At 45.0% G+C, this 138,113-nt stretch overlaps 2 protein-coding genes across 6 annotated transcripts; one reads left to right on the forward strand and one right to left on the reverse strand.

Moving 5' to 3' along the window:
- The first annotated feature begins 2,115 nt into the window (after window positions 1-2,115).
- Window positions 2,116-83,277, forward strand: LOC147098605 (very long chain fatty acid elongase 6-like). Of its 2 annotated transcripts, XM_085970522.1 has the most exons (5): window positions 2,306-2,393; window positions 19,632-19,805; window positions 64,615-64,746; window positions 71,318-71,469; window positions 79,278-83,277. In XM_085970522.1, the coding sequence occupies exons 2-5, from the start codon at window positions 19,642-19,644 to the stop codon at window positions 79,697-79,699; spliced, it is 870 nt and encodes a 289-aa protein (XP_085826648.1). In that variant the 5' UTR covers window positions 2,306-2,393; window positions 19,632-19,641; the 3' UTR covers window positions 79,700-83,277. The 2 variants fall into 2 exon arrangements, with proteins under 2 accessions (XP_085826649.1, XP_085826648.1); XM_085970523.1 differs by lacking the exon at window positions 19,632-19,805 and having other exon boundaries at window positions 2,116-2,393.
- Window positions 83,278-92,241: 8,964 nt separating this feature from the next.
- Window positions 92,242-115,784, reverse strand: LOC147098606 (ferroptosis suppressor protein 1-like). Of its 4 annotated transcripts, none has more exons than XM_085970515.1 (9): window positions 115,677-115,784; window positions 112,742-112,923; window positions 111,268-111,383; window positions 110,226-110,345; window positions 109,531-109,623; window positions 107,830-107,938; window positions 105,867-106,019; window positions 99,955-100,155; window positions 92,242-97,239 (listed from the first exon to the last, which is right to left on the reverse strand). In XM_085970515.1, exons 2-9 carry the CDS (start codon window positions 112,914-112,916, stop codon window positions 97,088-97,090), a joined length of 1,119 nt encoding a protein of 372 aa, XP_085826641.1. In that variant the 5' UTR covers window positions 112,917-112,923; window positions 115,677-115,784; the 3' UTR covers window positions 92,242-97,087. The 4 variants fall into 4 exon arrangements, with proteins under 4 accessions (XP_085826641.1, XP_085826640.1, XP_085826642.1 ...); XM_085970514.1 differs by lacking the exon at window positions 115,677-115,784 and adding an exon at window positions 115,518-115,627; XM_085970516.1 differs by lacking the exon at window positions 115,677-115,784 and adding an exon at window positions 115,168-115,273.
- Between the last annotated feature and the right edge of the window lie 22,329 nt (window positions 115,785-138,113).

Here is a 138,113-nt window from a genome sequence, read left to right on the forward strand (position 1 = left end):
CTCTTGCTTGTTGGAGATAGTCATTACCTGGCGTGAATGTTACCTGCCACTTATCATTGATAAATAAGATTACAGCAATAAACATTAGATGAACATATGAAAATGATGGGCAAGAAAAGACCAGATGGTCCATCAAGCCTGGCCCACACTCATGGCTGGAGCATCGTGACTAGATACCTCCAACCCCCTCAGCGCCCCACCCCCCAAACAATGTGTGGAAGTTGGACATTGTTAAATGGTTTGAGTTTTAAGGTTTTTTTACTTATGTTTTACTGAGCCAAACCAGAACTGATTATATTTTCAGTCTATAATATGTACTGAATATTCATAGCAGGGATAAATAACTAACATCTCCCAGATACATGTAGTTCTTTGTGGCTATTTATGTCTGCACAGTCACATGTTCAGTCGCTGTGTAAGAAATGCTGAATAAGGATAGCTGATTTCATAATTTAATTGCCGTGCTGGCACCAGTGTTTCCTAACACACAGGACCCCACAGCCAGTGGCAATCCGAACATAAATTTCTTGAAGGTGCTAAGGCCAGTGGCTGGAAAGACCCACTTTCTTTAAAACTGCATCCCAGGCAATATAAAAGCAGCAAAGGATGTGATCAGTCACAAAAATTAAACAGGCAGCCTTACTTCCACAAGGAGTGTGAGGAAAGGGCAGCAATAACAGCTAGAAAGGGGAAAGAGGAGCAAATGAGAGTGTGTGAGGAGAGGGGATATGAGGGAAAGGGAGATTATCAGTCCTTTTAGTGCATGGTTCAAGTACTTGGAGTCTTTAGTTTCTTTGTGCTTTATTGTTTTCAAATGTACAATAAACACAGTTGGTGATTTCATGTTAATTGCTTGGCTATAATGTATTGTATGTTAATATACAATTTGTTTGCGGTGCCCATTTTCAGACACTTGTCAAATATTTTCTCTGCCATTATAACCCTGAATGTCTAATTCAAGGTAGTGATTTAAAAAAAATCCATGACAATTTGTGTGAGGTTCCTCATTACACAATCAACTTAAGTAAAATGTGTTCTAGTAATGACTGTTTTTAATATAAAATTCAAAACCATTTCCGGGACGGGTGTGTTTCCGAGGAATATACAGTACACCGGGTCGGTGGGGGAATGGAATGACAGTTTGGAAAGAGTATGTACAATGTTTAATTTGCTGCCTACGCCCTGATTAAAAGATAAATTATGATTTTTTTTAATGCAATGGATTGTACCTGCAGCAACAATTGAATCATAAAATCCAGTTGTTGGATTTTCTCATTTTTAAAACATAAGACTGCACATGAAAGCGCCAAGTTGTGTCGGGTCTGTCAAATTTTTTATTTTAGGCGAGATACCCCAATTTTGTGGAAGATAAAAAAAAAACCTGCTTCTGCGCCTTTTACTGTGACTAAACTAACGCGGTCCCATTCATCAACATGGATTCACGCTCAATTTATCTTCAAATCTCACCATAAGGTAAAAAAAAACCCGGCGTGCACTTTAGCAATATTAATAAGCTAGTCTGGGGGGGCGGGGGGTGCAGAATTATCAGTGAGAAACGAAATGAGATCATTTTTATTCCGTCCCTTGCAACAGGTACTTGCTACTTCTGCAAAATGTTAAACACCCAGAAGCAGACAGGGTAATCCGCAATGAGGTGGGTGTTTTTTTATTTATTGTTTAAAAGAGGCGGCTGCTCGTTGCATGAAGTCAGTGGGACCCAGCAGCAGCGGCCAGACCTGGCGTCTACCGCTCGCAGCGACCACAGGCAGCAAGAGCCAAGCTTTGGGGCTATCGACAGGAGAGCAGGCTGGGCTTGGTGCGCGTGCGCAATCCCTCACCTGTCAATCAGCCCTGCCTCACCGTCCACTGTTTCAAACACGGGGGGGGAATCCCATCTCATTTAAAATTGCACAGGCGGGTGGGGAAAGCTGTCTGTTCGTGGATTGTTTATCATATTACAAACAAAAAGAGCAATTTAATTGTTGAGGCAGGGATAGAATGCGGGAAGGGATGTTAGTTGGGCGCTTCCTCTCCCTCTACACCCCCCTCCTCACTGCGGAGAATGGTCGGGGCGATCCGGGCTCCGTTTCGTGCAGCGCTCGCGGTGACCAAGGGCTGGGCGCTTGGAGACGCGACGCAGCGCAGCGCCTCTGTCCTTTACTCTGCACCGCTCAAAGTCACCGCGGTGCTGCTTTGCAACACGTTCACACTCTTTCACCTGCTTTTATTTCTTTTTTCCCCCCCAAAAATATATTTTTTTGTACAGTTGCATGCACTGGGGAGGAAAACCAAAGAGCAGAGAGAATGAACATGTCAGTGATTTCTCTACAGGAGTATGAGTTTGAGAAACAGTTCGATGAAAGGGGAGCCATAGAATGGATGCAGGAGAACTGGTGAGTGGATGCAATGCATTGCAGGTGTGTAAAGCCACACAGTCAAGCCCATAGCGCAGGGATGTAACGCTTTATTTTTTTATTTCCAGATATATGCACAAACGTAGATTGAAAATGCAGCCTGGGCTTCGTTTTTATCAATATTCATAGAAAAATAGGATCCATCTGCTTCTGAAGAGTAGGAGCAGTTGATGGTAGACTCGTGAAGCTAATTGTATTTTTGCATTTTAAAAAGCCTTCCTTGCAATTAAAGCTAAGATCTATGACCTAATTTTATGTGACAGTGTACAGTAATCGGGGTGTAACCGTGTCTCAGTGTACTGGGGCTGCAGGTGAACAGATTGGAATAGGGTGGATACACTCAACACAATGCAGACTGTGCTTAGATTAGACACAGTAAAAGCATTCATTATAGCAACAGTCAGTCCATATAGTGATACTAATTGCTCAGCTGGTGTGATTCAGGAACCACAGATCTGAGAATGGCTGGCTTAGAATATTCCTTGTGTCATTGAGAGCATCGATTGCTAACTTTCACTTTGTCTATAGACCTGTCAGATACACTTAAGTCATGTGCATGTTACTTGGGGCCATAATTATTTCAAAACTCGACAGTAGATGCATTACATTTACTGTGATAATTTGCAGCCTGTATAGTGAATACCAGAAACGTGGTACTTTAAAGATTGTAAAAAAGTGATTGTCATCTTTAAAGTCAGACAAATGGTATCCATTGACACTGCGTAACTAGTTCTGTATTTACGGGAGATTATGACATGTTATTAGCTGGACGTGTTTGCAGTGGTAACTATGCACAATCTTTTGTCCTGCCTCCAACTACTTTGCAACAAAGTCGAACATTGCTATAAACCGCTTTACTTAGTAACCAAACATTGAGATTAGTTTAAATACAGTACATATTTTATCTTGCACTCATCCACCCCATTAGAAACAACAGAAAATATTTTTGTCTGCAGCTAAATAATATTACTGTTCAATTCCTTGCTGGTCATTAGGTCTAGTCATTAAATCTATTTATGGGCAAGATAATATCCCAGGCATGATGAAGCGACTACTTTGAGGTTACTGTGGGATACAGATAATCCATAAGTGACCCTGATTTTGTAATCCACGAGTGAAGAAATCACAAGTGGGTTATTCAGTACAAATTTACAGTGGCAACCTTGGTTTATATCTTGCCCGCTTTGGAAACGTTTGTAAGTTGATTATTTGTAACTTTTTTTCTTTCAAACATCAATAGCAACACGTATGTTTTAACATGACATCGGCCAAAAACTTTCCCCTAACTCTCAAGTTCTGCAAAATTCGGTTGACATTGTGTGACCATGGAACTAGGTTCACATAACATTAAAGAGAAAGGACTATAAATCACCTGCTATCAAAAAATGCTGTGATGCGAATGGGATCTGTTGTGGGCTTATAATTAAAAATGGAATTCATTTGCAGAGGCCCAAAGTATTGCATATTTCTACTCAAATGTGCCGTATAGAGTGAAGCCTGAGGAACTGTACACTTATTAATGATAGAATACTCAATATTGCCGTTCTGCCACCAGCTATCTGCGAAAAAGTTTTTTAGTTAGAATAACGTTTCTGCAACCCTGGGGAGGAGATGTCTTCTGTGCACTGAATGCAACAAAGAACGCCTTTCCGATTTTACAGCACCAAGAGTACGGAGGAACAAAAAAGTAAAATATTGCGGATGCTGGAAATCTGAACTAAAAACAGAAAATGCTGGAAATACTCAGCAGGTCAGGCAGCATCTGTGGCGAGAGAAACAGAGTTAGCGTTTCAGGTCGATGACCTTTCGTCAGAACTGGAAAATGTTACAGATGTAACGGGTTTTAAGCAGGTACAGAGGCAGGGAAAGCGGGGAGGGGAGGAAAGAACAAAAGGGACAGTGTGGCAGGCAGGAGAGATTAAATGATATAAAAGGTGTGATACAACAAAGCAAAAGGGGGTGGTAATGGGACAAGTAAAGAAACAAAAGATGGGTCCAGAGCTGTGGATGGGAATAGCAGAAACATCACCAGCAGCTGCTGTCCAAAAAAAAAAATGGGGGCAGAAGATTATGATCTGGAATTGTTGAAGTCAATGTCAGGAGTACGGAGAAGATTGCTCTCCCTCCATTAATGCTGCAATTGTTCAGACTGCTGAGCTCCGGGAGACAGCCCAGCCACAGGCTAAACACACAGTAAAATGCTGCAGATCCTGGAAATCTGAAAACAAAAGCGGAACAGGCTGGAATTACTCAGCAAATCAGACAGCATCTGTGGGGAAACCGAAGTCAGATGAGGTCTCAATCCTCTTCCTCAGGACCGGGAATGTCATCTGACTTCTGTTCTTCCACAGACCTGCTGGGTATTTCCAGCTTTTTTTGTTTTGTTCTCAACTGCAGGTTAATCAGGTTTTCAGGGCGCACTTGATTCAGTGATAATTCACTGTCATCTGTCACTGGCTGAACTAAGGTTGAGACAGGTTGGATTAGCAAATAGGCACTCATTTATTTAAATCCTAAAATAATGTATTTTTTGACTACTCTTGCAAAGAGTGAGAATTATAGCATACAGTTCCTTTAGCATTGGGAACCCAAAATATACATTATTGCTATGTATTGTATTGCACAAGCTTTAAGATTTAAAAAAAAACCTATGGACTTAAACTTGACACTTGGCAAGTAGGCATTCCAACCAATGGTTATAATTAGTAACCCTCTTTTAACATATTTTTGATCTGTACTGTGAAAAAAAATTCTGCATATTGGTTTAAAAAATGCATTGCTTGACTGCAAATGATCTTTGTCATAGAACGATATTCTATATATTCTTACCTGTCCCAAGATTTCTTCACCATTTTATGTCTTCAATTGTAGTACCTGTACATCCAAGTCTGGGAACCAATCACATTATTCCTTGCGATGTTAAAAGCCAAAATCTGCTGTCTAACCTTTTAACCTTTCTTCCTTTTTGCCCTCGACACACACAAACAAATTAATAGATTGGTTTTGAGTGGCGATGTGATGCCAACTGCATTATCAAACACCAATTAGTGGGAATGACAACTTTGAAATGAAAAAAATTAACCACATATGGTGCAAGTGCTGTAAAATTATCTCTTACAAAAAAGAAATCTTGAAAATTAGATCTGTGCAGTGTGTAGTGCTTTATCTGTAACTTTGCTGAATTGAAGTACTGCTTTGTCTGGCACACAGTATGATTTGATTTAATCGTGTTGCGCTTAGAGGTAAAATGATCACAATTTCAGTCATAGTATCTTTCAACCTGTGCAAATGTTATGTTTCAGTATTTTCTCCTCGGCCAATTTTCTCACCCCAGCCCAGAGATCAACTAACTCGGCCTAGAGCAGGGATCAAATTTGCGACTGTCCTGTTCTATATAGCTCACTGGGTGAATTCAGTCAGCCATTGGAGAGTCCACATTTCAATGTTTCAACAAAGATGAAACACAAAATCAAGGCCTAGAAATTTGTCTCTGGCGGTGGTGCCAAACGGGTGGTATCGGGTCGGCCGCTCTTTATACGCAGTGCCTGATGGTCAGATCCATTGCAGTCATTGCAACAGGCGCTGTGTATAACAGGCAGCCGATCAGATACCCACCCGACACAAATTTATAGACCCAAGCCTTGGTAAATGCAGTTACTCCAGCTTTCAGTCTGAAGGATGAACTTCAGGACGTACTAAAAATATTTGTTGCAGAAGCTGATGGCCTTCATTGCAAGAAGTAACTATATCCTGCTCAGACACTTATTTAAAAAAAATGAAAAGCACTATTTATGCAATTTTAAATACAATAATTCATATATATTTCAATGTGACCATCTTTGTGAGCAAGCAAAATTGTGATCTATCCCATTGACTTCTTGAATTATATTAGGACAGTGTCAATATACTGTATATCGTTCATTATTTTTGGACTGTTACACCGTAAGGAATTTTAAGCTGAAAAAAATTACTTTACATATTGCATTGTATTACATAGGCCCTGAAATTAGGACCGGGAGCTTGCCGCGCATGCAAGCCCCCGATGTGCATTCACCCTGCGCGCCAACATCTGAAGCCCGGGCCTGCTTGCATTTCCTGTCACAGGCCTGGTTCAGCTGTCGGCGCGATGTGCTTACCTGATCCAGCGGCGTAGTTAGTGCGATGTGCCAGCTGGGGTCAGGTGAGCACTGTGCAGCCAATCAGGGGAGGGGAAACTCATTCATGAGTTTGACAGTAAGAGCTGTCAAACTCATGAAAAGTATGGGCTGCCAAAACACTACTTTAACTTTAAATAAAATTTTAAAAAACATCCCACTGATTATATATTAACTATAAATAAGTTTTTAAAAATGTTTTAAACAATTAATCCATTTTTTGAAAAAAATAATTTTTTTTTAAATAGGGTCTAAAACTAAACTTACCATCCTGTAAATTCTTTAAAAATAATAAACCTGTGGAAAAAAAATTTCTACATTGTACTAAAAGCCCACTTACCTGTAAAACTAAGTACTTACGTCTGGTTTTTCCACGCATAAAAACCGGAGGCCTTTACACTCGGGCAACTCTTGGGGGGGGGGAAAAAAAGGAATTTCACTGCGCACGCGCTGCCTGTGCAGTCGCGCGCGTTCTGCCTCTTAACCCCTTGGGTCAGAGGACAGGAAATGCCGGTTTTCAGCGCATGCGCTGTGCATGCTGAAAACCGGCAATTCCTCCGGGCACACGCGTGAGTACCCCATCCTTACTCACGCGTTGTGCCCGGAATTACTGGGCCATAGTATTTACAGCACAGAAACAAGCCATTCAGCTCAACCGGTCCATGCTGGTGTTTATGCTCCACACGAGTCTCCTCCCACCCTTCTTCTAACCCAATCAACATCTATTATTCCTTTCTCCCTTGTGTTTATCTGGCTTCCCCCTAAATGCATCTATGCTATTCACCTCAACTACTCCCTCTGGTAGCGAGTTCCACATTCTAACCACTCCCTGGGTAAATTCCTTAATTCCCTATTGGATTTATTAGTGTCTATCTTATATTTATAGCCCCTAGTTCTGGTCTCCCCCACAAGTGGAAACATTTTCTCTACGTCTACCCGATCAAACCCTTTCATAATCGTAAAGACCTCTATCAGGTCACCCCATCAGTCTTCGCTTTTCTAGAGAAAAGAGCCCCAGCCTGTTCAATCTTTCCTGATAGGTATAACCTCTCAGTTCTGGTATCATCCTAGTAAATCTCTTTTGCACCTTCCCCAGTGCCTAAATATCCTTTTTATAATATGGAGATCAGAATTGCTTGGTCTAGCCAAAATTCTATACAGATTTAACAATGTCTCTGCTTTTCAATGTTATCCCTCTAGAAATGAACCCCAGTGTTTTGTTTGCTTTTTTTAATGGTCTTATTAACCTGTGTTGCTACATTTAGTTATTTGTGTATCTGTACCCTCAGATCCCTCTGCTCTTCTACCTCATTTAGACACTTGGGGCTGGATTTTGTCAATGGAGACGTGCTGGAGGCGGGACTTCTGCCTTCTGGGTTTCAGTCCCGCCCCCAGCGACATCTGATCAACCCACGCTATTTTCCCTTGATTGGCCTTGCTAAGCCCGCCCTGTGGGCTTACCAGCCAATTAAGGGAAAGCCGGTGACACATGACATCAGCGTATGACGCTTCATCTGTCTCTCATTTTTCGACAGATGAATTGTCAGCATTTGACAGCTTTGAGAAGCTGTCAAACACTGACAATCTCTGTTCCAAGGTGAGCCCTTGCACAAAGGCTCACCAAGACCTCTCTCCTCAGCAGAAAGCAGATGGCTGCTGCATCTAAGAATGCAGCAGCCATTCTGTCATCTCTGCCGTTGAGATGAGGCACCTCCGGATCCTCAACGGTTGAAGCCTGCAGAAAGAAGCAAAGGTAAGGAAACCTTTCCAATACTTTACACTCACCTCTCATAATTAACTGTCCACACCTGCACCCATCACTCACCTCTTCAGCTGACATTTTGACCCCTCTTACCCCCGCTGACCCTGGCGTCGGGAAGCCCGCAATTGCAGGCGTAAAATGGGGAAAAGCCTCCAAACTACCTGTTAACGGGCAGTTAATTGGCTCTAATCCCCTTCTCGCCTTGAGGAGACTCAGGGACCTGCCTCCTGGGAAGATGACACGGAGGCGGGTTGGGAGCGGGGTTGGTACCCGCTCCCAGTTTCTGCCATTTTCCCGGCAGTCCCGCCTCCTCAAGGCTGGTAAAATCCAGCCCATCTTTCAAAGGAGTATGTGACCTCCTTATTTTTCCTACTAAAATATACTACTTCACACTTGCCTATATTGAAGTTCATTTGCCAATTACACGCCCATTCTGCAAGTTTACTAATGTGTTTTCTTGCAATCCTCCTCTGTATTAACTACTCCCCCCAATTTGGTGTAGTCTGCAAATTTTGAAACTGTACTTTTTATAATACCTTTGCTTTCTGTCTTACAAAAGTAAGATGAAGACATATTCTATATTTAAAAACATGCTCATAATTGACTAAAAGGTTAGTCCTATTGCGCAGCTGTTCATTATCTTTGATTAGCAACGGTTGGAAAAAAGCTTATAATTGAGCAATATCTTTTGTTCATATATTAGAAAATAAAACTAAATAATCCAACAAGTATGACTTGCTGTAGCTTAAACAACTTCTAACAGACAATCCAGACAGATTACAACAGGAGCTTTGAAAGAACCGCACAACATATTAATTTCCGGTGTTGTGGGCACAAGATCCTTCTTACACTCGAGATGTAGTCTGTAGAGCTCATGGTACTTTGTCCATTTTCTGGAGAACAACTTAAAGTAGACATTCTCAAATTTAGAATTTAAGCAAAACTACTTCCTCTGGTGGGAGAGTCCAGTACAAGGGGGCAGAACCTTAAAATTAGAGCCAGGCCGTTCAGGGGTGGTGTCAGGAACCACACTTTTACACAAAGGGTAGTGGAAATCTGGAACCCTCTTCCCCCAAAAAGCTGTTGAGGCTCAATTGAAAATTTCAAAACTGAGATTGATAGATTTTTGTTAGGCAAGGGTATTCAGGGTTACGGAACTAAGCCGGGTAGATGGAGTTAAGATACAGATCAGCCATGATCTAATTGAATGACAGAACCGGCTCGAGGGGCTGAATGGCCTCCTCCTGTTCCTATGTAAGCCATGTAAAGTTCTGTTTCTAATACCCACAACATTTCCTGCACAATTACATCATTAATATGTAGATAATTTTCTACATTCTATGATGAATTTTTTTCTGTTCATAGGCGCTTTAAAATATAGAAAGCCTTGTGCCTCAACGTTTTCAATAAATTATTGGAGCACGGTTAAGTTGTGATCTAATTTCTGCTTCTGGATAACTCCGTCCCTGGGTTTAATGTTTTTTTTTCTGATTCTGGATCAATTTGCATGGGAAAGCGATTTGTTCATATAAGTAGTTTAGTTGTTAATTAGCTGAAAGTTAAAGAGAGGAAATGGCAAACATAAAACTTTTAAGTATGAAGAAAAATAATGAATATAGAATGGCTTGTTGCAATACAGAGGTACTATGTCCCTGCATACCAAATAAAAGGAAATGGTAGTAGCGGCAAATTACAATGTTATCAACTTTAATTTGTATTCATTCATAATAAAATGCAGTCTAATTGGTGGTAATCAGCATAGAAACATAGAAGATAGGAGCAGGAGTAGGCCATTCGGCCCCTCGAGCCTGCTCCGCCATTCAATGCGATCATGGCTGATCATCCAAATTCAGTACCCGGTCCCTGCTTTCTCCCCATACCCCTTGATCCCTTTAGCCTTAAGAAATATATCCAACTCCTTCTTGAATATATTTAATGTATTGGCCTCTACTGCCTTCTGTGGTAGAGAATTCCACAGGTTCACCACTCTCTGGGTGAAGAAATTCCTCCTCATTTCTGTCCTAAATGGCCTACCCCTTATCCTTAGACTGTGACCCCTGGTTCTAGACTCCCTGACCATCGGGAACATCCTTCCTGCATCTAGTCTGTCCAGTCCTGTCAGAATTTTATAAGTTTCAATGAGATCCCCTCTCGTTCTTCTAAACTCCAGCGAGTACAAGCCCAATCGACCCAATCTCTCCTCATACGTCATTCCTGCCATCCCAGGTATCAGCCTGGTGAATCTTCGCTGAACTCCTTCCATGGCAAGAACATCCTTCCTCAGATAAGGCGACCAAAACTGCACACAATACTCAAGATATGGTCTCACCAAGGCCCTGTATAACTGCAGCAAGACATCCTTGTTCCTATACTCAAACCCTCTCGCTACGAAGGCCAACATGCCATTTGCTTTCTTAACCGCCTGCTGCACCTGCATGCTTACCTTCAGCGACTGGTGCACAAGGACACCCAGGTCTCGTTGCACTTCCCCTTCTCCCAATCTATTGCCATTCAGATAATCTGCCTTCCTGTTTTTGCCACCAAAGTGGATAACCTCGCATTTATCCACGTTATATTGCATCTGCCATGCTTTTGCCCAATCACCCAACCTGTCCAAATCATCCTGGAGTTTCTTGGCATCCTCCTCACAGCACACACGCCCACCCAGCTTTGTGTCATCTGCAACTTTGGAGATATTGGCCTAGAAATTCAGTTGTTTGCGCCAGCCGCTAGCGCCTTAGGAGGAGGAGATGTGGGGCGCTAGGCGACTAGCGGCCAGGCGCAGCGCGATCTGCGCCTCTCCCCAACTTCAGTAAAGATTTAGCAGTGGCGCAAAGCCTTTGCGCGCGCTCAGCTGCGCGCGCAGATCCTGACGTCATTTCATCGTGCAACGCCCTTTGTGTGCCCCAAACCGGAAATTGAGTGGCGCCGGCCTATTGTGCGACTGGTAGAGGGGAACGGTTCCCAATCGCTGTGGGGGGCGCTATTTAAAGGGGACTCCTCCTGCAGTATAAGTGGCAGCCATTTTGTGCCAATCCCTCTGTGTGAGAGACGGATATTTGGAGAGAGACAAAGGCAGAGAGCTTTCTGCTTTGACTCAGCGCTCGCACAGGTACTTGTGGCTTCAGGCCAGAGCTTTGCACTTGGATTTCACTTTCAGTGCCATAGCCTTGAGTCGCCACATATAATGGGGGCTGCAATGGGTGGAAACGTTGGCTTTCTGCATTGCATTCAAAGGGATCAGAGACGCCGTGAGAGAGTGCCAGTCATGGCCAGACGGAGATTGGCCAACAGGCGTCAGCACAGGAGGCCTTACCCACCCAGGTATACCGCCAGCAGTTCTCATATCTGAACATGTCTGAGGAGCAGTGTGTTCGGAGGATGCGATTCAGAAGGGAGGTGGTCACTGAGATCTGCCACCTGCTTCGCAGAGATCTGCAGCCACAGCTGAGGAGCAGGACGTCTCTGTCGGTGGCAGTGAAGGTGACGGTGGCTCTCAACTTCGATGCCACTGGCTCCTTCCAATCCGCTACTGGGGACATTGCCAACATCTCCCAGTTCGCGGAACATTGCTGCATCCGCCAGGTGAACAATGCCCTTTTCAGAAGGAGACGTCAGTACATCTCCTTCCCCATGACCCTGGACAAGCAGCAAGAGCGTGCAATTGGATTTGGAAGAATAGCGGGCTTCCCCGTGGTTGAGGGCGTAGAACTGATGAACCAGCAATGGTCAGGCCTTGCTTCAAGGCTGCAGTGTGCAGGACATGGCAGCCAAACAAGTCGACCCTTCCCCTTTAAGAGCTGACCGGCGCCAGCATGTCTGCCTTCATTGAGCAACTCGCCGCACCTGCGCTGCGCCCGTCCTCGGTGTTAGCGCCCCGGATCGCCAGCTTAGCGCCTAATGATAGTCGTGCATCGCCTGCTTTAGCGCAGCAGCAACCTCTTGGGGCGATGCAACTGAATATCGGCGAAGGTGGCGCGAAGTTGTGCCGGGCGCAAACTTTAGCGGCCGCCCGGCTGTAGCGCCCCAAACGTGGCTATACTGAATTTCTGGGCCATTACATCTAGTTCCCTTGTCTAGATCATTAATATATATTGTGAATAGCTTGGGCCCAAGGACCGATCCCTGCGGTACCCCACTAGTCACTGCCTGCCACTTGGAAAAAGACCCGTTTATTCCAACTCTTTGCTTTCTGTCTGCCAACCAGTTCTCTATCCAAGTCAATACCTTGCTCCCAATCCCATGTGCCTCAACTTTACACGCTGATCTCTTATGTGGGACCTTGTCGAAAGCCTTTTGAAAGTCCAAATACACCACATCCACTGGTTCTCCCTTATCTATTTTACCAGTTACATCCTCAAAAAATTCCAAGTAAAAGTTCTATTTAGCTGCAGTGCACATGCACCTTTAATAATCAATGTTTTAGTGGCAAAGTAAGACAGAGTTGAAAGACTGGCTGGTGAATTGTGATATATGTAGTGCATGTTGCATATTTGCCAGTGCACCTTTATCAAAGTACATTCATGAAACATGATTGCATTAACGCCTTTCAGAACCATGCCTTTGTCAACAGGCATAATGCTGCAGATCAGACTTTGACGTAAAGCTTCTGTTTGAATAAGTTTCTTGTGCTAATAAAGTCAAGCATAGGGATTTTAGTAATCACCTGTAAGCCGGTCTCCGTATTCCAGGCTGTAAAGTACCACAATAATTATTTGCAGTGGACTACACTTTTGAAACATGTCAGCAAGCCAAATCTGAACATTGGCTCAATGGTATGCAGCATCTGTGGAGAGAGAAACAGAGTTAATGTTTCAGGTCGATGACCTTTTGTCTTTTCAGAAAATGTTGGAAATACTCAGCAGGTCAGGCAGCATCTGTGGAGCGAGAAACAGTTAACGTTTCAGATCGGTGACCCTTCGTCAGACCTGCTGAGTGTCTCCAACAAAATGACAAACTTTTTACCAGGATTATTATCCACATAAATCCTATTGGGTTAGTTTAATGGAACTGAATTCTAAAATGGCTCTACAGTGTCAGTTATTTTTGAGAGAACGCCTGAATAAAAGAACTTATTTTCCAGACATGTGCAAAGTTCAAGATCAGAATGTCAGACAACAATCAAAGTTCTAAAGGACCATGGGCCCACTTTGACGTAATCATGGTGTTCTGTGATTGTTCATTGACAGAACCTGCGATTACTTCAAGCAGAGACATCTGTTGCTTGTAAATTACTTCAAAGCAACTATGACTCTGCATCGGCAATGTGATGTGCTGTTCTGTTGTAGATTTTTTTTTTAAAGATGCATTTAAGCTGCCACAGGTATGCATCTGAGGCTGTGCCCATGTACATTTTTGATTGTGCCAATCTTAGTTGCACTCATCCGTTACGTTTATGTGGAAAATATAACTGGAAACCAGTTTACTGTTTCAAGATTTACTCTGGGATCATTTAGTTTAACTTGAATCCGAGATTATGCTCAGCTCTGCCAACACTCCCAATAATGGTGTAATGCACCTTGTATTAAATATTGTGCAACAGCAATACTTCAAAGTCAGGCAAAAATGGCTTTTAAATTCACTTAAGTCACTTGTAGTGTTAGTAGGACGCTGGCTCCTAATTGGAAATCTGCATGCATGTGGGTTCCATATTATTAATAATTACTAGCAGTAATTACTTGCAGCATTACACATGGTGAGTCAGCGGTTACGTTGCAAGAGGTGCTGGGGTATGGAAGTGGGAAATGAAAGAATTTGGAAAGAAATTCCTAAGAGATCTCCCCAGAGAAAATGGAATAATTGTTTTTACTTGGCACTTAGAAATAATTAATAATTTTTTCATACCCGCTGCAGATACATTTACATAAAAAATAAACCTCTGCATGTAATATGGGGAAGCATCTCTTTCTACTGTCTTACCTGTTTATCGCATGGGCGATTATCTTATATTTATGTCCCCTTGTCTTGGACTCCCCCACAAGTGGAAATATTTTCTCTGTCTACCCTATCAAACCCCCCCGCCTTCTCTTTTCTAGACAAAAGACACCAGTCTGTTCAGTCTTTCCTGATAGTTATAGCCTCTCGGTTCTGGTATCATCCTTGTAAATCTTTTTTTGCATTTTCTCCAGTGCCTCTATATCCTTTTTGTAATATGGAGACCAGAACTGTGCACAGTACTCCAAGTGTGGTCTAACCAAGGTTCTATACAAGATTAACAGAACCCTTTTGCTTTTCAATTGTATTCCTCTAGAAATATAATCATTAAAATGGGAATTGGATAAGTAATTGAAAAGGAAGAATATAAAAGGATATTTGGAAAAGACAGAGATATTAGATTAGAGTTGATAGTTCCAGTTGAATAGTCCCCCAGGTATGATGGGCTAAATCGCCTCCGTCTTGCATTCTAGATGCTGAGCAGCTGTTTCCCCTGGCTGGAGAGTCTAGAACTAGGGAGCATAGTCTCAGGATAAGTGGTCAGCCATTTAGGACTGAGATGAGCAATTTCTTCATTGAGGGTTGTGAATCTTTGGAATCCTTTACCCCAGAGGGCTGTGGATGCTCAGTCAATGAGTATATTCAAGGCTGAGATCGATAGATTTTTGGACTCTTAAGGGATATGGGGATTGGGCAGGATAGTGGAGTTGAGGTCGAAGATCAGCCATGATCTTATTGAATGGCAGAGCAGGCTCCAGGGGCCGTATAGTCTACTCCTCCTATTTCTGATGTTCTGATGCTAACCAGGAAACTCAAAAGAGCTGACCAACAGTTTAAAAAAACTAACATCTGATAACAGGCTAATGACATGTAGTTACATTGAAAGTGCAGTCATAAACTGGTGTACCCAATATTTCATTGGAATTTTATTTTATTTCTTGCAGAGAAATTGTGGGTAAATATTGATGGTCTCTATTGCCAGATCTGATAAATTGATTTAAAAATGTTTACAGGATTGTCACAATGACACATAGGCACTCCTCTGACTCCTGCTCCTCAGTTCACACTGACACTCTTCCTCCCTTTGCCCTCACGTCACACTTGCCTTCTTCACCCCTTCCCACCCAGTACATGCTTGCACACTTCTCCCTCTTCCCTCTCAATTCGAGCTGGCACTCGTCCTCCTCTCTCCCAATTCAAGATGCAACTCTTCTGCAAGCCCCTCAGTTCTCACACTGGCACTCTTTTCTCCCCCTACCCTCCTGCCAATTCATGCTGGCACGCATCTCCCCCCTCCTACCACACTTCATGTGGTTGTTTGTATTTAGATGACTTTGCTTACCATCTAAAAGGGGCAGCAACTGCAAAAGAACTGTTAGATCATTAATTTGCTAATTTCTCTTACTTTTTAAACGCTCCCATTCAGCGGTTTCCCAGCACGTGTTGCCTGCAGCAGTAGGAGTGCTTGTTCTGCTATAGGCAGCTTCTGTTAACACCAGCATGTCTTTTTGTCAGGTAATCAATCCAATCCCATTCGCCCTTGTACAAGCAGTGTGGCTCTTTAGACACTGGGAAAAATATTTCCTAGTTCTGATCATTTTTTAAAAACATAATGATCCACTTACAGTAGTTGCCTTTTGAGAGAAAAAGGATTTGCAATTAGATTACAGGAAACTCTTTATTATCCGGCACCGACGGGACCGGCGTGGTGCCGGTTTATCAAAAAGTCCGGATTACAGTGAGGTATAGTTTAAAAGGTACGAGAGCTCCGTACACAGCAACAAATCCAGGCTTCCCTGTTGCTTAGCAACATGTGCAGGAACTCCGGCCACAGACCAAGCGTCCCTGCTGCTTAGCAACAAGTGCATGAACCCCAGTTACACAGCCACAGATCCAGGAACTGCCACTAATATGAAGTAAAACTTACCTGAACCTACTCCTGAATTTTGCCAGTTAACAGATTTCCAGTTATTTAGGTGCCGGTTAAAAGTGCAAAATTGTTTCGGAGCAAGTTCTAACTTCATAAAATATATACAGAAGGATTTTTTAAGTCCAAACACTGCATGTTTTATCTTACTGGTTATCTGAAATTCTCTTGGCTTTTATTCATGATACAGAATGTTTTTCTTTTATGTCATACTTTCATTTTAAGATTACAAGTCTTATAAACACTTCCCCCCTCCCCCCTCCATTTGTGTAATTTATAAAGTTCAAACAAAGAATATAAGAACTAATAGCAGGAGTCGGCCATTAGGCCCTTTGAGCCTGCTCCGCCATTCAATAAGATCATGGCTGATCTTCTCCCTCAACTCCACCTTCCCGCACTGTCCCCATACCTCTTGAATCCCTTAGTTCCCAAAAATCTATCGCTCTCTGTCTTGAATATACTCCACAACTGAGCATTCACCGCTCTCTGGGGTAGTGAATTCCAACGATTCCTTTGAGTGAAGAAATTTCTCATCTCAGTCCTAAATGGCTGACCCCTTAATCTGAGACTGTGATCCCATATTCTAGATTCCCCAGCCAGGGGAAACATCCTCCCATCAACTACCCTGTCAAGCCCCTTAAGAATTTTGTATGTTTCAATGAGATTACCTCTCATTCTTCTAAACTCTAGGGAATATAGGCCTAGTCTACTCAATCTCTCCTCCATAGGACAATCCCCTGATTCCAGGAATCAGTCTAATGAACCTTCATCGCACTCCCTCAAAGGCAAGTACAGGTAGAACATCCCGAATCTGGCAACCTCGGGACCGAGGCTGAGCCGGTTTTCGGGTTTTTCTGGACTTCGGTACGTGTTTCTGATGTCCAAAGTCCGGAAGCGCCCGAGCCCAGGTTGCGATATTTCCGGACTTCGGACATCAGAAACACGTGCCGAGTCCGGAAATGCCTGGGCCCAGGTTCCGGTTTTTGGTAAGCCTCCCTCGGGGTGTCTGGATTCCGGAACATTTTACGGATTCCGGACCCCTGCCACCAATCATCCCGGATTCCAGAACATTCCGGAACTCCGGATTTGGGACGCTCAACCTGTATATCCTTCCTTAGAAAAGTGAAAAGATCATTGGTTTAAAGCTCATGCATGCTGGAAGAGACTCTCTGCAATAGGATACCCAAGTGAAGATCCAAATAAGATTGGGTGTTGCGATTCAATGAGAATTATTGTTTTTCAAATAGAATGCTGCGCTCTTTCATAAAATTGAATCAAAGGACGTTCTATCCACCCTTATACTGAATTTGAGTCTTTCAATTGGTCCAGGTAAAATAAGCTCAAATCAGACCTCAAATTCTGTAGATTCAGGAAAATTTGTGTGTTCCAAGGCAGTGTCAGTGTAAACTGAAATCCATCCTTGGGATTGAATTCATGCTGAGGCTGATTCAGCAAATAACCTACTCATGGAATCGAGATTCAATTCCTTCAATACATATGTGTATACATTGTCCATGCTACATATCCACTGAATTGCCTATATGGATGTGCAAAACATACTAAAGAAAAACTTCTCCTACATTACCTGAGACTGAACACCATAACCGTCTATCCTTGCAAAACTGAATTATTGATATTATGCCACGAGTTTGCTGTATAGTCATAGCAGAAGAGTACTCTATAGGTGTCAGGCTTGTAACACTGTTGTCTCCGAGTCAGAAGGTTGTAGATTCTAGCCCCATTTCCAGGTCGTGAGCACACAATCTAGGCTGGCACTTCAGTACAGTACTGAACGGAGTGCAGCACTGTCGGAGGTGTTGTCTTTTGGATGAGACGTTAAACTGAGGCCCTGTCTGTTCTCAGGTGGGTGTAAAAGATCCCATGTTACTAGTCAAAGAAGAGCACAGGTGGTGTTCTGGTGTTCTGCCCAATATTTATCCCTCAACCATATAATGAGCAGCAGAGAAATACTGGGGGGGAAAAAAGTTTTACTTGTTTACAGGATGTGAGCGTCACTGGCAAGGCCAGCATTTATTGCCCATCCCTAATTGCCCTCGAGAAGGTGATGGTGAGCCGCCTTCTTGAACCACTGCAGTCCTTCTTTGTATATAAGAGCATAAGAAATAGGAGTTGGAGTCGGCCGTTTGGCCCTTCAAGCCTGCCCTGCCATTCAACAAGATCATGGCTGATCTTCTACCTCAAGTCCACCTTCCTGCACTATCCCAATATCCCTTAATTCCCTTCCTTCCCAAAAATTTATCTACCTCTGTCTTGAATATACTCAACGACTGAGCATCCACAGCTCTCTGGGGTAGAGAATTCCAAAGATTCACAACCCTTTGAGTGAAGAAATTTCTCCTCATCTCAGTCCTAAATGGACTACCCTTTATTCTGTGACTGTGACCCCATGTTCTAGATTCCCCAACCAGGGAAAACATTTTCCCAACATTAACCCTGTCAAGCCCCTTAAGAATTTTATGTTTCAATTAGATCACCTCTCATTCTTCTATACTCTACTCGATCCCTCCTCGATCCCTCCTCATAGGTCAATCCCCTCATCCCAGGAACCAGTCTAGTGAACCTTCGCTGCACTCCCTCAAAGGCAAGTATGTCTTTCCTTGGGTAAGGAGACCAGAACTGTACACAGCACTCCAGGTGTGGCCTCACCAATGCCCTGTATAATTGTAGTAAGACTTTTTTACTCTTATACTCTAAACCCTTTGTAGCGGTTTGCGGTACAACTGAGTGGCTTGCTAGGCCGTTTCAGAGGGCAGTTAAGAGTCAACCACATTGCTATGGGTCTGGAGTCGCATGTAGGCCAGACCGGGTAAGGACGGCAGATTTATGGTCATCATTACTGGTACTAGCTTTTTATTCCAGATTTATTTAATTAACTGAATTTTTATTCTCAGCTGCCGTGGTGGGATTTGAACTTGCGTCTCTGGATTACTAGTCCAGTAACATCACCGCTACGCTGCCGTAACCTCGCAGTCAAAACAATTGCAGCGTTTCTATAACCTAGGATTCTGGGCTGAAATGTTTGCCATCTCACTTTGTTTGTAGTTATAGACCAGTTGTGCCAACAGAAATCACTTTGCATCACCATTGACATCATTTGAGATTAGGAGGAAATCAGCTGAATTACATGGCACAATATGATATTGGTGCAGCACAAAAGATGGCACAGTACCAACAAGAAATAAGAACATAATGACAGCAAAAGGCGCTGGGATCACGCCATCTGGCTCTCCTCTCAATTTTCCGTTTGGGTTACTGAAATCTACTAAGGATGCCAGAACCTGACTGACTGTAAAAGTCAGTGATTGCTGAGCATTCAAATTTAGCATGTTCAGCTCGGGGACATCATCCTGGGCCCAGCTTTCACATCATCTGCCGATTTACAATCAGTTTGATCGCTCCTCTTCCATCCTTGGTTCCAGAATTGTTTCCATGGTGTCCAACTGCCTGTTAGAGATCAAGTCTAGGATGAGCCAGAACTTTCTTCATCTCAACAGCAACAAGACCGAAGTCGTGTTGTTTGGCTCCCACCAGAAACCGTGTGCTTTAGGCATCAAATCCATCACCCACCCTGCCTGCATGCTCAGACTAAACAGGTAGGTGTGCAACCTCCAGAACTTTGCCCACCCACTTCACCCCCACAATTGTCAAGACTTTCATTCATACCTGGCATATTAAGACCCTATTTTCTCCAGTGCTCTTCCCACTGGACTCCCCAGCTCTGCCCCATACACCGTTCAGATCTGTGTCCTGTACCCTCACCCACACAAAGTCCAGTACGTTCATCACTCCTGTGCTCACTGGTTCCTTATCCACCAGCTCAAAATTCTTGTCCTTGCTTTTAAATCATTCTTGCTCCAACCTAACTCTGTAATCATCTCCAACCCTAGAGCGAGCACACACCCTTCACTCTTTAGGGTCTTGTCTATTGGGGGTCCCCTCTCATCCCTGCTCAACTGTTGATGGCAAATGCTTCTCCCATAACATCTGCACTGTGGAACCCTCTTCCTAAACTTTTCCCATGCTACCTGGTTCATCTTCGAAACCCTTCAGAAAACTTACCTCTTTAACCAGACCTTTGGTGCTCTCTCCTACTTCATTCCCCTGTAAGGAATCTTGTTGCGTAACAGGTACTGTACGAATGAAAGTTGTCGTTGTAAGTCAGCCAGATCCCACCAGTCTTTCTGAAAGTAAATACAGCATTTAATTATAGTCGCTACCACAAGGAGTAGTTGAGGTGAATATCATAGATGCATTCAAGGGGAAGCTAGATAAGCACATGAGGGAGAAAAGAATAGAAGGTTATGCTGATCGGGTTAGCTGAAGAAGGTTGAGAGTCGGCTCGTGTGGAGCACAAACACCGACCTTTTGGGCCGAATGGCCTGTTTATGTGCTGTACATTATATGTAATTCTATGTAAAAGGAATTTTTCTGGGGGGTTGAGGGAGGAGATAGTTCATTTTATTTTAATCACAATTTTCAAAGTCTGCTATATTATGCATAATTGGACTCAGTAGTCCATCACTATTTTCTAAATATAATAAAATGTTGCAATTAAGCAGATAAGTGTCACCATAAGAAGCAATCCTCTTTTGTATACAGCTAATGACACTTCAAATCGAACTGAGGAAGTTGGGGCTGGAATCCTGTTTACTCCAGTGTGTCACTGCCATTAACTTCCTAAACTTGCAACTCTGCAGTCGACAGGCATTACAGGAGGAATTTGCCCCCAGCAAATGCCATCTCCTATTTAAAGATCAGCGCCAAACCACAGGCATGGATCCTGGCAACGTTACTGTCTCCTCTGCAAGTGTTTCTTCATTCAGTTGAACAAGGCACTGATCGTGGTTGAACAGACTGGTGAGAATGTTAGTAACAAACTGCACTATTATATCAGAAGAGCAGGGAACAGTTGTGAATTCGAGCCAGACCAGAATTCACACTTTCCAACATGTTAACTTTTCTGTCCTTGAATGCAACAACAATCAGAATAAAAATCTTGTGTGAAAAGCTGGGTGTCGACGCCAGTAAACAGAGCTTTATATCTTTTGGAGAGAAGTGTTTTGATGCAAAAACCAGTGCTGAACACTGTACTTCCATTGTAATCCAGACACCTTGCTGTGGGGGAATACTCAGACCAAGTTCGCACCAATGCTGTTCAATCCCAGCATAGTAAAATCGGGGAAAATGTTCCTTTAGAAACACTGACTACTGGCATGAAACAGTTGCCTGGAGTGCTTGGAATTCCTTGGCACCTTCTCTTGAATGAAAAACAGGCTGTGCAGCATGAGGTTCTTTTACATATTCAGTAATTACAACGTGGCAGGTAATGATTTGTAACAGAGATTCTTCACGTTCCAAAACTTGTGAATATCATGCCACCTCTGCTCAGCATGAAAGCGCGCTCAAGTTCCACCGCAGTCGGTGGTCTTAACAGAACCTCCCGATTAGAATACATTTCAACAAGGAGGAATAAGGCAGACCACAATGGTTTCTGCGAGGTTATTTGTTCAAGCGATCAGTTAATACAGCCAGTTGGAAGGGGCGCAGTTACTTGGTGAAGTCAGTTCCGTTCTCATTAGTTTACTTATTGCCAATAATTCTTTGCAAAACGTTGTATTTGTACTTAACAAAAATACAGCAAATGCATGCAGCTCCAAATTGATCATGGACGAATCACAGACACAAGAGATGCAGCCACAACCCTCCTCCAATTAATGCAATTACCACTGCACAAATCAGACATGGGTGGAACCGAAGGCTAGGCCCTCAAACTACATTGGAACTAATTTAAGTGATAAAATGCCCATAAGAACAAAAGTTCAAGGATGAGAAAAGCCTGCTCAGTCCTTCAAACCTCGTGCCTCGAACACACTAATTCTTCCAACTTGCCATCTAAATACTTTCTGAATGATCCTCCTGTTTGTGGCTCTCCTCCCTTTCTCGATTATTCTAAACATTTATCACTGAGTGAAAATATTCTAAACATTGATTTTAAATTTATTCTTCACTAATTTAAATGTGTGCTCACTGGTCCTATTTTCCTGGCCTACTCTGAAATAATATTCGGTGTTTATCTGATCTCTATTATTTAGGTCCCCAATTGGACCACCTTCTTTCTCTTCTACACACCTTTGGCTGCTCTAATCTTTTTCCATTTTATTTATACTTCTGGTCAGTTATGCTGTTCCTCTCCGCACCCTTTCTACTGCGCTTATGTTTTTTTAGCAGTGTATTGAGTAGAACTCAACACTCTAAATGTGGTCTAACAAGTGCACTGCAAGTTTTAGCATGCCTTCTGTAAACTCATACAGGAAACTCTTTTTTATCCGGCACCGACAGGACCGGCGTGGTGCCGGTTTATCAAAAAGTCCGGATTACAGAGAGGTATAGTTAAAAGGTACGAGAGCTCCGTACACAGCAACAAATCCAGGCTTCCCTGTTGCTTAGCAACAGGTGCAGGAACTCCGGCCACAGACCAAGAATCCCCAAGTGCAGGAACCCCGGTTACACAGCCACAGATCCAGGAACGGCCACTAATATGAAGTAAAACTTATCTGAACCTACTCCTGAATTTTGCCGGTTGACAGAGATTTCCGGTGCCGGTAAATCGAGAGTTTCCTGTACTATGATTCAGACAGATACAGTAATCTCGGTTTATATCAATTGGTGTATTATTGTCAATTTTGGGCAACAGATTCTGCTCTGGAATAATGGAACTACAAGGAGGGAGAAGAGCATAGAAAAACAAATGTATTTTTAGGCAAATAGCTACTGTACTTCCTAGTATCCATTGCTAAGTCTCCCCAGAGGCAATTATGTGTGGTTCATCTCAAAACTTCAGTAACCACACCCAACCATTATAAAGCAACCACAAGTTGTCCTATCATCTTCATCCTAATGAGCGGTTAAAGTAAGGCTTGGTAAGGGGTAGTTAACTCGCCAGCCCTGCATAATCTCTGATCGTTTTCCTGGAGCATTTGCCCCCCGACCTGTAACATTTAATACAACTAGCACACTTTTGGGGGGTGATTTTGCCAATGGGGATGTGACGGAGGTGGGACTGCTGCTTGTCAGGTTTTAGTCCCGCCTCCATCGACGTCCAGCCAACCCTTGCTATTTTCCCTTGATTGACCTTGATAAGCCCGCCCAGCGGGCTTAGCAGGCCAATTAAGGGAAAGCTGGTGACAGAGAACGTCAGCGTATGATTTCAAGATTTTTTGACAGAAGAATTGTCATCGTTTGACAGCTTTCAAACACTGACAATCTGTCTTCTAAGTTGAGTCCTTTACTGAAGACTCACTTAGAAAGCCTTCTGAGCAGAAAGCAGAAGGCTGCTGCATTTCTGCTTTCTCTGCCAGTGAGATGAGGCAGCTCCGCAGCCTAAAGGGATGAAGCCTGGAGGAAGAAGCAAAGGTAAGTAATCTTATTAAAACACTCTACACTCACCTCACACACTTACCTCTCCACACTTGCACCCATCACTCACCTGCACAGCTCACTTTTCGGCCCCGCAGACTCACTGCTCACCTCACTGACCCTGGCGAGGTTCGGAGCCGTCGGGAAGCCCACACTTTAGGTGGTAAAATAGGGAGTAGCCAAAAAACTGCCTGTTAATTTGCACTAATCCCCTTCCCACCTTGAGGAGACGGGACCCGGCGAGAGTTGGGTACCCTCTTGTAAAAGACGAGGGGGTGTCGCAATATTAATCAAGGAGTCAATTACTGCTGTAAGGGGGGATGATATCTTAGCAGGTTCCTCTAATGAGGCCATATGGGTAGAACTTAAAAACAAAAAGGGGGCAAGCACTTTGCTGGGAGTGTACTATAGGCCCCCAAACAGTCAGGGGGTGATAGAGGAACAGATATGTAGGCAAATCTCAGAAGTGTAAGAATAATAGGGTAATAATAGTAGGGGATTTCAACTTCCCCAATATTAACTGGGATAGTCAGAGTGTGAAAGGCTTAGAGGGTGCGGAATTCTTAAAGTGCATCCAGGAGAGCTTTTTGAGTCAGCATGTAGAAAGTCCTACAAGAGAGGGGGCGGTACTGGACCTAATTCTAGGGAATGTAGCTGGGCAAGTGGTAGAAGTGTCAGTAGGAGAGCATTTTGGTGACGGTGACTATAATTCGGTGAGATTTAAGATAGTAATGGAAAAGGACAAAGATGGACCGGAAATAAAGGTTCTAAATTGGGAGAAGGTCGATTTTAATATGATACGGCAGGATCTGGCCAAAGTGGACTGGGATCAGCTACTTGTAGGAAAATCCACATCAGAGCAGTGGGAGTCTTTCAGAAAGGAAATACAACGCCGACATGTTCCCATAAAGGTCAAGGGTGCAACCAATGAGCCCAGGGAACCCTTGATGTCAAGGGATATACAAGAATGGATTAGGAAAAAAAGGAAGGCTTTTGGCAGATACAAAGGACTAAAAACAGTGGAAGCCCTAGAGGAGTATAGAAAGTGCAGGGGGGTACTTAAAAAAAAAAAAAGAAAAGAAATTAGTAGAGCGAAGAGGGGGCATGAAAAAACACTGGCGGGCAAAATAAAGGAAAATCCCACGGTGTTTTATAAGTATATTAAGGGCAAGAGGGTAACCAGGGAAAGAGTAGGGCCCATTAGGGACCAAAGTGGCAATCTGTGTGTAAAGTTGGAAGATGTGGGTGAGGTTTTAAATGAATATTTTGCATCTGTGTTCACTATGGAGAAGGACGATGTAGGCATAGAAATCAGGCAGGGGGATTGTGATATACTTGAACAAATTAGTATTGAGAGGGAGGAGGTACTAGCGGTTTTAGCGGGCTTAAAAGTGGATAAATCTCCATGCCCAGACGAGATGTATCCCAGGCTGCTGTGTGAGGCAAGGGAGGAGATTGCAGGGGCTCTGACACAAATTTTCAGAACCGCTCTGGCCACAGGAGAGGTGCCAGAGGACTGGAGGACAGCTAACGTAGTACCATTATTCAAGAAGGGTAGTAGAGATAAACCAGGGAATTACAGGCCAGTGAGCCTAACATCAGTGGTAGGGAAATTATTGGAAAAAATTCTGAGGGACAGAATTAGTCTCCACTTCGAGAGGCAAGGATTAATCAAGGATAGTCAGCATGGCTTTGTCAGGGGAGATCATGTCTAACCAATTTGATTGAATTTTTTGAGGGGGTGACTAGGTGTGTGGATGAGGGTAATGCAGTTGATGTAGTCTACATGGACTTCAGTAAGGCTTTTGACAAAGTCCCACATGGGAGACTGGTCAAGAAGGTAAGAGCCCATGGGTTCCAGGGCAATTTGGCACACTGGATCCAAAATTGGCTTAGTGGCAGGAGGCAGAGGGTGATGGTCGAAAGTTGTTTTTGTGACTGGAAGCCTGTGTCCAGTGGTGTACCGCAGGGATCGGTGCTGGGTCCCTTGCTGTTTGTAGTGTACATTAATGATTTAGATATGAATGTAGGAGGTCTGATCAGTATGTTCGCAGATGACATGAAAATTGGTGGAGTGGTAAATAGCGAGGAAAGAAGCCTCAGGCTACAGGACGATATAGACGGGTTGGTCAGATGGGCAGAACAGTGGCAAATGGAATTTAACCCTGAAAAGTGTGAGGTGATGCATTTTGGGAGGACTAACAAGGCAAGGGAATACACAATGAATGGTAGGACCCTAGGAAGGACAGAGGATCAGAGGGACCTTGGTGTGCATGTACATAGATCCCTGAAGGCAGCAGGACAAGTAGATAAGGTGGTTAAAAAGGCATATGGGATACTTGCCTTCATTAGCCGAGGCATAGAATATAAGAGCAGGGAGGTTATGATGGAGCTGTACAAAACGCTAGTTAGGCCACAGCTGGAATACTGTGTGCAGTTCTGGTCGCCACACTAGGAAGGATGTGATTGCATTAGAGAGGGTGCAGAGGAGATTCGCCAGGATGTTACCTGGGCTGGAGCGCTTCAGCTATGAAGAGAGACTGGACAGGCTGGGGTTGTTTTCCTTAGAGCAGAGAAGGCTGAGGGGGGACCTGATTGAGGTGTACAAAATTATGAGGGGCATAGATAGGGTAGATAGAAAGGAACTTTTCCCCTTAGTAGAGGGGTCAATAACCAGGGGGCATAGTTTCAAGTTAAGGGGCAGGAGGTTTAGAGGTGATTTGAGGAAAAACTTTCACCCAGAGGGTGGTTGGAACCTGGAACTCACTGCCTGAAAGGGTGGTCGAGGCAGGAACCCTCACAACATTCAAGAAGCATTTAGATGAGCACTTGAAACGCCATAGCATACAAGGCTACGGACCAAGTGCTGGAAAGTGGGATTAGAATAGATAGGGCTTGATGGCCGGCGTGGACACGATGGGCCGAAGGGCCTCTTTCTGTGCTGTATAACTCTATGATTCTATTCCTGGGAAGATGGCACGGAGGTGGGGTGGGATGGGTACCCGTGCCCAGATTCTGCCATTTTCCCGGCAGTCCCACCTCCCCAGGGCTGGCAAAATCGCCCCCTTGGTCTTTGACCTCAGCGGCTATCTGCTTATTTTATAATGTTGTATATTTTATACACAAATTGCACATCAGCAAAATTCAAGAAAACCTCTTGTCTTATTTCAGGGATGCCCAAGTTTTTGTCTTTGGGGCCACATATTATTATTATGAATTACACGAATATTTACACTAGTTTGTATATATCTGGATTTAGATAGCGTAAATGAAGAGAAACCGTTTCCAGTGGCTGATAGGTCGATAACGGGAGGGCACAGATTGAAGGTGATCGGCAAAAGAACCAGAGGCGACAGAAGGAAAAAACGTATTTTATGAAATGAGTGATTAGGATCTGGAATGCACTGCCTGACAGGGTGGTGGATACAGATTCAATAGTAGCCTTCAAAAGGGAATTAGATAAATACTTGAAGGAGAAAAAATTACAGGGATATGGGGAAAGAGCGGGTGGGGGGGGGAATGGGACTAACGGGATTGCTCTTCGAAAGAGCCGGCGCAGACTCAATGGGCCGAATGGCCTCCTGTGTGCTGTACTATTCCATGATTCTATGATCTCAAGTTGCTGGTACAAACAGATTTTGGCGTTCTGATTAGGATTTTTGAGGAAACTGTGGTAAGACCAGTCCTTTCCAAATCTCCAGTCCCACAAAATTCAAACAGAACAAACCAGTGAATAAGCAGTATTGGCATAATTAGGGCCAAGGGGTCACAAGACAGCAGCTTGGGCTAATGTGAGACTAATCACAGGTGTGGCATTTGCAGAAATGTTCAACCCATGTCCTGTGGTCATTTCCATTGTTCTGCAGCACACACCTGAACAGGGTGTGAATTAATGTTAAAACATTCATCAACACTTCATTAAACTCGTGTACTAGTCCAATTAAAAGTACTGGCGAATGCCTTGATTAGCACTACTTTTAATTAATTTGATGGTGCAAACATAACCCTTTTGCGCAACGGGACAAAAAACAGATGCAGGAGCAATTTTCAATTCAAAATGACCAGCATAAAAAAAAGTGCAGGATGTCTTACAACTGCTCCATTATAACAGGGATGAACAAACATTTGGCTGGATTTCCAGCACAATGAGTTAGTGGGCTACATAGGATAACATTTGGGTCATCCAGGCTCCTGATTAAACACTGTCCAACATAATCACTTTTTTTTCTGAGAATATTTTGATGTTTACCAGCAAAGCATTTCAAACATCACAGGATTTAAGTGTTGGCAACATCTGTTTCTCACCAGTACGTGCATGCGAATATCTCCATGTGTTACAAAATTCAGTTTCCCATACAGGAATGTTGGCGGGCTGCTGTTCTCTGTATCCCAGATTCAGCTGATGCCCTTGCCTTCTTATCTTGCTCTAGACTGCTCCTCTGCTATATACTGCAACATACAGTTTGCTAGCTACTCCACTCACTGCTGCTACCCTTTCTCCACTGCTTGCTCCCTGAAGTTGCTGTCCTCCGGTTGGTTGCAACATTTTAAGTATGGAGGGTTGGCAATAGTCGCTCCCCATTGAGTGGTAAAAGGCTGCTTCCTCATTGGTTGACACCAAAAGTGTCTGGATCCAGCTTTCTGGCCCAAGTACACGGAGTACCGCTGCCAGTTCAACCCCCGACCCCCCCCCCCCCAACACAGTAAAAAGCCCAGATCCTCCTCCTTGTCTGTCAGCAGTTCTTATCACTTCCTGCTGCTCCAGTTTAAATGCATTGCACGCTGTGAGTGGGAATTCTCATAATGGCCCGGATTTTAAGGTAAAAATAACAATGAGGCTAACAGCGCTCACCTTTAATAAAGAGTAATTTGGACAGCAACTTCCAGCGACCGCACGTGCGCAGTTAAAGGCGGCAATCAGGAAGTTGCTGTCCGAGTTGCCTTGCTCCTCCAGAAGCTGTGCTACACCGGTACCTCGCCCAGAGACTCGGCATTAAAACACATGGTGAAGATACTAAACTTACATGATAGCCACTAAACTCACCAAAAAAAGTTAGGGCTTGTCCATTCCAGTGTAAGTAATTTTTTAATGGTGTGATAAGTCTTAATTACTGCCAAACAACCACTCTGGCACTGAAAATTCACTTTTACAAGTGTGGAGTTTCATTCCATCAGATTTTAATTATTGGCCCAGAAATTCGGGTCGGGAGCTTCCCGCGGGTGCAGGCCCCCGATCTGCACTTACCTTGCGCACTGGCCGTTGAGCTGTGGGCCCCCGTGGAATTCCGATCCTGGGCCTGCTCCAACTGCCGGCGCGCAGTGCTTGCGTATCCCAGGGGCGCAGTTAGTTCGAAGCGTCCCCTGGGATCATGTGGGCCATGGGGAGCCAATCGGAGCAGGGAATGCTCCATTCATAAGTCTGACAGGAAGTGCTGTCAAGACTTATAAATACTGCGGCTCCAAAACAGCACTAAATCTTCAAATAATTTTTTAAATCACATTTTTTAAATAAACTATAAATTACATGAAATAACTATTTTAAACAATATAAATTTTTGAAAAAAATAATTTTATTTTCTAACGGGGCTAAAAATAAACTTACCTTGCTTTAAAGCATTTAAAAATAGTAAACCTGTGGGAAAAAAAGTTTTAATTTTAATTAATTCACCACTTACCTTGTAAAAAGCAGGCCTTACGTCTGCTTTTTACACTTCTAACTTCTGCAGACTTACCCTCCCGGGAAAACCTGTATATAAAAAAAAAACGAAGTTCGATGCGCACGCGCAGCCCCTCCTGCGCATGCGTTCGACCTCTGAACCCCTTCGTTCAGAGGAACGGAAGTGCCGGTTTCCCGCGCATGCGCAGTGCATGCAGGAAACCGGCACTTCCATTGGGCTTACGGGTGAGTACCCCGTGCGTACTCACCCGTGGAGACCCGAATTTCTTGTTGTAGATTTTAAAAATTCAAATAATGTTTTTACTTTTTCTTTCTGTCTCTTTTATCTCTCAATCCCATCTTTCAGTATTTTGCTTTCTGTACATGATTTGGCATTGAATTAACTATTCTAACTTACACTTCCTGGTTCTGACTCTGCGTGACGCAGTAAAAATTCTTCAATCTCATTGGTTAAGGAGATATACAGGTCCCAGATCCCCTGTAGAGGGCGCTGCACCGAAATGGCTTTCTAATCACTGCAAGTCCCAGTGCAAAAGCCCATTGAAAGTCTGTGGGCAAGTGTAAGTGTAATGAACGGCTGGTGCTGTTCGTTCGCCGCCGACCGCAAAATCCGGGCCAATAACCGTGCACTCAATCACATGGAGCCACAGCGGGAGTTAAGAACCGGCAGTGGCACTGAGGGAGGAAAAGGAGTCAGAAGTCATGCTACGGTCAGAAGGAGCCTGGTGCAACACTGAGGACAGGAGTGTGTCGATGTGACATTGACGGCTGAGGGGAAGCAACAGCCAGCATGAACCAGGGGGGTTGGGGGAGATTTTTATGTATGGGTCTGCAGGGCTCAATGATTAGCAACTGAGTGACCCGCAAAAAAAAAATCTGGACCTCCTTCAGCGATGAAGAAGCAGTTCTAGTCAATCCTCCAGCCTCGTGTAGCTCAAAAGACTGCTATAAACATGTTGAAATCTCCAGGCTTGAAGGTTAGTGAAAGGCTATTCCCGAATTGGTGGAACAAGTGGGGTGCAGTGTTCCTGCTAATTTTTTTGGGTGCGCAGCCCCTGTAATGGGGTGCTTGGCCCATTCAATTTCTCGCGCATGCACGGTTATTTCAATTGTAAAGTCGTTGAGCAGCCTGCGCGGAACCTCCAGAATACTGCTTGGCTGTGCAGCTTAACGGGAACATTGGTGGGGTGGTTTGGCCTAATGGGGTGTGAGTGAAGCAGCAGAGGCTGCCAAACAGGTAGCCTCTACCTTAGTGACAAAGACATCCATCATCTCCTCACACTTGTTGCTGGAGGCAAGGGTGGATGGGGCAGGGTAGAGAGCTGGTAGTGGAGGAACGAAGCTGGGCGTTATCTTTGCTGTCCAGGAGGATTCTGGAGTAGGGGTGGTTTTGGCAGAAGAGAATGTTTGATGTGGTCCAGCCAGCTCTGGTGATGCATATAACTGTTTGCTGTATAACTACCTACCACCAACTGGGGTGGAAACAGGAAGCAGCAGGAGACACTCTGAAATGGAACAGAGGGAGCAGGAGCAAAGAGAAGGTGGGAGCTGAAGCATATTGCAGCAGAACCTCAAGAATAAGAAGCAGTACTATAAACTCAGTGAGATTAGAACCAGAATGATATAGAAGACTGTCCAGCCCAGATTAACAACTGATCATAGAAACCTGCAGGTCCAATCCACATACTTCTTTAACTATGTTTTGTATGCATACCCCAGCCTTTTCCTGTTATTTGCATAGTTCTGGATTAAAGCTGGTTGTTAATTTATTAGTGGTTTTCAGGATATAACTCCTTGAAAGAGATCTGTGATGGGACAAAGTGTTTCTGGTTTCAAGTTTAGAACATTTTTTATATTATACGTTTTATATGAAACTTGCAATGAGTGAAGGAAGTAAAGAATTTTTAAATAAAAACCAGTGTGTCCGCATTCTGAGATTCCTTTTTGTCTTGTTGGCCAAATACACGGATTGCCTGGGGAAATCACATTATGTTTTTGCAAAAAAAACACCCATCGGGGGTTTGAGCATTTCCTGGGTATTCTCACGTAAATTCCAGTCGGCTTTGTCTCGAGCCTGACTAGATGACCAGCCCATTTATAATGGCTGTCACCCACCTTTTTTTAATTTATTCGTTCATGGGGTGTGGGTGTCGCTGGCAAGGCCAGCATTTATTGCCCATCCCTAATTGCCCTCGAGAAGGTGGTGGTGAGTCGCCTTCTTGAACCACTTTGTCGTAGCGGTTTGGTACAACTGAGTGCCCATTTCAGAGGGCAGTTAAGAGTCAACCACATTGATGTGGGTCTGGAGTCACATATAGGCCAGACTAGGTAAGGATGGCAAATTTCCTTCTCTAAAGGACATTAGTGCACCAGATGGGTTTTTATGACTCCATTACTGATGGTAGCTTTTTAATTCTAAATTTATTTAATTAACTGAATTTAAATTCCAGCTGCCGTGATGACCAGGCCTTTGAGAAAGAGACAGGGGCTATCGGCTGTAATGGCTGATCCATCCGGGGTTAAGATCTGCTAATAAGATCTTTGCCTATTGTGACATGTCTTGTCTTTGGTGGGAGAAGGTTTTAGCAGATAAATCTGAGCAGCAGGCAGAGTTCTTGAGTTCACTTTAGTTTGCTCAGATCTACAGTTCACTGTAAAAAGATAAAACTCCACAAGCATCAATGCACGCTGTAACGTAAAAGCTATTTTGATCTAGAAAAACTTTTAAAATACCAGTGTGAATTAGGAATCATGTCATCTTCTGATTTAACACACTTCCATGTATATTGCTTGCTGTAGTACCTCAGAACAGTTTAAATTAAAGGCCCACGAGTCAGCTTAATTGGATAAAATCAAATACAAATTGGGCTGTTTAATTATAATAGGTTTCTACATGTTTGATTATCTCTGAAGTTTGTTTCAACACTTATTTTAACAAATGGAAAAGTGTTACAGCATCCCTTGCTGATCCCACTAATGTGATATAAATCACTCCATTGAACCCATTACTTTTTTCATTCTCAGTTGTCAAGTTCTCAGTTGGGAAGAAAACCATGCTGGCAAGCTGGAAGATTTGCATTTAACAGAATGAGCTCTGGTTTCCAGTGCAGTGCAAGAAATCCTAAGTTATTGCTTTGAATTTTCTTTTCAAATGAGCTGTACACCTCTAAAATGTGTGCTTGCATAGTTTAGTCATTAATAACATGCATTTGCCAACAGAACTTATTTTTTGATTGTGCTCCTGTGACGCACCTTAGGATGTTTTACTACGTTAAAGACACTATAAATGCAAGTTGTTCTCAAATCAGTCAATAAGAATCGAGGACAAATCTGAATGGCGCATTTTTCTGGAGACTATACACGAGTATCTGTTTTTTGTATCTTTCCAATTTATACTCCAACTTTGGGAGGGTGACAATGTATCATGTCCAGATTCACCACGACTATGTCAGCCGTGGCTCCGTGATAGCGCACACACCTCTGAGTCAGAAGTCCCACTCCAGAGACTTGAGCACAAAAATTGAGGTTGACACTCCAGTGCAGTACTGAGGGAGTGCTGCACTCTCAGAGATGCCGTCTTTCGGATGAGATGTTAAACTGAGGCCTCATCTACCCCCTCAGGTGGACATAAAAGATCCCACGGCATTATTTTGAAGAAGAGCAGGGTGTCTTGGCCAATATTTACCCCTCGACCAAAACAGGTTATCTGGTCATTATCACATTGTTTGTGAGATCTTGCTGTGCGCAGAATGGCTGCCTCGTTTCCTACATTGCAACAGTGACCACACTTCAAAAGTACCTCATTGACTGTAAAGCACGTTGGGATGTCCAGTGGACATGAAAGGCGCTATATAAAATGAAAGCCTTTATATGACGAGTGGTTTCTAAACTTTTAAAATACTTCAGAAAATTCAGTCCATGTGGGATCGAGCTGTGCACTGTTGAATTGAGAATGCATTATCACTTTCCAAGGGTAGGGTTAAAAATCATTAGTGCAGAACACGTGTCCTCAATGTGGTGAATGCCTCTTTATCTTTAATGGGATTGACTGTTTATCCTCTCAGAATTATATATCAATTTGTAACTGCAGGCCATTCTCATATTGGTAAAAAGAAGAATTCTCTAACTATTAACAGTTGCAGGAGTTTTTTTCTCTCTATAATACTAAATAGTCGGGGGGGGGGTGTGGAGGACCCAGGTGAGCGGAAATTTAAAAAGTCAATGAGAAATGAGAAAGCAATAGAGCAGGATAGAGATGGGGGAAATAATAATACAAGTTTGACAGGAAAGGACAGAATGTTTAAAATTAAGAGTGCAACAGAAAATGGGGCCAAAACAAGGAGGAATGGTAAAAAGACAAAGTTAAAAGCTCTATACCTGAATGCACACAGCATTCGTAACAAGATAGATGAGTTGACGGCACAAATAGATAGAAATGGGAATGATCTGATCACCATAACAGAGACGTGGTTGCAAGGTGATCAGGGCTGGGAACTGAATATTCCAGGGTATTTGACAATTCGGAAGGATAGACAGAAAGGAAAGGGAGGTGGGGTGGCTCTGTTGGTAAAGGATGGGATCAGTGCAGTGGTGAGAAGTGATATTGGCTCAGAAGATCAAGATGTAGAATCGGTTTGGGTGGACATAAAAAAAAAAAGGGAAAAAGTCTCTGGTGGGCGTAGTCTACAGGCCCCCGGACAGTAGCAATACTGTTGGACAGAGTATAAATCAACAAATAATGGAGGCCTGTAAAAAAGGTACAGTAATAATCATGGGTGATTTTAATCTCCATATTGATTGGACAAATCAAATTGGCAATGGTAGCCTTGAGGAAGAGTTCATAGAGTGCATCCGGGATGGTTTCCTAGAACAGTATGTACAGGTAGACTATCCTTTATCCGAAAACCTTGGGACCAGCTGTGTTTCGGTTTTCGGAATTTTTCGGATTTCAGAAGGTTTTCATCTCCATATCTGACAACAAACACTGTTGCTTAGCAACAGCTTGTAAACACTCGGGCCCTGCCTTGGAAGCGTCTCTGAAGCTGTTGCTAAGCTACAGAGACTCTTTCCACAGCCTGACTGTTTAAAAAAAAATGCTAGGGGAAGAAGAAAAATGCTAGGGGAAGAAAAAAAACCTAACAAAACGGCTGCTGATTTCTGCCGTTGGATCGAGGTTTCTGGCTCCCCCTGCTCCGTATCTGAATTCCTTGACTTAGCGGGGGTCTGGGGCTCGACTGCCGCCGCCAGTTGTGGGAAAGCCGGATATCGGCTGACTCCTACACTAAGCTGGCCCGCAAATCAGGTCGGGGGGGGCGGAAGAAAAGACTATCGGACGGGCCGCAGCATTGTTGGGTTCACTCTCCCAGTACCTCCTTCCCACTGTCCGGCTCGGCCTGCAATCTCCTACCCAGGAGGGAACTCTGTGACCCTCTGCCCTGCTCACAGGGAAAGGCAGAGCTCCCGGACCACTCCTGTCATGTTTGGCGCCACTCGGGTCATGTTGTGCGCATGACTTATGCTCCACGAAAAAACTTTCGGTTTTTAGAGGTTTTTGGTTTTCGGAAGTGCGGATAAAGGATAGTCTACCTGTAATGGAACCAACCAGGGAGCAGGCTATCTTGGATCTGGTACTATGTAATGAGACAGAATTAATAAATGATCTCATAGTAAAGGATCCTCTAGGAAAGAGTGATCATAGTATGGTTGAATTTCAAATTCAGTTGGAGGGTGAGAAAGTTGTATCTCAAACCAGTGTCCTGATCTTAAACAAAGGCAATTACAGTGGCGTGAGGGCAGAACTGGCTAAAGTGGGCTGGAAAAACAAATTAAAGGTTAAGAAAGTTGAAATGCAGTGGCGGACATTTAAGGAGATATTTTATAAGTCTCAACAAAAATATATTCCAGTGAGAAAGAAAGATTTTAAGAGAAGGGAGCACCATCCGTGGCTAACTAAGGAAGTAAAGGATGGTATCAAATTGAAAACTAAGGCATACAATGTTGCCAAGATTGGTGGGAGACCAGAGGATTGGGAAATTTTTTAAAAACCAGCAAAGGATGACTAAAAAAATAATAGAGAGAGAAGATGAGAGTAAACTGGCAAAAAACATTAAAACAGATAGTAAGAGCTTCTACAAGTATATAAAAAGGAAGAGGGTAGCTAAAGTAAACGTTGGTCCCTTAGAGGATGAGACTGGGGAATTAATAATGGGGAAATGGCAGAGACTGAACAAATATTTTGTATCTGTCTTCACGGTAGAAGACACTAACAACATCCCAATAATGGATAATCAAGGGGCCACAGGGAGGGGGTAACTAAAGACAATCACCATCACTAAGGAAATAGTACTTGGTAAAACAATGGGACTAAAAGATGACAAGTCCCCTGGACCAGATGGCCTGCCTCCCAGGATCTTAAAAGAAGTGGCTGCAGAGATAGTGGATGCATTGGTTGCAATATACCAAAATTCCCTGGACTCTGGAGAGGTCCCAGCGGATTGGAAAACCGCAAATGTAACACCCCTATTTAAGAAAGGAGGGAGACAGAAAGCAGGAAACTATAGACCAGTTAGCCTAACATCTGTCGTTGGGAAAATGCTGGAGTCCTTCAGTAGCAGGGCATTTGGAAAATCATAATGCAGTCAAACAGAGTCAGTATGGTTTTAGGAAAGGGAAATCATGTTTAGCAAATTTGCTGGAGTTCTTTGAGAAGGTGGACAAAGGTGAACCAGTGGATGTGGTGTATTTGGATTTCCCGAAGGCATTCGATAAGGTGCCACATAAAAGGTTACTGCCTAAGATAAGAGCTCACGGAATTGGGGGTAATATATTAGCATGGATAGAGAATTGGCTAACTAACAGAAAGCAGAGAGTCGGGATAAATGGGTAATTTTCCGGTTGGCAAACTGTAACTAGTGGGGTGCCACAGGGATCGGTGCTGGGGCCCCAACTATTTACAATCTACATTAATGACTTGGATGAAGGGACCGAGTGTAATGTAGCCAAGTTTGCGGATGATACAAAGATGGGTGGGAGAGCAAGTTGTGCAGAGGACTGAAAGAACCTGCAAAGTGAGTGCAGGCTAAGTGAGTGGGTAAACATTTGGCAGATGGAGTATAATGTGGGAAAGTGTGAGGGTATACACTTTGGCAGGAAAAATAAAAAATACTTAAATGGAGAGAGATTACAAAATGCTACACTTCAGAGGGACCCGGGAGTCCTTGTGCTGAAACACAAAAAGTTAGCATGCAGGTACAGCAAGTAATCAAAAAGGCAAATGAAATGTTGGCCTTTATTTCAAAGGGGTTGGAATATAAAAGCAGGGAAGTCCTGCTACAACTGTACAGGGAAATGGTGAGACCACACCTTGAGTACTGTGTTCAGTTTTGGTCTCCTTATTTAAGGAAGGATATACTTGCATTGGAGGCAGTTCAGAGACGATTCACTAAGTTAATTCCAGAGATGAGGGGGTTGACTTATGAGGAAAGGTTGAGCAGGCTGGGCTTATACGCATTGGAATTTAGAAGAATGAGAGGTGATCTCATTGAAACATATAAGATACTGAGGGGGCACGACAAGGTAGATGCAGAGAGGATGTTTCCCTTCCTGGGGAAATCTAGAACGTGGGGACACAGTTTTAGAATAAAGAGTCGCCCTTCTAGAACTGAGATGAGGAGGAGTTTCTTCTCTCAGAGGGTCGTAAATCTGTGGAATTCTCTGCCCCAGAGAGCCGTGGAGGCTGGGTCATTAAATACATTTAAGGTGGAGATAGACAGATTTTTGCAAGATAAGGGAGCGAAGGGTTATGGGGAGCAGGCTTATAATACAACAAACAGTTGACCAAAAAACTTCAATTTTCTGTTAGGAGTACTGCTATGTAATGCCAGCAGAAATCCTTTTTAATAAACAAGTAATGCTCTCTACAGCTGTTTTGAAACTAGGCAGAATCTACAATCACAAGGTGAGAAGGACAATGTGTCCTTTACTCCCATGAGGAAAGCCTCACCTGGAAACTGATGAGACTTGCAAAGCACATTTTAAAATCGCTTCATCATTCCGGATAGCATGCTTGGCAAAATTTATACACCCAAATTCAGGATCGAGGTGGGGGTAATGATGGGTTCAGTAAGATGAACTCTAGCAGTGAAGCACTGCTGTGTCGGTGGGTTTCACATAGCCCCAAGACACAGACACACACATTTTGTGACCAAAAAAAATAGCAAGTAGAGACTAATTTTGAAAGTCGAACAATAACTTGCAGTTATATAGCGTCTTTAACGTAAGAAAATGTCCCAAGGCGCTTCACGGGAGCGCTGTCAGACTATTGACACTGAAGATATTATGACGGGTTACCAAAAGCTTGGTCAAAGAGGTAGGTCTTAAGGAGGGTCTTAAAAGAGGAGAGAAAGGTAGAGGGGGTTAGGGAGGGAATTCTAGAGCTTGAGACCTAGACAGTGGAAGCCACAGCCACCAAGATGCGCATGAGGCCAGAGTTGGAGGAAGTTACAGAGATCGGGAGGGGCGAGGCCATGGAGACATTTGAATACAGGATGAGAATTTCAAATTGGAGGCGTTGGCGAAACTGGGAGTCGATGTAGGTCAATGAGCGCAGGGCTGTTGGGTGAGTGGGACTTGGTGCAGGATAAGATAGGGGCGGTAGAGTTTTGGATAAACTGAGGTTTAAGCAGGGTGAAAGGTGCAAGGCCAGCCGGAAGAGCGTTGGAATAGTCAAGTCTGGAGGTGACCGTGGTATGGATGAGGGTTTTGGCAGCAGATGGGTGGTATTACAGAGGTGAATTAGGTAGTCTTTTTGATGGAAAAAAAGAAAGACTAGCATTTATACAGCGCCTTTCACAACCTTGGGACGTCGTCAAGCACTTTACAGCCAATGAAGTGCTTTTGAAGTGTCGTCACTGTTGTAATGTAGGAATCATGACAGCCTATTTGCACACAGCTAGGTCCCAGAAACCGCAATGTGATAATGACCAGATAATCTTTTTTTGTGAGCAGATATGAGGTCAGATTCTCGGCTCAGGGATAAATAGGACACCAGGTTGTGAGCAGTCGGCTTCAGCCTGAGACAGTGGCCTTGGGGGATGGAATCGATGGTGAGGGTACGGAATTTGTGGGGGGTGGGGGCGGGGGGGGGTGGAGACGATGGCTTTGGTTTTCACAATGTTTAACTGAAAGTAATTGCAGCTCATCCAGAACTGGATGTCGGACAAGCAGGTTGACAACCCAGAGGCAGTGGAGGGGTTGAGAGCGGTGGTTAAGATCAGGAAAAAGGGCAGAAGCCATCCTGAACGGATCTGGTTACTAAGTACAGGATCGTGTGGAGAAATGGAGAAAGTGACAAGGATGTAACACAGCGAAATGGAGTTCAGTTTACTTTATCAACTGCGAGAGCAAAGCTGGACAGTGCTTTACATTCCAACCTCTCTCCAGGGTTTCAGCGTGCAATCTAGGTTGATACTTCAGTGCAGTACTGAGAATGGTGCTGTCTTTTGGATGTGATGATAAACTGAAGCCCTGTCTTCTCATTTAAGCAGATGTAAAAGATCCCATGGCACTATTCAAAGAGCAGAAAAGTTTTCCCAGTGTTCTGGTCAACATCAATCAGCATCAGCAAAACAGATTAACTGCTCATTATTTCATTGTAGTTTACATGCTGTGGGAAATTACTACACTGTTAATCTAGAATATTGCAGGAAACTCTCTTAACCGGCACCTAAATATCCAGAAATCTCTCTTAACCGGCAAAATTCAGGAGTAGGTTCAGGTAAGTTTTACTTCATATTAGTGGCCGTGTAACCGGGGTTCCTGGATCTGTGGCCGTGTAACCAGGGCTCCTGCACAAGTGCCGTGTAACCAGGGCTCCTGCACCTGTGGCCGTGTACGGGGCTCTCGTACCTTGGTAAGTATACCGCTCTGTAATCCGGACTTTTTGATCAACCAGCACCACGCCGGTCCCGTCGGTGCCGGATAAAAAAGAGTTTCCCTGTACTTTCATTTAAACTGTGGAATCAGACAAGGGGACACGGTTCAAATTAGTAAATGGCAATTTTAAAGTTGATATCAAGAGGTGGTTCTTCTCACAGTGCCACAAACTCTGTTCCCTAGCTACCAACTCCAATCCCCTCCCTGGCGAGTGTCAGACTGAACCAGACCATTTGCAACTGTAGCATCCCCATGACCTCTCCATCACCAAGATCGCCAATCTTCACCCCTGCCTTGCCTCTTCTGCTGCTGAAACCCTTATCCATGCTTTTGTTACCTCTAGACTCGATTATTCAACAACAACACCTTGCATTTATGCAGCGCCTTTAACGTAGTAAAATGTCCCACGGCGCTATTCTAATGCTCTGCTGGCTGGCTTCCCACCTTGCACCTCCGTAAACTTGAGTTCATGCAAAACTTTGCTGCCCATATCCTTACTCGCACCAAGTCCTGTTCACACATTACACCTGTGCTTGCTGACCTACGTCGACTCCCAGTCTGGCAATGCCTTGATCCTAAAATTCTCGTCCTTGTTTTCAAATCCCTCCATCGCCTTGCCCCTCGGTATCTCTGTAACCTCCTCCAGCTCTACAAAAATCTCTGCAAGTGCTGCACTGTACCTGGACCTAGCAGATACCGGGTCAGACATAAACCACACTGCAAACTACTAAGTCACAACTGCGGAGGTTCCTTAAAGAATTATTGCTGGGGACGGTTCAAAACTCCCCTGTTGCTGAGTGGATGCCTGGCCCCTCGCTGCTGGAAGGACAGAGGGAAACCAGACAAAGCCTCTGTCGTTTCTTGTAGCAAGCACAGGAGTAGCACCGATTGGCCGATGGAAGCTGGTTGCCAGCTCAGTTTCATTAGTTCAGGTGGTGAGCGGCTCAGAGGAAACAACAGATGGACTCGTACCCTGACAGAAATGGCCACGATTTTTGGTATGTTGTCCATTCCCCTCAAGGAGGAGATATTAGGACACGTGACAATAGCTTGGTCAAGGAGGTAGGCTTTAAAGAGCGTCTTAAAGGAGAGAGAGGCAGAGAGGATTAGGGTGGGAATTCCAGAGTTTAGGGACGAGGCAGCTGAAGGCAAGGCCGCCAATGGTGGAGCGATTAAAAGTGGGGATGTGCAAGAGGCCAGAATTGGAGGAGCGCAGAAATCTCAGAGTTGTAGTGCTAATATTGCAACAGTAATTTTGAGGCAATACTTCTCAAGTATCCCCTATATTCTTTTGGATTTGTAAGGAAAATTATGCAAATCAGACAAGATGTGCATCAAACACTTCAGACTGAGTGATGTGGCAGGAAAGGGCTCCAGGTCTCTGATACCTGTATTACACTGGCAACGGGGAATCAGAGTGCAATATGTAGAATTTTGCATGCATTCCAGTTTCCAAATGGCAATACCCAGTTGCTGTAAAGTGAACAGGGTTGAACTGGAGGCGATGATGGGGACTGGGTAAACATGGATTCTATCCCCTGGAAGTCAAGGGCCTAGAAATTCATTGACGCCACTTTTGGGGCGCTAAAGTGGGGCGTCCGCTAAAGTTTGCGTCCGCCGCCAAATCGATGCCGCTTCTCTGATATTCATTAGCTTCGCCCTAGGAGTTCGGGCGAGCGCTAAAACTGCTGCTGGACGCCTCTCTTTGGGCGCTAAGCCGGAGGTGGTGATCGATAGCGCCGAGGCCGGGCGCAGCGCAGGTGCGGCCATCTCGTGATTGACAGCAGACACCCTGGCGCCGGCCAGCTCTTAAGGGGGAAGGGTCGACTGTGTCTGCTGCCACGCCCTGGATAGTGGAGCCCTCCAGCTAGGCCTGAACACTGCTGCTGGACCCAAATAGCGCCTGAAGACATGGAGAAGGCCCGTGAACGTGCGCAGCGCTTCTCAGAGCGTGATCTGAGTGTGCTGCTTGCTGCTGTGGAGAAGAGGCGCCATGTTTTATACCCGGACAATGGCAAGAAGGCGACGGTCCGCGTCTACAGGAGAGCCTGGAGGCATGTCGCCACCAAGCTGTCAGCCAACAGCGACGTCCCCAGGAGCGGTGCCCAATGCCGCAAAAAGTTAAATGACCTCACACGCATTGTCAGGGTGAGTACCCTTTCCAGTGACCTCCTCATCCTTGCATGTGCACCTCACATTATGGGCAAAGGGACCTGAAAGCTCTAATGGCCAGCCTTCATCCAGCAGCTATGGGACAGGCATAAGCATCAATTGCACATTCTGCACTTAACACACTGGCCAAGCTATTCCACCATGGGAGGCATTGCACACCAGATCATGGCGACACACTGGCCAAGCTATTCCACCATGGGAGGCATTGCACACCAGATCATGGCGACACACTGGCCAGGCTATTCCACCATGGGAGGCAGTGCACACCAGATCATGGCGACACACTGGCCAGGCTATTCCACCATGGGAGGCAGTGCACACCAGATCATGGCGACACACTGGCCAGGCTATTCCACCATGGGAGGCAGTGCACACCAGATCATGGCGACACACTGGCCAGGCTATTCCACCATGGGAGGCAGTGCACACAAGATCACGGCGACACACTGTACTTAGAGGCCGTCCTTTCTCTTGCAGGCCAAGCTGGCGAATAATCGCAAGAGCCGGACTGCGACCGGGGGAGGCCGACCCCATATCCAGCCACTCACCGACCTGCAACATCGCGTGGAGCGCCTCATGGGTGGCCGGGTGACTGGGCCCGTTGCATGTGGAGATGCCGACCCTGTTCTGGGCAGCAATGGTAAGGACATCACCTTTTGCACCTCTCTCGTCCCACTTGCGCATCAGATCTACATCCTTTGCCACTGTCCGACCAATGCGCTGAATGCCACCACTCATGCATCCGCACTGACGCCCTCTCCTCACTCTAAAGCTACTCTTGTGCCTTCCTGCTTTCAGATGGTGAAGAGGAGGTCCCTGAACTTGCCAGTGACAGACCCTCCGAAGAGGAGCAGGAGGAGGAGCAAGAGGAAGGCGGCCCATCAGGGGAACCCTCAGCCGCGGCCACCCAGGCCAATGTAGGGGACACGTCTTCCCTGGAGGGCAGCGTGGCGGAAGTGTCGAAGGGGAGGGGAGCTCCTGGGACCTGCGGGCTGCAGAAAGGCGGGAGGGGGGTGGAAGCTCGGCGGCCTTCTCCCCAGAGGGGGGAAGCGTCGGAGGGGAGTCCAATTGCTGGGCCCAGCGGCCTCCAGCAACGCAGGAAGGGTCGGCCAGCTCGGCGGCCTTCTCCCCAGAGGGAGAGTCCGGCCTCCAGTCAGGAGATGCTCTTCGCCGAGGAGATGGAACGCCTCGAAGACTTGTCCGCGGACTCGGAGCGCCGGCACAAGGAGCTCATGGCGGCAGTGGCACGGTTGCCTGAGTCCATCGATTCCCTCTCTCGGAGTGTGGCCGAGTTCGGGCCCTCAGAGGCCACCAGTCGGGCGGAATACCGGGCAGATCAGGCAGCGAGTCGGGCAGAATTCGGGGCAGCTCTGTCAGCGACTGGCCAGGTGATCAGTGGTGCCGTCCAGTCACTGGCTGCTCTGATGCGGTCAGTGAACAGGTCAACACGGGCACTCACTGCTGCCACACTCGCTGTGTCAGCCAGGCATCGCCAGGGCACCCGGCGCGCTGCAGCAGCACAGCGGTCTGTCCCTCGGCAGATTGGTGCGCATGCTGCAGTGCTGGCCCGGGCGAGTGCCAGTGTCTCAGGCAACCAGCGAGCGCCTGCCATCCGCCAGCTTGCCGCCATTCCTCCAGCCACCACTGCCAGTCCCCCAGTGGAGCTGCCAGGAGCTGCTGCAGCGACTGATGCTGGCCAGCCACAGCTGCAGCAATCAACAGCCGCCCGCTCGACGGCCAGACCTCGACTAGGCCGACCCCCAAGGGCATCTGCCGTCACGACATGTGCCCCTCAGGAGCCTGCCCCCAGCCTTGCAGCAGCCAATGGCCTTACTTTGAGGCGGGCAGGGGGCCACCCAAAGATGGCCAAGGCATCGCCCTAGCGGGCCAAATAGTCGAATGTGTGGCCATTTGTGTTTGTTTCTTGAGGCCGAGAATTGGATGTTTGTTTTTTGAAGGCCGATGATGTGATGTTTGTTTTTGACGAAGGCCGAGAATGACGGCCATTTTAGTTGCCCTATTTTGTTAATCCTCTCCAGGTTGTGGGAGCGAGTAATGTGTTTGAGTGTTTTTTGGGGGTTTCGTCTGTTTTTGGTTTTCATGTGGGAAGGGCCCAGAGTTTGTACAATAAACCATTTTATTTATTCACATTGTCCATGTTTGATCTTTGAAGTGTTTGTTGCCTTAACCGGCTGAGGGCTTGCGGAGCGGCTGCAATCATGTTCTATCATTGGCACAAGCCATTCCCTGACAGGGGGCCTAGAAGTGACGTTCAACAAGCCGCCGACGGGCGGCCCTTGGACCTTGTGCCTCCCTCCTGGGCTGGTACTCCTCGTCCTCGTCGTCCTCATGCTCCTCCTGCTCCTCCTCCTGAGGTGGTGGTCCAACGTGAGGTGGCAGTGCCTGAGTCCTGCGGATAGCCAGGTTGTGCAGCATGCAGCAAACGACGACGAATTGGGAGACTCGATCCTGCGAATACTGGAGGACTCCCCTGGAGCGATCGAGACAGCGGAACCGTTGCTTGAGCACGCCGATTGTTTGTTCTATGAGGTTCCTCGTCGCTTGATGGCTCTCGTTGTATGCCTCTTCAGCAGGGGTCGTGGGCGCGCGGAGCGGGGTCATGAGCCAGGTACACAAAGGATAGCCTTTGTCCCCGATAAGCCCTCCTCTTGGGGGAGGCTGTGCCTGGAACATGTCAGCCACAGTTGTCTGTCGCAGGATAAAGGCATCGTGGCTGCTGCCTGGAAAGCGGGCATTGACAGCTAGGATGCGCTGCCTGTGGTCACACACCAGCTGTACATTGAGGGAATGGTAGCCCTTCCGGTTGCGGTAATCCTCGGCATGCTCAAGAGGTGCCCGCAAAGCCACATGCGTGCAGTCAATGGCGCCCTGCACCATGGGGAAGCCCGCTATTCTTGCAAACCCCACTGCACGCTGCTGCTGCTTGTCCAGGGTCATGGGGAAGGAGATGAATTGATGTCTCCTTCTGAAAAGGGCTTCGGTCACCTGGCGGATGCAGCAATGCACGGCGAACTGGGAGATGTTAGCGATGTCCCCAGTAGCGGATTGGAAGGAGCCGCTTGTATAGAAGTTGAGAGCCACCGTCACCTTCACTGCCACCGACAGAGACGTCCTGCGCATCAGCTGTGGCTGCAGATCTCTCTGAAGCAGCCGGCAGATGTCTGCAACCACCTCCCTTCGGAATCGCAGCCTCCTAACACACATCGCGGCAGACATGGTCAGATAGGAGGTCTGCTGGCGGTATACCCTGCGTGGGTAAGGCCTCAGTTGGCGACGCCTGTTGCCCCCTCTGCGTCTAGCCAGGGCTGCCACTCTCTCACGGCGTCTGTAAGCCCTTCTGGCATAAGGCTGAAATTCAGCGTTGCCACCCAATGCAGCCCCCATTATATGCTGGCAAACACTGAGCTCTGAATGAAGGCAAAGATAATTGGTAAGCTCTGGCCTGAGCCAAAAATACCTGTCCAAGTGTTGGTCCAAACCAGTAAACTCTCCTCCTTGGTCTCTGTCCAAAGAACCGTTGCACAAGAGTGAATGCTGCAAAATGGCTGGCCTTTATACTGCTGGGTAAGTGCCCTTTAATTTGCGCTCCCCGCGGCCCGGCTGGGCTGTGTACCGTTCCACTTCACAGTCGCTCGGGCCACCCGGCGCACAATGGGCCGGCGCGAGTGAAGTTCCGGTTCGGGGCGCACAAAAGGCGTTGCACTAGCAAATGACGTCATGATGTGCGCGCGCAGCAGGGCGCGCGCTAAGACTTTGCGCCGGTGCTAAGTGTGTACTGAAGTTGGGGCGAGGCGCAGATCGCGCTGCGCCCGGCCGCTAAGCGCCTAGCGCTCGAAATCTACTCCTCCTAAGGCGCTAACGGCTGCCGCGCCCAACTGAATTTCTAGGCCAAGGTGTTTAAAAATAAATGAAGGAAATAGGCAGGCAAATACTGTTCCGTGTACAGTAGTAGGGAATCCAGAACAGAGGGGCCATAATCTTAGAATTTGACCTAAGCTAGTTGAAAGACCTGCAAAACTCTTCACATGAAAAGTGGCAAGAATATGGTGTGCACCGCCACAGATGACCATAAATGTAAAAATCAATGGAGATGTTTCAAACAAAAGTAGACATTTACTTTGGAGGTTGGAGCTTTAAGAAATAAGAAGAAAAGGCAGGGAATTAGAATTAAATAGATGGAGCTGCCATAGCTATCAAAATGGCAGAGCAGACTGGACGGATTGAATGGCTACTCCTGTACAAAGCAAGTAGGATGCTGGGTTATATTGCCAAATCAGGTGAGTTCAAGTCATCAAAAGCCATGCTGAAGCTGCAGCCAGCCCTGGTCACACCATCTTTGGAGTACTGCACACAGTTCTGGTCACTGAGATAAAGAAGACATCTAGTTCCCAGATCCCCTGCAGAGGGGATTGTCAAAGCTCAACCCCAGTATCAGAAGAAAGAGCTATGAAAAGTTGACTTGGTAAGTTAGGTTTGAGACATCTCGGAGGGCACCTGATAAGTCTTCAAGATACTTAACAGCACAAAAAAAGTGAACCTGAAGGAAAACTTTTGTCTTGTTGCCCTGGTGCATATAAGAGGGCACAGATTCAGGGTTGTGAAGGGCAAGTTCAGGACAGTAATCGGGAAGTATTTCAGGGTTGGAGCTGTTACTAAACAAGTTAACAAGGATACACATAGCACACAGAGGAAATCTTCCCTCCTCCAGGGTGATCAAATAGGATTGGTTACCAGGACGGTAGTTGAGGTGACCATCCACTAGACTCAATTAAAAACAGTTCGATGCTGCGATGGAAAAATGATAGGGTTGGCAATCTGGAACGATATGATCAAATGGGCTGCGCTTACCTTTTGATTAATGGTCAGGTTGTTTAATAGTAAGAAAGAACTTGCATTTATATAGGACTTTTCATAATCTGAGGACATCAAAAAGCGCCTCACAGCCAATGAACTACTTTTGAAGTGTAGGCACTGTTGTAATGTAGGGAAACAATGTATTGATGCTGTTCTTCCTCACTCTTGCATGGCTCTGATTAGCACAGGAGGTAAGCAATGTCAGTCAACAAACCACACGTTATCAATCCCTGCATAGGGAAAACTGAAAACCTTTATTTGGAGTAGCTTGAGTTTGCAAATCCTTCACCCCAGGTCGGATTATTTAGCATGTATCTGTGTGTAGAAATTAATAATGCAGGACTGTGACTTTAAACAAGCTAGAGTATATTTTGGCAAGACATCAGCTGTCTGTTCTCCAGACAGCTTTTGTGGCGCAATTCCAGAATGTCATTGTGTCGTAACCAGCAGAAAATTGATTGGATACAACAACAACAAAAAACTCACCGCTCAGAACTGAATAACTATTTTAGGAAATGTGTGACAGGTTTTAGATTCTGTGACAGAAATAAATACGGTCATTTTTTTTTTAGGGGGGTGGGTGGGGGAATAGACAAAACCGCTACAGCAATGAAGGAGATCCCACTATAAAACGATCCTAAACATGATAGGGCCAATCTTTTGGCAAGACTCCGAGCTGGCAGGACAGGATCGGAGTGAGCCAAATGGTCACTGATTTCCTGTCATGCAATAACGTGAGGTCAACCATATAAAAATTTGCCGAGAATTCCCAGCATGGATTGGGTCTGGCTAAATCTCTACCTCTCCTTTAAGACGCTTCTTAAAACCTACCTCTTTGACCAAGCTTTTGGTCATCTTCCCTAATATCTTCTTATGTGGCTCGGTGTCAAATTTTGTTTGATAACGCTCCTGTGAAGCGCCTTGGGTCGTTTTACTATGTTGAAGGCGCTGTATAAATACAGGTTGTTGTTGGCACAGGGAGATGCTCCTTACAGGGGCCAGATATCAGCCCAACAACAGCTCTTGAAGACTCAGCTGGTTGATCAATGGCAGGCACGGCCAGTTGGCCTCGGGTATAAATGGACCACCCTCCGATTCCTCCTCAGATCCCTTCCCCCCCCCCCCTGAAAACAAATGGCAAGAAAAGAATATTGAGAGATATTTATATCTTCTGAATTCTGTTTGCTGCAACTAAAATTGCAGATCCCAAATTCCAAAAATGCAGAGGCAAAAAAAAAACTAAAAAGAAAGAAAAATAATGCAGAAAAATAAATACTGAAAGTACAAATCATAGAATCCAAACTGCAGCTAGGAACATTGGCCTCCATCTTAAAGATCAAAGCCACGGTGTAGAACATGGCTCCCCAGCATCACCGGTTTTAAATGGGAGTACCAAGTGAGGCGTGTATTCTCAGTCAGAATCCCGGAAAACGCGCACTCACTTCATTAGAACAAACAAAATTAATTTTTTTAATGAGTCTATTGCATAATTCATGCCAGACCCCTCGACCCTAGAAGTTATTTAGCCAGGAAATAGCGGGCAGAAGGAATTGGGGAACAGAGGGAGGCCCAAGGCCTATTCACCTGACCACAACCCACCCCCCAACGCTTGTCCCTTGCCTCCGCTACTGACAAGAACCATTGAAAAATCTGCCCTTACACCTTCTGAGGTTACAAACATTGTCAGTGGCTCCCTCACCAATACAGAGCCCAAGTAAAACCTGAAAATGAAATACTTAAGACGAACATTTATATAGCACCTTATATCTACGATAGGTGCCAAAAAGCATGTCACATACAATCCATTACTTTGAAATGGAGTTATAAAACGAATGTCACTCACAAACAATAAAAAGTGCAAACCTGTAATTTCTTTAGACTATTTAAATTGCTGCGTAACACTCTAGCGTAGAAGCACAAATACACAATTATGCTTAGCCGTCAGAACAGGCTAAACCTGATCCTTTCCTTCAATGCACAGACGTGGTATGTTTGAAGTATGGATCCAGCCACCAACAGTCCCTGGTGCCCCGACTAAGCAGCCATTCTTCTTGTGAAAGCCTAGACAGCGCGTGTCACCAGTCCATTCCCCATGCATTTCATTACAGCCGATCCCAGTGCTGTTCTCACTTGATGTCCACACACATGCCATTTCCAACAGAGGTCACTAGGCAGAGGACATTAGTAGGAACACTGACGCTACCTGACTTTTCTCCTCCCCAGCCTGAGAAATAGAGACCAATTGTAATGCTAACAACAACAACTTGCATTCATATAATGGCTTTAACATGGTAAAACATGCCAAGCACTTCACAGGAGCATTATCAAAGAGGTTTAGGGAAGGAATTCCAGATCTTAGGGCCTAGGCAGCTGAAGGCACGACTGCCAATGATGAAGCAATTAAAATGGGGGATGCGCAAGAGGCCAGAATTGGAGGAGCGCAGATATCTCTGACAGCATAGATTGGGAGTCAAACTGGATTTTCTGATCTGTATGACTCGGTATGATGTGACAATACATATACCCGTTGATCTATTGGGGAGCCCAACAGGGTTAGATGGAATTTATTTTCCATTTCTTGTTCAACATGCTGAAGATTACAATACAGTAAGTAATTTGTGGTGGTACAGCAGTTTGGTTAATACAGTAGTTGCTTTCACAGTATCACAATGAAGAGTGATAACCAAGGCCACTGATTGTTAATTTTCATAGAAAAGCAGATGGAGTTGTGGAAAACGATCCCCAAAATAAATGATAATCCTTAAATCCAATGCAGTAAAGTGTAATTTGACTTATTGAACCATTTTAAACCAATTCAGTGCAAGTTCAGTGGAATTCACTGCCTTCTTCTTCCTTCTTAGGCAGTCCCTCGGAACTGAGGATGAGTTGCTTCCACATTTAAAAATGAGTTCTCAGGTGACTGATGAGTCCAATGCGGGACCTACAGTCTCTGTCACAGGTGGGGCAGACGGTGGTTGAAGGGGCGGGTGGGTGGGGTGCTTGGGTTGACGTGCGCTCCTTGCGCTTGGCTTCTGCTTGCTCCCGGCGAAGAGACTCGAGGTGTTCGGCGCCTTCCCGGATGCTTCTCCTCCACTTTGTGCGGTCTCGGGCCAGGGATTCCCAGGTGCCGGTGGGGATGTTACACTTTTTCAAAGAGGTTTTGAGGGTGTCCTTGAAGTGTTTCCTCTGCCCACCTGGGGCTCTCTTGCTGTGCCGGAGCTCCGAGTAGAGCACTTGTCTTGGGAGTCTCTTATCAGGCATGCGGACGATGTGACCCGTCCACCGGAGCGGATTGAGCGTGGTCAAAGCTTCGATGCTGGGGATGTTGGCCTGAGCGAGAACACTGACGTTGGTGCGCCTATCCTGCCAATGGACTTGCAGGATCTTGCGGAGGCAGCGTTGGTGGTACCTCTCCAGTGCTTTGAGGTGCTTGCTGTACATGGTCAAAGAACCTGGTTAAAAGCAGTTTATTTGCCCTTTTGCTCTTAATTGATTTACATTGCCTGGGGCAGGCAATTAAACGCAGGGAAAATTTCCAACAGACTAGAATTGTGAACTACCTTCAGATAATATTGTATTACTATGATTAGCATGTGTCTTAAAGCTCCTTCATTTATTTAATTACTTGGACCTAAATTTATTTTTTTGTGACCTTCAATCCCGATTATAGGCAGATAATCACCCAACTCCTGTTTAATGGGATTCATTAATTTAGCACTAACTAACTTTCATGGAAGTCTATTTCCATAAAGTTCTAGCCTTGCACGAGGCTTGACTATTTTGCATTTACATCTTTTGAAATCCTGCAATCCCAGCTGAATTGGAAAAACTGTTTACTTCAATATTACCCCTTTCAACATTTCAAAGATTTGGATCATATTGTCTCTCAGTCTTCAATGAAAACTGTTTTAGTTTTGTCAGTCTACCCTTGGAATTTCGAATTCCCGAATCATAGTTGTCACTTTTCTGAACCCTGTCCAATACATTTAGGTCATGGAGAACTAAATGTTTTTACAGCTGTCAGAATATATTAGTTGTCGGCCGTATAATGGAATCATGAAAGTGACTTTTCTCTAATCCAGATTATAAATGTAATTCATTATAGACAACTAAAAGCAGAGGACTGTACAGAAGCCCAATGTCAGCATTTCTTAATTCATGGTCTTCTCCGAATTAATCGTCCTCCCTCATTTTTGTTCAGAATTGTAACGGTAGTCCTGGTCGCAGATTGCTAATGTGATCATACACTATGCCGGAGAGCGGTCAGACACGGAACTGCTTCAGGCCACAATCTAATCTGTGCCTTAAAGAATGAAAATCGGAGCAGGGTGGGCAAGAGGAAGAGTTGGGATGAGGATTTGTTTTAACTAATGAATCAATCACAATTCTGCATGCCTCTTAGAAGCTGGCTGCACAGCACAGTTTGCAGAGTAACAACAGAAAATGCTGGAAAAACTCAGCAAGTCAGGCAACATCCCCTTCTTCGGATTTCCAACATCTGCAGTATTTTGCTATCGTACTACAGTTTGCAGAGGTTTAGGAAGAGGCCTTGACCGGGGACTGGTTCAAAGCAGAGGAGAACAAAGAAAATCATTAAGTGTATTTGGGCTGTTTCATGCTTCCCTCCCCCCTTTCTCTGAGAGAAATGTATGTCGAAACAAAAATGTGGCTGTGATCACATACAGCACTTCAATTGATATGAAGTATGTTGAAAATAGATTGTAATGTTACACGTAGGTTATACTACAAAATACTAAAACTCATTGAGAAATCCAATCCAGAGGTTGCTTGCAAGAATACTCAAGAAAAAACACAAACATCATGATTTTTCTCCCCGCCCCCACCTTCCGATAAATTCTGTGGTTGAACACTTGATGTTTTTTGGGAGGTAGGGAGATGTATAATATATTAAAGGAGATGGAGCAATACTTAGCTCCCAGTATGAGCAAAGTAACATCAGTTTTTTTGAAAGGCTTCTATCATCTTTAAAACCTTTGTGGTGTTTTATCGATGAATGTTTTTAATCCATTTGCACAGCAGTTCAGCTAGCTTTTTATTATGACACAAACCTCTCCACCAGACCCTTGGCCTTATTATACTCAGTTTAGCTTCTCTCAACACACACTGTCTGATTCTTCATTATTTCTTTGCAGTTAAGCATCACTGAATTTTACTGATCTACCATTTTCCCCAAAGGTTCAGCATTGCTGATTTGTATTTATCCAGCACCTTCCACGTTCGCAGACTGCCCCAAAGTGCTTCACAGCCAATGAAGTAGTTTTCGAGTGTAGTCACTGTTAGTGGGAAATACGGCAACCAATTTGCACACAGCAAGGTCCCACAAATAGCAATGAGATAATTGGCCGGATAATGTGTTTGTGATGTTGGTTGAGGGATAAATGTTAGCCAGGACACTGGGGAGAACTCCCCTGCTCCTGCCATATCATTTTGGTCACTTCCCACAAAGTGGAAAAAATAAATCAAAGCGATAGTGTCTGCGGCTCTCCTTCTGGTTACCTAAGAACAGCATTGACAAAGGACTTGGGCCTAGGAAATGATCAAGCGCGACAGATATAAATTTGAAAAAAAAAATCACCTCAGTAGACAATTCCTCCCCAGAAATCTCTTACTTAATTTGGTGAGCTCAGCAATCGAACTCCACAAAGGGACAGGTGGCTTTAAACAAAGCTCTAGCCAAGCAACACAAGGTATAATATTCCTGTAGTTAAAAATGAGGAAGTGAAAGTATCTGCACTGCATTGTAAGGAATGCAGAATGACAAAGAACAAGAAATGGGAGCTACAGAAACTTGCCTGACTGAACTTGCACTGTTTACTGCCTAACCGAGGCTGACACTCCAGTGCAGTACTGAGGGAATGCTGCACTGTCGGAGGTGCCGTCTTTCGGATGAGATGTTAAACTGAGGCCCCGTCTGCCCTCTCGGGTGGATGTAAAAGATCCCATGGCACTATTTCGAAGCAGAGCAGGGGAGTTCTCCCCAATGTCCTGGGGCCAATATTTATCCCTCAACCAACATCACTTTAAAAAAAACAGATTATCTGGTCATTATCACACTGCTGTTTGTGGGAGCTTGCTGTGTGCAAATTGTCTACTGCGTTTCCTACATTACAACAGTGACTACACTCCAAAAAGAACTTCATTGGCTGCAAAGCACTTTGGGATGTCCGGTGGTCTTGAAAGGCGCTATATAAATGCAAGTCTTTTTCTCTTTCTAATGGCTGCTAGTATTTTTTTTGAAGACTCTGAAAGTGCCTTAAAAGGAAAAGTGAGAAGTAAGTTGGCCTAGATACCAGTCACTGAGTGATTGGCCTCTCTGTTACAGATGGTCCTGGTTGACCATTTGCTGTCTTACACCAAGGAGCTAATTTGACAAGTCTGTGTTGCTGGAGAGGAGCAACGCCCACTGGAAACACAAAGCAGAAGTTCCGACGGGCAGTCGTGGGCAGTGGGCGGCCAAATTTCTCGTGCTGCTGGCAGTGGAGTTCCTCACGGGCAGGGCGGACTCACAACATTACCCCCTGATGTCAGCTTGCAGACTCTGTACTGCTTTCGTTCTTTGCCTAAATCTGCTTAGTTCCTTACACACCAGGTCCTGACTGAGGAAACAGGCGGATCATCCACCGGCTCTCTTGATGCCTTTCACAGCCACAGGGCATCGCAAGAGATTCCCAGTCTTCTCAGTCTCCAGTCTTAGGCAATGCCTCGGAGCCGAGGATGACTTGCTTCCACATTAACAATGAGTTCTCAGGTGACTGATGAGTCCAATGCGGGACCTACAGTCTCTGTCACAGGTGGGGCAGACGGTTGAAGGGGGCGGTTGGGGTGCTTGGGTTGACGTGCGCTCCTTGCGCTGCCTGCGCTTGGCTTCCGCTTGCTCCCGGCGAAGAGACTCGAGGTGTTCGGCGCCTTCCCGGATGCTTCTCCTCCACTTTGTGCGGTCTTGGGCCAGGGATTCCCAGGTGTCGGTGGTGGGGGATGTTGCACTTTTTCAAGGAGGCTTTGAGGGTGTCCTTGAAGCGTTTCCTCTGCCCACCTGGGGCTCTCTTGCCGTGCCAGAGCTCCGAGTAGAGCGCTTGTTTTGGGAGTCTCATATCGGGCATGCGGACAATGTGACCCGTCCATCGGAGCTGATTGAGCGTGGTCAAAGCTTCGATGTTGGGGATGTTGGCCTGAGCAAGAACACTGACGTTGGTGCGCCTATCCTGCCAATGGATTTGCAGGATCTTGCGGAGGCAGCGTTGGTGGTACCTCTCCAGTGCTTTGAGGTGCCTGCTGTACATGGTCCATGTCTCTGAGGCATACAGGAGGGCGGGTATCACTGCTGCTCTGTAGACCATGAGCTTAGTGCCGGGTTTGAGGTTCTGGTCTTCAAACACTTCCTCAGGTGACCGAAGGCTGCACTGGCACACTGAAGGCAGTGTTGGACTTCGTCATCGACGTCTGCCCTTGTTGACAGTAGGCTCCCGAGGTATGGAAAGTGGTCCACGTTGTCCAAGGCCTTGTCGTGGAGTTTGATAATCGGGGGGCAGTACTCTGTGGCGGGGGCAGGTTGGTAGAGGACCTTTGTCTTACGGATGTTTAGTGTAAGGCCCATGCTGTCGCACGCTTCGGTGAAGGTGTTGACGATAGTTTGGAGTTCGATCTCCGAGTGAGCGCATACGCAAGCGTCGTCTGCATACTGTGCAAGAGATTCACAGTATTATAAACCAGCTGTGCAATATGCAGGTGAATACCTGCAAATAATGTTACTTTATGTAGGGTCATTTGAAACGTATTAGAAGCGCTCTTCCAAGAGGAGAGTGCTTGAAGATTAATCAGCGACACATGATGTAGAACCAAGGTCACCCCACTGACCCAACTAAAAGAGAGGAAACAGACAGGTGAACAATTCCTGCAGCTCAGCTAAAGCCAGGAAGGTGCACAACTATTGTAATTTTAACCTAACTCTCCAGGCAGGAAACCCACGGGATCGGGTGGAACGCCGGTTTTACACCCCGCCCATTATTACTCTCCGCTGACTTCAATGGAGGGTAAAATAGAGCTGGGTGTAAAACCAGCGTTGCACCAGATCCTATCGATTTCCCGATCAGCGGGCTAGGTTAATATTGCCCCCACATTGAGTCACTCTTCCCTCTGCGTGAGGAACCACAGGGGAGAACTTGTATCCCAGCAGCCAGTAGCACAATGCATTCATGCACCAACGCACCATTTTCTTTCACGCACGGGTTTCCTGCCACTCTGGATCAAGCCTGTGTTGGTTAGCAGGGATCGTTTGTTGCAGCCATTACAATACCTGCAAACTGATGTCGCACAGGGAAGCAGCGTAATGCACGACATCTGTGAATTTCACTGAAATATTGCAAGACTGGCTGGGACTCTTTTCTCTAGAAAAGAGAAGACTGAGGGGTGACGTGATGGAGGTCTTTAAGATTATGAAGGGGCTTGAAAGGGTAGACGCAGAGAGGATGTTTGCACTTGCAGGCGAGACCGGAACGCGAGCCCATAAATATAAGACAGTCATTAATAAATCCAATAGGGAATTCAGGAGAAACTTCTTCACCCAGATGTGGAACTCGCGACCACAAGGAGTAGTTGAGGCGAATAGTATAGATGCATTTAAGGGGAAGCTAGATAAGCACATGAGGGAGACAGGAATAGAAGGATGTGTCGATGGGGTTAGATGAAGAAGGGCGGGAGACAATGTTCCCTCTAAGCTGCGCAGGCCGCTTGCCGGCTTTTCCATTGTAAGTACCGTGCATGCACAAAAATTTAAGGGGATCTTGCAATAAAAGAAGCAGGCCGCGCAGAACAGAGCGCAGCTTACAGGGAACATTGATGGGAGGAGGCTCGTGTGGAGCATAAACGCTGGCATAAACCAGTTGGGCCGAATGGCCTGTTTCTGTGCTGTAAATACTTCGTAATACTTTGTAATGACTCCGATTATGGCAAATGACTAGTTTACTGTGTCGGTATTATATAACTCAAAATGCAATCAATCTGCTTACACAATGACTTCTCAGCATGACATGCATCCTATGCACCTGATGCCTTAAATGAAATGGATTTTAAAAAGTGCTGATGTTTTCCTGACTAAATTTTAATGTCAAAACTACTGATTCTACAAAAAAAGGGAGCAATCCGAAAGTTACTCTGGAATTTGAATAGCAATGCAGGCGTCCGATATAATGAATACCATTGCATACACTCATCCCAAACGGGATTTAATAGCGGGGATAGAGAGGTCTGTAACACTGTTATCACCACTGATGTGATAGTCTTGAGCCCAAAACTGCATACGTTTGGAGTTGTATCACCTTTCTATCTACCCCCAGGTAAAAAAAACTCGAGACCTGTAAGTAATAGAACAAAGCATAAGGGACTTTTTTAGGCTTGTACTTACAGAAACCTTTTTTGTCAGGGAGTGCTAAAATTTAATTTATTCAACCATTTTTTTTGCAAGTTGGCTCTTGGACTGTGATGCTGTCTTATAAAGGTCTAACGGAGATGAATATAAAATTATCTTAATTTTACAACTTCTTCATAAGGCAGAACGCCTTAAAACTGCCACTTGATGAATGTCTGCTTCTAAGAAAGCATTTATATAGTGCCTTTCTCATCCTCGGCATGGCTCAAAGTGCCTCACAGCCAGTTGAAGTACTTTTGAAGTGTAAACACTTGTAATGTAGGGAAACGCAGCAGCCAATTTGCGCACAGTAAGATCCCACAAAGAGCAATGAGATAAATGATCAGATAATGGCCCAGAAATTCGGGTCGGGGGCTTCCCGCGGGTGTAAGCCCCGACCTGCACTTAGCTTGCGCGCCGGCCGTTGAGCTGTGGGCCCCCGTGGGATTCCGATCCGGGGCCTGCTCCAGCTGCCGGCGCGCAGTGCTTGCGTATCCCAGGGGCACAGTTAGTTCGATGCGTCCCCTGGGATCACGTGGGCCATGGGGAGCCAATCGGAGCAGGGAATGCTCCATTCATAAGATTGACAGGAAGACCTGTCAAAAGTTATAAATACTACGGCCCCAAAACAGCACTAAATCTTCAAATAAATTTTTTTTAAATCACATTTTTTAAATAAACAATAAATTACATGAAATAACTATTTTAAACAATAATTTACGGGGCTAAAAATAAACTTACCTTACTTTAAAGTATTTAAAAATAATAAACCTGTGGAAAAAATGTTTTAATTTTAATTAATTCACCACTTACCTTGTAAAAAACAGGCCTTGCGCCTGCTTTTTAAATGTGTAACTTCTGTAGATTTACCCTCCCGGGAAAACCTGCAAAAAAAAAAGTAAGTTCAATGCACACGCGCAGCCTCTCCTGCGCACGCGTTCAACCTCTGAACCCCTTCTTTCAGGGGAATGGAAGTGCCAGTTTCCCGCGCATGCACAGTGCATGCAGGAAACCGGCACTTCCATTGGGCTTACGGGTGAGTACCCCGTGCGTACTCACCCGTGGAGACCCGAAGTTCTGGGCCATAATCTGTTTTACTGATGATGGTTGAGAGAAAGCACTGGCTAGGGAGAGTGCTACCACTGAGCCAAGGCTGACTCAATAAGGGCTACAGAGATTTCACTTTGTGGAGCAGATCTTGCAGTTCCTGCACCTGAATGAATTAGGCCAAGGTTGCAGCGAATGCAGAAAAATTGGGCAAGGAGGAGCACGTACCCATAAGGGAGCCAGATTATCCAATCCCCTCGGGTGCAAGACCACGAAAATCCGCCCCCTGTGTTTTTTCGACCATTACAGGATTGCCATATTTCAAGCACAAGACAGCTTTGTTTTGCTTCCATAAGGTTAGAATGCCAAAGGATAAAGAACTGCTTGGAGATTGCCCTTCACCTCCCAAGGCTGACTTCAACCTTGCCTAATGCAGAATGATAGGGGAGGGGAATGACTGCTATCGAGCATCAAAAGTAAAATAGTGTTCTGGCACACTGACCTGAACAGGACCTTAAGGCCCGCTGTGTGAAGAATTAAATTGTCGGGTTGTACAGTAGAGGGAGCTGCTCACCAATAGCAGCTATGAGGAATAGTTGCTGACCTGTGCCAAACCTCCTACCCAAGCTGGAAACATTCAAGACGCTTATTTCTGGCCTGAGTAAATTCACGTTCAAAGAACTTTAATTAGTGGAAAACAATCCCAATCGGTGAGGCAGGGAAAAGCTTATAACGGTCAGGAAGGATCAGTTGCAGCAACAAAGCATGAAGGACTGGAAATGGAAAGGCACGTTGAAGTTACTTGAGCTCCTTTTGTTAACATCCCTTCCAGCTTTCTCCCCTCCTTCCCACAGGCAATGGCCCGCATCCCAAAGCCATAACATCTTCAGTCCTGGCCATAACTCTGCTCCCTTGCCACTGACTCAATCCACCTCCCTGACCACTCTTGTTAGGTTGAATCAGACCATTCACAACATCGGCATCTTGTTTAACCCTGAGCTGAGTTTTAAACCTCATAAATCTCATCCATCTCCAAGATCTGTTTACTTCCACCTCCTCAACTTTTCCCGCCTCTGCACCTACATCCACCTCGGCACCGCGGAGACCCATACCCATGCCTTTGCCACCTCCAGATTCAACTGCTTCAACGCTTTTCTTGCTAGCCTCCCATACTCCACCCTCCAGCTGTCCAATACTCTGTCACTTATCTCCTGTTCTAAGTCCCCGCTTGACCATCATCCCTGACCTCACTGACCTACACTGGCTTCCGGTGCTGCAACAAATCACATTTAAAATCCTTGACCTCATCTCTAAACCCTAGGTGGACGGAGAAGATCCCATGGCACTATTTTGAAGAAGCGAAAGGGAGTTCTCCCCAGTGCCCAGCTCAATATTTATCCCTCAACCAACATCACTAAAATAGATTATCTGGCCATATATCTCATTGCTATTTGCGGGAGCTTGCTGTGCGCAAATTGGCTGCAGAGATTCCCTACATTACAACAGTGACTACACTTTAAAAGTACTTCATTGGCTGTAAAACGCTTTGGGACGTCCTGATGTTGTGAAAAACGCTATGTAAATGCAAGTTCTTTCTTTCCATCGCATTGCTCTACCCTGTTTCTTGCCCCATCCCTAACTCTGCAATCTTCTCCAGCCCTAGAACCACTCCCCCACCTTCGCTTCCTCTGACTCGGGCCTTTTTTAGAAACCTAGAAGATAGGAGCAGGAGTAGGCCATTCGGCCCTTCGAGCCTGATCCGCCATTCAATGAGATCATGGCTGATCATCCAAATTCAGTACCCTGTCCCTGCCTTCTCCCCATATCCCTTGATCCCTTTAGCCTTAAGAAATATATCCAACTCCTTCTTGAATATATGTCCTTTCACCCCGTCACTGGTGCCACAACATTCAGCTATCTCAGTCCTACTTTTTGGAAATCCCTAACTAAATCTCTCTGCCTTTCCACCTCTCCGTTCCAACTTTACAAACCGCCTCAGGCCCCATCACTTCTCGGTCACCCTTCCTAATCTCTTCCTTCCAGCTTAGTGCCGGTTCTCCTTATACCTTGGGACATTTTCTTATGTTAACGGTGGAGTGGTTGAAATAGCATTTTTGCAACAAAAATTAAAGTAAAACCAGATTTTAAAAACAATCGTAGTGCTATGAATGAAGGAATATTCCTCAAGAAAGGCAGAGTACAAATGTGTGCCTTTATAGTATTCATCATAAAAAGAGTGCTGAAAGTTGGAGATAGACTGTCAGTAGAATTTGCCCAATGTGGCACCAGTGGAAAACTCGGAGCAAGCACAGTGTGACCAAAACGTACACCGTACATTGCCAGGCGTAGTGGCAGCTGCTGACCCTGTTCCTGGCGATGGTATTGTACATCTGCTTGCTTTGCCTGATGTGAACTATTTAGTTATACGCTCCTCTCCTCGGCGGGATGAGTTGTCAGCTGTTTCCCCACAGAAGCAAATAATTAAAAAGAAAATGGAATAAAAACAAAACTGGGCACAGTTTGTGCTCATATGGCCAGGCCCCGCACTGCACTTTGACAGCAGGGAGGGAAAATGGATGGAACAACCACTGAAGTCTGCTTGAACATTACAAGATTTGATTTATTACCATAAAGTGATACTACTTTGGGGGAGGGGGTTGAATGGATTCCTCCATCTGTCCTGTTCGTAATAACTCTCCAAATCCTAAGCATTGAGTTGCTGCATGTCAGCATGACTAATTGTACTTTTAGCTGTAAACTGCTGAACAAGCTGCATTCATCATTGAATGATAGTTTATCTTTCAGTTTTCATTAAACAGACTATGTTTACTTCAAAAACCTGACACTTCTTGACCCATTTTCCTGCCTCGTGCCTTTGTGGAGGATTGAAAACTAAACTTGAAAAACTTATGGATTGCAGTTTATATCCGGGTGGGGGGGGGAGGAATCAGGAAGCTCGACACCATCCAGGACAAAGCAGCCCGCTTCATTGGCACCCCATCCACCACCTTAAACATTCACTCCCAGCACTGGCGTACCGTGGCTGCAATGTGTACCATCTACAAGATGCACTGCAGCAACTCGCCAAGGCTTCTTCGACAGCACCTTCCAAACCCGCGACCTCTTCCACCTAGAAGGACAAGGGCAGCAGGCGCATGGGAACACCACCACCTCCAAGTTCCCCTCCAAGTCACACACCATCCTGACTTGGAAGAATATCGCCGTTCCTTCATTGTTGCTGGGTCAAAATCCTAGAACTCACTCCCTAACAGCACTGTGGGAATATCTTCACCACACGGACTGCAGCGGTTCAAGAAGGCAGCTTCTCAAGGGCAATTAGGGATGGGCAATAAATGGTGGCTTTGCCAGCGATGCCCACATCCTATGAATGAATAAAACAAAAATAAACTATTTTGGTATTTTAGGAAATCTTTTTTTTTAATTTGATTATATCTAATTTCCCCAAAAGCTACTAGCTTCAAGATTTTGGTAACCTATCCTAATATCTCCTTATGTGGCTCGGTGTCAAATTTTGTATGATAGTCGCTACTGTGAAACGCTTTGGTACATTTTACTACTTTTAAAGGCGCTATATAAATGCAAGTTGTTGTTGTTTAATCTGGCGTGTAGTGGGAGTGAGAGTGGATGGGTTACTGGTTTCCCTACAGTCCCTCTTTGGAGAACCATCCAAACTCTGCCCCCTCTACCCTGATGGCCTGACTTGGATCAGGAATCTAATCACATGGAAATGAGAAGCCACATCTCACCAGTCTGTGGAACGACATCCTGCCTTATTTCTTTTATGACTTCTGTCTAAAGAATACCATCAGCCAATTTTCTTTCAGCAGTTAGGTTCTCATAAGCCTTTCATAGGATCATATAATAATACAGTACAGAAGGAGGCCATTCAGCCCATCATGCCTGCGTCAACTGAAAGAGCTATCCAATTAGTCCCACTCCCTTGCTCTTTCCCCATAGCCCTTCAAATTTTTCCCTTTCAAGTACTGTATATATCTAATTCCCTTTTGAAAGTTACTATTGAATCTGCTTCCATCACCCTTTCAGGCAGTGCATTCCAGATCATAACTTGCTGCGTAAAGAAATGTCTCCTGATCTCTCCTCTGGTTCTTTTGCCAATTATTTTAAATCTGTGTCCTCTGGTTGCCCACTCTCTTCCCAGTAGAAACAGTTTCTCCTTATTTACTTTATCAAAACCCCTCATTTTTTGTGTGTTTTAATACTTTTTGCCTGCTTAGACCATTACTGGCTTTCCATTGAGAATCCCTCTACCTGAGGTATCTGGAAAAAGTGGTGTACGACCTACCGAAGGATGCCTAGTAGGTCAGGCTGCACGAGAGGTGTTTTGTGCCACTCGCTGGACTCACACCTGTATCTGCAGACAAAGGTGATCAGACTCGTGTTGGCAGATGATTAGTGCATGTGGAAGCTTCCTATTCCTAATGGAAGCAGGGACAGCAAACCTGATGGCACCATTAAGATACGTAAAAGCTGGACTATCCATAATGGCCCAGAACTTCGGGTCCCCACGGGTGAGTACGCGCTGGGTACTCACGCGTAGGCCCAACGAAAGTGCCGGTTTCGTGCATGCACTGCGCATGCGCGGGAAACCGGAACTTCCGTTCCCTTAAAGGAAGGGGTTCGCAGGTCGAACGCGTGCGCCGGAGAGGCAGCACGTACGCCTGGAACTTCCGTTTTTTTTTGCAGGTTTCTCCGGGAGGGTAAGTCTCCAGGAGCTACACTTGTAAAAAGCAGCCACAAGGCCTGCTTTTAACAAGGTAAGTGGTGAATTAAGTTAAATTAAAACATTTTTTCCACAGTTATTTTTAAATACTTTAAAGAAAGGTTAAGTTTATTTTTAGCCCCGTTAGAAACTATAATTAATTCTTTCAAAAATTTAAATTATTGTTTAAAATAGTTATTTTATGTAATTTATAGTTATTTTTAAAATGTGATTTTTAAAAAATGTATTTGAAGTTCTGGTGATGTTTTGGGGCTGAATTGTATTCATAGATTTGACCGGTCTTCCTGTCAATTCTATGAATACAGATTCCCTGCTACCATTGGCTCTCCATGGCCCACGTGATCCCAGGGGACGCTTCGAACTAACTGCGCCCCTGGGATACGCAAGCACTGCGCGCCGGCAGTTGGAGCAGGCCCAGGATCAGAATCCAACGCGGGCCCACAGCACAACGGCCGGCGCGCTAGGTAAGTGCAGGTCGGAGGCTTGCACCCGCGGGAAGCCTCCGACCCGAATTTCTGGGCCAATGTTGGATGCTTAAGCCAAAGCACTCCAGTCACAGTATGTAACGATTTCAGTGACTTTTCATAAAAGGATGTGTGCCGGGGAACCAACGAGCAGCATACCTTGATGCATCATGCCCTAGATGCTGCCTACTATAAGCGCAGGTCCTAGCACAGCTACCTTGCAGTGGCTGTGGGCAATGTCTTTTCAATGTCCAGATTAGCAGAGAGCCAAATACAGAGCTGTACTAGTACGATAGCTGTACTATCTGCTGCAAGGATACCTGCAGCTGTAGCCTGAAACTTAACAAGCTGTAATGTGGACCTATGGAGTGGAGTGGCACAGAAAGCCACCCTCCTTGCAAACACCTCATGCAGCACCACCTCCATTTCAGCAGCTATCAAACAGGAAGCAGGTGCTGAGGTTCTCTTGTCACTTGCCTGAGGATGCATGCCTGCAACTTAGATTTTCTTTGCTTTCATTTCTCCGCTTGACTTTAAACCTTGGCAAAGAATGCTAATGAGTTGAAACGATTTCGGAACGCTACTGCAACCTTCCCCTGCACCCAATTTTGCATTTCCATCACTCGTGTGTTCCCTGCACCTCTGCAAATCGCACTTGAAGCTATGCATACTTAGGATAATGAGCCAATCCCGAAAATTGGGCACAAACCACATGCTACCATTTCAGTCTGTTTAAAACCCATTTCTAGTAATTTAGGTGCAGATTGCATCCCTATTGGTAAATTAGGCTACAGACACAGCCTGAGCATTGCAATTAATTTCCATCGGTCAGAAATGCCCTGTTTAGTTTTTGCAGGAAAGGCCATTTAGTGACAAGCAAGCATTAAAATTACTGATGTATTCCATAGTAAGAAATAACACTGAAGCATATCTGAGCTGGCAAAACATAGTCACTGCGCTTCAAAAAATAATTGTGCAAAAGTGGTTTGAGACATTTCAATGTAAATGGCGCTACATAAACAGTTATTATTGTGGCTCAGATACCCACCTGATAAACTCACTGAACCATTGGGGGAGCCTGGAGATGCTACAATTAAAAACAGTTAGCAAAAAGAGTAAAATGGTTTATAATCATATTTAACTGGGATAAACACTTTGAAAGTATTAAATTAACAATTCACAGGCCACTTGGCGTAATTAATATGATGCAAATGAGCTAGAGGCAGGCAAATGGAGGAAATACCTGCAGCAATGCCTTAAAACCATTAAAAACAAAACAATGGAAAATGGTGCCTTGCATCATTATCATGTACACATTGACAATTAATTACTTACCTTTAACAGCCCAGGTAGTAAGGAAAAATGTAACTATTGTACTTTCATTAAAATATCACCAAATGTCCCAATTTTCTTTTTTTAAAACACACGGGGAGAAATTCAGTTGGCTGCACCACCCGTTAGCGCCTTAAGAGGGCGCTAAGTGGGCCGCAAGCCAACTGGCGCCCGGGCGCGGCACTGTCCATGCCTCCCGCTAAATTTCGCGGGACGCTAGTGGTGGCGCTAGCCGTTAGCGCTGCGCCGCTACCGATGACGTCATCGGCGTGCGCAGCGCCCCGCTCATGCCCCGGCTGCAATATTTGGAAGCGCCCCCTGATTTACCGCCGGACGCTATGTCCGACCGGTTCAGGGGGGCCTACCTGCGGCCGGGGAGGTGCAGGGCGGCCATTTTTGTTGTTGGCCGCCTGCCAACACCTGCCTGCGCTCCTGTCCCCGGCCTCCTGAACCCCCCCGCCCCCCCCACCGCGGACTGCCGGCTGCGTTCCAAGAGCCCAGCATTTCTCCTCGGTGCTGGGCTCTTTTGCCTGCATGTGCGATCCTCGGGGGCCCAGCTGGGCCCCAGATCGCGCTGCACAAGGCCCCTCCCCTTTAAGAAGGGGAGGAAGGCCTGCAATGCTGCGGCATGTTGTGCCACGATATTCAGTTGCAGCGCCCCAAGAGGGATGCGGGGCGCCTCCAGTAGCACCGCGCTTCCCTTTGGGGCGCTACCACTCAATTTCCGGCGGCGGCCGCGACTGCTTCCGGGTCGCTACTTTTAGCGCCCTAGCGAGGCTGACGCCCCAAACGGGGCGATACTCAATTTCTCCCCCACAATTTCATAAAAAGTAAACTGGAAAGTATTGAAAATATTCAGGTATAGGAAAAATATGAGAACAATATCTCAAGCTTTATATGTTTAAAGTTTTTTTTGTCCAATTGCCCTTGACCTGGCAACTTTCTCCTCCCTGCAGGCAGCGCTTGGCCTCCATTCATTTCCTCGCCTCTCTGTAACAATAGCTGAGATCAGTAAATCACCATCAGAGAGGAGGGAAGGGGAGCCACAGAACTGAGCCTGCAACTTGCTAACCTGTGGCCCAATCTACCAGTGCTCCCATGAGCTATGGCACTCTTGTATCTCATTGTGTATATAAGCTTAAAAACACTTTACAGTCAAATCAAATTGAATGGTACATTAATTATTGCAATTTTGCTGGAAATTAAGATCAGCAGGGCCTCAGCAAGTGGTATACACGAGCTTCTGTTTGTAAAATCCAGCATTAATGACTCTTTGTTTCTTCTCCCGTTTCTTATTTAGGAGCAAGTCGTTCCTGTTTTCCGCAGTTTATGCTGGATTGATCTTTGGAGGGCAGTATTACATGAGAGAGCGGAGGAAGTTTGAACTTCGGAAACCATTAGTCTTGTGGTCACTGACCCTCGCTTTATTCAGGTGAGTGATGGATATTTTATAGCAATTTCTACTTTTTATTTTAAATGATAGGCGGCACAGCTCAGTGGTGTACCGCTGTGCAGGACTATGGAATCGGGGTGGGGGGGGGAATCCCTCATTCCACTGAGTTTCCCATCTTAGAAATGCTGACTGGAGAGGGGGAACGTCGAGCAAAATTAAAAAGAGAAATTAGAAAAAGAGTCTCCACTGGACCAGCTGCAAGGACAGGAGTGGCCAACTGCAGGCTCCATGAGTTGGATGGCCACACAGCTCTCTTGAATATAGCAGTTGAATGACCCAAAGTGAGATCAACAATGAGCTTTGATAAAAGGTACTTGTTTTCGTAGGAGGGTAACGCAATCAGTTAGCAAAAATTGCTTACCTGTATTATAAAAATGGTCAGCTTTTCAATTCAATTCAATTCAATTTTATTTGTCATATATGCAGCAGACGTGTGTACTGCACAATGAAATGTTGATTTTTACGAGTCCTCCCTATGTCTCCTCCTTCTATGTCCAGTCCAGTGATTTATACATTTCTATTAAAATTTTGACACTTATAATAAAGAAATTGAATGAATGGTAGAGGTTTGAAGTCTAGGCAGTTTTCTAAGTGTGTTAAGAAGTTAACTATCATTCGTAGCAAATTAGGCATTAAGAATCAACCAGGTTAACTGGAGTGGGGAGCACATTTGAAGGATTGAAGGTTGTGCTACTTGGAACAGTACAGCGTGCCAACACGTGGCACCTCCAAATAGGGCACAGGTTTGTGTCCATAGTACTTGGTAACACTGAGTTCCCAATTTTAGCTGTCTCCCAATGGGGAGAAAAGAAAAAGGCAGCCTCTTATGCACAAGAGGTGGAGTGCTATCCCTGGGCTGGTTCAGATGTGCACAAGTGGCAGCCTGGAAGCAGTTCAGTTGTCCAGTTGCATGGTTGCAGTTGGTGCATTGGCTGCAAAAAGGGAAAAGAAACAAAGTCCTACGTTCAGAAACAAAGTCACATATGCTCCAGGCCCAATATTGAACAATTAAGAGTTTTTCTTTTACATTGGTTTGTACAGTTGCAAAAATGGTTTTATGAATTGGAAAGTTTTTTTAAATTCATTCACGGGATGTAGGCGTCACTGGCAAGGCCAACATTTATTGCCCATCCCTAATTGCCCTTGAGAAGTTGATGGTGAGCCGCCGCCTTGAATACACCTTGAAGCTACCTTCATGGCACAGGGCAGTTCAGAGTCAACCACATTGCTGTGCGTCTGGAGTCACATCGGCCAGACCAGGTAAGGACGGCAGATTTCTTTCCCTAAAGGACATTAGTGAACCAGATGGGTTTTTCGACAATCCAGTTGTTTCATGGTCACCATTACTGATACTAGCTTTTTGTTCCATATTTATTTAATTAATTGATTTTTTTTTTTAATTCCCCAGCTGCCGTGGTGGGATTTGAACTCATGTCTCCGGATCATTAGTCCAGGCTTCTGGATTATTAGTCCAGTAACATAATCACTATGCTACCGTAACAATTACATGGAACACACTGGCGGACAATATCTGAAAACAGACACAAAGGACAGAAACTGCACTAAACCTCTCACATAACACTAAAATTGTGTATCAGCAAACAAACCAATTGTTACAGGGGAATAATACACTCTTGGGTTTCAGGTAACAGATGTAAAAGTGAAACTAACAGCTCAGGACGTCATTTGAACTGGTCATTAGATTATTGGCATGGAAGCATTCTCAAGTGTCCTTTTCCTCCTCACCATTGCTGGGAAAGCCACCTATAATCAGAAGCTAATTTATCACACAGCTGGTTTCACATTCCAGGTCAGTCAGGCATTGCCCATTCTAAATATTTTTCGATCTTCCCAGTTACACCTGTCCCTCCAGGTTGGTGCACACTAATAAGCTTGCAAGCTCATAATGGGCCTTCATGGAGTCACCGATGACCAAAGCTGGAGTGTCAAATGGAATTGGTCACATTCAAAATAACTTGAGAGAGTGTGTAATTCACAAAGAATTTCAGATAGGCCCCACTGCATGCTCCAATTGCATCGCGCTGAAGATAAGTTACAATACGTGTCGTGTGTGATATTTCCATGAAATATTTGTCAGATTTCCTGTACAGATCATCAGATTCTGCAAAGGAAAATAGATCCACCAATTAAATTTCAAGAGGTCGTTCAAAGTATAATCAAACACAGCTAGTCATCTGCGTCCGCACTTTTCAGTTGCATTTTATTTATTCCCCATTGCTAATGCTGGGCTTTAATACAAAATAGCAATAGGGAGCAGTTTCAACTGCACTGATTTATTTGCAAATTGCAAGCTTTCAAGAGAGGGAAGAATCAGCATTTGTTGTCAAAGCGCTAACCTTCCCTCACCTTGACGGACAGAAGCAAAACTTGGTGATTTTGCAGGGACATAGCTGGTTTGCTTTTTCCAACATTGCACTTATGATTAGCCAGTGATCATAATGTGGATCACGTTCAACCACCAGCCCTTTACAAATGTAATTATTCGTTGGCAGAATACATTTTGTGAGATTAACCAAATGAAAACCTTTCACCACATGAAGCCGACATTAGCAAATATTAGGTCTGAATGGCCGCAACAAATCCTAATAATGGCAAAATGGGACTTAACTGTCCAACTTTAGGGCCTCGGTCAAAATTATCTGCCGACATCCTATTTTGTGTAAAAAGAAACATGTAAATAGAGTTCCTGTTAATTAAATACTACCTGAGTAATTGAACTTGATTGAATACTGACTGGATCTGGATAAATGTATTGACTTTGCAGTTTGTTTTCTAGGAGTATTTTCATGGCTGTTATACCCAGATCCTTAGGTTGCATTTAAGATGCTGTGGTCCTGAATAGCACATAAATCCCATTGGAGAGCCACCTGTCCCTTGCAGCTCCTACAAACATGCTCAAGGCAACGGAATAGTCTTAAGTCAGCTCTAGTGTAATACAAGGCGACGCAGTGCACAGACTGCATTGCACATCATGACGGGCATCAAAGCCATTATTTGTGCTTCGACAGGGCTCAGACTCGGGTCAAATCATAAGTGTCAATTCTGTGCATCACCTGAATAGTGCAGCATGAGGCACTTTATAAAGGCTGACACATCCCGCCTGGACTCAAGCTGGTAACCAGGTATAACAGCAGCACAAGTTTTTTCTTCTTGTTGAAATAAAGGTGTTTTTTTCCCCTATACTCTGCTATCTGTTACATTGTGCACAGGAGGTCCCCCCACCACCAACTTTCCTACAGTAGGTCAGTTTAAATATTTCAAGCAATCAAATGCCAAGACTTTTGGATGTCAACTTCTTTTAGATATTGAGTGACATTTGTGAAAGGGGAAGGAAATTCAAGGGGGAGGCACTTTCTGATACAGCTTCTCCCTGCAGTTATATCTGCAAAAGAAAGACGAGGATATTTACATTGATTGCCAGTATTCAAATAATGTTGATTTTTCCACTTCACTGGCACCTGCCCTTTTGGGATTACTTTCTTCTTTGAGCACTCTAGTGACATCAAATTACTCCGCGCCTTTAACTCTAGCTTGCAGCCCTTTAAGGGCTGATTATGTTCACTACTTCCTAAATGACCCCCTCCCCCGGTCCCTAACCCCCATTTTCGCAAGTACAATCTCTTATAAATCTCATCATCAAGACACTACTCATGAAATAACGCTGGACGGCCAGCTGGTGGCGCCGTCCAAGGAGTATAAATACTCGGGCATGGGCCCAGCTTACCAGGGACATTTTGTAAGACAGGAACTAGTGAAGTACAACTAGACCTCCACGTTTTGAAACAAGTTGATTAAAGCCTTGCTTTATACTCAAACCAAGTGCGTAGTGAGTTTTATTACATCACAATCCAAGCTAGGAGCTTGCCTGGCATACAAAATGAGGGCCGACTCTGGAAGGTCCAGTGGGAACGGTTTGTGCAAACAGAAAGCTTGCCATGCTCCATCCCTCCTGCCTCAGTGCTGGGACTGTAAAATATTCCCTTATGTCTTTCTGCCAGTATCATTGGTGTTAATTCCCGATCCTGGGAAAACTTTAGTTTTGTGGATTTTCATCACATTTGACAGAGACTTATTGCAGAATCTTGGTTTCTTCTGATATTAAGGGAGCTGAAATCTATATTTTATAACAACAACTACTTGCATTTATATAGCACCTTTAATGTAGTAAAACGTTCCAAGCCACTTCACAGGAGCATAATCAGACATTTACAATCATATTTTAATACCTCTATTTAATGTTTTCACTGATTTGACTGTTTGAACCTCTTCCATAACTTTCCATAGATGACTCCTTTCATGGGCTGTGTACCCACAAGTGCAGACTGTGAACCGTAATAAGCTAAAGGCCTAGGGCTGAAGTTTATTTGTATTGTGCAATTTATCAACGTTTAAGCTTGTATCTGGGCTGACGACAGTGTGGGCCAAAAGAATTCTTCACAGTTCGATGTATGCGTCACAGGAAAGCAGAGAAGGAATTATCCCAAAATGACAGGTCGTTTCAAAGCAGTCATTCATTTTCAATTGGGGGACAACAGGCAAGGAAGTGCTGGAAACGGCCCATAGGAGACATGAGTTCAGAGTGTTTTGTAATGTTAAGGCTGCACCCTTAAACGTGACCTTATCTGCTTGTGTGAAGTCTGTGTGGCAAGTCAAAATGCTGGGTTAGTGGAGATATGCCTGTCCCCACCCTTTGTACAGCAGAGTGTTGTGTACAGTTCTACACTGTCATTAATGGGGAGGGGAGATTAAAGTGCACAGTTTGGTTTGTGTGCTACTAATTCAAATTAACATTGAAATGAAACTAGACATAAGAACATAAGAATTAGGAGCCAGGAGTAGGCCATTCGGCCCTTTGAGCCTGCTCTGCCATTCAATAAGATCATCGCTGATCTTCTACCTCATCTCCACCATCCCGCATCCCTTGATTCCCTTAGTATTCAAAAATCTATCGATCTGTGTCTTGAATATACTCAATGACTGACCATCCACAGCTCTCTGGGCTAACAAATTCCAAAGATTCACAACCCTTTAAGTGAAGAAATTTCTCCCCATCTCAGTCCTAAATGGCCGACCCCTTATTCTGAGACTGTGACCCCGATTGAAGCTACTGGCTTTCATCAAGTTAAGTTTGCGTCTAACTACCTGAATAATAACTCTGATAAGCGGTATGACAAGGCTGCACAAACACAAATCATACAGTAAATAACATGTCAACCCTATTTGTTGGTGTGACAATCTTTGCAAACTTGGCTTTACTTCACTTGAACATCTGCAAGTCTCTGTTCGACCTTTTCTTCTCAGTCAACTGCCTGGAGCAGTTTAACAACTTTCTTTAGCAACTCCTTTCATAGCCAGCATTTTCGAATGTCACTCACGTATCCCAGCTAACACCATGGCATTTGAGTAAGGCAGCACACACACACACACATACAAAGTGTGACTTTGGTGGTGTTTTAGCTGTGTGAAAGGAGTTTAAATGAGTGATAACCGAACCATCTGTTGGGCAATCTGAAGCTGTCACTTGAGTGCTCGCAATTAAAATGGAAAGGAATGGTCTTCGATGTTCTCAGTAAAACTATTGCCCTGGGATAGCGTAACATAGTTCAGAAAAGCTTTTCAGCATCTGCAGTATTTTGCTATCGTGTCAAAAGTATAAGTTGGCCAGAGTTGAAATCTTGTCTGGCTACCTGTTTTTAAAAAGTTTTTTTTTGTTGAGATTGTGAAGGTTTATTCCTTTCTTGATGCATACAAAAATATGGTAAAAGGAGGACAGTTCTGCTTACACCTCTGTGAAGTGCCTACGTGTGGGATTTTTTCCTACGTTAAAGGCACTATATAAATGCAAGCTGTTGTTGCCCAAAAGAAAAAGTAAGCACTTGCTCCCCTGGTTATGGAGCTTGCGTCCGCACACTAAAATCACCCAAACATTTGACACACATTGTGACTGGGCCTAAATTTGAAAATGGCAAGTGAGCACAGGGCTAAATGGAAATGAGTCATTCGGGTGTCAGAAATAGTTTTATCAGCTGCAAAATTCTGTGAGCAAGTAATCTAAAAATAAGCATTAATTTCTACATAGCATTTTGGAAATAAACTGGTGAAAATCACAGTGGCGTTACAGGGTGGGTCCAATTTAAAATAAAAATTCACAATGTACTAAAAGAAGCACATAATCCTATCCCTGAAATATTATCAACTCTTCACCTCAACAGGGATCTGGAGGACTGAAAAATCTGTCCTGCTGGCACCTTCCTGCTCCCAGTTAAAATCCTACAGTTCTAACGTACACCTCCTAATAATATTACAAACTTGCATCATTAGGAAGACGCACATTGCTGTGAAGTGTCAGACACATAATTCAGGAAGGAGATGAGATAATATGCTAAAAAGGTAGCGTATATTACAGTACGCTAATCTATACTATAACCATAACATTTATCTTAACTATGCAATAATTGGGGTATGTAGTGTAGCACTACACATCTGAAATGATGTGAAAGTAATAGTGAGACTTTTTTTTCCCTCACAGCATACTCGGTGCTTTCAGAACAGGATGGTACATGTGGCATGTACTTGACACCAGCGGCTTCAAGCAATCCGTGTGTGACCAGAGCTTCTACAATGGACCCGTGAGCAAATTCTGGGCATATGCATTTGTCTTGAGCAAAGCGCCAGAACTAGGTGAGATAAAGGACGTCACAGAATTGTGTCCACATTCACCCATTTATTCTGATTTTGTGTGTTTACTGCACGGTGTTCCGTCAGAATTGTTCTCCGATCTTGTACAGCTCAAACCTCCACCCTCCCCTCCGTGCAAGGTAAAATGAGCAAACTACAGCTGATTAGCTACCTCTGAGTTCAAGTCTTCTTCTGTCCCTCCTCCTTCCAACCTAGCTTGTTTTAAAAACAATAATTGGACTCTTTCAACAGTACAGTCAAATACATTTTCAACCTCGTGTCTGCATCAGTCATTTACAGGTGAGGGGTACTGTGCATTGGAAGTGGGGGCAAAAGCCCCCATTTTGCCAAACCAACGATGACCTGATTTTTGCTTTTCCTGAAAACATCTTTCTAAGCAGATACGCTGCATTGCAATGTCGCACAGTTTCCCCCTTCAGTGCATGCAGAAACATTGGCCGCGTGTTTTGTTCGGTTGCGCTGGTTCTTCCGGTATAATTCGCCTGAAATCGGCCAAACTAGTGCAAATTACGTTCAGCGCAAATCGAGTTTCCGCAATCTTTTGCACTAATTTAAAAAACGTTCTCGAAGCCAGCTCCATCCATAAAACTTGCCACGCCCCCAGATCAAATTAATCATTACTGGGAGTTTCTGCTAATCGTGCTCGTTTGCAGGCCTTCGAGGAAGCTCTAAAAGTTCAGCTTTTTTTTTAGATGCAAGGACATGAATAGGCACGTTTTAAACGCTTAATTTTAAAACATTAAAAAAAATTTTACTAAGAAACTGACTTCTGTACACCAATATAACTAGCAGAGTCAACATGGTTTTATGAAAGGGAAATCGTGTTTGACAAATCTATTGCAGTTTTTTGAGGGTGTAACTTGCATAGTAGATAAGGGGGAACCAGTGGACATAGTATATTTTGATTTTTCAGAAGGCATTCGATAAGATGTCACGAGATTGTTAAACAAGATCAGGGCTCATGGAATTGGGGGTAATATATTAGCATGGATTGACAGAAAACAGAGAGTAGGAATAAACGGGTCATTTTCGGAATGCCAGTGTGTAACTAGTTGGGTACCGCAAGGACCAGTGCTTGGGCCTCAGCTATTTACAATCTATATCAATGACTTAGATGAGGGGACCGAGTGTAATACATCCAAGTTTGCTGACTATACAAAGCTAGGATGGTAGGTAAGCAGTGAGGAGGACGCAAAGGGATATAGACAGGCTAAGTGATTGGGCAAGAAGATGGCAGATGGAGTATAATGTGGGGAAGTGTGAAATTATCCACTTTGGTTGGAAGAATGGAAAAGTAGAATATTTTTTTAAAAGGTGAGAGTAAATGTTGGTATTCAGAGGGATTTGCGTGTCCTTGTACACACATCACAGAAAGTTAACATGCAGGTACAGCAAGCAATTAGGAAGGCAAATGGTATTTTAGCCTTTATTGCAAGGGGGTTGGTGAGACCACACCTGGAGTACTGTGTACAATTTTGGTCTCCTTACCTAAGGAAGGATATACTTGCCTTGGAGGCAGTGCAACAAAGGTTCACTCGATTGATTCCTTGGATGGGGGGATTGTCCTATGAGGAGTGATCGAGTAGAATGGGCTTATGTTCTCTGGAGTTTAGAAGAATGAGAGTTGATCACATTGAAACATATAAGATTGTGAGAGGGCATGACAGGGTAGATGCTGAGATGTTGTTTCCCCTGGCTGGAGAGTCTAGAACTTGGGGTCATAGTTTCAGGGTAAGGGGTCAGCCATTTAGGTCGCCTGAGGAAGAGAGTGTTTGAAGACCAGGACCTCAAACCCGGCACTAAGCTCATGGTCTACAGAGCAGCAGTGATACCCGCCCTCCTGTATGCCTCAGAGACATGGACCATGTACAGCAGGCACCTCAAAGTACTGGAGAGGTATCACCAACACTGCCTCCGCAAGATCCTGCAAATCCATTGGCAGGATAGGTGCACCAACGTCAGTGTTCTCGCTCAGGCCAACATCCCCAGCATCGAAGCTCTGACCACGCTCGATCAGCTCTGATGGACGGGTCACATTGTCCGCATGCCCGATACGAGACTCCCCAAAACAAGCGCTCTACTTGGAGCTCCGGCACGGCAAGAGAGCCCCAGGTGGGCAGAGGAAATGCTTCAAGGACACCCTCAAAGCCTCCTTGAAAAAGTGTAACATCCCCCACCGACACCTGGGAATCCCTGGCCCAAGACCGCACAAAGTGGAGGAGAAGCATCTGGGAAGGCGCCGAACACCTCGAGTCTCTTCGCCGGGAGCAAGCGGAAGCCAAGCGCAAGCAGCGCAAGGAGCGCACGTCAACCCAAGCACCCCACCCACCCGCCCCTTCAACCACCGTCTGCCCCACCTGTGACAGAGACTGTAGGTCCCGCATTGGACTCATCAGTCAGCTGAGAACTCATTTCTAATGTGGAAGCAAGTCATCCTCAGTTCCGAGGGACTGCCTAAGAAGAAGGGGTCAGCCATTTAGGACGAAGATGAGAATTTACTTCACTCAGAGGGCGGTGAATCTTTGGAATTCTCTGCCCCAGAGGGCTGCGGATGCTCAGTCATTGAGTATATTCAAGACTGAGATTGATCGATTCTTGGGCACTAGGAGAATCCAGGGATATGGGGATAGGGCAGAAATGTGGAGTTGATGTAAAAATTCAGCCATGATCGTATTGAATGGCCGAGAAGCCGTACGGCCTACGCCTGCTCCTACATTCTCTTATGTTCAAATGGTTCTGTATAGTTTTTAAAGTCATTTTCAGTTATTTAAAACTGGGTTACTCACAGGTGGTGGACTAGACACTCTGATTTTAAAAAAAATGCTTATTTTTCGTGATTAAACCCATTTTCAGTTGTACAGGTAGACTACCCCTTATCCGAACTTCCGAAAACCGAAACCCTCTAAAAACCGAAGGTTTTTTCGTTCAGCGTAAGTCGTGCGCACGACATGACCAGAGTGGCGCACGACTTACGCTGAGCAGGGCAGAGGGTCACTGAGTTCCCTCCTGGGTAGGAGATTGCAGGCCGAGCCGGGCAGTGTGAAGGAGGTATACCGGGAGAGTGAACCCAACAATACAGTGGCCCGTCCGATAGCTGCAGCGGCCTGTCCGATATTCTTTTATCCCCCCCCCCCCCCACCCTTTCGGATAAGGGATAGTGTATCCTTTTTCCGCACTTCCGAAAACCGAAATCCTCTGAAAACCGAAAGTGTTTTCGTTCAGCGTAAGTCGTGCGCACGACCCCGCCGACCCGACCCCCACCCTTTCGGATAAGGGATAGTGTACCAGCCTTTATCCACACTTCCGAAAACAGAAAACCTCTGAAAACCGAAAGTGGCGCAAAACATGACCCGATGCTTGACCCACGCAGGTGTGAGGCGTCAGTTGTGTCTCAGTGCTGTCACACGTGCGCCTGCTGCTCTCTTTGATATTTGCTGCTCTCTTTGATATTTGCTGGTTTTTTACGATTTGTGAAAATGCTAAAAAGAGCTGCAGATACCCCTATGGGTAACAGTGAGAGGCAGAGAAGGAAGCATCTCTCATTATCGATATCGCAGAAAGTGGAGTTATTGCAGAAGCTTGATCGTGGTGTGTCTGTGCGACGTCTTACTGAAGAATATGGTGTGGGAACTACCACCGTATATGACTTAAAGAAACAGGAAGACAAGTTGTTGAAGTTTTACACTGACAGTGATGACCATAAACTGATGAAAAGTAGGAAAACATTGCATAGGGCAAAAAATGAAGATCTTGACCGTGTGCTGATTGAGTGGATTCAACAACGCAGAGGTGAACGTGTGCCACTGACTGGTTTGATGGTCATGAAACAAGCTAGAATATACCATGAAGAACTGAACATTGAAGTTGAGTGTGAATATTCAGAAGGTTGGCTGCATAAATTTAAGAAGCGTCATGGTATAAAATATCTGAAAATCTGTGGTGAAAAAGCTTCTGCTGATCATGAAGCAGCTGAAAATTACATAGATGAGTTTGCAAAAATAATATCTGATGAAAACCTCGGTCCTGAACAAATTTACAATGCTGATGAAACAGCTCTGTTCTGGCGCTACGTTCCTAGAAAAACATTAGCAACGGATGATGAGAGTGCACCAGCAGGTTTTAAGGATGCTAAGGACAGGTTGACTGTTCTTGGGTGTGCCAATGCTGCAGGCACACACAAGTTAAAGTTGGTAGTGATTGGAAAAAGCCAACATCCGAGATGTTTGAAAGGTGTATGCAATTTACCTGTGCATTATTATGCGAGCAAGAAGGCATGGGTAACCAGAGGAATATTTTCTCACTGGTTCAATAACCACTTCGTACCAGCGACACGAGCTCATTGCAGGCAAGTTGGACTGGAAGAAAACTGCAAAATTTTATTGTTCCTGGACAACTGCTCCGCACATCCCCCTCCTGAACTTCTTGTGAAAAGTTATGTTTTCGGCATTAACTTTCCTCCTAATGTGACATCTTTAATACAGCCTTGTGACCAAGGAATTTTACGCTCCATGAAGAACAAGTATAAAGACGTTTTTTTGAACTCTATGCTTGATGCAATCAACAGAGGCATAGGAATCCAAAGCTTCCTGAAAGAGTTCAATGTTAAGAATGCCATTTACGCAGTTGCTAATGCTTGGAATGATGTTGACAAACCAACATTAATAAATGCTTGGCACAGACGTTGGCCTTCAACAATGTTTCATGAAGATGGACCTGCAGATGAAGATTTTGAAGGATTTCCTGTCAGTCAGGAGAAGATGATGATATCAAACCTCCTTACTTACGCCAAAGGTTTATCATCCGAAAGTGATAATAAGTTAGAGGAAGCTGACATCGAAGAAGTGCTGAACATTGACAATGATGCACCTGTTGTGCATTCGTTGAGTGATGGGGAAATTGCTGAAATGGTGTTAAATAAAGACAAGCATGAGGATAGTAGTGATGATGATGATGATGACATTGTGAACACAGGTGAAAAAATCCCCATAGACGATATGGTGACAATGTGTGATCAGTTAATTGCTGGCCTTGAACAACGTGCATTTATCAGTGAGCAAGAGATTATGCAAGTTTACTCGATTAAAGAGAGACTGCTTAGACAGAAACCAATGTTAATGAGACAGATGACACTGGAAGAAATCTTTAAAAAGGCCGTCTGTCGTAGTGCTGCTTCATCACTTGAGAATCCTGTTCCTGGCCCATCTTCAGATGTCCAACTCCAACCTGATGACAATGATGACAACACTGATGTACCCTCTTCTCCAAGATCCTCAAGCCAGATGTAATGTACCTTTACTGCATGTATATGTACAGGTATTTAGCTTAGTTTGTACCTGTATCTGTTTGAAGTTTTACTGAATGTTTTCCTTACAAATAAACTGTACTAGAGTATTTATCCCTGTAATACTACAGTATTTATAGTCTTTAATTATCCCACTCAGTGTGAATACAGGTATTCATAAGGTCCACCGACCCCCACCCTTTCGGATAAGGGATAGTGTATCCTTTATCCGCACTTCCGAAAACCGAAATCCTCTGAAAACCGAAAGTGTTTTCGTTCAGCGTAAGTCGTGCGCACGACCCCGACCCCCCGCCGACCCCCACCCCCGACAAATTTCCCAGTTTTATAAAATACCTTCCGAAATCCGAAATTTTCCGAAAACCAAAACACGGCTGGTCCCGAGGCTTTCGGATAAAGGATAGTCTACCTGTACTAATCAAATTGCACCAAGTTACCACTCTTAAATATATCGAGCAATCTATATATATAAATCGGTACATCTGTCTGTCTGTCTGTCATTCTGTCTGTCATCGCGTGTGCATCTGTCGGGCTATGCGCTCGAAAGTTACAGGGCGTACCTACGCACGCGTTACCTCCAAAGAAAGCTTACGCTTCCGAGACGGTTTTAAGCGTATTTACGTTTCGGCCGGGCTAAAATCGCGCCCGCGGTATCCCAAAAACCTTCAACATTCCGCTCATTAGCATCTCATTATCCGCTCATTAGCGACAGAGTGACCTCGAGCTCGACCAATCGTACGCCGGGTTGCTGGCGTGTGCCGCCGGGCCAATCGGTGCGTGTGTGGCCGGGCCTTATCGTTCTGAACCGAGGTGAGTCGCCGCCATCTTGATTCCAAACTTTTCCTTTTTCCCGCTTTCTGCGTCTTAAAAAAAAAACGTTGCTTTTAAAACACATATTGTTTTTTTAAAAAATGATTTAGAAAGTAATTAACTTATCTAATCTCATTAATTTTCCTACCTTTCCCCGTTTTTCCAGGTAGGCCTAGAAGCCTCGGCGTCTCCTCCACACCCACGCCCGAGCTAGGCACCTGCCGGCCCCACTCGAAGGCTGGAGGGCCGAGCCTCAGCCCAGCGCCGCTAGGGTGCGCGCGCAGCAGGAGCTGAGACGCGGCGTCTCTCTGGCTCGGCCGGGGGGCGGGGCTTGCTGAGCGTCAAGCGTTACCCTGGCAACCGGGTCCGCCGGCCGTCTCGCACAGCCGCAATCGGCGGTCTTCACCTGGGGGGGGGGGGGGGGGGGGGGCCGCGACCCTCGGGGGGGGGGGCCGCGCGCGCAGCAGGAGCAGCTGAGACGCGGCGTCTCTCTGGCTCGGCCGGGGGGCAGGGCTTGGTCAGCGTCACGGTTACCCTGGCAACCGGGCCCTCCAGCCGTCTCGCACAGCCGCAATGTTGAAGCCAGCTCGGGAGGCCGGTGCTCGGAAGATCGCGCCTCCGGAGTTCGGTGCTTGGTTGGTGGGGGGGGCGAGCCTCGGGGGTGGGGGTGGGTGGTGGGCGAGCCGTGGGGGCGGGGGTGCGAGTCTCGGGGGGGCCAACCTCTGGAGTTCGGGGGGTGGGGATCAGGGGGCTCGGGAGTTTGGGGGGACGGGGATCAGGGGGCTCGTGGACTCTCCCCCTTCCACTCCCCTCCCCCCCTCCTCCCTCCTCCCCCCGCCCCTTCTTCCCCCCCCTCCTCTCTCCTCCTCCTTTCCCCCCCCGCCCTCCCCCCTGCCCTCTCCCCTCTCCCCCCGCCCCTCCCCCCTCCCCTCCCTCTCTTCCCCCTCTTCCCCCCAGTCGCTCTCTCTCTTTCCCCCCAGTCGCTCTCTCTCTTCCCCCCAGTCGCGCTCTCTCTTTCCCCCAGTCGCTCTCTCTCTCTCTTCCAACAACAACATGCCCTTGAAAAAGCCTCGGCACCGCCGGGCACTTCAGCTATTATTTTTATAAAGCAACGTTTTTTTTAAAATTGCGTTCTAAAACGCTGCCCGATTGCACTGGTTCATGGCAGATTTAGCATTCAGCGGCATGCAAATGAGTTTGAGCAGAAACTTGAGAGAAAAAACCCTTCTGAAAACTAGTGCAATTTTGGGCACAATTTGCACCCGGATCGCCGAAAGTGGGAACTCTACCCTGATATATGTAAAGGAGCTTACAAGCAGTGATTTAAGCTGCTCTGGCTATCATCTTGCCTTTTGCACTGAAGGGACATCTGGATGCAATTTTTTTTTCACACATATAAATATGCAATTCTTTTTATTAATACACTGGGATAAATGACGACCCAGTATTAGTTCCTGGTCTCTTGTTGGATTATTTTTTCTTCAAAATGCCTAATAATTTTGGCTTTGAGTAGAGATGCTATGTAAATGCACTTGTCACTAATTATCAACTTAGGATGAATCGAACTCAGTGCAAGTACAAATGCAGTATTCACAGCCAGGCTGTGAGCAGAATGGATTTTGTACTTACCTGATGATGTAGCTTCACATTTTGTTGAAATGTCTGATGCCTTCTATTACAGGTGACACTATATTCATCGTTTTACGGAAACAGAAGCTGATATTCCTGCACTGGTATCACCACATCACAGTGTTGCTCTACTCCTGGTATTCCTACAAAGATATGGTAGCTGGTGGCGGCTGGTTCATGACTATGAATTATGGTGTCCACGCCTTTATGTACTCATACTATACACTTCGCGCTGCGGGCTTTCACGTGCCACGTAGGTTTGCCATGCTTATTACCCTCACCCAGATCATGCAGATGGTAATGGGGATGGTGGTGAATGTGCTGATTTATACGTGGATGCATGAGGGCCATTGCCCTTCGTTCTTTGAAAATATCATCTTGTCTTCCATTATGTACTTTAGCTACTTCCTTCTCTTTTGCTGCTTCTTCTATGAAACCTACTTAAGTAGGAAGAAGGGTTTAAAGGCAGAATAACCTCAGGGTGCTGAACAAAATAAACGGAATAGTGTCAGTCAGTGGTTAATGCACAAACATGGATGGTGTCATGGCTTTGTCAAAACGGTATGGAGTTATTTGATATGAACTGGAATGATGCAGATTTTTATCGGATCACACTCTCCATGTTCACATTCCCTGCTGCTCTCCATTGTAAGCTGTTGGCTGGCACCATCTCCAGGAAACACTGATGGTATCAGGGCTGGCACAGACTGCTCCCACAGTGTTGAAAACCTGAATCTTAGTCTTTTCTCGTTTTGTACAAGCTGCACGATTTGACCCACACAAAAAGGTGCAGAAGCAATAAATGGAGATGCGTGGGACCATTTCAGCAGAGGAGCTTAGCTATGGTCTTAGAGTGTTTGATATGGAGATTATAAATGAATGAATGGAAGAAGCCATATTTAGACTTGCTTCAAAACCCTAGTTGAGCTTTTTGCATTATCTGAAATCAAAACACAAGGGAAAGGGGACAGAATTTAACACTAATTCAAAAATAATTTACTGCAGGATTTTACAGACGTTCAGTTTCACTACAGTCCAGCTTGTGCACTAACCGCTGAATAGTGTGTTGAACATTCTGGAAGACACTACTCTTTCCCCACAATGAAATCTCAAATCGGCATCTTTCCCTATACTTACGGACACTAAGTATGAGGCAATCTAGATGCAGGATTTAGCACCCTACACTGTTCGTACTGCTGATTAGACACATCTACAGGGGGTACTGGATTTAGTGCTTCATAGGTTTGTCATTGTACCAAGAATCTAAGTAAACAATTATACAAGACTTGGAGGGCTTTTCTTCTATTTATACATACGGCAGATACAAGATAGCTCTCTGCTTTTCACGTATATTGTTGGCTGTAGATAAAAGAATACTTGGTTTAAACATAGATTTCTAGGGTACAAAATCCCGTTATACAAAGCTGCCAGTCTAACCATAAACCAATTACCTTTTTAAAATAATAGCTTTTTTCCTGGAATGGGGGAGGGACAGAAAGCAGTTGAGAGTTTGCCTATTTTTAATAGCTAAAATTATTAAATATTTAAGAAATTACTGTTGGCAATAGTGGTACACAAATCCTTAGCACATTCCTTTTGTCTTTTTATTTTAGCGGAGAGTTAACCACATTAAAATGAACAGGCTGATGTCCGTTAAAATAGCAGACAGAGGAATGTCATATAAACGTACTAAGCATTTATCCACTGCTATCACCAACAGGAACACGGAGACTTCAGTTATTGGATAGTTAACATGGAGACTTAAAGACATGGAAATGTCCCCCTACAGTATAAATATTGCCATCTTTTGACTTGCCAAAGTCATTCCCAATGCAGTGTTCTTAAAGTTAATCACTTAACACACTGAATCTTGTCCACCCAGCACAATCTGTCACTTTTAGAAAAATAATCATGTAAATGGCTGTGTTTCATTTACAAAAATCCACCCTCATTATAAGAGGCTCAGTCCTTATAAAACTATTGGACTTGGCCTCCTGATTGTTTTGATAATACATTTTGACACTTACAGGACTTGCAGGTCTCATTAGTACAAGTACAATGCTCAGCTCCTGACAACTTTTATAGTAAGGATGGAGTGTATAACTTCAATTGCCACATGAATAATCAAATGGACAGGTTACAAAAGATCATTTAATATCGTTATTCCCATTGCTGTTCTCTGTGACCCATGAACGATGAGCTCCGAGAGGACCTGCATATGTCCACCAATGCCCTAACATGACTACCCAGTGCAAGGTGCTGAAACAAAACTCAAGTTGAACTAAGCACCTCAGTGTTGTTGGGTCCTGTAGCTGGCAGCTCAACCAAGGGCAGCCAAGTATGGAGGAAACTGAAATGCAGATATCATCTGAGGTTGAATGCGGGTCGCCCAGACCATTAAGCAGTGAACATAAGAACATAAGAAATAGGAGCAGGAGTAGGCCAATCGGCCCCTCGAGCCTGCTCCGCCATTCAATAAGATTGTGGCTGATCTGATCCTAACCGCCAATCCAGTGCAGTCTATTGCTCACATTATAGTGCCAAGGTGGCTTTCCCATGCCAAAGAAGTCTACCAGCCCTGATTCAAGCAAAGATGGGTTTAACTATACTGCAACAGTTTGGGAAAAAAATAGACTTCATTAAAAACCAGCAAAAGTGTATTCTGACAGAAACAGGCACAGAAAACCTTCTGGAATTTACTGGACATCTGTCCTTTGTACTCCCAATAAAATGATAAACCCGACAAATTATAGCAGATTTTACGGGGTATTTTTAAGAACTCTAAAAGCAAACAAGTTGCGCCCCCCAACCGCAGCTTTTTTGTGGTTGTTGCTGTCTGTCCAGAACAGTCATGGCATAATTATTTAAGAAATAACCTGTGGTATAATTTTGAGATTAGCCAGAGTTAGCTTGTTTAGGTGGTTTTCTAGTGTCTTTTAGAGTCCTTCTGGAGTGAAAAGTGTACCAATTTAGATTGTTATAAATTGCTTTTATTGGCAGATGAGTAATTAGGAGTTGTTTAATGTAAGGAAAAGGGAACAATGACTTTAACTAGATGTATTTAAAATAGTGTATGGCATGGGTGAATGTGCATGTGTGTGGAAGTGTGTAAAGTGCAGTAACAGCCAAATGTCAAAAAGATCAGGATGAATCTGCATTCTGGGTCAAAAGGTGGTGGGGGAAACAAAGAATCTATAAACACAGAATGTATATAGAACAATTTATCATTGTACATAAAAGCTGCAAGTATTTGCATCTAGATTCATGAAAATAGACTATGGCTCATTGTACACGTAAAGTGCAAAGAAGCTGTCCCTTTGAGTATTTTTAAAAGCTGCTTTCCCATAAAACAACTGGGGGGGGAGGGGGAAAGAGACTTGACTAAAAGCAAATGTGCATTTAATATTTGAAGCTAGTTTTGGGTTCATTTTTATTGTATTATTTCTTTTATGTTAAACTCCAGTTTAAAGGGCTTTAAAAAAATTTGTTTATTTTTACAGAAAAAAAATAGATGTGCAAAAATGTAAAAAAAAAAATCTGAGAATGCATTTTGCTTTGGTACCCAGAGCTTGTGGATTTTATCTTGCAATTTTTTTTTAAGAAGCAGCTGGATCATTTAGCCTGAACAAATTAATTAAGTGTTCTCCCATCTCATTTAAAAGGTATCCTGTTTCCAAAGGCTGAGCTGTTTTTTAAAACATTACTATTAACAGTTCTTTCTAATCTGAAGAAATTATTTTCTGTAAGATCAGATCTATGTATTGTACCAGGGCACAAGAGCTTCACAGTAACAGTAACTTGGAAAAGCAGAACTTGTACTATCCAATTGCTCGGAGAACGCAACTGCCTTCTATTCAATGCAGTTATTTTAACTTATTCAATGCACATAGTTTGCAACCCAGCTGTCAACAGAGGCAAATGAGAGGGGACCTTACAGAAGCTGTAGAAGGTAGTAAATGGAATAGAACATTTTAATAACAACAGAAAATGCTGGAAATACTCAGCAGACCAGGCAACATCCGTGGAGATAGAAACAGGGTTAACGTTTCAGGTCTGGGACCCTTCATGATGAAGGGTCCCAGACCTGAAACGTTAACCCTGTTTCTATCTCCACGGATGCTGCCTGATGAAGGGTCCCAGACCTGAAACGTTGACCCTGTTTCTCTCTCCACGGATACTGCCTGGCCTGCTGAGTATTTCCAGCATTTTCTGTTGTTATTTCAGATTTCCAGCATCTGCAGTATTTTGCTATTATAGAACATTTTAATCCCACGCATTGTTTCAAATTAAAATCACAAGGAAAAGTTACAAACTAGTGAAAGGCAAATTCAGGACTGATGTGACGCAGCACAGCCTCATGCAAAGTGTGATTCACACCTGGGATGGCCTTTCAGGTAGGGTGGTGAAGGCCAGTAGTCTGGAATCATTCGAGGTAGTTGGATGCCGTGATGGGGGGGAATTGTAGCTTTTTATGAAAGGATGAGCTAGATAAGTCAAACCGCCTCCCTCATCTGTACATAATAAGGCCTAGAAATTCAGTTGGCGCCGCGCCAGGGCTTTAGCGCCGGAAAGTTAGCGCCGGCGCTAAGTCCCCCTGCGCGCGCCAAAAATTCAGTAGCGCCGCGCCCAAACGGCTGCCGGCGCTACTGAAGGGTGTTTGCGCCTGAAAATGGGCGCTACCTGCCGCATTGCGGCGCTATTCCGGCGCTGCGGCGCCCGATGCGGTGCGGCAAGCTCGGGAAGTGCAGGCCTCCTCCTTCAGTTAAGGAGGAGCTGCCTGCACCCGCCCGCTGGCCGGTAAAATCTTCACAAAAATGAGCCCGGCACCTCGGGGAAGTGCCGGGCTCGCAGCCCAGAAGCATCTGTTCCGCGGGGGGTGGGGGGGGGGGTGGAGGAGTCCGGGGAGGGAGGTGCGGGCAGGCGGCCGGCGGGAAAGCGGCCGGCTGCCGCGCAACCTTAATGCGCCGGCGCAAACTCCTGTAAGACTCGGTTGCCAGAGTCTTAGTTGCGGCTGCCACGGGCGAGGCGGCCGCAACTCAATTTCGGCGCTGGGGCCCGTCACCACGGCAACCGGGACGCTGCGCACACTGATGACGTCATCGGTGCCGGCGCAGCGCAACCGGTCTACCGCCGATGGTAGGGCCCCAGGGAATTTCTGAACCGGCTGTAAGTCCAGCGCAATGACCTCTAGCGCTGCAAAATGGGCGCAAAGCCCACTCAATTTCTAGGCCTAAGTGTTTAATTCTACGTATTTTATATAACCTTTAAACTCTTGCATAACTTGGGAAATGAATTCAGTTACTGCATCGGTGCTGGAATAAGTTCTGAATGCTTAAAGCTGATTATTAATATAACCTGAAAGGAGATGTAATGTGATTCTTCCTCTAGCCCCATTGGAACCCACCCAACCACACTAAAGTAGCAATTCACGCCAACTTAAAAAACACACCATCGCTTTGAAATGACTGAGCGTATTCGTGTACAAACACAACATGATCGTATGAAACGTCTTGTCATTTTAACTGAGGCTATTTATTTTAATCTACCTCTTGGAAATTCCAGTGACAAATTTTATATGGACGTATTAAATATCCATACATTAATATTTTCACAGGGTAATTTCAAGGCCAGTGTTCTGAGACAGAACTTCGCGCCTGCATGTACTAATATTGCACCTCTGCAATAATGGCTGCACATTGGTTTTGAGGGGAAAAAAATTAGATCAAATCAACAGGTGAACACTGGCTGCCGACAGCAGTACAGTCGGCTCAATCAGTTATAGTTAATCCTAAAGTAGCATAAACAGGCACGCACGATGTGTAACCATACACTCTTAAATAGTTGTACGGTAACAACATAACACAACACAACAGTTCTGCTAGTTATCACATGCACAGCTAGAAAGAGAGAGAGAAAGGAAAGAAGAGAGACGTTTGCACTACAGATACAGGCCAGTATAAATTCCAGCAAGACAGTACCCCATTTACACTGCCTGGGCCATGTCTGACTGGACTTCTGTCCAGGAGAGAGTACTGCACCTGTGTAGTTACATACATGCACAAAGCTCCTCTCTCAGTAGTCACATTTTAAATGTTTAGACCGTGTGGGAAGAAGTATCTGCACTGTCTAAATGTTTAAGTTAAGTGCAGCTACAAAGCATCCAGGAGGTCCAAGGGACAAATACTCCTGATTGGGCACTTTTTAAACCCAGTTTGGCGCAGCACTGAATTTGCACTCCATGCAGTGTCAAACCCGAACGATGTAACAGGACCCTTTCCAGGAGTCTCCCATCGCTTCTCCCCAGAATCGGCTTTACGCTAAAAATTATATCGTGTAAATATAAATGCACCTAGAGAGACTTAGTGAGCGCTGAGGGTAATTGAACTAAAAAAAAAATAAGAGGAGAGTTTCCACAGATATAAGAGGGTTGCTCTGAAATGCAACCTGCTACCCACCACCAGGAAACTAGTATTTCCACAGCCTGTCTGCAATCATCTCATGCCAAATTGCACATTTTGTTTAAATCTGTGAAACTCGTGAACTTTCATTACTTGAACGCATTTATGCAGAACTATGTTGTATTGTTTCTGACATTTTATTTAGTGGGCTGTGGGCTTTTGGCCAATTCCGAGATTATACTTGAGATTTCTACCTTTCTTTGGAATATAAAAGCCATAAAATACTGCAGCTTTACCTAGGTTTGCATTTATAAGCAGCTCTATTGGTATCGAGCAAGAAGTTATGAAATGAATAGAGGTAGACGTAGAGAAGGTGTTTCCACTTGCGGGGGAGACCAGAACTAGGGGCCATAAATATAAGAGAGTCACTAATAAACCCAATAGGGAATTCAGGAGAAACTTCTTTACCCAGAGAGTGGTTAGAATGTGGAACTCACTACCACAAGGAGTAGTTGAGGCGAATAGCACAGATGCATTTAAGAGGAAGCTAGATAAACATATGAGGGAGAAAGGAATATGTTGATGGTATTAGATGAAGGAGGGGTGAGAGGAGGCTCATGTGGAGCATAAACACCGGCGTGGACCTGTTGGGCCAAACCATGTACAGGAAACTTTGTGCTATCCGGCACCCACGGGACCGAGCTGCTGCCGTTGCCTCAAAACTGCCGTACTCTCCAGAGTTAATGTTGAGAGATACGAAGATTCTTATCTCCGTATTTGACAACAAACACTGTTGCTTAGCAACAGCTTCTAACCACTCGGGTGTGGCCCTAAAGCTCTGTAGCTGAAGCTGTTGCTATAGCTACAGACCTTGCACAGCTTGACTGTTCAAACAAAGCAAAAAAAACAAACAAAAAGAATAAAAAATGGCTGCTGATTTTTGCCGGTGGCTCCAGATTGCCGGATAGCTCACCTCTGGATAGCACAAAGTTTCCTGTAATACTATGTAAATTCAGACAGTGTGAGGTAGTGGCAGCTAAACGGTCAAAATATTAATCGCTGACATTATCTGTAGCAGGAAGTGAGAAACGCACATACAAAGCTATTCCACCATATGCTTAAATGCACAGAGCTAAATGTACTTCACACAGATACCTATCTTGCAGCATATGATCAGGGACGAGATAAGGTTTTTTCTGTGAACAGCTTTTTGTAGCAGGGGAAATGGACTTTCAAACTTCTGAAGATAAAAATTAAGCGACAGGAGAACGAGAAGCCAGATCTCCCAAAATCTCAACACAAACAACTTTAAAGAGGCAGTGTTACTGTTTAAAGTTCAATTAAATTTCTTGATTTGCAAAGGAGAAAACAGCAACATTTTACATAATAGAAGTTGCACATCAGTGACCATCCGGAGCACAAATAAGAATTCTTAAAGGGGGATATTCTTCAATTAAAATGTGTTTGGTACTTTCTTCCTCCTGATCTACAATCCCTTAGTGATGTCAAAGCATCATATCACTTGCATGTCGTATCACAGTCAAAAATGACAGCTTTCCGATCCCCTCCCCAAAAAGACACAGGTTCTTTAAATATGGATTTTGGAAACATCTTAGCCATTCAATAGTATCCTATCGACAAGTCTACAAGATCATATTTAACAGGAATCGGTCATAGTGAAAAATAGTTGGATTATGGTTTTTGTAAAATGGGTTTCAAAACAAAATGGGAAAAAATTGATTAAGAATGATTTTGTTTTCCATGTTTCTGTGAACAGTTCATACTCCACCTTATCTTGTTCCATTCTTCACAATATGTGTGTGTCGTGGTAGAGCTGCTCTTCTGATGAACTCTTTCTTTTTAAGATCAGCTTAAATGTCCTGTTGCTTTTAAATGTAGTATCCTCCCTAATAAGATTGCTTTCCATCTCAAGCCCAAGATGTGGGCAAATGTCAGTCTGTCCTAGTTGAGACTAAGTTTGCAGTATAATTATCAACCACTCTTAATTGTCAAGAACAACATAAACCAAAGTGAAAAAATACTATGTATGAAAGCCAAATGGTTACAAATGCTCTGGTAGACATGATTGAATCTGTTAATCTTCCTGGTGACTTAATGAAATGTTTCTGAACAAATATACATGAAATGTGAAACGTGCATCTACTGTACCTAGTTCACGTGTCTTATTTAGGACTTGGTCATCCTGCATGAGCAAATAAAGAATCTCAGAACTAAGAGCTGCTATGGTCAAGAAATCCAGACATTGGCATCATGGTGTACGTCCCGCCACAAATCACAGCACAGTCTATGCTGGTCTTTATTACAATTCCACATTCCTTTCAGAATACCCCAAGATTTAAAAAAAATTAAAATGCCAAAGTTGCTCCTGAAAAAGGCTCCACTGCAAATTCAGTGTTTTTATTCAAACGTGCACTGTGAGGCCTTAGTTCCACTTGATCCTTTCATTGCGCACTGCGCAAGGCACTAGCCAGGATTCCCAATCAATGCGCTAAAGACACCAAATGGTGTCTTCATCGTGGTGAGCTGGGAGAAAGAACCTGGGGCCTGCAGCATGTGTGGGGATCACAGTGTTGCCCTCCAGTGGCTATTTTGTACTTTCTAACGTGCCAAAAAAAAGACACTTAATGGAGGATGAAAATGCAGCATTAGTCGGCTGAGAAATTTCTCAATTTTATATCAGAATCTGTGATTACAACCCTTCCCCCCCACCAACACCTTTAAAACAGATCGCTGAAATTCAGAGCTCGGATCTGATCATTTAAGTACTCTAACGCATCCATCTTCCGTTCTAGCTGAGGTTCCATTGTGATGTGTCATCGCAATTATAAAAACAAACCGCTCTCAATCAGAAGGAAAAAGCACTTTATTCTGTGTTCCTGACGTCCTCTTCAATCCGGAAATATTCCTTGTGGTGTCCACGTTACAAATTACAAAGCTGTGAAATATAGGCCCTTGTTTAGCTAATTGAAACCATTTCAGCCCCTTGTCCAGTCCAGTGCAGTGCCTTACCAACTGGAGAGCAGAAACTGACACCAAAAGATGGTAAATATGCACTTGGGAGAAATAAAGCACACTTCATTTTTCCCCAACTTGTACCCCTTGCCCATCAGTGAAGCCAGGAGAAATGTTTGTTTAAACATGGTTGTTTCAATAAGGGAATTGTCTGTCGTAGTGTTACATACTGTCAGGAAATAAGGTGGTCCAACAGATGTTTTAATGTGCCATTATGTCCACGAAGACAGCCTCATTTTATTTCCTTAAATCTGCTGTTCAACAGTGTTCAAATGTATTATAATGTACTAAATCTTCTGTACATACACGTTCTGTATGCATTTGTGTTTTAAGAATGGCTAATTCATTGTCATCAGTATATTCATTAAAACTTAAAACAACTCCGTTATTGTGCTTTATTTTTTAAGAAAAAAAACTTTCTGGATTTCTTTCGCAATGCATTTATTTTGAGCTTTATGCAATGGTAGGAATACATTGAACTCTTTATGCGCACACCCTGTGTGCTGCTACTTCACCCACTCATTGACAGCATCAGCAATTCAAGCACTCTCGCACCAATTACAAGTGTTTGTGTTATGTGCGCTGCATGCAACAGTTTCTGTACAGCCAGAGGTTTGCTTGCTTCTGCGTTCAGATTAGTTATTTGCACCTAACTTCAATAATATCTTCAATATGCTGACACCATTCAGCTAGAAGCAAAACTGAGCAGCTGGTAAGAGATCAACAGTGCGAAAGTCAGCAACCAGCAGTGTTGCAGAAATCAAAACATCACGATGCAACACTTAGCCAACAAGGACACCTATCTACAATCACTAGCATATTGGTACAAAAAGAAAATACTGCAGATGCTGGAAATCTGAAATAAAAACAGAAAATGCTGGAGATACTCAGCAGGACAGGCAGCATCTGTGAAGAGAGAAACAGAGTTAACGTTTCAGGTCTATGACCTTTCGTCAGAACTGGAAAAAAGCAGCAAATGGAAATGTTTCTCTCTTCACAGATGCTGCCTGACCTGAGTATCTCCAGCATTTTCAGTTTTTATACTAGCATATTAGTACTCATCTACTGACATCAGTAACTCTGGGCTTCAAAGTCATCTCAGACCACACTCAATGCATGACTGGAGGGTGTTTTGGCCCTTGGCCAAGCACGGAGTCAGCTGGCTAGAACTCTGTTGACCGCTAAACCACGTAAGTATTACTGTGTTACGCAAGTGTGCTCTCACTTCATGACTGCGAGCTTTCAAAGATTGATTAACTTGTTTTTTTTTACTTTCTGCTTTCCCCAACCTAAAGAAAAGTCTTTAACAAACCATTTGAACTGTGATGTTGTAGCTGGACACACACGACCTGAATTGCAAGGTTTGAAAGTTGATGAGTCGCTGAGTTTACAATTCAGATTTTACAGGAAACTTTTTTTTATCCGGGACCGGCGTGGTGCCGGTTTATCAAAAAGTCCAGATTACAGAGAGTTATAGTTAAAAGGTACGAGAGCTCCGTACACAGCAACAAATCCAGGCTTCCCTGTTGCTTAGCAACAGCTGCAGGAACCCTGGCCACAGACCAAGCGTCCCTGTTGCTTAGCAACAAGTGCAGGAACCCCCAATTACACAGCCAAGAATCAAGAAACGGCCACTAATATGAAGAAAAACTTAACTGAACCTACTCCTGAATTTTGCCGGTTAACCGAGATTTCCGGTTGTTTGGGTGCCGGTAAATCGAGATTCCTGTAGTAGGGTGTTGGAACAATTGCTATCCAGTTTTAAAGTTAGTTTTAATAAGGTATGTGGAAATTGTAATGCTGATCTGATGCATTCTTACACAAGTTATTTACAGGCACATCCATTTTTAAATATTCAGCTTGCAAGAACAATTACATAAAACACTTTCCATTCATCCAGCAGAACACTTCAAGCTATATTGTTTTCTGCTTATGAGTTGTAGCTTACCACCTCATGAGTTTAAAAATGTTTATCATAGAATAGTACAGCACAGAAGGAGGCCATTCGGCCCATCAAGTCTGCGCCAGCTCTTTCGAAGAGCAATCCAGTCAGTCCCACTCCCCCGCTCTTTCCCCATAGCCCTGCAATTTTTTCTCCTTCAAGTATTTATCCAATTCCATTTTGAAGGTTACTATTGAATCTGTATCCACCGCCCTATCAGGCAGTGCGTTCCAAATCCTAACCACTTGTTGCGTAAAATAGTTTTCTCTCCTCATGTCGCCTCTGGTTCATTTGCCAGTCATCTTCAATCTGTGCCCTCTGGTTATCGACCTTCAGCCATTAGAAAGTTGCTCTTTATTTACTCGCTCTAAACCCTTCATGATTTTAAACACCTCTATCAAATCTCCTCTTCGCCTTCTCTGCTCCAAGGAGAACAACCCCAGCTTCTCCAGTCTATCTAAGTAACTGTAATCCCTCATCCCTGGAACCATCCTAGGAAATCCTTTCTGTACCCTCTCCAAAGCCTTCACATCCTTCCTAAAGTGTGATGCCCTGAATTGGACACAGTACGCCAGCTGAGGCCGAACTAGTGTTTTATATAGGTTTAGCATAACTTCCTGGTTTTTGTACTTTATGCCTCTATTTACAAAGCCCAGGATCCCACTTGCTTTGTTAACCTGTCCTGCCACCTTCAGATTTGTGTACAAACACCCCCAGGTCTTTCGGTTCTTGCACCCCCTTTAAAATGGTATAATTTCGCTTGTCTTTCTGTCTTCCTAGCAAAATATATCACCGCGCACTTTTCTGCATTAAATTTCATCTGCCATGTGTCCGGCCATTCCACCAGCCTGTCTATGTCTTCTTGAAGTCTTATTAGTATCTTCCTCACTGTTTACTACAGTTCTAAGTTTCGTGTCATCTGCAAATTTTGAAATTGTGCCCTGTAGCCTCAAGTCGAAGTCATTAATGTTCATCAGAAACAACAGTGGTCATAGTACGGAAACCTGGGGAACTCCACTGTATACCTCCCTCCAGTCCGAAAAACAGCCATTCACCACAACTCTGTTTTCTATCCCTCAGCCAATTTTGTATCCATGTTGCTACTGCCCCTTTTCTCCCATGGGTTTCAGTTTTGCTAACAAGCCTATTATGTGGTGCATTATCATACATCTTTTGAAAGTCCATATACACAACAGATTTTCAATAGCTCTGCTTTATCAAAACACTGAGTTTTATTTGAAACCTCATTTATTTGTAATGAGCAGTTTTGTTTTCACATCAATTCTTTTATTCTTTGTGAAATACTTATAGTGTTAGTGCAAACTACAAGCCAAAAGTAACACACTGACAGATCAATGGCACAGCACGGTGAAGATGTACAGGCGACATGATGGTTAAAAGATCAGCAAAATGGAAGATAATAAAAGAGGAAAAGCTAAAAACCTACACAATTGCATCAGTTTAACACGCACACACCAAGAAATAAGTGAACAGCTGTTACATACATATAGTATTTACAGCACAAACAGGCCATTCGGCCCAACAGGTCTGTTTCTAGTTTCTTTTCTTTCCAGTTTTGAAGAAGGGTCCAACCACGAAACAGTCAACTCAAATTTCTCTCCACGGATGTTGCCTGACCTGAGTTTTTCCAGCATTTTCTGTTATTTCGGATTTCCAACATCTGCAGTATTTTGCTATCGTACCAGGTCTGTGCCAGTGTTTATGCTCCACACATTCCTCCTCCCACCCCTCTTCATCTCACCTTTCGAACCTTCTGTTCCTTTCTTCCTCGTGTTTATCTAGCTTCCCCTTAAATGCATGTGTTGCTAAAATGGTGACAGAATGCCCCTCCTCGTTATACACTCTGAACTTTCCTCCCTTTTTCCTCCTAGACTTTGAATGCCTGACCCACAGATTATTCCTGACTGCATTGAAACTGGGCAATGTTCGCCTCTGTGCAAATTGTGTTTTCTCCTGTGTGTAAAGTTAAAGAAAAACGCCTTCCATCAGCGGACATCCATCGGTTCCGAAGTCATAGCCCGCAACATCACGAGCTGCCTTCTTTTAATATAGCAGTAGCGGCGGCTCTTTAACACCTGCTGCTTTGCAGGGTATCCCACCCTTGCTATCAGTGATTTCCAGCCCCAGGTCCCATCTAGGCAGCTGTACTGAACCCCTGGTGACAAATGGGCACCAGAACAATTTCACGTGTTCAGGTTTACTGCAACACATCTGAGGCATTACCGCAACACAGCGCCTGAAATCCAACAGGAAAATACACAGTGACATTCACTGATAATCATCACCAAATAAAAATTGTGAATATTGTTGTATTTTGCTACACAAACATATCCTTTAGCAAGCAATGGGTAACTGTCAACGACTGACCAAAGATCATTGTGTATAAAGTATTCTTGCTGAATGGAGCTTTTAACAACTGAAACAAAAGAGGGAGATATCAAACTACAGGGGATTATATGTTACACAGCTCAGAGCAGAACTAACCCAATTGGGCAAAAACTTCTCACACCTTCAAACATGTCATTTGATCTCCTGTAAAGAGAAAAATGTGCAGCCACAAACTTGTTGCACTAAAACCAGATGTACAACGTTTTTGTTGCTAGATTAGCACTTTGACAAATGCTGGCACGGCAGCATTTTTAAACTGAGCGGTTCAAGGAGTGACCCCAGTGGGTCAGCAAAACCAGAAATCACAAATAAAAGAACCAATGATGCTTCAGGACAAAAGATTCCAGAAATGGGTTGTGGAAACCTGCAGACACATCAACAATCTCCCCACCCCACCCCATCAAAACCAAGGGCGGAGCATCATACAAATGGAACTGAAAGTTTTCTGCAAATACAATTTCAATATCCAGGCTGTTGGAATAGCTGCACCAGTGCCACCAACATGTGATACTCAAACCCTTCACAGATGAGGGTTATCTCAATGCAACACCAACAACTTGCATTTCTATAGCGCCTTTAACGTAGTAAAATGACCCAAGGCACTTCACAGGAGTGTTATCAAACAAAATTTGACACCGAGCCACATAAAGAGATATTTGGACAGGTGACTTGGGCAGAGAGGTAGGTTTTAAGGGAGGAAAGAGCTAGAGATGGAGAGGTTTAGGGAGAGAATTCCAGAGCTTAGGGCCGAGGCAGCTGAAGGCACAGCCACCAATGGTGGAGCGATTAAAATTGGGGATGTGCAAGTGGCCAGAATTGGAGGAGTGCAGAGATCTTGGAGGGTTGTAGGGCTGGAGGAGATTACAGATAGGGTCAAGGCCATGGAAGGATTTGAAAACAAGGATGAGAATTTTAAAATCAAGGTGACCAGAGTAAAGAAATGAAATGCACACACCCAAAATAACCAAGACCTCAAGCCCAGATCCATAAAAATTAGACAATGCAAGATATTTCAGGTATCAGTGCAGCTAAAACTCAAATGCTAGAATTATTTATGTTAAAAAATTATTTCACTTGGTTCCAACAAAAGCCAAGCATAACAAATTCATATTGTAATATACCTTAAAAAAGTGTCCCGCAATGGATGTTTAAAGTCATACATTTCCATGTTCTTTGTGTAGCTGTTCAAAGTTTTCAACAAGGTGTGTTGAACAGTTAGAATGATAAATCAAAATATATGAAAGACATGCGGAGCAGAACAATTTAATTCAGTGACATCAGTCTGTTCAAACTCAAGGAATGAAAAGCAATGTGTTGGTGTGATTGATTCATTTTCTTTGTAAATAGTTAGGCTCTTCAATTTGTAACTCTGACAGAAACGAATAAGGTTTTCCATGGGAGCCACACTTGTTTATCCTGAGCCAAAATGGAGCTGAAACTGAAACTAAGTCCGCTGGTAGGATGGGGACAGAGGAATATAAAGAAGTTTGTTTCTTTTTCTCAACCAATTAACGTAATATGACAATTAGTTTTTGTACCTATGCAGCAGCCAGATTGGCCATTGCAACCTGGTTGCAGCCAATTAAATGGCAAACCACACGCCACATCCTGACAATCAAACACTTGGACTGCAGCAATGTCACTGATAGTTTGTCACTGCAGCTACTCTCGGCTTCAAGTACACAGTTTCCAACCAATCTACATGGCCCTGACTGCAACATATTGAAGATTCAATCTCCATGATCACTATGCGCCTCTACAGACACACAGAAAAATAGCCCAACATAGAAACAAGTGGCATATAACAAGCTTTGAAAAAGCCTGGCAGTTAATTGCCGTTGGTTCTATAAAAGAGGTATGTTTGTGGTGACCGGTCAGGTGGTTGCTTTTAACTATATACTGTAAAACTTCAAAGCTGGAAGATTCCACTCTTTGATCTTAAAGCACAATATGCCTTAAGCTGAAGTCCAGAAATGCAAATCCTAGCAGTAGCATTGTCTAAGGGCTCATCCACAGGAGGACAAGCTTCTTCTATGGTTTAGGGCTCTTACTTGTCCCTTATCAGCAGTGAGGACTATGCTGTTGTCCCATTTTGTTCTGGCTCTGTTACGTGGCCTCTTCCCATGGTGGGGAATGTTCTGGCAAGGTTAGACTCCGGGGTGCTGCACGAGGTGTCCATACCAGAGGAGGTGGCAACGATCAACCGACCGGGACAGCAATGGTTGTTTAGTCAGGGTGGTACAGTCTCATTTAAGATTTTGTGCTGAGGCTTAACCTTTAGAATCAAGTCCATCAATTTACCTATTCATTACTTTGATACATACCAACGTAATAGGCTGTTAAAATATTGGCCACCAAATTTAACTTTTTTTTTTTTTTTTTTAAGCTGGCCATTTTCTTGCATGAAAATAGTTTATTGTTGCAAAGCAAATTCACTTGAAATTTCATGCAAAAATAATGGTTGAAAATGGACTCCATATCCACCCACGCCATCATCAGGCTGCTGTGCCTGCAGTATGTATGATCTATGGGATGCACTACAGCAAATCCCTCCCCTGCAACCTCTACCATTGAGAATGAATAATGATGTGGGAACACCATCACCTCCAAATCACACAGCATCATGACTTGGACATATATTACCATCACTGGGTATAAATCCTGGACTACTAGTGGCAGCACCATCACCACAAGGGCTGCAGCAGTTCAAGAAGGCCCATCGCCTAACCAACTATGACTGGACAATACATACGGCCTTGTCCACATCACCCACATCCCAAAAACAAAAAGTGAAGAGCTAGTACCACAGACTGCAGGGTACCTAATTTTTAAGTAGATCTTCAGTCAAACTAATTGAATGCCTCAAGTCAACTGCATCATGTGGACATCTACATTCTTTCCCAAGGGGAAAAAAAAATCCAAAATGCAGAGAGCAGCAGTGACGTGCTCAGAAAAACAGTACAACTTAATTAATGATGCAGAACTACCTTAACACACATCATCTGTCCACGATAAAGCTTTTCATCTAGTGTTTGGTTTCCGCTGGGATACCCCAGAAATGCTATGACCGTGTTGCACTGTAAACATTCATTAAGAGGAAGTTATTTTAGTTGGGGGGGGGGGGGGGGGGGGGTTGGGGCATATTAATGAAAAGCCAATCAGAATTTCCCTCCTCTACCGCATCTCCGGAGCCACTGTTGATGTGAGCCTAAACAGGAAAGGGCAAAGGGAGAGAAAAGAGACCAAACCTGATCCAGTATTCCACTGCCATCCAAAGACCTGCTCTTCCAGCAGAGGTCATAGATCAGAACTAGGAGTAAGAATTCCTCTCTTTGACACAGGGTTGATGGGGCCAGTTACAGCATCTCAACTACTACCTGACAGATTGGTGAACTCTCCCCTGGGAATTGAATCTGGGGCCTTTCAGTCAGGGAAGATTCAATCCAAATCGTTTTACTGAAGAAAATTTCTTCTCCCTATTTTTTTTAGATTCTTATACAACGCACATTTCCTACCCAAGAGGCTGAGTAGGCAAACTGTTCTTCGCGCATTTAGAAGACGGTCTTCCCTCAGGCCCAATGGGGGTCGACGTTTCCCTGCTATCTGCAGCAACGCACTTCACACGCCCTCTGCAGATGGTCCAGGTGAAGTCAGGAGCCATGTAGGAAATCTTGGGCAATTTCACATGACATGATGCAACAAGTCAACATACCCACAACCGACGCCACATTTTAAATTTATTCCTTTTTTTTCCCCCCCCTCCTAGTTATACTGTAAATATTTTGATTAACAAATACTTGGCAAAAATAAGCATTTTAAAATTAATGCTCCACTACAAGCAATGCATTGAAAAGTATCAATAAACAGACAGGATTGCAGTTGTTTTTCTGCACCCATATAAAGCTACTATTTGGTATGGTTTTTGTCATTTTATGGTAGAATGTTGTAAATCTGTTCCAGTTCCATCATTTTGCCAGTTCTAGCTGAAAGTAATTTCGAAATTTACAGCAACAGTTATTCAAAGGGTTAAATATGCACCGACGAGATGGAATAAGGCACTCCGAACAGGAGAAAAGGCAGTCAGGGTGATGTTTGGCCCATTTCTTTCCAGCTTTTCCAAACCAGGAGGTCTTTACTTTTGGCGAAGACGACGATCAATTTTCCAATGTGGTAACCATAAAGCTGGCCAATACCATCGTTCCGGCCCATTGACAACAGCATAGTCAGGGAACCTAGGGAGGCAAGAAATACCAAGGTGAAAAGCTGCCGTTGAGAACAAAAACAACTTCAGTTATCTATCTCCTGCTCTGAAGCATGCACAGGAGACCAGAAGGACTTCAGGTAACTGGCTACCATGAAGGTCAAGATACAGCAATTAAGAAAAAAAAGTGAAACAGAAAGCTAGTCACGTTGGAAAAAGCAAAGTTAAATGTTGCAGATGTACCAACGAGCCCATTTTTGTCCCAGCAAGTTTATACACACATTATCTGAAACTTGAAGCACTATTGTGCACACATATGTGCCTGCTTTTGGAGGGAGCTACAGCACCCAATGCATGCAGTCAGCGCGACCTACCTACCCACCCACCCACCTCCCAGACGTCCTACTAACTTATTGGGTCAGATTCCTGCAGCATGTAGGTAGAGTACTTCCAATCCATGTTCTGGAGCAATGGAGTATCGATGGCAACCCAACACAACTTCATTACCATCTTGAGGATGTTGCTGAAGAGCCTGATCTGGTAAGTAAAAAAAAAAGCCAACTGGACCCTAATGACGGCCTCCAAAGATCAGCATTTCAAAATCGGTCTCAACACTGGCACGACCTAGACTTCAGCCCAAACAAACCGCACCATCCTACATTTGCATTTGGACTGCAGTCTTCCTTTCCTGTAAATATTCCACCACTGGGTTGTATTTTATGAACTGAATAGAAGCAAAATCAGAAAGAATTAACAGAAGTGTCCAGTAACTAACAAAACAAAATTTGGAGCAATGTTCCCGCTAAGCTGTGCAGTCATCTGCAAGATCCCGCGCAGGTCACTCACCGGTTTAGAACAATGTAGATACCGGGCACACACAAAAAATTTCAAGCAGGCCGTGCATTGGGGGAGGCAGGCCGCGCAGGAGGTTGGGCAGCTTATGGGTGGGACATTGGATTGGAGAGACCATTACCACAATTTTGAGCCATTCTTGAAGCATTTTCTGCTTGATATGGCTCTATCCTGACTTGATCCTGCTTTTATGCCCAAAGCAAGTTGAAACTTCCGAGACAGCATTCAATGCACCTGAAGCGGTGATGGCCACACGTGCTGCTCACACAATGCCCCTCAACTTCAGCACCACCATTATAGGGGATCTCACTGAAACATATAAAATTCTGACAAGGCTAGACAGACTGGATGTAGGGAGGATGTTTCCCCTGGCTAGGGGGTCGAGAACGAGGGGTCACAGACTCTGGATACATGGTAGGACATTTAGGACTGAGATGAGGAGAAATTTCTTCACTCAGAGGGTGGCGAACCTGTGGAATTCTCTACCATAGAAGGCTGTGGAGGCCAAGTCACTGAATATATTTAAGAAGGAGATAGATAGATTTCTAGACACAAAAGGTATCAAGGGGTATGGGGAGAGCGGGAGGTTATTGAGATAGATGATCAGCCATGATCATATTGAATGGCGGAGCAGGCTCGAAGGGCCTACTCCTGCTCCTATTTTTTCTGTTTCTATATGTAGTGCTGGTGGTGTGGTTTATTACGCACATTCTGCGTTGTGGTGCTCCTTAAAATAACATATCCAGCTTGTGCAGCCATTATGGGATGACTGGGTGCTGCTTCAGGGTTACCGAATTGTGATCTCATGAGTTTGATGGGTTAAGATAGTGGGTTAAGTTGGCACATCCCACTCCAAACGCAAGACCCGCCCAAGCCTCGAATGACAGCTTGCAGTTGACCTTGTGGAAATACGCAAGGGTGGAAAGAATGCATCTCTTCCCAGGTATCAGCCTACCTGTCTTCAGGAGAGCCCTGGCTTCGTTTTAACATCTCCCATAATGGTAAGATAAGATTAGGAACACTGCAAGTCAGGGACCCAGTGCAAACCCTATCCACTGCACTGTGGTACAGCACGCTAGGAGCCTCACGGTGTCCTGCCACGATCACCTCGATTTCATTCAATAGTGCATGATTATCTACGCCACAATTGAATAATTCAGGCATCAGGATGAAATAAGGCAGAAAGGCCGTTTGGAAAACCTCACTCCTACAGTTAAGGTACAACCAAGCTTTCTCCCAACTTACATGGCAATTATTCTAGAAAATGGTGTAGTTCAATTATAGACCACCCAATTAAAGCCCAGGTGGTCAGATACTAGACATAGCACCAACAATCTTCCTCTTTCTCACTCCTGTCCCACCTCATAATATACCACAGAGGAATAAGTTATTGGGCATTTGAAAAGGAGAAATATAACTAAAGGAGGTTGAGCTTAAGTATATTTGCAGTGTGAAATTATTGTGCAGTGTCAATTGAATAGAGTCCTGCAAAGCTATCATACAACAGAACAGCTCACTGTAGTCAACAGATAAACTCCACATGTGCCAAACAGATCAGTGTGCATTGGTGTCACAACTGCACCAGATCCCCGTCTTATCAGAGCACCACAGCAAGGGCAGGGACTTCCTCACTGGAGGCAGGAACGAAAAGAAGGCACTCAGCTATTTCCATGCATCCACGAACAGTTATCAAGGCAAATAAATGTACGCCTCACTTCACATTCACCTTTAGCTGATGTGTTGTGTGGGGGGTGGGGGATCAGAGAGACAGACAGATGTTAAAATAGGGTATTGAATCACAAAGTGAACTGTAAAGTCTGTTCCAGGACTTCATAATGCCATTTCCTTTTTAACATGCAAAGCAATTTGCTGAAAGCATCTACAGAACCCCTACCTGGTTTGTAAACTTTCAGAGGCTTTTCTCCAAGACTGTTGGCAATATTATCCACGGCAACCACTGCATGAAGTCCAGCATGATAAGCCATTTTAGGCTCATTCACATCTGCACAATCTCCTATCGCATAAACATTAACCATCCCACTGACTTGCAGATGCTCGTTGACTATTAATGCACCATTCTCAGCAAGTCGATCACCTGTGAAAAAACACACAAAATTTGCATTTCAAAAGATATACAAAGATTAGTCCGTATTGTGCTTTACTTTATGTTGTGAAAGCAGCAACATACTCGAGTCTTGCCTCAGGCAGACGAGTCAACAGGAAGCCTATTTTCAGACAAATTAGAACCCACCCATCAGTTTAAAAATCAAGAATAAAGGTTTATTTTGAAGCTTCTCATAACCAAAGATATTATCCCAACTCCTTCTTCAGAATAATACTTTTGTGCAGACTGTAGCAAAATGCTCTGTGAATTGACTGAAATACTGTTAACAAAATGGCATTTCAGCTTAAAAGGAATCCACACAAAATGGAGTCAGCAGCTCGACTGAATGGGTCAGAAAATCAGAACTAATTAAGACCATGTTTATTTAAACAGAGCATTCCTTACCGGTGAGAAGACAGCCAACATTCAGCACTGGCTCAGGAATAGCTTGTTTGTGGGTCATAAATATGTCGTGCCCTGTTTGGTCCTGTGCAAGACCCTTCTTAAAAGATTGAAAGTTAGTGGAGCAAAAATGGAACTTGGCATGTCTAGGTATCCATGCCTCATTAACTTTGATATCTTCGAGGGACTTACGTGACTGTTAGAAATGCTCGATATCAAGAGGTGAACCCTTCTGACACAGGCCACCCAGATTGGTCAATTGCATGGAAAGGGTTTTTTCTTTAAATTTAGGGTATATCAGAGGTGTCTCAGCAGACTGTCTTCATTAGATGTAGAAACTCTTTGCTAGTTAGAAGATTCTCTAGGTCTTCTTTTGTAGTAATTTTTACCTATCAGATATAGAAGGGTACCTTGACAAGTACAAGGTGTATTCAGGACAGAGAGCACGAGGTTTATATAGACCAGATTATATGGCTATAATTACCCAGTTACAGGCAGAAGTGGGTGTGTGTCACTTAATTGTACATGTTGTCTGAGATAAAGGAAGTTAAGCCAGTGAGCTACAGTTACTAGTGCACAAGATGGATTCAGCTGGAGCAGAGGATCCGAGTGGAACAGATAACCCCGCCATCGAAGGGGTTCATCAACTAGACACTCCAGAAGCCAATGCTGCCATCCCAGGCGAGGAAGAAAATCAACTCAACCATGCCGCTCACAAGGGCAAGGTCGTATAAGCTCTGGCAACATTGCTAACCACCAGCAGGCAGACACTATTCAATAGATTAGCTAGCCAATGCTGTTAGTGTGTCAGCTATCCAAGAAGTTAACGATTTGGAGGAGGGGACCGAGTGTAACATATCAAAGTTTGCAGATGATACTAAGATGGGAGGGAAAGTAGTAAGTGAGGACATAAAAAACCTGCAAGGGGACATAGACAGGCTAAGTAAGTGGGCAGAGATTTGGCAGATGGAATACAATACTGGAAAGTGTGAGGTTATGCACTTTGGCAGGAAAAATCGTAGAGCAAATTATTATCTTAATGGCAAGAAACTGGAAAGTACTGAAGTACAAAGGGATCTGGGGGTCCTGGTGCACGAAACTCAAAAGGTTAGTATGCAGGTGCAGCAAGTGATTAAGGCGGTCAATGGAATGTTGGCTTTCATTGCTAGGGGGATAGAATAGAAAAATAGGGAGGTATTGCTTCAGTTGTACAAGGTATTGGTGAGACCGCACCTGGAATACTGCGTACAGTTTTGGTGTCCATACTTAAGAAAGGACATACTTGCTCTCGAGTCAGTACAAAGAAGGTTCACTCGGTTAATCCCGGGGATGAGGGGATGGACATATGAGGAGGGGTTGAGTAGATTGGGACTCTACTCATTGGAGTTCAGAAGAATGAGAGGCGATCTTATTGAAACATATAAGGTTGTGAAGGGGTTGGATTGGGTGGATGCAGGGAAGATGTTCCAGATGATGGGTGAAACTAGAACTAGGGGGCATAGTCTTAGAATAAGGGGCTGCTCTTTCAAAACTGAGATGAGGAGGAACTACTTCATTCAGAGGGTGGTAGGTCCATGGAATATGCTGCCCCAAAAAGCTGTAGAAGCTACATCATTACATAAATTTAAAACAGAAATAGACAGTTTCCTAGAAGTAAAGGGAATTAAGGGTTACGGGGAGTGGGCAGGAATTTGGACATGAGTCTAGGTTCGGATCGGTCATGGCCCTGTGGGTAGCGGAGCGGGCCCAGGGGCCGTGTAGCCTGATGCTGCTCCTATTTCGTGTGTCTAATTCTGTTAGATTCAGGAGATGGTTCTGGGATAGTGGATTGGCGGTTAGGATCAGATCAGCCATGATCTTATTGAATGGCGGAGCAGGCTCGAGGGGCCGATTGGCCTACTCCTATTTCTTATGTTCTTAATCCTAAATGAATATCACCAATTTGCAGTAGTCTCAGTCACTGATCTCAACTATAGTTTGATGTTCAGTAAGTCAGTTAATGCAGAATTCCAATGATGCACTGAGTTGCCTTTGCAATCACGGTTATTCATTTGGTTAAGTAACTACAGGTATTACTTAATCATTTGTTGTTCAAATTGCTAAGAACATAATAGGAGTACTGTGTTTGCAGACGACACAAAGCTGGGTGGGCGTGTGTGCTGTGAGGAGGATGCCGAGAAACTCCAGTACGATTTGGACAGGTTGGGTGATTATACTGCATCTGCCATGCATTTGCCCAATGTGGATAAATGCAAGGTTATCCATTTTGGTGGCAAAAACAGGAAGGCAGATTATTATCTGAACGGCAATAGATTGGGAGAAGGGGAAGTGCAACGAGACCTGGGTGTCCTTGTGCACCAGTCGCTGAAGCATGCAGGTGCAGCAGGCGGTTAAGACAGCAAATGGTACGTTGGTCTTTGTAGCGAGAGGATTCGAGTACAGGAACAAGGATGTCTTGCTGCATTTGTACAGGGCCTTGGTGAGACAACACCTTGAGTACTGTGTGCAGTTTTGGTCACCTTATCCGAGGAAGGATGTTCTTACCATGGAGGGAGTGCAGCAAAGATTCATCAGACCGATACCTGGGATGGCAGGAATGACGTATGAGGAGAGATTGGGTCGATTGGGCTTCTACTCGCTGGAGTTTAGAAGAATGAGAGGGGATCTCATTGAAACTTATAAAATTCTAACAGGACTAGACAGACTAGATGCGGGAAGGATATTCCTGAAGGCAGGGGAGTCCAGAACCAGGGGTCACAGTCTAAAGATAAGGGGTAAGCCATTGAGGACAGAGATGAGGAGGAACTTCTTCACCCAGAGAGTGGTGAACCTGTGGAATTCTCTACCACAGAAGGCAGTTGAGGCCAATTCATTAAATATATTCAAGAAGGAGTTGGATATATTTCTTAAGGCTAAAGGGATATGGGGAGAAGGCAGGGACTGGGTACGGAGTTTGGATGATCAGCCATGATCTCATTGAATGGCGGAGCAGGCTCGAGGGGCCGAATGGCCTACTCCTGCTCCTATCTTCTAAGTTTCTATGTACAGTTCTGGTCTCCTTACCCAAGGAAAAACATACTTGCTTTAGATGGAGTGCAGCGAAGGCTCACTAGACTGGTTCCTGGGATAAGGGGATTGCCCATTGAGAAGAGATTGAGTAGACCAGGCCTATATTCCTTAAGGAGAGTTTAGAAGAATGAGGTGTGATCTAATTGAAACATATAAAATTCTTAAGAGGCTTGACAGGGTTAATGCTGGGAAAATATTTCCTCTGGCTGCGGAATCTAGAGCACAGGGTCACAGTCACAAAATAAGGGGTCGACCATTTAGGACTGAGATGAGGAGAAATCTCTTCACTCAGAGGGTGGTGAATCTTTGGAATTCTCTACCCCAGAGGGCTGTGGAGGCTCAGTCATTGAATATATTCAAGACTGAGGTCGATAAACTTCTGGGAAGGAAGGGAGTTAAGGGATATGGGGATAGTGCGGGAAGGTGGAGTTGAGGTAGAAGATCAGCCATGATCTGATTGAATGGCGGAGCAGGCTCAAGGGGCCGAATGGCCGATTCCTGCTCCTAGTTCTTAGGATCATTTGTTATTCAAAATTGCTAGGTAACCCTGTCTGTAACTATTTATATCTATACAAACAATTAATACTCAATGTTTATATTTAAAGTAGTGATAGTTATGATCTTGTAGTGAATAAATAGTTGTTAGCGCATGATTTGTTGTCTGACGTTTTTGCAAGAAAGGGTTCATTCATTCACTCACTAGCTCATCAGTATCATGTTAGTTTTGAGAAAATAAGGTTTTAAATTTTTAATGCGCTTATATTCCAGAGGTCTGGGAACAAAAAACCTTCATAGGATACTTGGGGCTGCCTAGTTTAATGGTGTTTCATCAACACTTCTCTTCCCCCCCCCCCCCCCCCCCCCCCTTCCCCACCCACCCCCTCCCCGCAGCTATTTTGTCACTTCTTTCCTAATTGCGTCTTCATCCTTAATTAGAGCAACAGATTTGCAATATATATTTTTTTTTAAATCACACGTTCATTTGTCCATAGATTCTATCATGGAAGGTCACAGTGTCCATCTGTTCACAGGAAGCCTCCCACAACTCGGGGCACCGTGAGATGTTGAATATCATTGACTCCAATGTAACAATTCTTGTGCGACAGGTTAAGTGCACTTTTTTCCTGTCCTTCACTCTCGGAAGGGGGAGGATTGCCTGCAATTGTTCTGTTGACCCAACGCCATCATAGCAACCTGTACAAAATAGGACAAGTAAACACTTGTCACAATCTTGAAGCACCTGAACAGGTAACCTCAATGTTAAGCCCTGCCCCGTCAGACTACAAGATCATGATTAGATCACTACTTAAACATTGAGCATGCAAACAATGAATAGCTACAAAAGCAAGATACTGTGGATGCTGGAAATCTAAAATAAAAACCAAAAAATGCTGGAACGCCTCAGCAGGCCAGGCCAAATCCCCCACCATCAATATTCTGGGGGGGGCGGGGGTCACCAATGACCAGAAATTTAACTGGACCAGCCACATAAATACTGTGGCAACAAGAGGTCAGAGGCTAGGTATTCTGCAGCAAGTGTCTCACCTACTGACTCTCCAAAGCCTTTCTACCATCCACAAGGCACAAGTAAGGAGTGTGAAGGAATACTCTCCACTTGCCTGGATGAGTGCCGCTCCAACAACACTCAAGAAGCTCGACACCATTTAGGACAAAGCAGCCAGCTTGATTGGCAACCCATCCACCACCTTAAACATTCACTCCCTCCACCACCGGCGTACCGTGGCTGCAGTGTGTACAATCTACAAGATGCACTGCAGCAACTCCCAAACCCACAACCTCCTCCACCTAGAAGGACAAGGGCAGCAGGCGCATGGGAACACCACCACCTGCAAGTTCCCCACCGAGTCACACACCATCCTGACTTAGAAGTATATCGCCGCCAATCCTTCATCATTGCTGGGTCAAAATCCTTGAACTCTCCAATTAACAGCACTGCAGGAGTACCTTCACCACATGGACTGCAGCGGTTCAAGAAGGCAGCTCACCACCACCTTCTCAAGGGCAATTAGGGGTGGGCAATAAATGCTGGCCTTGCCAGCGATGCCCACATCCCATAAATGATTTTTTTTTTTTTTTTTTTTTTTTTTATAAAAGTGTTGTTCCCTGATTCTTATTTTAGCATAGCTTTATCACCATGGACTAAAAAACAAGCCACTGTAAAAAAGGAGCTGGACCTTAATCCACTAGAATAGGTTAGAATTAGAACTTACTAAAAGCATTTGAATACGCCGAAGAGTTGATCCTAATTCCAGTACAACAGATGACCATGTCTACAATGATTTCCAGACCCTTGTCAGTCAACACTTTCATGTCATTCTGCGTTTCATTCATCACGAGATCTTGCAGGTTAGTGACTTTCTGTCCTTGTGGGGAAAAAGCACACGAGTACAAAGGATTTACTTACATTTTAGACTAACTAATGTAAACTGCATCCATCCAAATATAAACTTCAGGAAGCCATTCTCAGGGGCAACATCATGCATCAATGGAGGGTCCAAGGTCCCCAGGATCATCTCTCATCAGGGAAACCAGGCAAGGTACCACAGCACAATTTATCAGGAGTCAAGTTCAAGATGGACTGAACAATGCACCATTTGGGAAACAGCATAATTCAGTCCAAAATCAACTTGGATTGACTCCAAAATAGAAAAACAAAAGCAGGAAAACGTTTCCATTTTCTCACGTCTTCCACCCCCACCCCTCCAACCATCACCCACCCCCTCCACAAGGGTCAATTTTCTTCATCGTTGAAAAGAATTTGATTGTGCTAGATAATTAGTTCTATTAAAAAAAAGGTAAAATTTCCATGAACCAAGGGGGTGAAGAGAAAGTTCTTGGGGTGTTATACCTAAAGCGAGTATTAAGCAGGTTGAATCTGCCAAGTCCCAAGGGCAACAGACATCAAGATCCATCCAACAAGCCGACCTTTACATTTCCTCAGACTACAAACAGAAGTGGATTAAAGGACTGATAAAAAGAAACCACGACAAATACTGGAAATCCAAAAGAAAACAGAACATGTTGGAAACACATTCTGACAAAGAGCCTACACCAGAAACATTAAAAAAGGAATTATCTGGTCATAATAATAATCATAATAATATAATAATAATAATCAACTTTGTCATTGTACTGCACTTGTGCACTAACAACGAAATGTAGGCTTTCCACTCACATCACATCACAGAATCACAGAAACCCCACAGCACAGATAGAGGCCATTTCGGCCCATCAAGCCTGCACCGACACATATCCCACCCTATCCCCGTAACCCCACGTATTTAATCCTCTAACACTAAGGGTCAATTTATCATAGCCAAATCAACCTAACCTGCACATCTTTGGACTGTGGGAGGAAACCGGAGCACCCGGAGGAAACCCACGCAGACACAGGGAGAATGTGCAAACTCCACACAGACAGTCGCCCAAGGCCAGATTTGAACCCGGGTCCCTGGCGCTGTGAGGCAACAGTGCTAACCACTATGCCACCGTGCCGTCTGGGAAAAATAAAAAGAACTTTCTATAGTGCTCTCCGCGGGACCCTGCCGCACGCAAACCGTCGGGTCACCGTATTTCTCACAACAGCGACCACGCTTCATAGAATCATAGAAATTTACGGCACAGAAGGAGGCCATTCGGCTCATCTTGTCCGTGCCGGCCGACAAAAAGCTATCCGGCCTAATCCCACTTTCCAGCACTTGGTCCGTAGCCCTGTAGGTTTCGGCACTTCAAGTGCATAACCAAGTACTTTTTAAATGTGATGGGGGTCTTTGCCTCTACCACCCTTTCAGGCAGTGAGTTCCAGACCCCCACCACCCTCTGGGTGAAAAAACTCATTGGCTGTAAAGCACTTTGGGATGTCCAGAGGTTGTGAAAGGCACTATAGAAATGCAAGTTCTTTATTTTTCCAGACGTTGATGTATTTCTAACATTTGCTGTGATTTGAGGACACGGACCAAAAGTCAGATTTATACACAACCGTGACAATGAACTGACAGATCCTGAATGTGTCAAGTAGGCCAGAGAAGGGCGTCAGAAGCATGCAACGATTGCTAAAATCAATGCCAATTCCCCTTCCAAAATATAGACAATTGCCATTTTTAAATGAGCTGCCATGAAGGGTCTTTTTGTCCCTTCTAAATCTTACTCTCATTGCTGGCCTTGACACCGTACCTAACTGAAGCTGGACCCCTTTCCTCAGGAGGATCTCCTTCACCCCTTGCCTTACACTGGGTAAGAGTTGAACATCAGCCAAAGGAATCTTTGAATGAATCAAGATTACCTAAAGAGAAAAATGTAAGTTAAAAAAAAAATCAGCGTTGTGGAAGCATAGATTTAGCTGCAGATAAGAGATCGTAGCAGATCGTGTAACATGCGTGAGAGCACTGTGCCGGTTACACTTGCTCCGAAGTTTGAACAGGTTTTTTCCCCCCCCTTTGTTTTATGCGCATAAACTGTTCAGAATGGACTGCCTGAAAAAGTGGTGGAACCACATTCAATAGTAACTTTCAAAAGGGAATTGGATATATACTCAAAAAGGAATCATTTGCAAGGCTATGGAGGAAGAGCGGGGGAGTGGGACTAATTGGAGAGCTCTTTCAAAAGATCCAGCACAGGCCGATGGACCGAATGGCCTCCTTCTGTACTGTTAAGATTTTATGACTCTTTGAGGGGTCATGGGAAAAAAATTCATGAAATCTTTTCAGTTTTTGTCCCAAATCATAGAATGATACAGCACAGAAGGAGGCCATTTGGCCCATCGTGCCGGTGCCGGCTCTTTCCAATAAGTCACACTAACCCCCTGCTCTTTCCCCATAGCCCTGCAGATTTCTCCATTTTAAGTATATATCCAATTCCTTTGAAAGTTACTATTGAATCTGCTCCCAGACACTTTCAGGCCATGCATTCCAGATCATAACACCAGATCAGCTTGAAGACAACGGGCCGTATTTTCCGATCGGAGGCTTCCCGCGTGCGGACACCTCCAATCTGGAAGAAAAAAAAAATCTACGCACTTACCCAAGGTGCGTATAGTTCCGCTGCTGGGCCTCTCCAACGCCAAGTGCGCAGGGCCCACGTATCCCAGAGGCGCAGGCGGTTCGCAAGTGTCCCTGGGATCACGTGGGCCATGGGGAGCCAATCAAAGAAGGGAATCTCCCTTCATACACTTGACAGATAGACCTATCAAATATATGAATTGAGATCACCCCAAAAACACTAAAAAAAAAATTAAATCACATTAAAATTAGTTGAAATTACAATAAATTTAATATTTTAAAACAATTTTAATTTTTTGAAAAAAATTAAAGATTTTTACAGGGCTAAAAATAAACTTTTAAAAAAAAAAAAGTATTTTTAAATGATAAATGAGTTTTAAAAAAATAATTTAAAAAAAAACTTTTTTTCCAAAGCTTATGCAGGCCTTAGGCTTTTACTAGACATAAGATTTCCAAGGGTTTTCTGCAGGCGGAGGTTCTCCAGAAAGCAGAACTATCCGCCCGCAGGCGTCCGATCTATCGAAAATGCTGGTTTTCAGCGCATGCGCTTGGCATGCCTGAAACCGGCATTTCCGATGTCCCTACAGGTGAGTACACAGCGCATACCCACTAGTAGGGGTCGAAATATCCAGATTCATTAACACAATTCAGAGGGGAAAGCGGGTGAAATTATTGCAACGAAACATATATGGATGGTTATGCTGCAATTTGTCTTTTACTCACATTTGCCTGCATCACAAGACAGTTAGGCGGCAGAGGCTTCAGCTTTTCCTAAAGAGCAGCTTAGAGGACAGTATGCAATGGGGACCTTGGTTCATGGACAGGGACAATCAGTGCAAATTCAGTCTCATTAAGTCAGGCTGACAATGCTGCGTACCTCTTTGTCAGGATAATCGGTTTTGATTTCTGCCGCCATTTCCACACCAGCAGATCCACCGCCGATCACAGCAACTCTCTGCGCTTCCTGAATCTGTGTGAACACACAAAATTACTTCAAGTAAAAGAAAAGACTTGCATTTATATAGCGCCTTTCACGACCACCGGGCATCCCAAAGCGCTTTACAGCCAATCAAGTACTTTTTGAAGTGTAGTCGCTGTTGTAATGTAGGAAAAGCGGCAGCCAATTTGCGCACAGCAAGCTCCCACAAACAGCGATGTGATAATGACCAGATAATTGGTTTTAGTGATGTTGGTTGAGGGATAAATATTGGCCAGGACACCGGGGAGAACTCCCCTGCTCTTCTTCGAAATAGTGGCCATGGGATCTTTTACGTCCACCCGAGAGGGCAGATGGGGCCTCGGTTTAACGTCTCATCCGAAAGACGGCACCTCCGACAGTGCAGCACTGGAGTGTCAGTCTAGATTTTTGTGCTCAAGTCTCTGGAGTGGGACTTGAACCCACAACCTTCTGACTCAGAGTTGAGGTGGTTACCAACTGATCCACTGGCTGACAGTTACAGATTACAGGAAAACCCTTGCAGGAGTCAAAATTGAAATTGCAGATGTCAAAACTTTTTTTTTTTTTTTTTTTTAAATAAATGGTCACCTTAACAGTCTACCACATAGCATTACCTTTTGCACTAGATTTTCATACATCTGAATAGCATTCTCCATTGGAACTGGTTCACTGAATTTTCCAGGGAATGGCCCCGAGCTACCAGTTGCCAATATGAGGTGGGAAAAATGTATAATCTTCAAAACAAAACAAACAGTCAGTTAGAATTGTACTGTGACATATTGAGATTAAAAGTTAAAAAGGGGGAGAAATTCAGTATCGCCCATCTTGGGGCGCGAATATCAGCCGGGTGCAAAGTTTAGCTCCCGGCGCTAATTATCGCCTCCGATTGCAAAATTCGTCTCTATCGCCCCCCCCCCCGGAGGTGATTTGAGCATTAAATCAGGCGCTACACACTTCTCTTAAGGCGCAAACATCAGGGAGCGAGGCGCTACCGCAGAACGCTACCGAAACTCAAGCGATGCCAGTTGCCATGGAAGCCAGACAGAATGGCGCCGTCCAGTTCTTAAAGGGGAGGGGCCATCTTGCTGGCCAGCCAATCCCTGCTCATTGCAGCCTTCAATCTCGGCCTGGAGAGACCTCAAAAGCAATTGTGTTGGAAACACTAATGGATAGGCCCAGGGAAAGAGCTCGGCGCTTAGGAACCTCAAAAGGGGTGCCGAGGGCCAAAACTCCTTAGGACAGCGTTAAAACCAAAAATTTTGCCGACAAGAAAAGGCAGGAAGCGCCCGCCTTAAAATAGCACTCCCCCAGCCCCTTCCCAACTTGAAAACGCTCCCCTCTACCGGTCGTTCCTAGCGTCAGGCGCTAAGGCAGGGGGCGCGACTCAGTATCTGGTCTGGGGCACTACCGGGGCGTTGCACGCTTGACTGACGTCACGATCTGCGGACACAGGAGATCGTGGCATAGTGTTTAGCGCCGCCGCAAAACGACTGGTCAATTTCGCGCGCGGCGCTAAAATTGCCGTGCTCGGGCGCCAAGTTCCTAGCGCCCCCAGAGGCCAACCGAATTTTTCCCCCCCAAAATATTTCACATAAATGACCTGACTGAGTTACACATCTAGAGCATTTATTTTCCTAAAACAGCAATGCTGCTTACCTCCCCACTCTCCAAAATAACATCCTGTTTCTCTAAATCAATATCAGTGACTTTGCCTTGCTTGAAGTTCTCTGCAAATGTCTCTTTGAAGGAGATGAATGTTTTCTTTGCAAATCCTAATGAAAAGAAAAGCAATACAGAAGTTGTGAAAATTTGAAGAGATCACCAATGGACAAGAAATGGTAACTAATGCAACATTAAAAAGGCTTCACAGTGAACGAAAGGTCATCGACCTGAAACGTTTCTCTCTCTCCCCACGATGCTGCCTGACCTGCTGCATTTTCTGTTGTTGCATTAAAAAGGCTTCTATTGGCCTCTGTCCATAGCCATCACCCATATTCTGTTTTGTGGGTTTATAAGTCAGCAGTTTTTGACAATACTCTGCTCTGAAATTGGAACATCATACTCACTATTGAAAATGGAGGTCAAAATGGTGAAAAGCTTTGAAGCAAAGAATAAGTGTTTTTTTTGTTTTTTTTTATAAAAAGTATAGTAAACTACCTCTCTCTCCCTTCCATGTATTACAAATTCACTTACTGCTTGAACTTTATCATTATTGCAAGTTTGGTCAAATATTATCCAAACACTCCAATCAATGTCTTGATTAGATAAATGGGGGAGTTTTCATTAAATTACTCTCGACTCCTGGAATGATCCGTTCCTCACGCTGGAGGACAAGCTGGGTCACTGCAGGCAAGGATCCCACCATCATTCGTCCGATCAGGCAACAGTTTGTGCACTTATACGGTGCAGTGCCATGCTGCCACTTCTGCTTGTCCCCTCCCGGGGTGGGGGGGGGGGGGGGGGGGAAGGTTTATTTAACCCAGGGCTTCAACCGTGGGTCTCCGTTTCGATTTCCTCACCCTTTGACTGGGAGCCTGAGCTTGTAGCACTATTACATGTGTATTCAACTATGCTTTTGTGATACAAAACTATTGAAATCGAAATCATATCACACTTGTCTGCACAGAATTTTAACAGTGGATTCTTTACAGCTAATTATTCAGTTGCTTAAAAATGGACAAACTGAAACTGCATTGTGGAGCAAGTAATCCCATTCAGTTATGACCCAGCAATAGAACTTCATCTCACAGCATCAATGTAAACAGCAAGCTACCAATAACTGTTCAGGAGTTCTCTCCTTTGTGGGGGTGCATCAGATCTCTTGTTTACTAATCCATCTCTACAGCATTCTGTAGACATGATGAAAAACAGAAGTATGCTTCAGGTGAACATCAATACCCATTTCCCAAGGTGCTTGTGAAATGTGTCGCACTCTTTTGTGGTTTCTGTAGAGCTTAGCACAGCAAGGATCCTTTACCTGATTAGCTTTGCCTTTTGTAAAAAAAAAATCCTTTGGGTGACAACAGAAAAATGTCACAATAAAAACTAGATACTCGCTAGTTCATTACTGCCGGAACGCATAGAGTTCATCCCCACAATTAACATGCAGATTGCTTTTCTGTTAACACACCACTTTCCACTGATGCTCGGAGGGCTCCTGGATTGTGATGGAAAGCATCTTTTATATCGATCAGCGTGAATGGAATTCGGTACGACTTCAGACGATTTCCTGCTGCAATCCCTCCAAAACCACCACCAACCACCACAACATGGACGCTCTTGTCCGCAGATACTGTTCCTCCCATGACGCCTCTAGGGAGAAAGAAAACAAAAGGGGGGGAATATTAGAAAAAGTATTTACATTAGTTGTCTGTAAACACTCCAGATGTCAACGGATTCACTGCAAAAGTACTTCGACCAGCATTCCCGATAGATTGGTGGATCAAGTGTGCAGTTTGTTTGAATATCTAATGTTCCAGTAATTTACATGCCAGCTATAATTAAGAACCTATTTACATTACAGAAGCACATCCAAGGTTCAATATTGAGCCGATTCCCTTGCTACCACATATGTGTTCACACTTCAGGGCAGAATCAGCAACTGGCCTTTGTTCCAGACTCTCTCTCATACTAAATAGCAAGCATGATTAAAGCTCGTATCTTACACAGTGAGTGGAGCTGCCAGTGAGACCAGGGAATTCCACTGATGTCAGGAATGTTTCTGCACCAGCCAATGCTAAATGCCAAGAGCCAACAACAGCCAGAACTGTTGTTTGCAGCATACGAGAATTCAGATGTGCCAAGTAAAATCACCCTCTCAAGAGCAGTTTTAGTGCCTCCACTAATATTTGCAATTCTGACAAACATGCATTGTTTTATTACAGAGTCAAAGTTATTTATGCAGAGGATTAGAAGCAAAAAGAAATCTGGCACCTATCCCTGGGGCACTCAGCTCAGTGCATCTCCCTAACATGAACAAGACCACTTCCCTAACATGAACAAGATGTCAACCCAACCCAATACATCACAGCCATCAATGACCTTCCCTCCAATGCAAGGTCAGAAATGGGGATGTTTGCAGATGACTGCAGTGTTCAGCGCCATTCACCACTCCTCAGATAATGAAGCAGTCCATGCCCGCATGCAACAAGACCTGGACGACATTCAGGCTTGGGCTGATAAGTGGCAGGTAACATTCGCGCCACAGAAGTGCCAGGCAATGACTATCTCCAACAAGCGAGAGTCTAACCACCGCCCCTTGACATTCAATGGCATTACCATCGCCAAATCCCCCACTATCAACATCCTGGGGGTCACCATTGATCAGAAACTTAACGACCAGCCACATAAATACTGTGGCAACAAGAGCAGGTCAGAGGCTGGGTATTCTGGGGCGAGTGTCTCACCTCCTGACTCCCCAAAGCCCTTCCACCATCTGCAAGGCACAAGTCAGGAGTGTGATGGAATACTCTCCACTTCCTGGATGAGTGCAGCTCCAACAACACTCAAGAAGCTCGACACCATCCAGGACAAAGCAGCCCGCTTGATCGGCACCCCATCCATCACCTTAAACATTCACTCCCTCCACCACCGGCGTACCGTGGCTGCAGTGTGTACCATCTACAAGATACACTGCAGCAACTCGCCAAGGCTTCTTCGGCAGCACCTCCCAAACCCGCGACCTCTTCCACCTAGAAGGACAAGGACAGCAGGCGCATGGGAACACCACCACCTCCAAGTTCCCCTCCAAGTCACACACCATCCTGACTTAGACATATATCGCCGATCCTTCATCGTCGCTGGGTCAAAATCCTGGAACTCCCTACCCAACAGCACTGTGGGAGTACCTTCACCACACGAACTGCAGCAGTTCAAGAAGGTGGCTCACCACCACCTTCTCAAGGGCAACTAGGGATGGGCAATAAATGCTAGCATTGCCAGCGACACCCAGATCCCATAAACAAATTTTTAAAAACTCCGGTAGAAAGAGGTGGCTGAATAAAATTAAAAGGGATCACTCGATCACTGCAGAATATAGGATCTTCATCCCAAGTTTAGAGGTCACCAACTCTGGTAGGACATATTCCTGGAGGTTTAATCACATGGCCCCACCCCTATCTCCCACTGATCTGGATCTACCGCTAGTCTACCAACATGTCCATCCTCGTGGCCCACCGCCTTCCCAAGTCAATCGAAAAGCGAGTAGACTCTTCATTACCTGTCTGCATGATTCTCAACTTCAGCCAAATGGCCCTTTCTCCCCCATCTCCAATGTTTTTTAAAAATATAACTAATAAAAAGAGAGAAAAAAGTGTTCAAAAGATTTTTTTTTTTTTTTATAAAAAGCACACTATTTTACTTTACTCTCCCAATAATTTTTCTGCAGGATGGCTGGCAGCAGAGTGCCTTGGAGATTCATTTTCAGCTCCTGGAGACTATATGTTAGCAATGCTAGGCCAGGGACACGAGTGTATTATCTCTCTCTCTCTCTCTCTCTCTCTTCCCCTTCCTTCTCTCCTCCTCCCTCCCTCCCCTCCCCAAATATTCTACACTGACCTGAAGATATTCAACTCGGATCATGCACTGAACAGCAGACCGTTAAAATGGGAATGCTGGATTCTTGCAAGTGACCAACGTCGATGCAGGAGAATGAACGTGCTGTGCTCAGCTGTCCTGTGGAAAGGAGGCCAGCTGGGGCTCTGCATCCGATCGCCACCAGGTGGACAACACAGCCCTTGTCTGCAGCAACCTTCCCGGAATAACAAATCAACAGGCAAACCGGGAAAGCCGGAGTTGTTGGTTTTATTTGCCAGTTGATGGAAATCCGGATTTGCTGAATGCAGTTCCTACCCTGGAAAAAATAGCATTTTAAAAAGTTGCATAACTGTTCCAAAATGTCGACTCACTCTTGCAGGAGGGCGAGGTGCTGCAATGTTAATCTTACTGAAGTGCAGAGGCAACGTTAGACGAACTGAACTTAACTTCCAGCTTCCCCCCCCCGCCAGGCACCACTCAAGCAGGCAGACACTGACAGTCAGAATCAATTTATATCATTCCACACTCACCCAGCTGGGAGATCCTTCACAGCTGTGCCACACGCCGGTGCTTTTCTGCCTCAGCCTGAAACTCACTTGCTGCAGCTGATGTTGGGGGCCGACAGAGGGGAGGTGGTTTGTTAATCACGTGCTTTCCTCCCCCCCCCCCCTTGCAATTTCTGAAACGCGCAACATCCAATTGCAATGGGACAAGAAGCCAAGTGCAGGAGACAACAACAGAAAATGCAAGGGGACACTCAGCAGGCCAGGCAGCATTGAGGAAGTGAGAGAGAGAGAGAGAGAAACTGAGCCAACGTTTCAGGTCGATGACCTTTGGTCAGAACTGAAAAAAAGGCGGAGATGTAAACAGGTTTTAAGCAAGTGTAGGGGCAGGGAAAGAGGGGAGGAAAGAAACATAGAAACATAGAAGATAGGAGCAGGAGTAGGCCATTCGGCCCCTCGAGCCTGCTCCGCCATTTAATGAGATCATAGCTGATCATCCAAATTCAGTACCCTGTCCCTGCTTTCTCCCCATATCCCTTGATCCCTTTAGCCTTAAGAAATATATCCAACTCCTTCTTGAATATATTTAATGAATTGGCCTCAACTGCCTTCTGTGGTAGAGAATTCCACAGGTTCACCACTCTCTGAGTGAAGAAATTCCTCCTCATCTCTGTCCTAAATGGCTTACCCCTTATCCTTAGACTGTGACCCCTGGTTCTGGACTCCCCCTCCAATCGGGAACATCCTTCCTGCGTCTAGTCCTGTTAGAATTTTATAAGTTTCGATGAGCCCCTCTCATTCTTCTAAACTCCAGCGAGTATAAGCCCAATCGACCCAATCTCTCCTCATACGTCATTCCTGCCATCCCAGGTATCAGTCTGGTGAATCTTCGCTGCACTCCATGGCAAAAACATCCTTCCTCAGATAAGGCGACCAAAACTGCACACAATACTCAAGGTGTGGTCTCACCAAGGCCCTGTACAACTGCAGCAAGACATCCTTGTTCCTGTACTCAAACCCTCTCGCGACAAAGGCCAACATACCATTTGCCTTCTTAACCACCTGCATGCTTACCTTCAGTGACTGGTGCACAAGGACACCAAGAACAAAAGGGAAGGTCTGTGATAGGCAGGAGAGATTGAAAGACAAAAGGGATGATGCTGCAAGGCAAAGGGAGATGGTGATGGGACAAGTTAAGAAACAAAAGATGAGTCTAGATGAGGTGTAAATGACAACGGCAGAATCATCAACAGCTGCCACGTGAGAGAGAAAAGAAAACATGGGGGCCGAGGTTATGATCTGAAATTGTTGAACTCGATGTAGAATCCAGAAGGCTGTAAAGTGCCTAATCGAAAGATGAGGTGCTGTTCCTCGAGCTGACGTTGAGCTTCGTTGGAACAGTGCAAGAGGCCGAGGACGGAAAGGTCAGAGTGGGAGTGGAGCGGAGAATTAAACTGACAGGCGACCGGAAGTAAAGTGTTGGCTCCAGGTTCGATCCTGGCAACACTCTACTTCTTGCGGTCCAGAGCGTTTCCCTTCAGAAGGTCACAGTGACCTGCAACTACTTCTGAGAATAAAAAGGTTTTACATTTTTCACCAATTTGCTTCTCCATCGCTGCCTTCTGCAGCAGCTAGCTCTCCAATACCTTGCCCAGGTGGCGTACACTCATGGTGGGCAGGCTTTTTATAGAAACATAGAAGATAGGAGCAGGAGTAGGCCATTCGGCCCCTCGAGCCTGCTCCACCATTTAATGAGATCATGGCTGATCATCCAAACTCAGAACCCTGTCCCTGCCTTCTCCCCATATCCCTTGACCCCTTTAGCCTTAAGAAATATATCTAACTCCTTCTTGAATATATTTAATAAGTTGGCCTCAACTGCTTTCTGTGGTAGAGAATTCCACAGGTTCACCACTCTCTGGGTGAAGAAATTCCTCCTCATCTCAGTCCTAAATGGCTTACCCCTTATCCTTAGACTGTGACCCCTGGTTCTGGACTCCCCCGCCATCGGGAACATCCTTCCTGCATCTAGTCTGTCTAGTCCTGTTAGAATGTTATAAGTTTCAATGAGGTCCCCTCTCATTCTTTTAAACTCTAGCGAATATAAGCCTAATCGACCCAATCTCTCTTCATACGTCATTCCTGCCATCCCTGGTATCAGTCTGGTGAATCTTCGCTGCACTCCCTCCATGGCAAGAAAATCCTTCCTCAGATAAGGCGACCAAAACAGCACACAATACTCAAGGTGTAGTCTCACCAAGGCCCTGTACAACTGCAGCAAGACATCCTTGCTCCTGTACTCGAATCCTCTCGCTATGAAGGCCAACATACCATTTGCCGCCTTAACCGCCTGCTGCACCTGCATGCTTACCTTCAGCGACTGGTGCACAAGGACACCCAGGTCTCGTTGCACTTCCCCTTCTCCCAATCTATTGCCGTTCAGATAATAATCTGCCTTCCTGTTTTTGCCACCAAAGTGGATAACCTCGCATTTATCCACATTATACTGCATCTGCTATGCTTCTGCCCAATCACCCAACCTGTCCAAATCATACTGGAGTTTCTCTGCATCCTCCTCACAGCACACACGCCCACCCAGCTTTGTGTCGTCTGCAAACTTGGAGATATTACGTCTAGTTCCCTCGTCTAGATCATTAATACATATTGTGAATAGCTGGGGTCCTAGCACCGATCCCTGCGGTACCCCACTAGTCACTGCCTGCCACTCGGAAAAAGACCCATTTATTCCAACTCTTTGCTTCCTGTCTGCCAACCAGTTCTCTATCCAAGTCAGTACCTTACCCCCAATCCCATGTGCTTTAACTTTGCACGCAAATCTCTTATGCGGGACCTTATCGAAAGCCTTCTGAAAGTCCAAATACACCACATCCACGGGTTCTCCCTTATCTATTCTACCAGTTACATCCTCATAAAATTCCAGTAGATTAGTCAAGCGTGATTTACCTTTTGTAAGTTTTTGACGGTGTTGTGAGGAGTTACAGGAAACCCAAACTTGTCATCACCTCAAGTTGACGCATGCATTCTCAACAGAGTTCATGGATTGCAATCAGGAGGCTTGTTCCTCCTCCCTGGACCAGAACAGCTGAAACCAATTGTAATGCAGGAGGTGTCCAATGTACACAGAATCATGAGCATGCGGTGTCCGCCGGCACGCTCGAGCCCTTCCGCGACCGGTGGGCACCGCAGGGGTTGGAGTGCACCATCACCCCCGTCAACCAAATTTTAATTTAATTTGTTAAGTTTCATTTAATGTATTTTTGTTAAGTTTCAGTTTATTATTTACACCAAAAGAGTACACAGAATCCTGGGCTCTCTACGCAGGAGTCCTCACTTTATCTATTGGGGACTTGGCCTGGAGGGTGTTGCACGGGGCAGTCCCGTGCAATAAAGTTTTAAGTCGGTTCACGGACTCCCAGGCCGCCTGCCTTTTCTGCGGCCTGGAGGAGTCTGTGTTCCATGTTTATGTGGATTGTGAGAGGTTGCAGCCCCTCTTCTACTATTTGAAGGGGTTGCTCCTCGATTTTCGGCTGCACTTCAGTCCTGTGCTCCTGATCTTTGGTCACCCGGTGCGGAGGGGGAGCGGGCAGGTCGGGGGACCTCCTCGTGGGACTGCTCCTGGGCCTGGCCAAAGTGGCCATCAACTGGCCCAGGCAGCGGGCGGTCAAGGGGGGTCGTTCGGCCCGACTGCCTGCCTCTCTTCCACGGCCACGTTCCCACCCGGGTGGCCTGGGAGATGGAGCACGCTGTGTCCGCCGGCACGCTCGAGGCCTTCCGCGACCGGTGGGTGCCGCAGGGACTGGAGTGCATCATCACAACAACAACAACTTGTATTCATATACAGGTAGACTACCCTTTATCCGAACTTCCGAAAACCGAAACCCTCTACGTTCAGCGTAAGTCGTGCGCACGACATGACCAGAGTGGCGCACAACTTACGCTGAGCAGGGCAGAGGGTCACTGAGTTCCCTCCTGGGTAGGAGATTGCAGGCCGAGCCGGGCAGTTGTGAAGGAGGTATACTGGGAGAGTGAACCCAACAATACAGCGGCCTGTCCGATATTCTTTTCTCCCCCCCCGACCCCCGACCCCCCCCACCCTTTCGGATAAGGGATAGTGTATCCTTTATCCGCACTTCCGAAAACCGAAATCCTCTGAAAACCGAAAGCGTTTTCGTTCAGCGTAAGTCGTGCGCACGACCCCGCCCCCCCGCCGACCCCCCGCCGACCCCGACCCCCGCCGACCCTCACCCCCGACCCCCCCGCCGACCCCCACCCCCGACCCCCCCGCCGACCCCGACCCCCCGCCGACCCCCACCCCCGACCCCCCCGCCGACCCCCACCCCCCGCCGACCCCCACCCCCGACCCCCCCCCGACCCCCACCCCCGACAAATTTCCCAGTCTTATAAAATACCTTCCGAAATCCGAAATTTTCCGAAAACCGAAACACGGCTGGTCCCGAGGTTTTCGGATAAAGGATAGTCTACCTGTGGCGCCTTTAACGTAGTAAAACGTCCCAAGGTGCTGCACAGGAGTATTATAAGACAAAATATTGGACACTGAGCCACATAAGGATAAATTAGGGCAGGTGACAAAAAGCTTGGTCAAAGGTAGGTTTTACAGAGCATCTTAAAGGAGGAAAGAGAGGTAGAGAGGCGGAGAGGTTTAGGCAGGGAATTCCAGAGCTCAGGGCCTAGGCAACAGAAGGCACGGCCACCAATGGTTGAGCGATTATAATCAGGGATGCTCAAGAGGGCAGAATTAGAGGAGCGCAGATATCTCGGGGGGGGGGGGGCTGAAGGAGATTACAGAGATAGGGAGGGGTAAGGCCATGGAGGGATTTGAAAACAAGGATGAGAATTTTGAAATCGAGGCGCTGCTTAACCGGGAGCCACTGTAGGTCAGCGAGCACAGGGGTGATGGGCGAACGGGACTTGGTGCGGGTTAGGACACGGGCAGCCGAGCTTTGGATGACCTCAAGATTACTTAGGGTGGAATGTGGGAGGCCAGCCAGGAATGTGTTGGAATAGTCAAGTCTAGAGGTAACAAAGGCATGGATGAGGGTTTCAGCAGCGGATGAGCTGAGGCAAGGGTGGAGACGGGCGATGTTACAGAGGTGGAAGTAGGCGGTCTTTGTTATGCTGTGGATATGTGGTCGGATGCTCATTTCAGGGTCAAATATGACACCAAGGTAATGGAATTTTAATTTAATTTATTAAGTTTCCTTTAATGTTTTAAGTTAAGTTAGTTTATTTGTTAGCCCAAAAAATAGAGTACACAGAACCCTGCTCTCTACGCGGGGGTCCTCCCTTTATCTATTGGGGACTTGGCCCGGAGGGTGTTGCACGGGGCAGTCCCGTGCAATAAGGTTTTAAGTCGGTTCACGGACTCCCAGGCCGCCTGCCTTTTCTGCGGCCTGGAGGAGTCCGTGTTCCATGTTTATGTAAAGTGTGAGAGGTTGCAGCCCCTCTTCCACTATTTGAAGGGGCTGCTTGTCGATTTTTAGCTGCACTTCAGTCCCACGCTCCTGATCTTTGGTCACCCGGTGCGGAGGGGAGCGGACAGATCGGGCCTTGGACCTCCTCGTGGGACTGCTCCTGGGCCTGGCCAAAGTGGCCATCAACTGGTTCAGGCAGCGGGCGGTCGAGGGGGTCGTTAATTTAATGTTTTTGTTAAGTTACAGGTTTTTTGTTTGATCCAGAAGAGTACACAGAATCCTGACTCCAACTAATGCAAGTGAACCACAGGATGTTACTGTGTACAAGTGGTCTTTCAAGTCAGGTTTCACTGTGTAGGAATTAGCCCTGCATTCATAGTGCATTGTGGAGAATTGTTCCAGGTTAACCGCTCATAGGGAGTTTGTAAAGAAGCCAATTTTATACATTTTGAAATAAGATGTATTATTGGTTAAGCAGGTCACATTGATTCTATGATCTGCATAACAAGTAATACATTTGTTCCTGAATTTTCATCTCACTGTCCCCATTCCCAATCTTCATTTCCATCAAAAACGTGTTGCTCGATTGTGCAGTGTTGCAGACATTGCTCCTGGTCTTGTGTGCTCCTCATCGACCTACAGCTGTTCCTTGGATCAGTTCCCTCATCTGCACTGATCCTGTGGATTTTTAAAAATTTTTATTCGTTCCTGGGATGTGGGCATCACTGGCAAGGCCAACATTTATTGCCCATCCCTAATTTCCCTTGAGAAGGTGGCGGTGAGCCGCCACCCTGAACCGCTGCAGTCTGTGTGGTGAAGGTACTCCCACAGTGCTGTGAGTTCCAGACCCCCACCACCCACAGGGAGGGAGTTCCAGGATTTTGACCCAGCGATGATGAAGGAATGGCGATATATTTTCAAGTCAGGATGGTGTGTAACTTGGAGGGGAACTTGGAGGTGGTGGTGTTCCCATGCGCCTGCTGCCCTTGTCCTTCTAGGTGGAAGAGGGTTTGGGAGGTGCTGCCAAAGAAGCCTTGGCGAGTTGCTGCAGTGCATCTTGTAGATGGTACACACTGCGGCCACGGTGCGCCGGTGGTGGAGGGAGTGAATGTTTAAGGAAGTGGATGGGGTGCCACTCAAGCTGGCTGCTTTGTCCTTCACCTTCCTCTGTTTCCCTGGACTTACTGCTCCTTGCACTTCTGCTGGTCTACTGGATCATAGAATCATAGAAAGTTATAGCACGGAAAGAGGCCATTTTGGCCCATCGTGTCTGCGCCGGCCAACAGAGCTATCCATCGTAATCCCACTTCCCCGCTCTTGGTCCGTAGCTCTGCAGGTTAGAGCATCGCAAGTGCACATCCAAGTACTTTTTAAATGTGGTTAGGGTTCCTGCCTCTACCACCCTTTCAGGCAGTGAGTTCCAGACCCCCACAATCCTCTGGGTGAAGAAATTTTCCCTCAAATCCCCTCTAAACCTTCCACCAATTACTTTAAATCTGTGCCCCCTGGTTTTTGACCCCTCTGCTAAGGGAAATAGGTTCTCTGTATCCACTTTATCTATGCCCCTCATAATTTTATACACCTCAATAAGGCCTCCCCTCAGCCTCCTCTGTTCCAAGGAAAACAGACCCAGCCTATCCAGTCTTTCCTCATAGCTAAGATTCTCTACTCACGGCAACATCCTTGTAAATCTCCTCTGTACCCTCTCTAGTGCACTCATATCTTTCCTGTAATGTGGTGTCCAGAACTGCACGCAGTACTCTAGCTGTGGCCTAACTAGTGTTTTATATAGTTGAAGCATAACCCCCCCTGCTCTTGTATTCTATGCCAGGGCTAATAAAGGCAAGCATTCCGTGTGCCTTCTTAACCACCTTATCTACCTGGCCTGCGACCTTCAGGGATCTGTGGACATGCACTCCAAGGTCCCTTTGTCCTCTGCACTACTCAGTTTCCTACCAATTAATGTGTATTCCCTTCCCTTGTTAGCCCTCCCCAAATGCATTACCCCACACTTCTCCGGACTGAATTCCATTTGCCACTGTTCTGCCCACTTGACCAATTTATTGATATTTTCCTGCAGTCTACAGCTTCCTTCTTCAGTATCAACCACACAGCCGATTTTAGTGTCATCTACAAACTTCTTAAGCATACCCCCTATATTCAAGTCAAGATCATTGATATATACCACAAAAAGCAAGGGACCTAGTACTGAGCCCTGTGGAACCCCACTGGAAACAGCCTTCCAGTCACAAAAACACCCATCAACCATTACCCTCTGCTTCCTGTCTCTGAGCCAGTTTTGAATCCAACTTGACACTTTGCATTGGATCCCATGGGCTTTTAACTTCATGACCAGTCTGCCATGTGGAACCTTATCAAAAGCCTTGCTAAAGTTCATATACACTACATCAAATGCACTACCCTCATCTACCCTCCTTATTACCTCCTCAAAAAAATCAATCAAGTTTGTCAGACACGACCTTCCCTTAACAAATCCGTGCTGACTATTCTTGATTAATCTGTGTCTTTCTAAATGGTCAGCACTGCTAATTCCTGAGCCCTCCACCACCTCCGTTGGACCCTTGGATTAACCTCTACTGGCTCATCATAGAATGATAGAAATTTATGTACAGAAGGAGGCCATTCAGTCCGTCGTGTCTATGCCGGCTGAAAAAGAGCTATCCAGCCTAATCCCACTTTCCAGCTCTTGGTCCGTAGCCCTGGAGGTTACGGCACTTCAAGTGCACATCCCAGTACTTTAAAAATGTGATGAGGGTTTCTGCCTCTACCACCCTTTCAGGCAATGAGTTCCAGACCTCCACCACCCTCTGGGTGAAAAAAGTTCTTCTCAACTCGCCTCTAATCCTTCTACCAATTACTTTAAATCTCTGCCCCCTGGTTATTGACTCTCTGCTAAGGGGATTAGGCCACAGCTAGAGTACTGCATACAGTTCTGGTCACCACATTACAGAAAATATGTGATTGCACTAGAGAGGCTCATGGTCAACTCTCCAGTTCTTCTCGCCCTTTGATTCCACTGAACAAAATATGCAAATGGCAGATTAAATTTAATACTGACAACTGTAAAGTATTGTATAGGTGAAGAATAATGGGCAGCACACATACACCATGCATTTAAGACCGAGATGAGGAGGAATTTCTTCACTCAGAGGGTCGTGAATCTTTGGAATTCTCTACCCCAGAGGGCTGTGGATGATCAGTCTTTGCGTATATTCAAGGCTGAGGTCGATAGATTTTTGGGCTCTAGGGGAATCAAGGGTTATGGGGAGCGGGCGGGAAAGTGGAGTTGAGTTCGAAGATCAGCCATGATCGCATTGAATGGCGGAGCAGGCTCGAGGGGCTGTATGGCCGACTCCTGCTCCTATTTCTTATGTTCTTATGAACGGTGTGGAAATAGCTAAGGATCAAGTTGGCCCAGTAGTCTTCTTAGCTTCAATTCTGGATAGATGAACTCAGATGGGTTGAATGGCCTTCCTCATCTGTAATTATCTTCTGATTTAAGATGTTTGAAACTGACACTCAAAATGAGAGAAGCTAACATATCGAACTTTCAGGTTCTATAATTCCCTTGAGTTCTTCTCTAATACAGATTACAGATGTGCTGAAATATCACTGAAATTAGAGGGCATCCATGGGAGGTTTCCTTTGTCTATTTTTTAAAAATGCTTTTATACAATTTGGGCCTGTCCACAATTTTATAACAGATGCGATTAAAATAGACCATGGGGGAGAAATTTGGTTGTTAGCGCCACCGATTAACGCCTAAAGAGGCCGAGAAGTGGGGCGCTAGCCAATTTCCAGGCGGGCGCAAGGCGCCTAGCGCCTAGCGCTTCGCCCCATATTGAGCATGCATTTAGCGCCGGTGCTAAATCTTAGCGCCCGCTCATGGGCGCAGGCTGATTATGACGTCATTTGCGTGTGCAACGCCTTTTGGGCGCCCCGGACTGGAAATTCAGTGGCGCCCCCCTCCGTAGCGCCTGGCGCTAATAGTAACAGCTTACCTGGACCTTACCAAGTCGCTCTCGGGCTGGAGGAGCGTTATTTAAAGGGGACTGGTGTGGTTTAAAAGCGGCAGCCATTTTTGGAGCACAACTTCCTCGAGAGCTACAAAGAGCTGCTGAGCTGCACACTGAGAGCCATTTGACCACTGAGCCAGCGCAGACAGACGATCTTCAGCCTTCTGACCATCACCTTGCTGTTGGTGAGCCTTAACAACGGGGAACCTTCCTGTGGGCACTTATTATGGGGGCTGCATTGGAGGGGAATGTCCTGCTGCTGAATCATCTGGAAAGGGCACTGAGATGCTGGGAGAGGGGGACGGAGGAGGGCCAACAGACGTCGCCACAGCAGACCTTACGCTGGCAGGGTTTTCCGACAGCAGTTTTCCTACATGAACATGCCGGAGGAGCAGTGTGTCAGAAGGCTGCGATTTAGAAAGGAGGTGGTGACTGAGCTGTGCCAGCTGCTTCAGCCAGATCTGCAGCCTCAGATAAGGTGCAGGACATCTCTGTCGGTGGCTGAGAAGATGCCTGCTGGCCTGAACTTCTACACAAGCGGCTCTTCTCAGGCTGCGCGTCAGAGGCTGATCAGAAGTAGCTTCTAGGCCCCTCTCACGGAATGCTTGCTGCCATTCCAAGAACAGGAATGGAACCAGTCTGATACCCCCAAGCCTGTGAAGGGCAAGATGCATGTAAATAGCAGGCATGGCCATTGTAAATGAAGAAAGTGTTTCATTACACAAAATGTGGTTCCTTCAAATATGAGAAAGCTATGGCAACAGAAAGCAAAACTAATACACTGACACATAACTGCCTCTCACACCCGGGAGACTGTCCAAAACATAAATCACATTCCGACCATCTTCCTTGGCCTTGATTACACTGCGCCAACCAAAGCATCCAATGCCCCATCAGTGAGGCGTTCCGCCCTCTGCCTCACCCTTTCCATGTCTTACTAGGCTGGTGCACCACAGGTAGGCTCCCACCGCTTTGAAGGCCTACAAGGCAGTGAGTGTGTCTGGTGATGCCAATTGACCTGCCCCTTTAAGAGCTGGCCGGCACCACTGTGTCTCAGGGAAAGTGATTATTGACAGCACCCTCGCTGCACCCCGCCGCCGCGAAATTGGGTTGCGCCGCCGGGTTAGCGCCTTAGGAGTAGCGTGCAGCGCCTGATTTAGCGCCGCAATCACCTTTAGGGGGTGCTGCAACCCAATATCGCGCTAGGTGGCACTAAATTGCGCCTGGCGCTAAACTTTGCGCATCGCCAGGACTAGCGCCCCCAAACGCGGCTATACCGAATTTCTAGGCCAAGGCTTGTCTATAGTGAGATGCGTATGTCTTGTTAAAGTTTTAAAGTTGTGGTGATCCTAAAATGGACTCTGATGTAAAAAGACTACTAAGCACTTGGTTTGAGTATAAAACAAGGCTTTAATCAACTGTTTCACAACCATGAGTTCTAGTTACATCACTAGTTCCTGGTTACAGAAACATCCTGAGCAAGCTGGGCCCACGCCCGAGTATTTATACTCCTTGGACGGCGCCACCAGCTGTTACTTCATGAGTCATGATAAGATTCATGACAGACTCTACTGAAAAAAAAACTGTGAAGGTTGCTTTGGGGTAATTCATCTGTTTCAGAGTCCTGGAATTCTTTGATCCAGTATTAACCAAATTCTAGGTTATCTTTGAAGGAGAAGGGGTAATCTAAATGAAAATTATATGATTGGCTCTTAGATGAGAGTGCTGTTTGTGACGGGTGTGCCAATACCTTTAGCAGTGGGTGGGTGTTCCGGTATCTGTGAAGTAACTTGTCGGCTTAGTTGCCCTTTGCAACTATAATTTCTAAACAAATGGAGATCCATTGTAAAGCGCGGTTTAGGATTTGCAGTGAATTGGGTGGTGTATTGTCACAGGGTAAAATACCATTACATAGAAACATAGAAGATAGGAGCAGGAGTAGGCCATTCGGTCCCTCGAGCCTACTCCGCCATTCAATGAGATCATGGCTGATCATCCAAATTCAGTACCCTGTCCCTGCCTTCTCCCCATATCCCTTGATCCCTTTAGCCTTAAGAAATATATCTAACTCCTTCTTGAATATATTTAATGAATTGGCCTCAACTGCCTTCTGTGGTAGAGAATTCCACAGGTTCACCACTCTCTGGGTGAAGAAATTCCTCCTCATCTCTGTCCTAAATGGCTTACCCCTTATCCTTAGACTGTGACCCCTGGTTCTGGACTCCCCCACCATCGGGAACATCCTTCCTGCACCTAGTCTATCTAGTCCTGTTAGAATTTTATAAGTTTCAATGAGATTGTTGCTTTGATGTCCACAATGCCAATTGGCTACTACATGTCTGTATCTTCCAACAGCCACCTAACTTCAAAAGTACTTCATTAGCTGCAATGCGCTTTAGGACGTCCTGAGTTCGTGAAAAGCCCGATATAAATGCAGATTCTTTGTTCTTCGCTGTAATCATGCTGAATGGGTGACACCGCCTTCAAGGAATGTGCTTCAAAACAAAAACATCCTTGTAACCTAGGGATGCTCTCCTGGCCTTCAGTTTTCTAACCACCATAGTCCAGTGGTGCGCTATTTTCTGCCACACCTGAGGCGACAGGAGAACATGGCAGCCCAAGTATTCGCTAGCAAACAATTTGGACCTAGTTCAAGCCCAGCAGAGAATAAAAATGCAGGTTACAGTTCATAAGAGATTTGGTCTTCAACTATCATCAAGCTGTAAACAAGAGAAAAAGGTGTTGGAACCTGCTGAACCATAACATCTTGTGTCTCCACATCTGGTCAGGAGTAATTTCGTAATTTAAAGTGGCACATCACTACTGAATTATAAGAACCTAAGAAATAGGAGCAGGAGTAGACCATTGCTGATCTTCTATCTCAACTCCATCTCCCCCTATCTCTTGGTTCCTTTGTAGTTTACAAAGTGATGCAAGAAAACTACTAGGCACTTGGTCTAAGCTGTGGTGTATGTAACCTGTTCCACCTTAAGAGAACTTAAGCCTGTTCCACCTTAAGAGATGTACTACTTTCTCTGGCTGCTGTATACGTAATACCGGTGGTGACCACCGGTATATAAGCACTGTGTAGTAATATTGTATTTAGTATAGTCCTGACCTCCAACCAGTAAAGACCTGTTGAACTTTAATCTTGTAGTCTGTGTTAGTAATTACAACTAGAACACACAGACTTAACAGTGGCGACGAGTCCGATTCTTACCCTGCGGCAGTTTATATCCACGGCGGCTTCGTCCACAGAACGGATGTCGAAGAGAGGCTTCCACCCTCATCACCCTGCTGGAAGACACGTCGCGCGGCAGACATCGAGAAACCAGAGTGCAGAAGACATCCTGAACTCGAAGCCTCCATCAGCGGCTGTCAGCTATCTTCTTTCTACCTCGGTGGTGGGTAAGCCGGGCAGCGACGCGACCAGAAAGTCGGCCGCGTTGGCTGTACAGACGGGGAGGGAAGACGGAGGAATAAGGGCGGTGAGATCGATCGCGACCGGAGATAAGGGCCGGGCCGCATTCGGGCCGAAAGGCGCAGCGCGGGGACATCGATCGCGGCTGGTGATAAGGGCCGGGCCGCATTCGGGCTAAAAAGGCGCAGCGTCTGGGGCAACTGAAGGCGCGAGAGCCGCGGTGAAGCGGAGACAGCGTCGGGGGACGGGTGAAGACCGCCAAGCGCGGGAAAACCGCCATTTTGTAGGCAGAGGACGAAGACAAGAGCGGGAAGCCGCCATCTTGGATAAAAATAAAAATAAATTAAATTGCAACGATGCCTAAACATGGGAACATTAATACCTTTGATAGCGACATCGAAGATTGGGCCATGTATGTAGAACGCATACAAAATTATTGTAAAGCAAATAAAATCCCAGACGAAGAGAAAGCACTAACATTATTAAACTTAATGGGTGTGAAGACATGCGGGCAATTGAAACACCTTTTATCACCAGATGAACCGGCGGATAAGACGTTCGAGGAGGTTGTTACTGTCCTGAAAAATCATCTAAACCCCACGCCGCTGATGCTAGCGGAACGATTTAAATTTTACAGCAGAAGGCAGCTGAAGGGTGAAAGCAATGCTGAATATTTAATGGAATTGCATAAGCTAGCAAAGTACTGTCAGTTTGGAACGAGGCTGACAGAGGCGCTACGAGATAAATTTGTGTGTGGTTTATTAAAAGAAGATACACAAAAGCGACTGCTCGAGGAGAATGAGCTGACGCTTGAGAAAGCGGTCACTATGGCAGCAGCACACGAAGCCGCAGCGAGAGGCACGGCAGTAATGCAGCTACGGTCACCGGAACTCAGTACAAATAAATTGGGTTTGAGTACTGTAAAATGTTATCGTTGTGGAAAGACAACGCACGATCAGAACCAGTGTTGGTTTAAAAACCAAGAATGCAGAACGTGTGGCAGGCTTGGCCACATAGCTAAAGTATGCCGGTCAGGAAAGAAGACCAGCAACAAAAAGTCACCGCAAGGAAAATACATAAAGGTACACAAGGTGACAAAGAACAGTTCGACCGAACAGAAGTCAGATTCAGACGCTAGCAGTAATAAACTGGGTAGCTTAAGAATACACAACGTTGGTAAGGATGCAGATCTCCAGACAATTTGGGTCACCCTTCAGATGGCAGGAGTCCAAGTAAAGATGGAATTGGACACTGGATCGGCATTGACGGTCATGAATAAGAAAGATTACAAAAGGTTATTCCAACATATTCCCCTACGGGATACGGAGATTATATTGAAAACATACACGGGGCAAAGAGTGTACCCCATCGGAAAGATAGAGGTAAAAGTGGTCTACAAGAGCGAAGAAAGCCAAGTAATGGACTTATATGTGCTACCTGAAGGAGGTCCACCACTACTGGGATGGGAGTGGATTAGGAAAATGAATATGGACTGGCACTCCTTGAAGGCACTAACGGTAGATTCCGGGGAAACAGATGTCAAACCTAAACGATTGTCCAAAATATTGGATGATGCTAAAGAGGTGTTCCAGCAGGGACTGGGAACACTGAGAGGAATTACGGCAAACATCAAGATTGATGAACATGCACACCCAAAATTTTTTAAAGCCAGACCGGTACCCTATGCAATACGACCTACTGTAGAAGCGGAACTGGAAGCGCTAGAACGTTCAGGTGTACTGTCTAAGGTAGATGGGAGTGAGTGGGCTACGCCCATTGTTCCCGTTATGAAACGTCCTTCGAGCAACAAGCCAGGAGAACCAGGGAAGGTTCGCATCTGTGGAAATTTCAAAATCACCGTTAATCCGGTGCTTCACACGGTGCAGTATCGGCTTCCGCGGATTGAGGATATTTTTGCTTCGTTGTCTGGTGGGAAACACTTCACTAAGATAGACCTGGCGCAGGCGTACTTGCAGATGGAGGTTGAAGAAGAGTCACGCCAATACCTCACGATCAACACGCATCGAGGTTTGTACCGGTACAATAGGCTGGTTTTTGGAGTGGCATCGGCTCCGGCAATTTGGCAGAGGGACATGGAGCAGGTATTACAGGGAATTCCAGGCACACAATGTTACCTGGACGACATTCTGATTACAGGTGATGGTGATGAAGAACACCTCGCAAACTTGGAACTGGTGCTCAACAGACTGAAAGAGTATGGACTTAGAGTTAATCGGCAGAAATGTGAGTTCTTCCAGAAGCGGATCTCGTACTGTGGTCATGTCATTGACCGGGAGGGGCTTCATAAGTCTCCTGACAAGATAGAGGCAGTTGTAAAGGCTCCCGCTCCGGATAATGTCTCTCAGTTGAGGTCGTTTCTAGGATTGATTAACTATTACCATAAATTTCTACCAAATCTATCCACGGTACTGCACCCGCTAAACGCTCTTTTACAGAAGGCGGTACCATGGGAATGGAGCGAAAACTGTAAGAAGGCATTTCGCAAAAGCAAAGAATTGATCACCTCAGAGGAAGTGTTGGCTCACTTCAACCCGACACTGCCTATTCGGTTGGCTTGTGATGCTTCTCCATATGGTATTGGGGCAGTACTCTCACACAAGTTGCCAAATGGCACGGAAAGGCCAGTCGCGTTTGCATCCAGATCATTGACCTCCGCTGAGCGCAACTATGCGCAGATCGATAGGGAGGCTCTCAGCCTTGTATGGGGAGTGAAGAAGTTTAATCATTACCTGCAGGGCCAAAAATTCACACTTCTGACAGACCATCAGCCGTTGGTATCCATTTTTAACCCTAAGAAGGGTGTTTCAGTGATGACAGCACAGCGTCTCCAGAGATGGCCCCTCTTCCTAGGGGCACATCAATATCAAATAGAATTCAAAGGTACGAAGCAGCATGGCAATGCTGATGGGCTGTCACGCCTGCCACTACCTGAAGAAGAAGAAACGACGAAAGTTGACCCTGTTGAGTTATTTCATTCGACCATCATCGAGTGTTTACCAGTCACCAATGCAAGTATTGAAAGAGAAACCAGGAACGACCCGACACTGTCCAGAGTCTACGAGGTGACAGTGAAAGGATGGCCAACACGTGGTGATCCTCTGTTACCGGCATTCTCGGCAAGGCGAGACCAGCTGTCCGTCTGCCATGGTACTTTGATTTACGGGACAAGAGTGATTATTCCTCCCAAGTTAAGGGAAAGAGTTCTAAAAGAACTGCATGAAGGTCATCTGGGGGGAGTTAAGATGAAAAGTCTTGCTAGGGCTTATGTATGGTGGCCGGGTATTGACCAACAGATAGAGGAGTTGACGAAAAGCTGCGCTGGGTGCCAAAAAGTGCAAAATGCACCTCCGATCGCACCACTACACCCATGGGAATGGCCTTCAGCCCCATGGCAACGCGTACATATTGACTTTGCTGGTCCATTCATGGACTCCATGTTCCTAATTGCGGTGGACGCACATTCCAAATGGCCAGAAGTGATCAAGATGAATACCACTACTTCAGAAAAGACAATTGCGGTGTTAAGAACAATATTCGCAAGGAACGGATTGCCAGAACAGATCTGTTCGGACAACGGACCACAGTTCGTGTCGGAAGAATTCCAAAAATTCTTAAAGAAGAATGGGGTGAAACATTATACCTCTGCCCCATATCATCCGGCGACAAACGGGTTGGCCGAGAGATTTGTCCAAACATTCAAAAAGGCAATAAAGGCCATGAACGATGATCAGATTCCGCTACAGCACAAGGTGGACAATTTCCTAATGGCATATCGAAACGCCGCTCATGCAGTGACTAACCAAAGTCCTGCCATGATGTTTTATAACAGGAGGTTGCGGTCCAGGTTGGACTTGTTAAAACCAAATGTGCGGAGGGAAGTGGAAAACAAACAGTTCCGGCATATTAATAACAAGACCACTCGAAGTTTCGACGTAGGACAACCAGTGTTGGCAAGGGGCTATGGAAATGAAAAATGGCAGTCCGGAACAATTCGGGCCAGGCAAGGACCTCTGATGTACACAGTAGATATTGGTAACAATGTGATAAGGCGTCATGCGGATCAACTGGTAGAATCGAGAGCAAGGGTCGAACCCATGGTTGCGACAGAGACAACTGTGGAAGACGTTAATGAACCTGAAGCATCTACCTCGGCAGGGAATGTACCTGATGATGATAACACCCAATGCATGGGAGACCAACTAGAGGAGTCACCTCAGCAACAGGAATCAGAGGCCACGGAAAGGCGTTATCCAAACCGAATCAGAAGGCCTCCTGGGAGACTGAACCTTTGAACTGTTTATACCTGAAGTTATATATGTTATTATGTTATGTTAAATGGGGATATGACTGTTAAGCTAAAAAAGGAGGATTGTGGTGTATGTAACCTGTTCCACCTTAAGAGAACTTAAGCCTGTTCCACCTTAAGAGATGTACTACTTTCTTTGGCTGCTGTATACGTAATACCGGTGGTGACCACCGGTATATAAGCACTGTGTAGTAATATTGTATTTAGTATAGTCCTGACCTCCAACCAGTAAAGACCTGTTGAACTTTAATCTTGTAGTCTGTGTTAGTAATTACAACTAGAACACACAGACTTAACATAAGCGTTAAACAAAGCTTTAATCAACTGTTTTACAACATGGAGGTCTAGTTGTGTCCTTCACTAGTTCCTGTTAAGAATGTCCTGCGCAAGCTGGGCCCGTGCCCGAGTATTTATACTCTCCCTGGACAGCGCCACCCGCAGGCCGCTCAGTTGATTCATGTCACAAAGTATTTGCAAAAACATTTGCTAAAAATTGAAAAGTGGAATTTAGGAGACTTATGTAACCCATGCTTTGTAGCGAGCAATTTGAAGATTGTACATGCTGCAGCTGAGTCTGTATTCCTCACAAACAAAAACAAGAAAAAGGCAACACATTTTCAAAATGCCTTTCTTGTATGGACGATGAATTGGCTTACAAAAATGGCTTCGCACAAGGAAAGTCTAGATTAGATTAAAGAGCAGCCCCAGCTTTGCAAAGTGCAAAGCTAGCAGAAAAGAGAGACACCTGCCCCAGCCTGCGGCCAAGTGTTAACGAGCAATAAAGGTCACTGAAAGGGCTTAACTGCTAGCTGGAAGATGATTGACTAGCTATTGTGCGGTGCCCAATCACGATCCGGTACTTCAGGAAGGCATATGCAGCAGTGAGACAAGTCAGGACTTGCCCGCCAGACTGAAGACCAGATCATGGCCAAACTGAAAGGGCTTAAGTGATCCCCATTGGAGAACGCTTGTTGCCAGGGAAGTGATGTAATGACCCTTGTCCCACTGTATAAAAGGGGCTTCCCTACCGGTATTTGCTCTTAGCCAGAAGATGTGTGGATCATCAAGAGAGTCAGACACCTCCCGGGGACGTAAATGCTGGCAACACGTGCCTAACCCGGTGTGACTCTCGGGACACGAATGTACTGTAAAAGACCTCAATATACTGTGTGACCACCGCGAACAGTTGGAAGTAATAAAATGTTGTTTTAACTCTCCGAACCCTCGAGCCTGAAATCATTCTTCGTACTACGGAACTCAAGACGAGGACCAGGAAAACCCGGTTCTAACACTGCCTTCAAGGAATGTGCTTCAAAACAAAAACATCCTTGTAACCTAGGGATGCTCTCCTGGCCTTCAGTTTTCTAACCACCATAGTCCAGTGGTGCGCTATTTTCTGCCACACCTGAGGCGACAGGAGAACATGGCAGCCCAAGTATTCTCTAGCAAACAATTTGGACCTAGTTCAAGCCCAGCAGAGAATAAAAATGCAGGTTACAGTTCATAAGAGATTCGGTCTTCAACTATCATCAAGCTGTAAACAAGAGAAAAAGGTGTTGGAACCTGCTGAACCGTAACATCTTGTGTCTCCACATCTGGTCAGGAGTAATTTCGTAATTTAAAGTGGCACATCACTACTGAATTATAAGAACCTAAGAAATAGGAGCAGGAGTAGACCATTGCTGATCTATCTCAACTCCATCTCCCCCTATCTCTTGGTTCCTTTGTAGTTTACAAAGTGATGCAAGAAAACTACTAGGCACTTGGTCTAAGCGTTAAACAAAGCTTTAATCAACTGTTTTACAACATGGAGGTCTAGTTGTGTCCTTCACTAGTTCATGATAAGAATGTCCTGCGCAAGCTGGGCCCGTGCCCGAGTATTTATACTCTCCCTGGACAGCGCCACCCGCAGGCCGCTCAGTTGATTCATGTCACAAAGTATTTGCAAAAACATTTGCTAAAAATTGAAAAGTGGAATTTAGGAGACTTATGTAACCCATGCTTTGTAGCGAGCAATTTGAAGATTGTACATGCTGCAGCTGAGTCTGTATTCCTCACAAACAAAAACAAGAAAAAGGCAACACATTTTCAAAATGCCTTTCTTGTATCTGCAAAGCTCTATAATGTTACTTTCTTATTATGTCAATTCTTGTTATGACACACCAATGACAGAAAGACATCTTTCAGTCACATTATCGTCCTGACCAATCACATCCTTCAAAACCAATGAGAAGCAAAACATAGAAACTAGGAGCAGGCCATTCGGCCCTTCGAGCCTGCTCCGCCATTCAACGAGATCATGGCTGATCATCCAAACCCTAGCACCCGGTCCCTACACCGACAGCCATCCCACCCAAGCCCTATCCCCATAACCCCACATATATAATCCCCCCTAACACTAAGGGCCAATTTTTATCATGGCCAATCAACCTAACCCGCACATCTTTGGACTGTGGGAGGAAACCGGAGCACCCGGAGAAAACCCACGCAAACACGGGGAGAATGTGCAAACTCCACACAGACAGTCGCCCGAGGCCGGATTCGAACCCGGGTCCCTGGCGCTGTGAGGCAACAGTGCTAACCACTATGCCACCGTGCTGTTACCATATAAATAATCAACTTGACTCAGTTGGTGACATGGGCATCTCCGAGTGAGAAGGTTGTGGGTTCAAGTCCCACGAAAGACTTGAGTACTTCATCTAAGGCAAGGAGCTGAGGTAGTGCTGTCTTTCGGATGAGATGTTAAGCCAAGGCCCTGCCTGTCTGTTCAGGCAGACATAAAATGGCATTGTTCAAAGAAGAGCAAGGTGTTCTTCTAGTATCTTGGCCAACATTTCTCCTCAAATAAACTATCAAATTCATTCATTAATTTGCTGTTTGTAGGACCTTGCTGAGTACACTTTGGCTGATTCCTGGGATGGCAGGACTGTTGTATGAGAAGAGATTGAGTAAACTAGGCCTGTATTCTCTTGAATTCAGAAAAATGAGAGGGGATCTCATTGAAGCATACAAAATTATTACAGGGCTTGATAGGGTGGATGCTGGGAGAATGTTTCCCTTGGCTGCGGCGTCTAGAACCAGGGGCCACAGCCTCAGGATAAAAGGTAGGTCATTCAGGACTGAGATTAGAAGAAATTTCTTCACACAGAGGGGTAGTGAATCTTTGGAATTCTCTACCCCAGAGGGCTGTGGAGGCTCAGTCATTGGGTATATTCAAAACAGAAGTCGATAGATTTCTGACTAGTAAGGGCATCAAGGGATATGGCGATAAGGCCGGTGAATGGAATTGAGGCAGAAGATCAGCCATGAGCTCATTGAATGGCAGAGCAGGCTCGAAGGGCTGAATGGTCTACTCCTGCTCCTATTTCTTATGTTCTTATATGTTTGCCGCGATTACAACAGTGACTGCATTTCAAAAAGACTCCATTGGTTGTAAGGTGTTTTGTGGCATCCAAAGGACACAAAAGGCACTACATAAGTGCAAGTTCTTTCTTTCTTATTGGTTCAGAGCTCAGTCAGTCAAAGGCAGAACAATAAAGTTGGTCGCGTGTTTACCAGCAACCAACGGGATTGCGAGAAAGCAACAGAAACAGAACAAAATAACAACAGAAAATGCTGGAAAAACTCAGCAGGCCAGGCAACATCCGTGGAGAGAGAAACAGAGTTAACGTTTCGGGTCAAACCCTTTGTCAAGACTGAAAAAGCACAGGAAATGAAATAGATTAAGAGGCCAGGCTGGGAGAGAACAAAAGAGAAGTGAAGAGACATTAAGAGGTATTCAAAACGAGACGAGATGGTGATAGGACTAGTGGAGACAAAAGACGGCTCTAGATTAGGTGTGAAATGTGCACGCGTTTTGAATACCTCTTAATGTCTCTTCACTTCTCTTTTGTTCTCTCATCCCCATTTCCCAGCCCCCAAACTGGCCTTTTAATCTATTTCATTTCCTGTGTTTTTTCAGTCTTGACAAAGGGTTTGACCTGAAATGTTGACTCTATTTCTCTCCACGGATGTTGCCTGGCCTGCTGAGTTTTTCCAGCATTTTCTGTTGTTATTTCGGATTTCCAGCATCCGCAGTATTTTGCTATCAGAAACAGAACAATCACGATTGCTTTTGAGATTCCCACAAAGTGCCACCAGCAGTTGGCAGTCACATGATTGCTGTTGCTCAATGAGTTGACTCAAAAGGGACACAGCACACACGAGTTTTTTTTAATATATCCTATTGGTTTTCTCTCCTTTTATCCCTTCAAATCTCCCTGTACTATCTCCTGATCAACAACAAAGGCTGGAGACCTGGTTCCTTGCCGCTTTATAACTGGCTGCTAGGAGGCATATGCGTGCAGTCAGGTTGGCGCTCCCTGTGAAACATGTAATACAATAATAAATTGCAATCAATATTTTAAAATCAACATTTTTATTTCATCCTGTGAGCCTCATAATTCACAATAAAGCAAAATATGATAATGCGTGACAAATTTGGAGATGTAAAGGCTGCTGAAAGAGTCTAAAGTACCATTTAACCTGTGAGTGACTCTGCTCAGCAAAAGGTTCAATTAGGTGAAGAACCCTTTCTTGTATCTGTTTAGTTATTAACGAACAGCAGGAGACAACACCTTGGAAACTGACCTGATAATGAGTTTAAAGTACCTCTGTTATATGATGAAACAGTTAACAAAGAGATTCTATCAGACATTTGTTACCTTTTCTGAGTTTTAGGAGATGGTTATATTAACAGTAACTTGCAAAATGCTATGGTTGCGTTGAACATTACAGTAAAGAATATTGTAAATGACTTAGACAGATACTCTTGCACTATTTCTAGTGAAAATGGCAACTTTGTTAAGGGGTGACTGATAAAGATTGCCTGAAGCAGCGCTTTAATCTTGATAAGCAAAGGTACTTAAAGGGAAATCTTTACCTTTGGATTTCAGAAGCAAGAAGAAGTTTGAAGGAAGAAGTCTATAATATGAGTTTAAGATCGTGTTCATACAATAGTCGAACAGTTATGACAGTGTATAGTAATGTATGGAGCAGTGCAATGCAACATAAATATATCAATGGCCCAGATATTAGGTTCGGGGGCTTGCCGCGCGTGCAAGCCCCCGATGTGCACTCACCCGGCGCGCCGACATCTGAAGCCTGGGCCTGCTTGGAATTCCTGTCACTGGCCCGGTTCAGATGTCGGCGCGCTGTGCTTACCTGATCCAGCGGCATAGTTAGTGC

The sequence above is a fragment of the Somniosus microcephalus genome, chromosome 29, assembly GCF_052327205.1.
Source record: "Somniosus microcephalus isolate GS21.2 chromosome 29, FLI_Smic_1.0, whole genome shotgun sequence".
NCBI classification, from domain to species: domain Eukaryota; kingdom Metazoa; phylum Chordata; class Chondrichthyes; order Squaliformes; family Somniosidae; genus Somniosus; species Somniosus microcephalus.

Coding starts and splice junctions, on each gene's coding strand:
- LOC147098605 (XM_085970522.1), top strand. CDS start 19,642: ATGGTGTCCAACTGCCTGTTAGAGATCAAGTCTAGGATGAGCCAGAAC. Junction 64,747..71,317: donor CTGACCCTCGCTTTATTCAG/GTGAGTGATGGA, acceptor TTTCCCTCACAG/CATACTCGGTGCTTTCAGAA. Junction 71,470..79,277: donor GAGCAAAGCGCCAGAACTAG/GTGAGATAAAGG, acceptor CTTCTATTACAG/GTGACACTATATTCATCGTT.
- LOC147098606 (XM_085970515.1), bottom strand. CDS start 112,916: ATGGGAGGAACAGTATCTGCGGACAAGAGCGTCCATGTTGTGGTGGTT. Junction 110,346..111,267: donor TTATTTTGGAGAGTGGGGAG/GTAAGCAGCATT, acceptor TTTGTTTTGAAG/ATTATACATTTTTCCCACCT. Junction 97,240..99,954: donor TCTGAAAGTTTACAAACCAG/GTAGGGGTTCTG, acceptor TTGCCTCCCTAG/GTTCCCTGACTATGCTGTTG.